The following is a 144,179-nucleotide window of genomic DNA, read 5'->3' as shown; positions in this document are numbered from 1 at the left end:
TGACTCCGCCCTCCTGACTGTGCAGAGCCTAAATGGTATATCAGTTACCAAGGATAACAGCATTGATTGTTCTGGAATGGTGGGGGCTAGAGAAAATATTCCAACTGTGCAGGAATCTATGAATTCATGTAAAGAGCTGGACTTGTTGGAGGGGGTGAAAGGTTCTCTTTACTAACTTTTCAGCATTTTCCTTCCATTAATTTGAAGTCTGACATTATTTACTCCTTTAACTCCTAACAGTATATTGAAACGCTGCTCACAGAAGGCCAATATTTACTGGTGTTTTTGGAGTCCACCTCCTATCCTAGTTGTCACAAAGTGTCGGTCGTTGCTCATGAATGGGTCTGCCAGATGCTGTCAGCCGTTCAGTCTGGAGTTGTTTCGGACATACTTATTGCGCCTGTGGGTATAGCCTATGACACGTGTGTAGAACCTGCCGGCACCGGTAGAAAGGTTAGTATGTAGCAATACCTGATGTTCCCGGTTGTCTCCTCCCTTCCTCATCTAACATCTGCCTTGTTCTGTCAGCTGACATCTTTTTGGGAAGCGTGGCGATGCCTCACGTCTGCCTTCTGTCCCTGGCCCAGTTCTCTCGGTTGTATACGTGTGGATTTTGCTCAGCCCTTCTCGCTACAGGTTGGTCTTTTTTTCATTCGTATATGTATTATTCACGTTTGACTCACAGAGCCGTATCTAGTGACACCATGTGAAGAAACTCGTGAATTATGAACGATTTCTGAGAAAGGAATGAACATATTCTGTACACTTGTACATTGTTTGAGCTCTGTTTATCTGACGGTCACAATGTTGTCACTGTTTTGTAACTTACTGCTTGACTCTGTTGGAATTCAGCAACTGAGACCCGCACATTTTAGAAAGTAGATAGCAGTAGCTGAATGGATTGGTAGTTGTGCATGTGCCATGCTTCTCCATTCAACTCTATAGGACTGCCAAAAAGGAGCCTAGTGTAGCAGTTGACTATTTCCAGCAGAGTTGAATGGAATGGCAGCATGCATGTGTGATCACCATGGCCATTACAGTCTGCTGATCATGTTCTGTCGGCGGGGATGAGATTGGATCCCGATCCTCATTACCAGTGGGAACCCTAGTGATCAGATCCCCACTGTTCTAGAAGTTATCACCTACAGTGGATAGGTCCTAACTTCTTTTTACCAAATACTTAACCTCTTGGGGACGGAGGACATTAATGTTAATCCTAAGCATTAGGTACTTGCTGCATTTTGGACAAGTATTCATGCCCTGAGGATGACACCTGATCAGGAACTGAGCGGGTGCCAGCTGTAAGGTTAAATGAATCCTATCATTGGATACCCTTTTTTTCTGACTAACACGTAGGAATAGCCTTAAGAAAGGCTATTCTTCTCCTACCTTTAGATGTCTTCTCCGCGCCGCTGTTCGGTAGAAATCCCGGTTTTCTTCTGTATGCGAATGAGTTCTTTTGCAGTACTGGGGGCGTCCCCAATGCTTCGAGAGAACTCTCCAGCGACATCTCCATCTTCTTCTGGAATTCCCTCTCCTTGCGTCTTTTTCTGTCCTGGGTTTTCAATTTTCTAGGCCTTGGGCAGAGCCAACTGCGCATGCCCGGGCCACAAGAAAATTTTTTCTTGTGGCCGCTTAAACAGTAAGCTGGTGTAAGTGGCCATTTTTTTGTGGCCCAGGCATGCACAGTTGGCTCTGCTCGAGGCCTAGAAAACCCAGGACGGAAGAAGACACAGAGGGTATTCCAGAAGAAGATGGAGTTGCCGCTGGAGAGTTCTCTCGAAGCATTGGGGACGCCCCCAGTGCTGTGAGAGAACTCATTTGCATACCGAAAAATACCCAGATTTCTACTGAACGGCGGCTCGGAGAATACATCTAAAGGTAGGAGAAGCATAGCCTTTCTTAAGGCTATTCCTATGTGTTATCAAGAAAAAAAGGGTATCCAATGATAGGATCCCTGTATTGGAGGGGTTAATAGATATATGAAATGTCCGATATCTCTCAAGGAATTGTTAGAAGCTCCACTTACATATGTGAACATCAGGCAACCCTGTAGGAGTCTGAAGGTTTATCTCATATACAAGAGTCCTCTGTTGTGACTCAGAGCAGGCTACGCTCCCATCCCTTTAAATGCTACTGAAACAGACATAGAAGAGACCGAAAGGAAATGGAGTTCTATTTATGTTTTGTGCTAGATTTAAGACACTCCTTTTTTATTGTGATCCCTTATATTGGTTTTTAAAGGAGTTGCCTAAAGTTATAGCCTCTCCTTAGGTGGAGTTTGCCCCATACAGCAGACAGCCCCCCACTGATCAGATATTTATGGACTATCCTAATGTAGGAGCTGAGGTCAGTAAGTATGGTCACTTGCTATGTATTGTTAGAGTGAATTGCTTACTCAGCAGGTGTAAAACATATGTCTATGTAAACCTACCACTGCTTATACCCAGAAGGTGTTTCTTCAGCTTCAGAACCAAGACAGAATGAGCCGGATAAAGAACAGCATGGCCATACCCATCAGCTACACTGTTTAGTAGATGCTCAGTAACGGTCATGGGTCTAATATCACATTTTATGGCATTAGTTTTCCATTTTCTCTTACAGGAGTACATAAACAACTATACTTGGAAACATTCAGCACCTGTCCCGTGCTTGCAGGACACTTTCCTTCCTCGAATTTTGGGTACAAGGTAATAAAAATGAAATTACTATACTGTTGTCGACTGGGAGCAGTTACCTGGGCAGTCCAATGTTAGAGCTGGAAATACAGAAAAAATGATGGCTTACGGCTAGGACATGCCAACACCTTTTGATGGAGGGAGTCTGACCACTGGGATCTATATTCATCCTGGAAACAAAGGACCGACCCCCCCCCCCATATTCCTGTGTGCACTATTATGCCCCAAAGTGGCCCCTACACACACTATTATACCCACAGTGGCCCCTGTACACAGTACTATGCCCCATAGTGGCCCCTAGACACAGTATTATGTCCCATAGTGGCCCCTGCACACAGTATTATCCCCATAGTGGCCCCTGCACACAGTATTATCCCCCATAGTGGCCCCTGCACACAGTATTATGCCCCAAAGTGGCCCCTACACACACTATTATACCCACAGTGGCCCCTGTACACAGTACTATGCCCCATAGTGGCCCCTAGACACAGTATTATGTCCCATAGTGGCCCCTGCACACAGTATTATCCCCATAGTGGCCCCTGCACACAGTATTATCCCCCATAGTGGCCCCTGCACACAGTATTATACCCTATAGTGGCCCCTGCACACAGTATTATTCCCCATAGTGGCCCCTGCACACAGTATTATCCCCCATAGTGGCCCCTGCACACAGTATTATACCCTATAGTGGCCCCTGCACACAGTATTATTCCCCATAGTGGCCCCTGCACACAGTATTATGCCCCATAGTGATCCCTGCACACAGTATTATCCCCCATAGTGACCCCTGTACACACTGTTATGCCCCATAGTGGCCACTGCACACACTATTATGCCCCATAGTGGCAACATAAAAAACACTGATACTTGCCTATCCCTGGCTCCACTGCACTCCTCAGTGGTGTTGGCCATCTTCAATGACGTCCGGTACGTAACATGACCCGGGACACAGGCCCTGGTCATGTGACATCAGAGACGTCACTGAAGTAGGCATGAAGTCTGTCTGGAACCCAGAGAGGTAAGAAACAGTGTTTTTTATGTTCCCTTATCTCTCCCAGGCCGCCAATCATTATACTGGGGGGTCTGAAAAGACTCCCGAGTATAATAATAGTGTTTGTGGGGCCCGTGGCATCACTGATCCTGGCTCCTGCCAGGATCGGTAAGTAAATAGGGCTCGTTACCAGCCGGAGTAACTCCAGCCGGGTAATGGCCTGTTTAAAAAAAAACAAAAAAAACAAAAACGCAGCAGTAGCAGCTGTCGCTGTGCCCCCTAATGTCCTGGGCCCTATGGCAGCTGCTACCCTGGTAGTTACGCCACTGAGTGGCCCCCAGTTACCCCGGTTAGTGGGAGATTGGGGCTGACTGCAGTTCCCCGCACAGCCTGGTGGCCACGTCTGTAAACTAATACCTGTGATTTCTTTCTTCCACATACTATATGGATTATATGAACGTGGCACATTGAAAGCATTATTAAGATAAAAAGGAATAGTATTTCATCAGTTAGAAGGAGAAGATGTAATTCTATCCCATCCAGGAGTGTGTCTATCCCCACCTGGGACTACACTTCACACACACTCTCTGAAATAATGAATATTATTTATGTGATAAATAGGAAGAGAAGATGTGTGTGGGCCGTGGTCTCTATTTCTTAAACCATTTACAAATCTTACAACTAAATATTGTATCATTACCTCAGCCTTGTAGTAGCTAAGCCGTAAATGACTGAGAGGAAAGGCATGTAATACCTACCTGACTTCTTTCTGACAATCTGGGGCCCAAGCACCCCTGTCCCCGATCTCTGTACTTCATATGACCACTGCACCAAGTGCTTGGCTGTGTGTTAAAAGTTAGGACCATGAGGTACAGGTGAATGACAGAATAAGGGGATGATTTGCAGATTATTTGTGACCCAACTGCTCGGACCCTCACAGATCACGAGAATGGAGGCGACTTACACATCGCTGAGTTTGTGAGGATCTGACATCTGAGCTCCACACAGATCAGCTGTTCTGGCAGCCTCCAGACATCGGCAGCTATTCAGGTAATAGGAACGGAGCTGCACTTTCCCATGGCCACTATTATACAGTGGAAGGGGCAGCAGCTTCTGTTCCTTAAATAGGAGAGATTGCATAGGGTCCTCATCCAATGCAATAGCTTTCAGCACTCGGGGGATGCTAGAACAGCTGATCTGTGTAGGGTCTGGGTGTTGGTATGAAATATGCATTCAGAGCTGGAAACCCTTTAAAGATTTATGGCTGGTTTAGTAACCACACACATTGATTTTCTTTGTTTCCTATACAGGAATAGCATGTTTGATGACATGGCGTCGGATAGAGGTCAGGGAACGCCTGATGATTCAGAGCAAGCCCTAGTGGATGGATTCCTGCTCCATTCATTGAGAGGTAGTGTGAGCAATTTGTACAATACATGGATAACACTGATCTCTTTATTGTTAGGGTGAATTCACACTGAGTAAACGCTAGCTTATTCTGAACGTAAAACACGTTCAGAATAAGCGGCGTCTAAAGCAGCTCCATTCATTTCTATGGGAGCGGGGATACGAGCGCTCCCCATAGAAATGAATGGGCTGCTTCTTTCACTCCGTGCAGTCCCATTGAAGTGAATGGGGAGTGCCGGCGTATACGGCAAGCTCTGCTCATGCCGGAGCGTACACGCCGGCACTCCCCATTCACTTCAATGGGACTGCACGGAGTGAAAGAAGCAGCCCATTCATTTCTATGGGGAGCGCTCGTATCCCCGCTCCCATAGAAATGAATGGAGCTGCTTTAGACGCCGCTTATTCTGAACGTGTTTTACGTTCAGAATAAGCTAGCGTTTACTCAGTGTGAATGCACCCTTACACTTACCATGAAAATGTATATGGGAAGAATAGGCAAATCTGACTTCCATGATGTAATTAGGATGCCAGTGCCTCAAGTATGCACACCAATAGAGGGCGCTGACTGAGAATGTGCAAGTCTGTCTTCCATGATGTAATGTATGTTACTCAACCATAGGGTGATACAGGTCCGGCAGCATCAGAGACGCTCTGCTGCCTAGACGCTAAGTACGCCATGGCTTACATGTGTGTGATAGGATCATCACTTTAAGGGCTCATTCACACAGGACAAGAAGGGGCGGATTTTGACCTCGAAATTCGCCCCCTCACAATAGAGGTCTATGTAGACCGCTAGCGGTATGTTCCTGCTCACGTAAAAAAGAAGCGAGCTACTCTTTCTTCAGGCGGATTCCACTGCTGATTAAGCCCCGGTGTCCGCCTCACGAGAGCACCCTCCGAACTAGGCCCATTCATTTGGGCCTACTCCGGAGTGGGGAGCCGCGACTGTTGGAAGTTACAGCAGGCGCATTTTAATCCTATTCTGACATGGCTTCCTGCCCAAAATCAGGACCAAAATACGCAGTCACTAGCCCCGTGTGAACTAGCCCTAACTCGCTGTCACTTCTCTTTCTTACATACAGTATACATGAATGCTAATAGAATCTATCTATCTATCTATCTATCTATCTATCTATCTATCTATCTATCTCCTATCTATTTATCTATCTATCTACCCTGTAAGCATGCTCTATGTATCTACCTACAATATCTATCTATATATCTATCTATCTCTATCTAGTCTGTAGGTGGAAACATCCTGGTATTTGTTTAAAGATCAGTCATACAAAGACACTTTATTTTGAGAGATTTCAGAGCTTTATTATTTAGCTACCAGTTCTGGACCAAGGCCTTTGACAGGTCTGACTCATACCTGGTGAAGAGCACTGTATCCAAGTCCTTTTTATAGCGTGAGCGGTATTAATGACACTAGATGGCATTGACGTGTTCATTGCACCAAATGTACCTTGATAAATCCTGCCTCCTTGGCCTCCCATTGTGTAGATGTCGGCAGATGACAGCATACTGTTGTGTCTCCTACATTCTTCTTTATTCATGTATAAATAGTCCTGCGGTCCTCCAAGTCCAGGAACCCTTATGGAGACCTCACAGACTACACGTTAAAGAGTACCTATCATATCAAAAGTATTTTTGGGCAATGAATAGTTCATATAAATATAAGAAACTTTGTAATAGAACTTATTAGAAATAAAATGCTTCTGTCTCCTGTTATCTGCTCCTTTCCTGCCTGCTAAACTGCTCAGCTCACTGCCAGACCCATCTACACTGAGGTCAGACTGCATGTCATAGAGCAGTGGTACTTAACCTGGTTTGAGGTACCGAACCCACCAGTTTCATATGCACATTCACCGAACCCTTCTTTAGTGATAAATCAAATATGATTTTTCTTCCAAATTCAAGACATAGGTATATGTTTTTTTACTGGTACACAAAATAAACCTTGCATAGGGCCTAGGGTTCGGTCGAACCCTGGTTAAGAACCACTGCCATAGAGGTTTATGGAGAGGGGAGGAGGGAAAGGAGCGAGTTATCAACAGATAACAATAATCTATCTCACTACAGCCTAATTCACATTTACGCTGCTCAGTCCTACTGAAAATTGCAAAAATTCTTCAGGTACGTTCACATGGCTGTATTTTTACTGGCTGAAAAATTCAGCATCAGGAATTTGAAGCAGAAGTTTTCAGCTGGATCTAATTCCGCCACGGACTTTGCAGATTCCGCACTGGCCAGGCACTAATTTTTTTTGCCTCCTATTTACTTCACTGAAGAATGAGCACAACTATTATTTTTTCTTCTAGTTGAAAAAAAATCAGCGGGAGGAAAAAGTTGTTGCCTTCCATTGAAATGAAGAAGAGGCAGATTTGGAGCTGATTTTGAGATGGAATCCAGGCAAATTCGAGTCTGAAGTCAGCCATATAGCCTTAGGGCTATTTCACACGGGGCAAAATGGTCAGGATTTTGACGCGGAATCCGCGTCAAAATCCTGCCGCCTCCCATTGAAATCAATGGTAGCCGGTCATTTCCTTTTTCCATGAGCAGTGTGTTCCCGCTCACAGAAAAAAGAAGCGAGCTGCCCTTTCTTCAGGCGGATTCCGTGGCTGATTCAGCCGTGGTGTCCGACACGCGATACCACCCTCTGGATTAGGCCCATTCATTTGGGCCTAATCCGGAGCGGAAAACCGCGTATCCCGCAAATCCCATGTGAACGAGCCCTTACAGTTTCCTGCAGCAGCTTATCTCTGTGGTTTTTGTTACTCATTGGGCTCCCCCTCCCCTCTCCGTAGATCTCTGTGTAACCTAATCTATCTAGTGTTTTTTTTTTCTTTCCGTCTCTCATTTATATCAATGGGCTTTGCAAGGCAGAATCTACCTGAAGATAATTTAGGATGCTTCTTTTTTCCTCTAGCTAAAAATTCAGCTTGAGGAAAAAAAATCCAGCACCTTCCTCTGGTAAATTTGGGAACCTGTAATCTGATAGGGGACCGATCACTATGTGTTAGTTTTAGGCTTGTTTACTTTGCGAGCTGTGACGGTTCTGCAGCATCTCGCCCCCCACGGTTCGCTCCTCCCCACATCATGTCGTAGGCGAGCAGCAGATGGATTTATTCTTACTTCTTTCCCCTTCATTAATGTAAATTGCTCCATCTCCCTCTCTCTCCCTTTGTCTGGGAGCCTTTTGATATGTTGGTGATTTGCGTATATAACTGAAGTGATCCTTTATCAGATGACAGCAGCTCAGAACAATAAAGAGCGCAGAACAATATCACAAAGGATGGCACTTTCACGAGGAGATGACCTCCTGCCAATGAGATCGCTTGCCTGCCTACTATTATACCATAAGGATACTATAGGCATTATATACTATATACTAGTGTTAATAGCCGTGTGTTTATTTGGCAGTTCTGCTTTTGTTCGTGGTTCTCGGTCAGTGAATAGATTATGTTATTATGACTGGAGTGTTTGTGTAGTTGTCTACTATCTTACCATTACGTAATACAAGCTTATGTATGGGACACGTCGCTTTCTTCATTGTAGGAGAATTCATTTAATGTCTTGTCCTGATACTACTAATATATATGTAACTAAGAGTTTACAATGTTTCCCATGTACATGCTGTTAAAAAAAATATAAGTGAGGGTTTGTAGTGAGAATAGCGGTATACAGCTGTCTGTCAACTAGAATGGTTGTGGGGTCAGTGTAGTGACCAAGGGGTCGGAACTGAAACAGATATACTTCACCTTTAAAGGGATCCTATTATTGGATCCCCTTTTTTCTATCACGTAGGAATAGCCTTAAGAAAGGCTATTCTTCTCCTACCTTTAGATGTCTTCTCCGCGCCGCCGTTCGGTTGAAATCCGGGTTTTCTTCAGTATACAAATGAGTTCTCTCGCAGCACTGGGGGCGTCCCCAATGCTGCGAGAGAACTCTCCAGCGATTCCTCCATCGTCTCCTGGAACGCCTCTCCCTGCGTTGTCTTCCATCCTGGGTTTCAATCTTCCGGGCAGAGCTGACTGCGCATGCCCAGGCCACAAGAAAATGGCCGCTTACACAGTAAGCTAGTGTAAGCAGCCATTTTCTTGTAGCCCAGGCATACACAGTCGGCTCTGCCTGAGGCCTAAAAGATTGAAACCCAGGACGATAGAAGACACAAGGAGAGGCGTTCCAGGAGAAGATGGAGGCGGCGCTGGAGAGTTCTCTCGCAGCATTGGAGACGCCCCCAGTGCTGCAAGAGAACTCATTTGCATACCGAGGAAAATCAGGATTTCTACCAAACGGCGGTGCAGAGAAGACATCTAAAGGTAGGAGAAGAATAGCCTTTCTTAAGGCTATTCCTACGTGTTAGTCAGAAAAAAAGGGTATCCTATGATAGGATCCTTTTAACCTTTAAAGGGAGGCTACATACTAAACATACCTAGGAAGGTGCGCATGTACGGGTCTATAATAAAAATGCAGGTGCAGGACATGGATGATATCCATGTGCTGTTCGTGACCTCCAACGACCCATAAATTCGATCAAAGGGAGTGTCACCTGGGAGCAGTGTATTAAAGAGGACCTTTCATGGTTTGGGGCACAGGCAGTTCTATTTACTGCCGGAAAGCCGACAGCGCGCTGAATTCAGTGCACTGTCAGCTTTCCCGATCTGTGCCCCGGGTAAAAAGCTATTTGTCCCAGTACCGTAGCTCTTCACAGTCATAAGGGTGTTTCTGACAGTCAGTCAGGTACGTCCTTCTCCACAGCAGCGCCTATCACACTGTACTGTGGAGCGGGGAGGAACGCCCCCTCCCTCTGCTCACAGTGCTCGTCCATAGACGAGTATTATCAGGAGGGGAGGGGGCGCTCCTCCCCGCCCACACTGTACAGCGCGACTGTCAGGAACGCCATTCTGACTGTAAAGAGCTACGGTATCGGGACCGAAAGCTCTTTACCTGGGGCACAGATCAGGAAAGCCAACAGCGCGCTGAATTCAGCGCACTGTCAGCTTTCCAGCAGTATATAGAACTGCCTGTGCCCCGGACCATGAAAGGTCCTCTTTAAAGCAGCAATGCAGTTAGATAGGCGAGGCTCACCTGAATCTAAAGCCTCCATTGTTCCATATTTTTTTATTTCACAATATACAAATGAACAATCTGTAGCGTCCAAAACACTACACCCCACACTGTTCTGAGTGATGGAAACGCAGGGCGGGCTTTCATGTTGCTCCAAAACGCGCTCTTGTCATTTTGAGATTCCTATCATTTTGGAATACTTCTGCTTGACCTGTTCGATTATTTCCAATACAAGAGGATTAGCGCCATACCAAGATTTTTTTTTTTTTGTTTTTTCATTCTTCCTGGCCACTTCCATGTTATAATATATTCTATACATATGATATGACTTGAGACGTTTATCGTACATGTATAGTTGTGGATATAGTTAGTATACATAGCCCCTCTCATAAGGGCAAATTTCATAAGAATATAAAAATAATACACTATTCTGTAGCCACATTCCTTGTAGTCACTTACTGTTCTGGTTCCATGCATAAATATGTAATGGATATATATTTTGCTATATATTATATATAAGTCACAGGTATATATATTTTGCTACCTGATTCACCTGTGGTAATAGACCTATATAAGGAGATGTAACCAAACTTCTGTAAAGGAAAGCAGCAATGGCTCTCGACAACCAACCAAATGCCAATTCTCTTTTTTTAGCAAATGGAAGATGTTCGTGGATTGGGGACTCCTTCACGTTTTCTCCCTTCTAGTATGATGGTGACAGTTCGTTGGGAATGTCCATTTAACCCTTTACTTGCTTTCTTTCAGCCTCCGTGGCTTGTACAGCAGTCATGTCTTCCCACATCGTTGCCGCACTTCTTCTCCATAAATACAGATCTGTGAGTACTCCAGTCATCCTCCGGGAATTCTGTGCAGCATTTAGGTTAGACTGTAATATGTCAAAAGTTATTTGCAGGAAACAAAGCCATCTATATAAGAATCCTTCAGACCAGCAACAACAGGGTCCGGCTCTTCAGATTGTCAATCAGCAATAGAGAAATGGGGTATTAAGCACATTTTTAAGACTCTGTTCATATTTGTGAACATCATCAGTAGAAATTCTACTGCAGTTTCTGATCAATTGCACAGCAGACACCAGTGGTATCCGTCAGACCTTGTTACATTATAGTGAGGTCAGATGGGTTCTGCTGGGGTGTAGATATGCAGTTATCGAAAGTGATGGACTCTATGTCAGTCTTCGATGTAACCTAAAGATATGAATCCTACAAAAAAGACATTAAATTTAAAATGTTAAATATGTTGTTGTTGTGTCAAAATACCAAGCCCTGGTGCATGGGACCTCCCATGGTGCATCTAAACTATCAAACCTCTTAAAGGGATTCAATCATTAAAATTCAATTTCTTCTCCGTAACACGTAGGAATTACCTTAAGAAAGGCTTCTCCTACCTTTAGATGTCTTCTCCGCACCGCCGTTCGGTAGAAATCCTGTTTTTTCTTCTGTGTGCAAATGAGTTCTCTCGCAGCAATGGGGGTTGTCCTCAGCACTCAAACAGCACTGGGGGCGTCCCCAATGCTGCAAGAGAAATCTCCAGCGCTGCCTCCATCTTCACCTGGAACGGCCTTTCCTGCGTCTTCTTCCAGCACTGGGTTCAAACATTTAGGCATGCACAGTCAGCTCTGCCGTTGTGCTTCGGGCAGAGCCGACTGCGCATGCCCACAGCAATTTTCCTGTACACAGTAAGCGGTCACAAGAAAATGGTCGCGCGCATGTGCAGTCGGCTCTCCCCGAAGCAGAACGGCAGAGCTGACTGCGCATGCCTAGAAGTTTGAACCCAGCGCTGGAAGAAGACGCAGGGAGAGCCTGTTCCAGGCGAAGATGGAAGCGGCGCTGGAGAGTTCTCACGCAGCATTGGGGACGCCCACAGTGCTGTTTGAGTGCTGAGGACATCCGCCATTGCTGCGAGAGAACTCATTTGCATACAGAAGAAAACCAGGATTTCTACCGAACAGTGGCCTGGAGAAGACATCTAAAGGTAGGAGAAGAATAGCCTTTCTTAAGGCCATTCCTACGTGTCAGTCAGAAAAAAAATTGAATTTTAATGATAGGATCTCTTTAATAATTCAGGTGCAATTTCTACAATCAGGGAAATGGATGAAATATTCCCTATTGTGTCATGGAAAAAGCTTTTTTCTGGAAGTCTGCACTGTTACACAGATCACCCATGTTTACAGCCAGGATTGGGGATAAACTCCTTGCATGGTTTGGCCCCATTTCGGGGCATTTTAAACTGGATCACAGACATAAATACACAATCCAGATATATATGCTTGCTCCAGTTCTGGTTTTCTGTTCCGTCATAGAGGAGGAAACCAAAAATGACTGGAGACCTGGATCCATAACTTGAATGTTATGAACCTCTGATGCAGATGTGTGTATGTACGAGATATATGTGGTTTATTTATACGTAGCATCCGAGTGGTATGAATGAACATAGTGTAACAGCAAGCAGATGTAATAGGGTGTAAGTGTCCAACTCATTAATGCAAAGTACATAGAGTGTGTGTTATTGTATGTGGAGGCAGGGCTCTGTGACACATACATTTAGCATGACAATAGAGAGTACTTTACATATAGTATTTGCTTCCTTTCACAATATACAGTAAGGTACAGAAAAGCCAGATTCCTGAAAGGTCTGAACACATCATTTAGTGCAATTACACACATAGTACATAGTATACAAAAGCTAGACTCTGCACATTCCTGAATTCTTATGTACAAGATTGTACAGAGACTGCAGACAGCATAGAGACCTGATGTGTGCAGGCGCCATATCCCAGCTAAGGGCACATTCTGTGCATGTTTATGACACATTGTAAGGTAAAATCTAACCACGACATGGTACCTGCTAAAGGATCTCTTGCTTAGTCAAGTGCATAGATGGATTTAAGGGCTAAGAAAACCTTTGCAATTTTTTTTTACATTGTTCTGATTATAAATTAAGTAATTTCCTATCGCTTTGGGTCTACAGCTTCTATGCAGATCTATAGCTCACTATGGTAAAAGACTACCTGTGTAGTCTGATCCTGCTGTCATACGTTATTTCATCTGTTCCTAACTTCATCCTAACAGAAGAACCGAGGCAAGAAAATCAGACTACACGTGGTTGTTGCCTGTTACTTGATTCATTGGTGGGATATAAATGGTTGTGAGGATGGACATGTCCTCCAACTGGTTCTTATGTATCATACGGTGTACTCCATAGTATACAGTATGTCCAGTAGTAAACCAAAGATAACACTACTGTATATACTGTTTTATATACAGTATATCTAGTTTGAGTTTACAGCCTGGATATATAACCTAAGTATTGTAAGCACTGTTTCTGTAATGAATGCTCCTTCCTCTTTTCCTTATTTCCAGGGTGTCTCCCTGTCAAGACTCCATTCTGAATTCCCTGTGATAACAGAAGATATTCTTCTTCACGGATTTGATGTTGGATTTTCCGGTCAGCGATGGGATATCCTCCGCCACAGCCTATACCTCCTCCGACAATCGATTGTTCTGTATTCTGTTCCCTCAAATGATGTCTATGTGCTTATCAAAGAATCACCGGATACCATAGGAGAACTAGCCCAGAAAAGCTCTTCCCTGCTCCCTGTCTTCCTGTATGAAGCTATAGGAGGTAAATATACAGTATACGTCTGTCACCAGGGATGAATAAATGCAAGTAAACACACTGCTAGATACATTAGGGTCACCTGAATGTCCTGGTTGTTTTTATTTTCCAATTTGATCCTCCATTGGAAAGATAACTTTATAAAAACAATTATGCAATGAGCAGCCCACGGGCGTCTCCAGAACGCTGAATGGCTCCGTCACTGCATTTTGATTGGCTGTCTGACCACAGTTCATGTGAGAATGCTGAAGCCTCTGCTAGCCCTGTATTTTCACATTTGCACCTAGATTTGCAGTGTTTGCACATGTGCACAGCTACTTGCTTGCTGTAGAGGCTCCGTCCGTTTGGTGTGATCACAAGAACACAGAGCCAGGCAAGATTTTATCATCTATGCCGGTCCATGTCATTCTCGAATGAGCAGCAGCCAATCAAAATGCAGAGTTTTGGGAGGAGTCTGGAGTGCCGGACATGCCCTCGGTGCTCCAGGCTGCTCCTTTGCACTATCACTTTTCTAAAGTTATCTCTTTTCTCAAAATACTCTTATATTTTTCCACCTTAAGCAGCTACAGTAGGTGGTAGGAGAGATCAGTAAGGGCCCGTTCACACGGGCACAGAGGGGGCGGATTACGGCGCGTAGTCCACGTCATAATCCGCCCTCTCACAATGGTGGTCTATGGAGACCGCGGAGAAGCGAGCTGCCCTTTCTTCAGGCAGATTCCAGGGCTCGTTGAGCCGCGGTGTCCAGCTGGCAGCAGCAACCTCCGGAGTCGGCCCATTCACTTGAGCCAACTATGGAGGGGGAAACTGCGACAGTCGCGGCAGGCGGGTTTTGACCCGAGAGTGACGCGGCTTCCCGTGTTACTCTTGGTGCCAAAATCCACCCCTCGTGTGAACTAACCCTAACACTTCCATAGAAATATAAGCAGGCTTGTCTTTGCAGTGACTCAGGAGCCTGCTGCCTGTATTTCTGTTCCTTTCTGCCGCCTGCATTGTGTAGTCGCTCTCCACTGCATCATTTTAATACAAAGCCATGCTTATGTTTTGTAAGGAATACTTAGGACACACTACTCTGTAATATTTGTCTTGTGTCTGCCTTGTCTGGAGATGACACCACTCATTTCTACCCCTTTTTCCCCATTTCTTGCAGCTTGTGCCATTCACGCGCTCCTGGCTCAGCTGCCCAGTCTGTGTCTGGTAGAGATTTTATTTACGCAGGATGAGATAACGGAGATGATGATGTGCCTCTGCTCCTTGCTGCACAAAAGCATTCTGCTGCAGCCGGTACACACAATGTAATCGTTTTGTTTTTTTTTCCAATATTCATTCAGTTTGCCAACATCTTCCCTCTGCTTTCCAGCCTTGTCAGAACGTCTATCTTCTGTGCCAGGACATCCTGGACAAGCTGGTTCATTGTGGTCTTCTCTCTATGTACGAGGTGAGCTTGTGAGACGGACACTTGGTTAGGCCGCGCTCGCGTCTGGTCATAGTAGGTCCAAAATCACTTTAAAGAGGTCCGTAAGTTGTCTTTTTGTTCTACAGATGTCTTAAAGAAATGACGGACCTCATTAAAGTCATTGGGTTTCCTCCGGGATGCAATGTGAATGGAGAACCTGTCCACATGCGTGACTGGCTCCCCATTCATTTCTGTGGGGCTGCCAGAGATTACAGTTTCGGCAGCCCCATAGAATTGAATGGAGTGCCGGTCACACAAACGCATTGGTGCTCCATTCACATAGCGGCCCTAGGGGAACTTTCGGTCCCCCATCATCCTGATCACTGGAGGACCCAGTGATCACCCCCCTGCGATCAGACACTGGCCTGTGGATAGGGAAGAAGTGGCCATAATGGGAAGAATAAATGGGAGAATACCGTTTCTTTCTTTTTCACAGGATCCAACCGCACCACCAGCCTGTGACACAGGGAGACGATTTTTTGTGGACCAACTATCCTGGAGAGACTTTGATGATGTGTCAGATAGTGACAGTGACTGTGTAGGAGAGACCATGAAGCGCCACTATAAGGTCGGTTACTACTGTTTATGTATGTATACGGCTCATCTGTGAATGTGTTGCATTTTAATACTAATAGTATTTGAAGTATAACATGGCACAAGACTGAGTCATGGACTAGTAATGTGTCAGTAAGTGCCATGAGATGACCAGGAACATTGAGTGTGTCAGTGGAGGAGTCTGGGCTTTCCACAGATTGTTGTAAGTTATGGTGGTAAGCTAGGTTTGCTTTTTTGGCACACGGACAGCTATATGCACGATATTATGAGGCATGCAGCTTTTAATAAATTTGCCACAATGTAATCCAGTTCTCTCTAGCTTAAAGGGGTTGGCCAGGATTTTTTTTTATCTATGGCTCTATATTTGATCAAACTATACACAGCCTTGAACCAGAAGCAGTTGGTTTTGGTTCCCTATATAGTGGCCAGGCGTCAGTACTGTAATATTGAGTGACGTCAATGGGCTGCCATACTGAAGCCTGAGCACTATACAGAGATATCGGCTTCCAGCCCCATATTGTCTATAGAAGATGTCCTGTACAGCTGATACATGCAGTGGCTGGCTGTTGGCACCCTACTGATCAGACATACCTGGCCTATACTAAGGACAAGCTATAAATTTAAAAAAAAATTCACTTCAAGACCAGCGTGTCAAAACCAGTCTTAGTAGGTTCCAACAATTATGTACGAAACCAAGTGTCAGGTTTTACAGTGATGTTAATAAAGTTATTACATACTTGAAAGAAGAAAAACTGTATACAGTGAGACATCGGTCAGATTTACTTTTGTGGTTTTTTTTGTCTTGCTTCCGTGTAGTTGGGCCGAACCAATCATCACGCAGACTTCTTTGTCTTCCTTTGTCACCTCTTGAATCCAGTGCTGAAAACCTATGAGAGAGCAGCGCTATTCCTGCAGGAACGTGGCATGTGTGGACATGGTAGGTGAAGCAGGGAAAGGAGTTTTTACCCCAAGTTAAAGGGCAGCATTGCACTGCTTGCAGTGATCAGATCCGCGTTTTGTTACCACAGCCGTGTTCATCATTCCGTATATACCTGAGTATAAGCTGAATTTTTCAGCACAATTTCAGCAACTACTGCACCCAAAAACTCCGACCATTTTAATTTTTGAAAATTTCCAGTAGCTGCTGCATTTCCCCCCTCGGCTTATACTCGAGTCAATAAGTTTTCCCAGTTTTTTGTGGTAAAATTAGGAGCCTTGGCTTATATTCGGGTCGGCTTATACTCGAGTATATACGGTACCTTATTTACCACCATAGGCAAGCACATTTTAAGACTTGTCACTTTGGATTACTATATGGTTGTCATTCGTATGGTCTTTCATGGCTGTAGATGTGTCGCTTTCTGATATTTAGCTGAATGTACACTGCTATATAGCCATCTTGTAGCAGAACACTTTTGCAGATGTGACATTACTATGTAACTTATAAGCGTCCTTTACTCCCAGAGCCTGAGGCGGACTATGTTACCCAGCTGCACCACTACCTGTTGCACAAGGCTAAGGAGGACCGCTCTTATGGTGAGTTTATCATTTCTCTCATTTTACAGATCTGAAACCATGGATGCTACTTACTAAACCTTAGAAACCAACAAGCTTCTTCATAAAAGGTAAAATCTTCTTTGTGAAGGTTTTAAATGGGGTTTTACGACATTGACAAGAGCGGCAGAGATGTGCTAAAATGATCCTTCCTCCGCTGTCCTATTGCCAGTACACTAATGACCTCAGTGGTCAAATACCATTGGTGTGGTTGCATGTGGTATACGGCAAAGTATCAAGTACTAGGACCAGCAGGGCGGACGGAAGTAGCAGGAAACCAATTTCATTACTCACACCGCTTTCCCCAACCACCCAGGCAACTTTTTGCCCAACTTGGAAAGGCCTCGTTTTATCAAACTCAGTATACCCTGTAGACAAGATCTCAAGTATACTCATGATGATTAACGGTATACAGCAGCAGAAGAAGTCGAAACTGCGCTCTTTTGAGGAGGGGGCAATATTTTACATGTCAATACCCACAACAGAGAACAAAAAGATGTTGAAAGTCCCTCTACTAGTAAGAATATTAGAGCATATCCTTTTTTTAAGGGTTTGTTGCTGTGATGTTGGGATGCATGAGGCTGCATTATTTCTTAGAGGCATGGAGTGTCTTGCAATTTTGAATGTAAGGTATGGCCCTCAAATGAACTATAGTGGATCCAAGGCTCCTTTAATACAGTGCAGTCGGTTTGCACACACACAGCTATGGTAAGACCCCTTCACTCAACCAAGTGAGCTTCCAACTGTGGGGTCGAGTTTGCTACGAAAAGCACCCACGTCATCCGAGTGCATTCTGTTATCTATTCACGTCTATGGGCGCTTGCAATACAACAGAATGGACTGGAAGCCCCCTAGACATGAATAAGTAACAAAATGCACTCAGATGTCACTTGGCCTGAAATCAGATGCACACTCAATGTGCATGGGTTCTTAAACATGATAGGACAGTGGAACCTGGGGGGCTATATTTAAGTATACCTCAGACCCTGAAGCTACGTCACTGACTATATAGTAGATTTTAATGGAACAGAACGGAAAACAATCAAGTAACTATCACAAAAGAAAGTAAATGTAACCCATATGATATGAGCACTACTCAATAGCTTCAAGAACTTCAAAAGAGAGACAGAATTTGGGTCAACCATTTTCTGTATATTTGGTTAAATGAAGAAAAACGTCAAAGAATTGGACACATGGAGAGACAGTGTCATTTATTGTAAGGGATGTGAGTGGTTTATGATAAAATTACAGTAAAATTACCACGCTGAAAAGATCTGTAAACCACTGTAATATAATGGCAGCGGTGGCGGCCTCCATACACCTACATAGAGCTTCACATGACTGCAATAAGCATCCGCGGCAGACGCAAGCATTGACTCGGGCACCTTGTTATTCCAGTAATGGTTTGTTCCGCAGTAATACCTGCTTTATCTGCCCAGAAGTCACTGAATATTTGTACAAGTAGCAGGTAATATCAGTAATGGTGCGCCCTTCCCGTGTGCTCCCAATTATACTCTGCAGGAACCGAAGACAGAGTGGTGTGTTCACAGCAGATCACATACCAGGTCATTACCGGATTTTTCGCTTTATAAGACATGCTTTTTTTTTACTTTGAAAGTGGCAGGGGAAAGTGAGTGCGTCTTATAAGGCGACTTGCCAAAAATCAAGCTGTCACTATCGGTGGATCACCAACCACAAACCATTATTATACTCAGACCTCTCGAATATAATGAACAAGTGGGGGAGGGGTGATTAAGTGTAAGGAAAAGTGTAATATAATAAAACTCATCTCTCCTGGCTTCGACGCTGATTTACCGGCCTCTTCTGTTCACAGAGGCGTCATGAATGACTTTAGGAATCGCTAAGGCCTGTGATTGGTCATTAGTGGTCACGCCGATGTAATGTCAGGTGGGTTATGCTGCCATCATTTTGTGTCATGACATCGACATGACCGCCGCTGAAGCCCAGTCACAGTCATTCTGCTTAGTCACAAACAAGACACACATGGGTGGCTTAGTATAAAGCTCTAATTTTAACAATCATTTTATAAAGACTATTCTTTTAAGTGTTTAGACAGTATATTAGCAGATTAAGAGAACTAAACACATGCACGTTATCACTTGTTTTCACTTGTTATCACTTGTTTTCATTTTTCGTGGTGGTTACTGATGTCATTCTTGACTTCTCTGTGAACAGAAGAGGCCAGAAGATCGGCGCCGGAGCCCAGGAAAGGTGATCAAATGTAATAAACAGTGTAACTCACCTCTCCTGGGCGCTTCTGTTCACAGAGAAGTCTCCGCTATTATAACTGAAGAGACCCCAGAGCATTATAATGGTTTGTTGGTGGCGAACCCTCAAAATTTGTAAAGAAACCCAGATGGGCCACTATATTGTGTGGAGGGGCCACTATGAGGCATTATACTATGTGGAGGGGCCACTATGGGGCATCATACTGTGTGGAGGGGCCACTATGGGGCATTATACTGTGTGGAGGGGCCACTGTGGGACATTATACTGTGTGGAGGGGCCACTATGAGGCATTATACTGTGTGGAGGGGCCACTATGAGGCATTATACTGTGTGGAGGGGCCACTATGAGGCATTATACTGTGTGGAGGGGCCTCTATGGGGCATTATACTGTGTGGAGGGGTCTCTATGGGGCATTATACTGTGTGGAGGGGTCATTATAGGGCATCATATAGTGAGTAGCCACTATAGGGCATTATAATTTATGGGGACCACTGTGGAACATTATTACTAAAGCGGTTGTCCAGGAGCTGGTTTATAATATTACTTTCCTTCTCTAGAACCTAGGTGCGTCTTATAAAGTGAAAAATATGGTAGGTTTTTTTTTTTCAGTTTGTTCAGTCGGTTTTGTATTCAGTGCCTTATCTGCTGTCAGAGTATACATAAAATAATGGCATGCACTATATCTGTATGCACTAAATAAACAAACCTACTTTACTGATTGAGTAAGGAGATCACATAAAGGTAGACTAGCGCTGACATTGATGTAATATGGGAACAGGCCCTTTAGGTATCTCCAGGCCCGACCTGACACTGAGCAGGGTAAGAGCTGCTGTAAACTGGGAACCATCTGACACCACAATGTATTGCATGTGCACATCTCCTACTCTGATTAATAGGACTCATACGTGATATTGGCTTGACCTGTCCCATCCCTTACTTAATGGTGTGTCTTGTTGCCATTATCCGATAAGACAAGAGAAAAAAAATTAGAAAAAAAAAATTACTGTGTTATCACCTCTATTAACTGCAATGTGGGAAAAAAATTTGTTGAAGCATGACACTAACCCTTGTCTGTGCAGCAGCGCACACATGTCTCTGGGCAGCCTGTTTACTTCTGAGCTTCTTGAGGAGTTCAGTAGCAGTGTCCGCCTCAGAACATTCAGCTCCAGGAGAAGGTCAGTGATCTGAGAGACACCATATCATGTCTCTTCTCAAGCTGCTTCATGTGTGTACTGAGTCTGAGGTATACAGCTGTATATGATGTCACTTCATACATAAACCAAAGTCTCCCATGTATAAAGAGGATCTTTCCTATCCTCAGGCACATGCGGTTTTTTATACCAGTTTTATATAAGACTGAATTTAGCGATGACACTGAGTTGTGAAGAATGCCCCCCAGCTTAACTGGCAGGAACGCACTTCTGACAGTGGGCAGAGATCGGCGCTGAAACTAACGGCACCAATATCTCCAGTCCCGGGGCACGTAACGGGAAAGCCGACAGTGCACTGAATTCAGCGCACTGCAGCTTTCTAGCAGTATATAACACTGCATGTGCCCAAGGACATGAAATGTCCTCCTTAAAGGGGTTGTTCAGGAATTATAGGACACTCAGGGGCATGTTCATGTGAGTTGCTTGCTCCCAAAAGTCCTTTGTTCTGCTGATCTTTTGGGGGGTCTTGGCAGTTGGATTCTCATCTGCAAATGAACATGGGAGCTGAGCTGCAATAGCACACCACGGCCACTGCAGAAGGTATGGCGCTATCTGCTCCAGGCTACGTACACTCCACTGTAAGGATAGGCCATTTTTTGTGGCATGGACACTCTTTTTGTCAATTGTCCTAAGCAAAGGAGAACATTTTTCTGTTAACATTTTCTTTTCAGCCGCTTTAGAGTTTGGAGATAAAAAAAAATTATCCATTCCAAATTCTGCATTATCGGGTAGTTGGTGCATTTGTCACCCGCTTTGAGCTTCCCTGTGTGAACTTGGCCTTAGGCCTCCACAAACACAAACGAAATACATTGATGATATGTAAGCGGATTCCCAGGACACAGATTAGGATGACTGCTGATGAGTAACATTAAGTGCAGGGTACTTATGGCTGTCTGTTTTTTCTCAGAGTGTGCAGAGCATTCCCTGGCTGCCTGCGCTGTCAGAACATTCATAGATCTCGGAGTAAGTATCCCCAATGCCTTGTTGTTCAACACCTCCTCCTTCATTTACGCCATGTCTTCCTTCTGCAGTAATTGATCACAAGACGTGCTGAACCTTATTACCAGTACTCACTTATCCCTCCAGATTAATGTGCTTTTCCATCCGTTTAACTATAGCTCCTAGCGTACACGCAGCCGGCACAGTGGGACCCATGTGTCGTTCTGCTGTTTGCTATCTAGGGCTCCTGCCACTTCCGGAAGAATTCAGGCTTTAGCCTGTGTGGTTATATATAATATCTGAAAGGGAACCAGTCAGGTCGATTTAGGACCAAACAAACCATTCACAGGTCCTTAAAGAGATTCTATCATTAAAACTGCATTTTTTCTCACCAACACGTAGGAATAGCCTTAAGAAAGGCTATTCTTCTCCTACCTTTAGAAGTCACGCCGCCATTCCGTAGATATCCTGGTTTTCATTGGTATGCAAATGAGTCTTCTTGTAGCACTGGGGGCGGTCCCCAGCTCTCAAAGAGTACTGGGGGCGTCTCCAGTGCTGCGAGAAAACTCTCTAGCGACGGCCTCTTCTTCCTCTGGAATGTGTTCTCCGCGATGTGTTCTTTGGATGGCTTCTTCTGGCTTTAAATGGAACCACTGCGCATGCCTGCGGCCATTTTTCTTGTAGCCGCTTACACGAGTGTACTGTACTGGCATGGCAGAGCCAGTACTGCGAGAAGAGTCATTTGCATACCGATGACAACCGGGATATCTGCGGAACGGCGGCACGGAAAAGACTTCTAAAGGTAGGAGAAGAATAGCCTTTCTTAAGGCTATTCCTACATGTTAGGGAGAAAAACTGCAATTTTAATGATTGAATCCCTTTAAGAGCCAGGAGTTTAATGTCCCACATGGCGGAGTTGTAAAGCTGTCTAAGGCTGAAATAGAAGAGGAGTACTTTCCTAAGGGGGCATTCATACAATGTAACGCGGCGTTGATTCTGACATGTAAACACGTGTCAATCAGCGCTGCAAAACAGAATCCCATTGACTTCAATGGGTTCCGTTTAGCATGCGTAACACATTAAAATCAATGGGTTAAAAAGCCTCCCATTGATTTCAATGTGTTACGCGTGCTAAACGGAACCCATTGAAGTCAATAGGATTCTGTTTTGCAGTGCTGAATCTGACATGAGTTTACGTGTCAGAATCAACGCCGCATTACATTGTGTGAATGCCTCCTAACTTCACTAAACAACTTAGCAGGTGGCAGAAGTTTGCACGTTCAAGTCCCCTTATGAGACAGGGAAAAAAAAAAAAGAACAAAACAACTTTTACATTTAAAAACCCAACATAAACCAAATGAATAAAGATGTGTTAGGTATCTCCATGTGTATCCTATTAATATTATAAATGTGAAAGTTTGTGAGTTTGGATGTTTGTGGGTTTGTGTTTTCGGATGTTTGTTAGTCAATCACGCAAAACCCGCTCGACCGATTTGGCTGAAATTTTCCACAAACATAGTTAATACACCCCATTGCGCAATAGGCTACTTTTCGTCACAATAGCGCACATACGTTTTTCCCAGGACCCCCACAAAACCCAAACTCACATCACTATCTCTGCAATCTCACACACTTTGGACCATAGCAAGCCACAAAATTCATATTGCCCTCTACAGCCTCGCCCCTAACCCCACACAATCTCATATACATATACTTTACCACTTTGCCCCTCACCTTAACGATACTCCAGGAGGCTCTCTTTAACGCTCCGGAGCAGCCATGTTTGCCAACCCCCACCGTTATGACAATCCGCGACACCGCCCACCCATGTCAATACCCCTAGGCGGTCTAATAAATGCAAAAAAAAAGTTTAAAAAAAGTAAAAAAAAATATTAAAAACAAAAAAAAAAAGGATTAAAAATTCAAATCACCCCTCTTTCCCTTGAACACATATATAAGTAGTTAAAAACTGTGAAACACATACATGTTAGGTATTCCCGCGTCCAAAATCGCCCGCTCTACAAAGCTATACAAATATTTTTCCTGTTCGGTAAACGCCGTAGCGGGAAAAATGGTCAAAAGTGCCAAACCGCCGTTTTTTCACTGTTTTGATTCTGATAAAAATTTGAATAAAAAGTGATCAAAGCAATAACATTTCCTGAAGATGGTAGAACTACAAAGTACACCCAGTCCCGCAAAAAAAGACGCCCTATACATCCCCGTACACGCACGTATAAAAAAGTTACGGCTGTCGGAATATGGCGACTTTTCAAAAAAAATTTTTTTAACAGTTTTGGATTTGTTTTTAAGGGGTCAAAATGTAACTAAAACCATATAAATTTGGTATCCCCAGAATCGTAACGAAACACAGAATACAGGGGACAGGTCATTTTGGTTGCACAGTGAACGCTGTAAAACCAAAGCCCGTAAGAAAGTCGCACAAATGCATTTTTTCTTGAAATCCACCCCATTTTGAATTTTTTCCCTGCTTCCCAGTACATTATATAGAATAAATAATGGCGGCATCATGAAGAAGAATTTGTCCCGCAAAAATTAAGACCTCATATGACTCTGGGAGCGGAGAAATAAAAAAGTTATGGGGTTTAGAAGGAGGGGAGTCAAAAACCAAAATCAAAAAATGCCATCGGCGGGAAAGGGTTAACTTCAAATACTTCTGTCCCAAAGTCACTATGTAAAGTTTCTCACAACACCGTATATATAGCAGCTCAAATACAAATTAACTTCAACACAAAAGTCTCACGTATTCTCAGAATTACAGCAAAAACAAGATACAAAGTTACATTTCATATCCCATCCCTTATACACAGTACGAAAACCTTACCTGCGCCTGTATATACCCACTTCTACAATCACCGCAGACGAAGTCGCGGGTACCAGCTAGTAAGTGTATATTATCTAAAAAACATGTGGTCACTTCGTTTTCCCCAAAAAATAGCAAGAAAAATTGATCAAAAAGTCATACATATCAAACATTGGTACGAATAAAAAGTACAGCTTGGCCCACAAAGAGCTCTGCCATATCTGTCAGCAAAACAGTAATAAAGTTATAGATGTCAGAAAACGGTCACCCCTTGGAAAATTGTTCATTTTGGAAAAGTGGTAAAACCAATATAAATATGGTATTGCCATAATCCTAACGACCCACCAGACAAAGCCGCCATGAATCCAGAATGAACGCTGTAAAAACAAAACACAAGAAATGATGATAGAATTGTGTGTTCGTTCACATGGACCCCCAAAAATGTTAGTAAAAGCTAATCAAAACATTATATGGACCCCAAAATGGTGCTGTGTGAAAGTACAACTCATCACACAAAGAATAAGTCCTTACTTCACTGTGTCAACAGAAAAATAATAAAAGTTATGAATTTTGGATGGCGGGGCAGGAAAATATAAAAAAAGGTCGGAGGATTAAAGGGGTATTCCCAACTCCCCTGTTCACCACCATGCAGGCTGTCTGCCCTGTTCATTTCTTGTTTTTTTCGGTACATTAGTGGGCGGGGTTTCACTTGCTGTCTCACAGACAAAGCCAGCTCTGCTATCTCTCTTCATAGCAGTACATGTTTGCAATCAGTAATGAGGAATGGTTGTAAATAAATTAGCACAGTATCACTGGAAGATGCAGAATATAAAGCTGATGTAGCAGAGCTGGATTTGGTAGGTCATGAGAATCCCAAATTTACATGCTACAGGACCAAGAGTCAGCTTGCAATATACTCATGAATACACAAGGGTGTAGGGAAACTACTAAATATCAACACTTTGAAGGGTCCCCACTTTGTCAAAATAAAAGTAAAACTTAACTTTTAATAACTATAAATATAAAATTGTCCCTCCTCAGTCTCTACTACATAATGAACAACACCCTCTTCTTAGTAATCAGATGGGTGTATCAGAAAACCAATGCAACCACCCTAGTAAGGAAGTAGCTGTTGCTAGGTGGGTCTATACAGATGACTGATATACAACCACCTCCATTCACATCACCTCCATAACAACTTGTTCATTGGGGGTGCAATGACTTTATCTGAAAAAAGTGTTGCTAATATTTACCCAATAAAACACTGATACATTGTTAGGACGGTCTTATTTTCTTAGTATCAATACATAAAGAGGGGGGTGAGTAGGTGTCTAACCCTGTTCACATGGGTGGGCAATAAGCAGTCAGTCAATCCACCCTAGAAGGAGTGGGTTTAATCGGGACACACTCCCGATGTGCAGAAGATCGCGGCAGAGAGAAAGGCTTGTGCTTTATTCTTAGTTCGCGCATGCGCAAACATTCTTCGGCTCGCACCGGGAATTGACCACGCCCCCTGTAAGGGAAGGGACGCCCAGCCGCACAAGGATTGGTGCATCGGGGCGAAGGAGGGCGTGTATGCTGGGTGGAGCCGGCCCGTCTCCTTCTATTTAGACACGGGCTGACACAGCGTCCAGTGTCAGTCTCTAAAGTAGCGGGGCCAACCACTGTGGTCCCGCGAACTGCGGTTTTAACCGCACATCGGTTGCAGGCAGCATTTAACCCCAGAAATCCCCCTGATGAACTAAACTGATTAGGGAAACGCGTAGGGGAAGTTTTTGAGTTAGGAACGGCTATATACCTAATACTCTAAAGGGGAGCTTATCATTATTGGTGAGGCACAGATATAGGGTGGATTGACTGACTGCTTATTGCCCACCCATGTGAACAGGGTTAGACACCTACTCACCCCCCTCTTTATGTATTGATACTAAGAAAATAAGACCGTCCTAACAATGTATCAGTGTTTTATTGGGTAAATATTAGCAACACTTTTTTCAGATAAAGTCAAAGCACCCCCAATGAACAAGTTGTTATGGAGGTGGTTGTATATCGGTCATCTGTATAGACCCACCTAGCAACAGCTACTTCCTTACTAGGGTGGTTGCATTGGTTTTCTGATACACCCATCTGATTACTAAGAAGAGGGTGTTGTTCATTATGTAGTAGAGACTGAGGAGGGACAATTTTATATTTATAGTTATTAAAAGTTAAGTTTTACTTTTATTTTGACAAAGTGGGGACCCTTCAAAGTGTTGATATTGCAATATACTCACTTTTAGGACTGTGAATAATGGACTCCCTGTCTCAGCCCTTATCAGCAAAATTCAATCAGCTGACTTATAACTGGAAGAGCTGGAGATAAACAGCTCAGAAATACAAGCTTTGAGCACTCAGCTCCCCCTCCCCTCCTGAGAGCAGGGAGCTACGTCACTTATCCTGGGCGGAGAGATAAAGAGCTCAGAAATACAAGCTGCTCTGAGCACTCAGCTCCCCCCCCCCCTCCTGAAAGCGGGGGGCTATGGCACTTGTCCAGGGCAGAGAGATAAGATCATCCCCAGGTCCGTGGTTATGGAAACACAGTGTAAACAATGAAGTGAATAATCTCAGATAGCGCCCAAATAAAGCAGTTTTGTTTAAGCAATGTATTTAGGAAAAGTCTTAAATTCACATTAGCTAGCAGTATAGATAGGATCCTTGAGATGGGACAACCCCTTTAACATACAAACTACCCTTAAAAGATTAAGAATCAAGTCTGGAGTCAGTTTAATCCAGAGAATTTATCTGAATCCACTTGTAATCCCAGAACTACATGTCAGGATTGTCTCATTGAGATATTCCTTGTCTTCTATGTATATTATATGTTGCCTGTGTTATAGCCCAGATATGAAACTACTTGGCACCCATACACTGTAGGCAGTATATATATGTATATACTATAGTAACACCACCATGTACATTCTGGATTTGTAGGTGTTTGAGTGTTCCCCGAGCTGTCACGGGTCAGTTCTCCACCTCTCGGAGGCTTTTCATCTGGAGGAAAACTGCAAGAAACTGACGTCATTTATCCAGCAATTTATATACAGGAGATGAACGGCAGAGATCAGTAACCTTCACCAAGAACTGAGGCGACATCAGAAGACACAACTGTGTCAGAGAGTAAAATTTTGGTAAAATTTGTTAGGCTGTTATTACATGTATGTGAGTTACACTTTGTTTAGTTTGATTAGTTTTCTGTTTGGATTATTTGCACTTGATGTAAACCAGATAATGAGTGAATCAGATTTGCTTCGTACAGACATCAGTCGACTGTCGCAGCAGGAACGCGTCGTCTTCTCTGTACAACATGTGATTTGTTCATTATTAAACCTAAGTGTTGTTCACTGCAGTATCCATCGCTCCGTTGTATTGTGCAGATCTTCACACCACAGGGTTACTGATCACCCCCAACTCATCGATTTCACATTCAACCACATCTCCTGCCTGGAGAGTAAAGACAGTGAATAAGACACATTCAGCGAATATGGAAGAATCTGCAATAGGACCCTATGGAGAGGGGCTGATGGCCATATACATCTAGTGCTGACATACTCCATATTGGTATATCCTTCACTGATGATATGCTACTTGTGACTTGTAAGCTCTATGTAATGGAATAGCAGAATAACCAGGGAAAAAAGTAAGACTTGCCCATCTATAGTAATAATAGGCATGGCAGGGAAGTTCTCAATATGGTAATTCTATTTAATGTGCTTACACAGACATTAAAGGGGTTGTCCGAGGTCAGAAAAGTCGGTTAGTAAATATGATACAGTTCATTTATTAATACTGCCCCATTGTCGGGCTATCAGCACTGGTTCTGTGCTCCCTCCACCCCTGTGTTAGTCCTAACATGGCAGAGGTCTGTACATCACTGGTGATACGCTTACAAGGGTTAATATAATATAGTCCACCAGTTTTAGATCAGTAGGGGGCTGACTGTTGAGACCCTCGCAGATCAGCTGTTTCCCAGCACATTATGTACATGACTAAGCTGCACTGCTGACTCGCTGTACTTTTACACGGTAGTTATCAGAACCACAGGGGTGCCCCACTCAAGTCTAGGGTGCGCCACTGCTATACCATTAACCACGGCTACTAAAAGTAGGATAAGTGAGCAACACAGTTTACATGCCAGGAGCTGTGTGCTATGAGAAACAGCTGATCTGCTGGGGTCCTGGCATTTGGACCCCTGACAATCTAAAGTTAAAGTCATCAGTTTTAAAAGGTGGACAACCCCTTTATCAAGGGGGTGGGTTGGCTAACTAAATGAATTCATTAACTAACATAGCCCCCTACTCCATAACACCTTATGCAGAGACACTTGGCTACTAAACTGAACCAGACAGGCAGTGTCCTTTAAGCACGTCACTGGTTATGTGCCAACACATGGAGGAATGGGGGGTGGTCTCTCTGCTGTGTCAGGACCCCCGAACAGCACTGATCTCTGGAGAGCATATATACACCAGATTAAGTTACATAAGATATTTTAATAAATCATATACATATTTGTTATCCCTGGATTTGTGGGCGACAACTTATAGGGCTGCACTTCCTGCTGTCAGGGAAATAGTCCCCACAACAAGATCAAAAATAGCGGATATAAATATTGTACATTTGTTTGGTTTTTAGTAGATTTCCTTAATGGTTGAAAAAACTTTGTAAATGCACCCTACGACTAAAATGACTGATTGCGTGCCTGACATTTCCATAGACTTCTATAGACCATTATAGATATTTCCATAGACTTCTTTTATGTTTGGTCTGTATACAGTCCTATTCATTTGTTTAAAGCATATGTGAATGTGACTACACTGTTCTTTCAACTACGTGCAAAATCTCCTTTAGTTACTTTAGTATTAGTATGCAAGTCATTGGCAGACAGAGGCAGCTGCTCAGGGGTGAAAACTGTGCGATCTATATAATGCAATATTATATCCATTGTAATCTAATGGCCCAGTATGCCATTCTGCATAGCTGGAAGACAAGATGGTGCTTTATCCCTTCTGTGATATGTATCTCTCACCTTAAGGAATACTGGTGGTTTCCTGAATACGCCGACTCCAGGAGGTGTCCCAGTGAGAAATACATCTCCTGGATTTAACGTGACAAATCTGAGAAGAATATATATACAGGTCAGAGTATATATGCACCCTATGGCTATAAAACAGTGTTAACAAGCTCCTCAAGACCTCCTGGTTTAGAGTTCTAGTTCCTTCAGCTCTATACAATGTAGTGCAGGGGGTCAGTAACCTTCGGCACACCAGCTGCTCTGAAACCACAACTCTCAACATGCTCCATTCACTTTCATGGGAGTACCAAGAACAGCAGAGCAGGTATGCATGCTGGGAGTTGTAGTTTGCAACAACTGGAGTGGCTAAGGTTGCCTACCCCATATGTAGTACAATATCCTTCATCAGATCCGGCTACATGTGGGCTTATTGCCCACACTACTTAAGATATATAGGAGTTACGGAAACAGCGTATCACTGCAAGCTATGCTGTTTCCATACGTCTCTGTCATGGAAACAGCTTACTGTGCTGTTTCCATAACACCTGGTTACTTGTATGGGAGTTATACAAATAGTATATGGCCACATTCAGCTGTTTCCATAAATCATCAATCACAAGTGGCTGATGTAAGGAGCTCAGCCTGAGATGAGAATACCCCTTTAGGGTAAGGTCCCATGTAGTGAGCCGCAGCAAAAGAAAAAAAATCTGCTTTTCTGCAATGTGTGGATGGGATTAGCCAGAATCCCATCTACTTTGCAGGTGGTGTAAAATGCAGCGTTTTTTTGTCGCCGCGGCCAAAATGTTGCGTGTTCGTAATATAGGGCCCTGGCCTTTAACAAGTATAGGTACTAAGTAGGCAGAAAGTTTCAGGCTAGTGCCTGTTTGATGAAAAAAAACGGCCAACTCCAAAGAGATCCAGATGACAAGCTAGTCCTGCTACATCACTACTCACACTCCATCTGTGGGGCGGGGCCTAGCAGCACACTAAGGGCGCCTTGGAAAAAAGCAGCCCATTCATCTCTATGGGGGGAGCACGTATGCCGGCTCCCATAGAAAGCAATGGGATCTATTTTAACGCCGCTGATTCGGAACGTTTACACGTTCAGAATCAGCCAGCGTATACTCCCGTGTGAAGGGGCCCTAAGGCTGACTGCACACAAGGTATTTTGGTCAGGATTTTGAGGCAGTATCCGAAGTCAATGGGAGCTGGTCAGTTCTTTTTTCCAGGAGCCGTTTGTTCCGGCTCCCGGAAAAAAGAACGGACATGCTCATTCTTCAGGCCGATTTGCCTCGCGAATCCAACTGAAGACACTTCCTCCTCTCGACTAGGCCCATTCATTGGGCCTAATCCGGAGCGGAGTGCGCGACTGGATGCCGATGCACTGCACCGGCATCCAGTCACGGCTACCTGTTTTTTGGTCTGGAAACAAGGCGGCCTCCACCTCAGTTTCTGGACCAAAAAACCCTGTGTACACTCAGCCTAAGCTAAGCGATGGGTGGAGTCAGGTAGGCGCTGCACTGTGCATCTCATAAATGGACCACTACAGGTGATTTTTTTTCAATTAAGGCCCTAGAAAACCAGTTCTTCTCAGCGAGTGTACAACCCCTTTAACTTGACTAATAGGAGTTCGCACATTGATGCCTTGGACCATCTGCTTAGTGTACACATTTGGAACATATATCTGGTGCATGGTCTGGACTCCTTGGAGACAAGGTAAAAACAGGCACAGATGATGGCCCAATACATTCAACTCCATATCTGACAGTCTATAAATGTGCCCTTGGATTTGGACTCTTCTCTGCTCCTCAGAGCTTCCCACGTCATCCCTATCCAGCACATCCTTGCAGTAATAAAATGACGAACAGAAGATTATTAAAGCTTTTCCTCTCAAAAAAAAAAAAAACCCTTCATGCCATGATTCATACATCATGAAGAGGAACATGCAAATTGCCACGTATGCCGTAGCGTCTGTCGTTTCCTAATGTACTGGCACAGGGCAAAGGTGAAGAGCATTAGCTTTCACCCCGCAGTGTTCAGAACACAGAGATTTTACTATACTTGGCCTATGGTTTATGAGTAAATCCTCACTTGGAGACCCAGGCGATAAGTGCTTCCGTCTTGAAGACCATCTGGTTTGTGTTACTGTCCTGGACGAGGTTCCCATTCACTCGACAACGGATTCCAAGGTTATGGGGGTCTGGGAAGGAGAGGAACGTGGTTAGTCACACAGTACGGTTTCTAAAAGAAACCCTACATAAACTGCGCCAGATTTATCACAGTGGCTGACAATGGATGATAAATCGGATGTATTTTTGGACTGTTTGCCCCAGGAGTAGGCAACCGTCAGAGCTCCAGATGGTGTGAAACTACAACTTCAAGCAGGCATATTTGCTCTAATGTTGGAACTCCCATAGAGATGTATGATGCATGCTGGGAATTGTAGTTTCACAGTAACTGGAGTGGCAAAAAACCTGCTGAAAACCGCCATAAGTAGTCTTGAAAAAGGAGAAAGGCAGCACAATTTTGGTGAAAGTTTGCCACGCTCCAAATATTGTGATTTTTTCCTAACTGATTTAGTTGCTAAAATGTTCTTTATATAAAAATGATCAAGTACCTGATATAGCGTCTTTAGTTACAAGCGCTGGGCCCATTGGACAGAAAGTGTCAAATGTTTTACCCAGCAGCCATTGCTTGCCATTCTTTGACATCTGCCAGTCGCGAGCGCTTACGTCATGAGCCACAGTAAATCCAGCCACGTGCTCCATTGCGTCCTGCTCCTGTGGACACAATGGAAATGGTCTTCACAGCCTTCACCTCCACACCACATGGTGGCAGCACAATACCCCGAGGTAGGCCCTCTCCTGACTGATACGAGGCACTAGATCCTAGCCAATGATTTATAGATTTTTGGATATTCTGCTTCAGAAACTTAGTTCTCCTACAAACTATAGGGACAAAGTATCAGGACATTACTTCCCTTTCTGTTGCTGAGGTCGGGGCCCCACGGGCCGTGGCGTTTTACAGTAACTGCAAAGTGGATGGGATTCATGGGAATCCCATGCCCATTTTGCGTTTAAAACCGCAGCGCGGACATACTACAATTTCCAAAATCGGCGTGGTTTTGGAAATCGCAGCATGTCAATTATATCTACGGAAACGCCGGCAGCTTTCCCGTAGATATAATTATAACAGAAAGTCCATGGCGGAGGAAAACTCTGCAAACTTTCTGTTCAAAACGCTACGGGAAGAATCACAATGGGTTTTCCCGCAAAGCTTTATAGCTGTGAATCGTCCAGTGGGGCCTTAGCCTAAAACAGCCTTCACCCTCCTGGGAAGTCTTTCTACAAGATTTTTGCACATTCCTCCAGAAGAGCATTTATGAGACCAGACACTGATGTAAAACCTAAGGCCTGGCTCATAATCTCCATCCTAGTGCATCCTGAAGTTGAGGTCAGGGCTTTGTGCAGCCAGTCAACTTCTTCCAAACCAAAATCACCCAACCATGCCTTTATAAATTTTGGTTCGATCATGTGGACGGGGGGTGGATCAAGGCGGCCCAACAGATTTACTGTAACTCATGTCAGAAAACTGGTGCAAGTCATACCTGAAAACTAGGCCAGTCCCTGACTAGCATGGATGTAAAGGGGTTGTGCCATTAATGACACTTATTCTCTATCCACAGGGGAGAAGTGTCCGGTTGCTGGAGGACAAACTGTGGGGTCCCCCAGTGATCAAGAGAATGGTGGACCAAGAGTCCCTCCTTGTGCTTGAGTGACTGATTCTCCATCCACTTCTGTGGGGATGCCAGCACTGTAATATCCGGCCCCTCCATAGAAATAAATGGAGTGCAAGCACATTGGTGCTCCATTCACACGGAGGCTTTAGAGGGACTTTTGGACCCCCATCCACAAGATAGGAGATAAGTGTCTTTAACAGCACAACTCCTTTTAAAGAAGCCCTTAGAAATGGACAGTATTATAGCAGTATATACTAAATACAGCCCATCTCCGAGGACATAAAAGGTTCTCCTTAATTTTTGGAGCAGGGGACCTCCCACTGTGCACCAGTGCTATCAGGGTAAGTACACACGGGAACCTGAGGCGGAATACGGCCTCAAAGTCCTGTCCAAAAAACTCTGTGTGAACTTACCCTTATGAGATTGGAGCCTTTTAGTAGTTCTGCCTTACCTTTCGCCAGTGCCTACATTGGTAAGACTGCAGAGCGTTGCACCACTCTTAATAAGAGTATGAGTCAGGATACGCTGCCTAAAAATCTGAAGTTGGGATCCATTTTTCTGGGCACGTCTTTTTAAGTATCATTTCAGAATTATGTTTATAGTTAAAAATTGATGCGACGACTATTTTTTTTGTAAACTTTACCTTGATGTTTTTCCCCTTTTTTCCTATGACAAAGGCAAGTTCCACTTCCCAATCCACTTGCTGTAAGAGAACAGAATAATAACATTAGCACTGAATGTACATAATATATGGACAATGTAACAGTGCCATCTAGTGGGGAAACTAGGAGGAGGCGTGATTGTGATGTAAGACCCCTCACCCACTAGTAAACAGTTTCAGTATATTATATGAAATAAACTGTGCCTGTACCAGATGAAGTTGGTGCTACTAGACCCCCTCCCCAAGGCTGGGTTCCCAAGAGATGATTTTGCGGATTTTCTGTTGAATAAAATCCATCAGTGGGTTTGGATCACTTAAAATATGGTGTTTTTGGCAGCAGAATTCATTTGGGATCGCCGCAGGAATCCTGCTGATTTCTATCTTTGGTGAAATCTTGCTGCAGAAATGGACATGCTATGGGATTGTGCTATGTACATCATTGTATTAAAAAGTCTACTGGTACTCGCTGTAGCGAAAATGCGCTGCAGGAAAAATCACGGCAGTAACACTTTGCCATTTTTTTTCCACAGAGTCTGCAAAGCTTTCCTTTGCAGATGTCCTGCTTTAATTTATACCTATAGGGAAACCGCTGGCACTTCCATAGGTATAATTGACATGCTGCGATTTCCAAAAATGCAACGGTTTAGGAAATCGCAGTATGTCTGCTGCAGGTATTTTTCTACACTGTGTGGATGGGATTCACTTAAAGAGGACCTTTCATCAGATTGCACACATGCAGTTTTATATACTGCTGGAAAGCTGACAGTGCACTGAATTCAGCGCACTGTCGGCTTTCCCGATCTGTGCCGGGTGTAAAGCGCTATCAGTCCCGGTACCGTAGCTCTTTACAGTCAGAAGGGCGTTTCTGACACTTAGCCAGGGAGGCCCTTCTGCCCAGCAGCGCCAATCGCGCTGTACAGTGTGAGCGGGGAGGAACGCCCCCTCCCTCTGCTCACACAGCTCGTCCATAGACGAGTATTATCAGGAGGGGAGGGGATGTTCCTCCCCGCTCCACAGTACAGTGCGATAGGCGCTGCTGGGCAGAAGGGCCTCCCTGGCTAACTGTCAGAAACGCTCTTCCGACTATAAAGCGCTACGGTACCGGGACCGATAGCGCTTTACACCCGGCACAGATCGGGAAAGCCGACAGTGCGCTGAATACAGCGCACTGTCAGCTTTCCAGCAGTATATAGAACTGCCTGTGCCCAATCTGATGAAAGGTCCTCTTTAAAAAAAACAAAAAAAAAACTGTTTGGTGTCCTGGGCACAGCCATGTCTGCTATAGCAGTGGGGTATGTGCACCCCAGGGGTATATCAAGCAGTCTCACCCCTTGTTCACATCAACGTTTGGCTTCTGTCTGGGTGAGTCTGCATGGGAACCCCCCTGAATGGAATACCAAACGCAAGTGCAAACACTGTTGCAGTAAAAGCACACGGATCCCATAGACTATAATGGGGTCCATGTGCTTGCCACCAGATATCTGCAGGGATCATCCGGGCAGGAAAGTAGTTCACCGTCTACTTTTCTGTCCACATAATTTGTGCCGGCAGTGCGCGGCAAGCACACGGACTTGTGGGCGGGGCCTTGTGGGTGGGGCCTGGGCTGCAGCATTGTCAGATTGACATCGGATCCCGGAGAGGTAAGTAACATTGTTTATTATGTTCTCTCACCTCCCCTGGGGCTCCTATTATTATACTCGGGGGTCCTGTAAACCCGTGACACAGAGTGATGACATCCCTTAAATATTTTTCCATACCATTACATTTTGATGTCCTCTATGCTGGTGTTACATCTCCCATATTCTCAGATATATCTATTAGTTAATGGGCTTGTCCAGGAATTTATTTTTTTTTAATGAGGCTTCCGCATGGATCAGCTGTATGGGGCCCACTTCCAATACCCAAACTATACACAGGTCCGTGTACATACTGCATTACTGGCGCCTGGCCACTATAGAGAGCATGGAGGCCTCTGCTTCTGGCCCCATGTTGTGTTCAGTGTGTACCATCCTATAGCTGACCGTTCAAGTGCCAGTCAGTCCCCCATTGATCAGATATTTATAGCCAATCCTAAAGCTAGGCCATAAAAAATAAATTCCTGGACTCCCAAGTATTTGTGGTATCACATTTTTGCCCTCTTACAATCCCCTCAGGCACCTGGCTTTCTGAAGGAAGGACAATAGAGTCGTATGGACCAACAATGGAGCTGGGGAACTTGCTGAAGATGATGGGTTCTTTTGGAACAGGGACATTTTGCTCCAGACAGTGATCAACGTAGTTCATCCCAATACAAATAACCTTCTCAGGATTAGTAATGGGAGCCAAGACTGAGAGCTGGGAGCGGCTCAGGATGTGCTGACCGGAATCCAGGGCCCTGAAAGACAATGAGCGACGTCAGCAAGAAGATAGGAAAGGAGGACATAGATCGCTATCGTCTACTACAGTATTTCCCAAACATTTCAGACTCAGCACCCCTAAAAAATTTAAAAAAAAACCTTGGGGCACATCTACCAAGTAATTGCTACCAATTATAGCTGTGTCTAGTTGCAATCATCTTCCCATCTAGATTTTTGGACAAGCCCCACCCACATGACTTTCTACATTATGCCACGCTGGCCAGGATATGTAGAGGAATATTATGGTCAACCACCCTGGATAACAGGTGATGGCGGTATAAAGGCCTACATCCTCCTGGTAGGATTTCTTTACTGTATGAACTGTATACAGTGTGGTCTTATGCTCCCTCTAGTGGTGGCTGCAGGCTGATAGAATTTTATCATTTATCCTGATGACTATGTATTTAGACGGTTTGCAACGAAAGGGAGACGTTTCAATTAAGTTAAATTAAGAAATAATGTTGGATCTAAGAATATCATGATGATAAAAGTTGGAAAATCACAGCTACACGGCTATGTTATACACTATAAACCTGGTAGACATCACTGTATACCTCTTAGCGATCTGTAATGTCGCTTCACCACCTTCTAGGAATTCTTTCATCCCACATGGCAGTGATGAGTCAAAGGCGTTTAGGTCAATGACCTTCTCTCCATCCAGCTCTAATCCAATCCTCCGACCTGCAGACGCTGAGCTCTGAAACTGAATTAGCCTCATTTTCAGTGGAGAAAAGCGGGATATGCCTCTCCGGGGCAAGATACGGACAGAGTGATGCTGGACTGCTTGTAGGATACTCTGGACGAACCCCGACATCAACCTATCAAGAAAGAGAGAAGTTATTTAAAAATGGGGACACTATACAGATGACAGCGAAGACATAGGGCTTGTATATACTCTATTAGGATACAGCGGTTTACCAGTCCAGGCTCTATTCATCCAATGAAGGCCAAGAAAAGATCCTCTTAGACTCCCATTCATTTACATAAGGACCCTATGGCTGATGTATGTCAGTATACCCTTATATGTCCCTAAGATGCGGCCATCCTGTTATTATGGGAAACTAAGCGCTGATCTGTGTATATAGGATTGCTCCAATCCTTCTTTCTCTTCATGTAATCCCAGACAGACTGGATGATGTTGCGATCAGGGCTCTGCGGGGGCCGTATCATCACGTCCAGGACTCCTCCTCCAAAGGGCAAAGGTCACAAATATTGATGGGATTTAGATTTTGATTTCTGTAAGTATTCTTACTTTACAGCACTTTCTTCACAGGTTACTTCCCCAACCCCTTGGCAGGACAGATGTCACACACCAAGCTAATATCCAGACGAGGTGAAAGATTTCCTTTGTGTTTCTCTTACCTTTAGAATCTACCGTAACCTGGAAAGTTTCTCTCACCCGGTTTCCCAACCTGGTCCTATATTCGATCTATGCAGCTCCTACCAGTAAAGTCCATGTATTCTTGTCCTGACACTACTGAATAACAGCAGACTCAGCAAATTCCTGCACAGACTCCATAGTAACTTATTAACACTGAGTTAGCAGTGCAGGTCTACTGAAAACTGGGACAAGACACCCGAATTCTACCGTATGGGAGGTTTAGCTGCCGCTCTGTGATCAGTAAAGGTACAATGTTCTGGCACCACATTGATGCCTCCTGTGCATACACCTTCACCCAGAGTTTTTTGGTAAGAAATCTGCCTCAAAATCAGCCTCCAAAAAACGCCTCCCAATAGAGTTCTGTTGGGAAGGGGTTTTTTTGGAGGCTGATGTGGAGGTGGATTCCTGACCCTAAAACTGTGTGAACTCAGCTTTATTAAGGGGATCTGCTGTGACACCTATAAGGCTGGGAACGGATAGTAAATGCAGCAGCTTAGCCACTGTGACATACAGGATCTGGACACTGGCTGAGATTTCTATATGTTCTATATAAATTGATGCCATTGTTTGCTACAGGCATAAGCACCGCTCCTGGCGCTATTCAGGGAAACACTCTATCCTGTGTGGCTCCATCCTAAATGGGTTTTCCAGCAATACGGTGGTTCAGCGGTTAGCACTGCAGCCGTGCAGCGCTGGAGTCCTGGGTTTGAATCCTGCCGAGGATGACATCTGCAAGGAGTTTGTATGTTCTCCCCGTGTTTGTGTGGGTTTCCTCCCACACACCAAAAACATACTGATAGGGACTGTAGATTGTGAGCCTTATATGGGACAGTGACTGACAATATCTGTAAAGCGCTGCAGAATATGATGGCGCTATATAAGTAAGCAAAATAAATAATAATAAATACTATCATATAGGTTACATATTCATAGGTCACCAATCTTAGATCGGTGGTTGTCCAACAGTCCTGGCGAAAAGAACTTTGGCTTCCTCACTGGAAACTAAAGGAAGGCCGTCAGTACTGGAAAACCTCTTTTAGACTACGTTCACATATGACACCAGCACGGAGTCCATTTGACAACTTTTTCACCTAGCGAGGTCAGGAAGAGAACAAAAAATACCCAACGGTCCTTGTTACATACAATGGGGTCCCCTGTTTATGACCGTCACTAAGTGCATCGTTTTGCACAACTTTCTGCGTTTCCATCAGGTTTTTTCCCGTAGTGCTACATGGGGCCTCAGCCTAAATGGGTTTTCTGGGGAGTTAAGACTACCGATCCGGCAGACACTGGCTGACCCACCCTCCCTGGTCACATGATCAGAACCAACTCCCCCTGATGCCAGTTCAGTCTGCCCCCTCCCCTAATATCAAGAGCTTACATATACGGGCAATTGGAAACCCCTTGTAAGTACTTTCCTGTATAATCACTGGTGATCTACCTTTCCAAGGTCACTTAAGACTCTGTACACATTATATACACCAGAGAAAATATCCAGCATATATATGTAACACATATCCAATGTATACTATATTTGTATGTTTGGGTTTTATTTTTACAATAGGACCCTACAGGTGATATACAATATATACCACCGTTCCAAATTTTAGAAAATGTATCCCAATGATAAAATGCTTATTCATAGTCTGACAAAAATCAGGGTTAGGCTCTGTGCACAGTGACTGCCCAGGGTGCCCTAGGGTCCACAATGAGGTATTGTATGGTGGGTGCCCACTAGTTTCACATCTTAATAACCCGTCTCTTGGCTGCCGCCTTCACCGTTCCTTACTCTGCAGGGCCATGTTTTGGCGCAGGTGCTTTGCAGCTCATTGGGCAGGTGGGTGCCCGGCTGTCACAGATCAGGTCACTATCAGGTGCCCCCTGCCATGAGCCCACTTTGCCCTACAGCTTTATCCTTAGGGCTATGTACAATGTTAGTCAGTTGTGGGTCAGTCATACAAGTAACTTTACGCACTTAGTTCTTGTGATTAACTCTTTACATACTATCCATTGAAATGTCTGTTACACTGCAACAAAACTGCGCAAGTTGCAGAAGAACAAAGCTGCACAGTCTGTACAACAACCATACTGGTGTATGACCATAGAGACATGTATAGCACATATGTCAGACAGAGGACATGATATCCAGCCCTGAGATCTGTATACAGTTCTATACAGGACACTATATACAGTCACAGCTAACAATGTCATACACAAGAGCCAGAAACCTGTTTCCAGAGGGACAGCCCAAGACGAACCCCAGTGTCTTCCGGTATGGACGAGGCGAGCTCAGTCTTATGACACCGCGTGTAAACTACATCTCCCGGCATGCACTGCATCCAAAATAACTTTATTCAAAACGGACAAATGATTAAGCCGCCCTTTGATTTGTTTGTATGTCGGGTGAATGGCGCGCTGTCCTGTCACCTCTGTATAGCACAGGCTACTCACTGATAGTTCGGCCATGTCTATGGGTGTAATACTGTATTCTGGTGGCATTGTTGCAGTGTGTTTTTCTGCGGGACACAGTATGGGGTCTCTGACTGGTACTGTATACTGCGATATGGGGGCCCTGTAACCCTACTGTGGGCACACACTGCCACTGGTTCTGCAGTGGATGGCGCCACTGAGTCCTGTAGTGGTTACGGTGTGGCCAGCACTGGTATGGGGGTAACTGTGGCCGGGGACAGTATGGTGGGCTTTGTTACAGGGACACAATGGCATCACAAAATGTTTCTTACCCCTTTTCCATACCATGTTGGATGTTACGACATAGTTGGCAACTCTGTCTCTTGGGGGGGGGGGGGGGGGGTCAACTAAAGATTTCGGAAGGTCAGACACACCATGGCAGTGGCAGTATTGGGCGCTGACTGGCTCCTGCCATGGACGGAATATCTCCAGTCTCTGCTGATGGAGTGGAAGTGGCTCGTGAATGGCGTTTTCTTGTCTCTGCCGCCCACAGTAGTGGCTTTCTCTGACAAAATCAGCCAAGGCAACTATGGCATAACATACTGTATAATGGGGTCGCTCTGTTTATGGGGGAACTTTGGTTGTCATTGGGTGCTGGCGATGGCTTGTATTTCAGGGTGAAAAAAAATGTACAGGACACCACCTGGAAATACTCAAGATCCATACGGCTGTGAATCTCAGTTAAAGGGTTTGTCTGACATATTTAAATTAAAGAAAGGAACGACCAACAGGTCCTTGGGATCCTTGGACAACCAGACAGTGAACCAGGATGGCCTAATGCACAAACACCGTGCTTACCAAAATGTTATCAAACTTGGAACTTTATTGGTACCAAAAAACACCCTATAATTCTACTGTCTGGAGCCCCTACTATCATAGATGACTATACTGCTAGGAGTCCCTACTATCATAGATGACTATACTGCTAGGAGTCCCTACTATCATAGATGACTATACTGCTAGGAGTCCCTACTATCATAGATGACTATACTGCTAGGAGTCCCTACTATCATAGATGACTATAGTGCTAGGAGTCCCTACTATCATAGATAACTATACTTCCAGGAGTCCCTACTATCATAGATGACTATACTGCTAGGAGTCCCTACTATCATAGATGACTATACTGCTAGGAGTCCCTACTATCATAGATGACTATACTGCTAGGAGTCCCTACTATCATAGATGACTATACTGCCAGGAGTCCCTACTATCATAGATAACTATACTGCCAGGAGTCCCTACTATCATAGATAACTATACTGCCAGGAGTCCCTACTATCATAGATGACTATACTGCTAGGAGTCCCTACTATCATAGATGACTATACTGCTAGGAGTCCCTACTATCATAGATGACTATACTGCTAGAAGTCCCTACTATCATAGATGACTATACTGCTAGGAGTCCCTACTATCATAGATGACTATACTGCTAGGAGTCCCTACTATCATAGATGACTATACTGCTAGGAGTCCCTACTATCATAGATGACTATACTGCTAGAAGTCCCTACTATCATAGATGACTATACTGCTAGAAGTCCCTATTATCATAGATGACTATACTGCTAGGAGTCCCTACTATCATAGATGACTATACTGCTAGGAGTCCCTACTATCATAGATAGTATACTGCTAGGAGTCCCTACTATCATAGATGACTATACTGCTAGGAGTCCCTACTATCATAGATGACTATACTGCTAGGAGTCCCTACTATCATAGATGACTATACTGCCAGGAGTCCCTACTATCATAGATACCTATACTGCTAGGAGTCCCTACTATCATAGATAGTATACTGCTAGGAGTCCCTACTATCATAGATGACTATACTGCTAGAAGTCCCTACTATCATAGATGACTATACTGCTAGGAGTCCCTACTATCATAGATGACTATACTGCTAGGAGTCCCTACTATCATAGATGACTATACTGCTAGGAGTCCCTACTATCATAGATACCTATACTGCTAGGAGTCCCTACTATCATAGATGACTATACTGCTAGGAGTCCCTACTATCATAGATGACTATAGTGCTAGGAGTCCCTACTATCATAGATAACTATACTTCCAGGAGTCCCTACTATCATAGATGACTATACTGCTAGGAGTCCCTACTATCATAGATGACTATACTGCTAGGAGTCCCTACTATCATAGATGACTATACTGCTAGGAGTCCCTACTATCATAGATGACTATACTGCTAGGAGTCCCTACTATCATAGATGACTATAGTGCTAGGAGTCCCTACTATCATAGATAACTATACTTCCAGGAGTCCCTACTATCATAGATGACTATACTGCTAGGAGTCCCTACTATCATAGATGACTATACTGCTAGGAGTCCCTACTATCATAGATGACTATACTGCTAGGAGTCCCTACTATCATAGATGACTATACTGCCAGGAGTCCCTACTATCATAGATAGTATACTGCTAGGAGTCCCTACTATCATAGATGACTATACTGCTAGAAGTCCCTACTATCATAGATGACTATACTGCTAGGAGTCCCTACTATCATAGATACCTATACTGCTAGGAGTCCCTACTATCATAGATGACTATACTGCTAGGAGTCCCTACTATCATAGATGACTATAGTGCTAGGAGTCCCTACTATCATAGATAACTATACTTCCAGGAGTCCCTACTATCATAGATGACTATACTGCTAGGAGTCCCTACTATCATAGATGACTATACTGCTAGGAGTCCCTACTATCATAGATGACTATACTGCTAGGAGTCCCTACTATCATAGATGACTATACTGCTAGGAGTCCCTACTATCATAGATGACTATAGTGCTAGGAGTCCCTACTATCATAGATAACTATACTTCCAGGAGTCCCTACTATCATAGATGACTATACTGCTAGGAGTCCCTACTATCATAGATGACTATACTGCTAGGAGTCCCTACTATCATAGATGACTATACTGCTAGGAGTCCCTACTATCATAGATGACTATACTGCTAGGAGTCCCTACTATCATAGATGACTATACTGCTAGGAGTCCCTACTATCATAGATACCTATACTGCTAGGAGTCCCTACTATCATAGATAGTATACTGCTAGGAGTCCCTACTATCATAGATGACTATACTGCTAGAAGTCCCTACTATCATAGATGACTATACTGCTAGGAGTCCCTACTATCATAGATGACTATACTGCTAGGAGTCCCTACTATCATAGATGACTATAGTGCTAGGAGTCCCTACTATCATAGATAACTATACTTCCAGGAGTCCCTACTATCATAGATGACTATACTGCTAGGAGTCCCTACTATCATAGATGACTATACTGCTAGGAGTCCCTACTATCATAGATGACTATACTGCTAGGAGTCCCTACTATCATAGATGACTATACTGCTAGGAGTCCCTACTATCATAGATGACTATAGTGCTAGGAGTCCCTACTATCATAGATAACTATACTTCCAGGAGTCCCTACTATCATAGATGACTATACTGCTAGGAGTCCCTACTATCATAGATGACTATACTGCTAGGAGTCCCTACTATCATAGATGACTATACTGCTAGGAGTCCCTACTATCATAGATGACTATACTGCCAGGAGTCCCTACTATCATAGATAGTATACTGCTAGGAGTCCCTACTATCATAGATAACTATACTGCTAGAAGTCCCTACTATCATAGATGACTATACTGCTAGGAGTCCCTACTATCATAGATGACTATACTGCTAGAAGTCCCTCTCCTGCCGTACTGTTCAGGCCAGTAAATCTGGCGGACATTCATGGCTGAAGCTCATTCATGTGAATGCGGGGTAGACCTGCCCATCTAAGGGTCAGTTCACACGTGAAAACCGCCTAGCTTATTTGTGCGAGGTAAAAAACCTCGGGGAGTTTTTTTGACGCTGTTTTTTGCATTCCACGCGGTTTTTGACGAGGTTTTTGACGCGGTTTTCGCTAGCGGTTTTCGCTAGGTTTTTTTTTTCCTATATGTGCTATAGAAACTGCAGGCGAAAACCGCGCGTTTTTTTGCAAAAAACCGCACGGTTTTCTGTGCAAAAAACCGCGCGTTTCTTTACCGCGCGGTTTTCGCCTCCCATTCACTTCTATGCAATTCTTCAGGCGTTTTCCGCCTGAAGAAAGGTCATGTCGCTTCTTCAGGCGGAAAACGCTAGGAGGAAAAAAAAAGCTAGTGGTTTACATAGACCACCATGTTAAAGGAGAGGTTTTTGAAGCGAATTCCGCTGTCAAAAACCTCCCCTTTGCCCACGTGTGAACTAGCCCTAAGGCATTTACCAAAAAAAAAATTCTAATACTTACAGTGTTGGCCAAAAGTATTGGCACTCTTTGGTATTAAAGGGGCTCTATCAGCGAAATCATGCTGATAGAGCCCCACATATGCGTGAATAGCCTTTAAAAAGGCTATTCAGGCACCGCTAAAGTTATATTAAACTACCCCCTAGTTTTAAAATAATACCCTAAAAAAGAATGTGATCAACTTACCCATCGTGCACACTGGGCGGGCATTCAGGGTCCGCCGTCTTCTTCATCCACGCCTCCTCTTCCTGCGATGTCCTCGGGTCCCGTCTTCCTCCGGCGCTCGTGAACTGACATTGCTAAAAAAAAAAAAAATGGCCTGGGCGCACGCGCAGTAGCCGTAGTAGAAGCAGCATGCTACTGCGCATGCGCCCAGGCCATTTTTTTTTTAGCAATGTCAGTTCGCGAGCACCGGAGGAAGACGGGACCCGAGGACATCGCAGGAAGAGGAGGCGTGGATGAAGAAGACGGCTCCAGGTCCCTGAGATGTGAAGGGGGCCTTCTCCAAACTGCCATCAAGAGATCTCTCCACAGATGTTCTATGGGATTCAGGGCTGGACTCATTGCTGCCACTTTACAAGTCTCCAGTGCTTTCTCTCACCACCATTTTCTAGTGCTGACCTGAAGTGTGTTTTGGGTTATTGTCCTGCTGGAAGACCCATGACCTCTGAGGGAGACCCAGCTTTCGCACACTGGGCCCTACATTATGCTGCACAATGTGTTGGTAGTCTTCAGACTTCATAATGCCATGCACACGGTCAAGCAGTCCAGTGCCAGAGGCAGCAAAGCAACCCCAAAACATCAGGGAACCTCCGCCATGTCTGACTGTAGGGACCGTGTTCTTTTCTTTGAAGGCCTCTTTTTTTTCCTGTAAACTCTATGTTGATGCCTTTTTCTACTTTTGTCTCATCTGACCAGAGAACATTCTTCCAAAACGTTTTTGGCTTTCTCAGGTAAGTTTTGGAAAACTCCAGCCTGGCTTTTTTATGTCTCTGGGTAAGAAGTGGGGTCTTCCTGGGTCTCCTACCATACAGTCCCCTTTCATTCAGATGCCGGCAGATAGTACGGGGTGACACTGTTGTACCCTCAGACTGCAGGGCAGCTTGAACTTGTTTGGATGTTAGTCGAGGTTCTTTATCCACCATCCGCACAATCCTGCGTTGAAATCTCTCATCAATTTTTCTTTTCCGTCCACATCTATGGAGGTTAGCCTCAGTGCCATGGGCTTTAAACTTCTTGATGACACTGTGCACGGTAGACACAGGAACATTCAGGTCTTTGGAGATGGACTTGTAGCCTTGAGATTGCTCATGCTTCCTCACAATTTTGCTTCTCAAGTCCTCAGACAATTCTTTGGTCTTCTTTCTTTTCTCCATGCTCAATGTGGTCACACAAGGACACAGGACAGAGGTGGAGTCAACTTTAATCCATTTCAACTGGCTGCAAGTGTGATTTAGTTATTGCCACCACCTGTTAGGTGCCTCAGGTAAGTAACAGGTGCTGTTAATTACACAAATTAGAGAAGCATTACATGATTTTTCAAACCGTGCCAATACTTTTGTCCACCCCTTTTTTATGTTTGGTGTGGAATTATATCCAATTTGGCTTTTTGACAATTCTTTATGTGGTTTTCCATTGAAGACAAATTAAATGAAGATAATAATACCAAAGAATTTGTGATTGCAATCATTTTCTGGAAGAAACTGAGTATTAGCTGACAGAATTGCAGGGGTGCCAATACTTTTGGCCAACACTGTACCAAAAGATGAGTCCAATGTTCTAGGACAATCCGATAATCCTGAATATTTGATAATCTGTCACATATCACGTTCTATCAATTCAATGAGATGTTCAAGTCTTTTAAGACGTCCGCACCATCGTGAGTGACATTGCCTTACAATAACTCTGCGGCTATTTTTAGTCTATTCACCTTCAGTGTTGGCATGGAGGATTTTTCTGTAATGATGCTGATTAGAGATGAGCGAACAGTGTTCTATCGAACACATGTTCGATCGGATATCAGGGTGTTCGCCATGTTCGAATCGAATCGAACACCACGTGGTAAAGTGCGCCAAAATTCGATTCCCCTCCCACCTTCCCTGGCGCCTTTTTTGCACCAATAACAGCGCAGGGGAGGTGGGACAGGAACTACGACACTGGGGGCATTGGAAAAAGTCATTGGCTGCCGAAATCAGGTGACCTCCATTTTAGACGAATAGTGGATTTCAAATCCGGGTCATATGAGAATGTGAACTTTGTGACTATGAGACAGGGATAGCTGTACAGGCAGGGATAGCTAGGGATAACCTTTATTTAGGGGGGAATGTTATTAAAAATAACTTTTTGGGGCTCTATCGGGTGTGTAATTGTGATTTTTGTGAGATAAACTTTTTCCCATAGGGATGCATTGGCCAGCGCTGATTGGCCGAATTCCGTACTCTGGCCAATCAGTGCTGGCCAATGCATTCTATTAGCTTGATGAAGCAGAGTGTGCACAAGGGTTCAAGCGCACCCTCGGCTCTGATGTAGCAGAGCCGAGGCTGCACAAGGGTTCAAGCGCACCCTCGGCTCTGATGTAGGAGAGCCGAGGGTGCACTTGAACCCTTGTGCACCCTCAGCTCTGCTACATCAGAGCCGAGGGTGCGCTTGAACCCTTGTGCACACTCTGCTTCATCAAGCTAATAGAATGCATTGGCCAGCGCTGATTGGCCAATGTATTCTATTAGCCTGATGAAGTAGAGCTGAATGTGTGTGCTAAGCACACACATTCAGCTCTACTTCATCGGGCTAATAGAATGCATTGGCCAGCGCTGATTGGCCAGAGTACGGAACTCGACCAATCAGCGCTGGCTCTGCTGGAGGAGGCGGAGTCTAAGATCGCTCCACACCAGTCTCCATTCAGGTCCGACCTTAGACTCCGCCTCCTCCGGCAGAGCCAGCGCTGATTGGCCGAATTCCGTACTCTGGCCAATCAGCACTGGCTAATGCATTGTATTGGCTTGATGAAGCAGTGCTGAATGTGTGTGCTTAGCACACACATTCAGCTCTACTTCATCGGGCTAATAGAATGCATTGGCCAGCGCTGATTGGCCGAATTCCGTACTCTGGCCAATCAGCACTGGCTAATGCATTGTATTGGCTTGATGAAGCAGTGCTGAATGTGTGTGCTTAGCACACACATTCAGCTCTACTTCATCGGGCTAATAGAATGCATTGGCCAGCGCTGATTGGCCAGAGTACGGAACTCGACCAATCAGCGCTGGCTCTGCTGGAGGAGGCGGAGTCTAAGATCGCTCCACACCAGTCTCCATTCAGGTCCGACCTTAGACTCCGCCTCCTCCGGCAGAGCCAGCGCTGATTGGCCGAATTCCGTACTCTGGCCAATCAGCACTGGCTAATGCATTGTATTGGCTTGATGAAGCAGTGCTGAATGTGTGTGCTTAGCACACACATTCAGCTCTACTTCATCGGGCTAATAGAATGCATTGGCCAGCGCTGATTGGCCGAATTCCGTACTCTGGCCAATCAGCACTGGCTAATGCATTGTATTGGCTTGATGAAGCAGTGCTGAATGTGTGTGCTTAGCACACACATTCAGCTCTACTTCATCGGGCTAATAGAATGCATTGGCCAATCAGCGCTGGCCAATGCATTCTATTAGCGTGAACTGAGTTTGCACAGGGGTTCTAGTGCACCCTCGGCTCTGCTACATCAGATTGCTACATCTGATGTAGCAGTGCCGAGTGTGCATCAGATGTGTAGTTGAGCAAAACTGACTCAGCACTGCTAAGTCTGCATTCGCATAGGAATGCATTGGCCAGCCTTCGGCCAATCAGCGCTGGCTCTGCCGGAGGAGGCGGAGTCTAAGGTCGGACCTGAATGGAGACTGGTGTGGAGCTATCTTAGACTCCGCCTCCTCCAGCAGAGCCAGCGCTGATTGGTCGAGTTCCGTACTCTGGCCAATCAGCACTGGCTAATGCATTGTATTGGCTTGATGAAGCAGTGCTGAATGTGTGTGCTTAGCACACACATTCAGCTCTACTTCATCGGGCTAATAGAATGCATTGGCCAATCAGCGCTGGCCAATGCATTCTATTAGCGTGAACTGAGTTTGCACAGGGGTTCTAGTGCACCCTCGGCTCTGCTACATCAGATTGCTACATCTGATGTAGCAGTGCCGAGTGTGCATCAGATGTGTAGTTGAGCAAAACTGACTCAGCACTGCTAAGTCTGCATTCGCATAGGAATGCATTGGCCAGCCTTCGGCCAATCAGCGCTGGCTCTGCCGGAGGAGGCGGAGTCTAAGGTCGGACCTGAATGGAGACTGGTGTGGAGCGATCTTAGACTCCGCCTCCTCCAGCAGAGCCAGCGCTGATTGGCCGAATTCCGTACTCTGGCCAATCAGCACTGGCTAATGCATTGTATTGGCTTGATGAAGCAGTGCTGAATGTGTGTGCTTAGCACACACATTCAGCTCTACTTCATCGGGCTAATAGAATGCATTGGCCAGCGCTGATTGGCCGAATTCCGTACTCTGGCCAATCAGCACTGGCTAATGCATTGTATTGGCTTGATGAAGCAGTGCTGAATGTGTGTGCTTAGCACACACATTCAGCTCTACTTCATCGGGCTAATAGAATGCATTGGCCAATCAGCGCTGGCCAATGCATTCTATTAGCGTGAACTGAGTTTGCACAGGGGTTCTAGTGCACCCTCGGCTCTGCTACATCAGATTGCTACATCTGATGTAGCAGTGCCGAGTGTGCATCAGATGTGTAGTTGAGCAAAACTGACTCAGCACTGCTAAGTCTGCATTCGCATAGGAATGCATTGGCCAGCCTTCGGCCAATCAGCGCTGGCTCTGCCGGAGGAGGCGGAGTCTAAGGTCGGACCTGAATGGAGACTGGTGTGGAGCTATCTTAGACTCCGCCTCCTCCAGCAGAGCCAGCGCTGATTGGTCGAGTTCCGTACTCTGGCCAATCAGCACTGGCTAATGCATTGTATTGGCTTGATGAAGCAGTGCTGAATGTGTGTGCTTAGCACACACATTCAGCTCTACTTCATCGGGCTAATAGAATGCATTGGCCAATCAGCGCTGGCCAATGCATTCTATTAGCGTGAACTGAGTTTGCACAGGGGTTCTAGTGCACCCTCGGCTCTGCTACATCAGATTGCTACATCTGATGTAGCAGTGCCGAGTGTGCATCAGATGTGTAGTTGAGCAAAACTGACTCAGCACTGCTAAGTCTGCATTCGCATAGGAATGCATTGGCCAGCCTTCGGCCAATCAGCGCTGGCTCTGCCGGAGGAGGCGGAGTCTAAGGTCGGACCTGAATGGAGACTGGTGTGGAGCGATCTTAGACTCCGCCTCCTCCAGCAGAGCCAGCGCTGATTGGCCGAATTCCGTACTCTGGCCAATCAGCACTGGCTAATGCATTGTATTGGCTTGATGAAGCAGTGCTGAATGTGTGTGCTTAGCACACACATTCAGCTCTACTTCATCGGGCTAATAGAATGCATTGGCCAGCGCTGATTGGCCGAATTCCGTACTCTGGCCAATCAGCACTGGCTAATGCATTGTATTGGCTTGATGAAGCAGTGCTGAATGTGTGTGCTTAGCACACACATTCAGCTCTACTTCATCGGGCTAATAGAATGCATTGGCCAATCAGCGCTGGCCAATGCATTCTATTAGCGTGAACTGAGTTTGCACAGGGGTTCTAGTGCACCCTCGGCTCTGCTACATCAGATTGCTACATCTGATGTAGCAGTGCCGAGTGTGCATCAGATGTGTAGTTGAGCAAAACTGACTCAGCACTGCTAAGTCTGCATTCGCATAGGAATGCATTGGCCAGCCTTCGGCCAATCAGCGCTGGCTCTGCCGGAGGAGGCGGAGTCTAAGGTCGGACCTGAATGGAGACTGGTGTGGAGCTATCTTAGACTCCGCCTCCTCCAGCAGAGCCAGCGCTGATTGGTCGAGTTCCGTACTCTGGCCAATCAGCACTGGCCAATGCATTTCTATGGGGAAAAGTTAGCTTGCGAAAATCGCAAACTGACAGGGATTTCCATGAAATAAAGTGACTTTTATGCCCCCAGACATGCTTCCCCTGCTGTCCCAGTGTCATTCCAGGGTGTTGGTATCATTTCCTGGGGTGTCATAGTGGACTTGGTGACCCTCCAGACACGAATTTGGGTTTCCCCCTTAACGAGTTTATGTTCCCCATAGACTATAATGGGGTTCGAAACCCATTCGAACACTCGAACAGTGAGCGGCTGTTCGAATCGAATTTCGAACCTCGAACATTTTAGTGTTCGCTCATCTCTAATGCTGATGTTAGTATAATACAGGAAGGGATTTCTGGGTTGCAGTCACAGCACAATTCTCCCCTGATATAGTGACAGGGCGAGTCCTCTCCTATTATTTGTTTCTGTGATGATAGATAGACAATCGATGCGATAACCTGGCTCAGACCCAATATAATAATATTCTCGTATAACCCTGAATCAGAAGCTTTCATTCCTCTTTTATGAATGGCAGCTTTGTTTGGTGGGTCATTACAATTACAGAAATACCATATTTATATTGTTTTTATTATGTGTTACGGATTCTATAGCTAAAATGATTTTCTTGGGGTCACCGTATTCTGAGGCCCATAACTTTATTACTGTTTTGTTGACCGCGATATGAGTATATTAGGGCTCTGCATCTGCCGGATATGACTTTTTATTGCTATTTTTCAGAGAAAGCGAAGTGACCAAAATATGTTAATTAGCTCATTGCAGTGTAATATATATATATTGTTTAACGCTGTTTTTGGATAGTGGGGGCTTGTACGCATGGGGATACCTAACATGTCTAGAAGGTCATTTTTTGAGCGGAAACCCAGTGGACACCATTTTAGTCTAGTGGGTCCGCAATAACCTCTTTTTTAGGCAGATTGGGTTTCCATTTTCAGGTCCCCAATCTTAGACCCCCCATATAAATCTGACCAGTGGTTTTCAGCTTGTGGTACAGGTTCCTTAGGGGTGTGCGCAATGAAATCTCAGGAGGTACGTGCAGTGGCTGAGAACCAATGCTCTGAAAGTGTCAGATTTAGAGAGTTCTCCGCTGCTGGCGGTAGGTATCCTCTACAACGGCGTATAGACTATGCTGAATAGGCAGATGGCTTCCGAGCTGTGATCTGATGTGGTTGGAAGCTCTTGGAGAACTTTTAGTGTGCATACCACAGATGCCCCCACAGGGGCGCTATGTGTTCCACTTTCTTCCACACTTGAGACTGGGAGCAGGGTTTGTCACATGACTGACAGCATGGTATCCATTGGACTTTTCAGGACTTTTTTCACTAGCCAGTACTTGACTTGAAGAGGTTGAGAAATACTTGTCTAGACGACCATTTCTTCCTTCTTGTAACAAGCTGCTATCTCTTCCTACTCTACTGTTGTTTGGTCTCAGAAGGATTCAGAGCCTCTTTTTTTGTGGTCTGTTACTCCCTTACATTGTCATTACTATCACTGGCGTTTTTCCTGAATTAGAGGAGTATTGGTGAAGAAGTTGTATTCGGGCTGTGCAATAATAGAGGAGTCGGAATTGGTGAAAGCTTTGCTTATGACTACCCATGACTATCTTTTATGGCTATGCCTATGACTACTTCTACTTTCAACTGAATCTATTTATTGGTAAAAGTAGATCTCTTTGTTATGGGGTTGTTAGGTTACTAGCTTTTCCTACATTCGGCAAAGAGGATGGCACTTAACTGTTCAGATTGCTAGTTTGTATTCTGCAGAATAATCCCCCATGAGACACAGTAGTCGGACAGAAGCTATGATTCAGAACTGGGTAGCCAGCCATAGAAATATCAAAGCCAAAGGAGTACCATAAACAAAAACAGGGGCGAGCAGAAATAAAACTGAGGCTACAAAGGTAGCAAATAAATTTGAGAGTCAGAGACTCGGGAACAGGAAGACCAATACCTAGGCAGCAGTGGAAAACTAAATTCTTGTGGGCCCTCAGCTACCTCATCCCTACAGCGAATTCTTGATAGTGATGGTTACTAGAGTTGAGCGAGTACTGTTCGGATCAGCCGATCCGAACAGCACGCACGCACGCATTGAAATCAATGCACGCGGCGGGTTAAGCGGCCGGCTGCCGTCAATCCGGAAGCACCAGATGCTTCCATTCATTTCAATGCGTGCGTGCTGTTCGGATCGCTGATCCGAACAGTACTCGCTCAACTCTAATGGTTACGGGTGCTAAGGAGTTTAATCCACCTTAGTGTGTTCAGTGTAATCTGTGGGTCTCCTTGGTTTATGGTCCAGATGGAAGCTGCAATCTCAATACTGATGCCAGTGCTTATGGGCCCCCTAACGCGGCTGCAACCTCTGCACCCCGGCAATTTACGCCCCTGCTAAGCAAGCAGATAACAGAAGGCTAGGCAAATTCTAGGAGGGCTTATTAACCTCTAGGCCAGGGGTCAGCAACCTTCGGCACTCCAGCTGCTGTAAAGCTACAACTCCCAACATGCTCTGTTTACTTCCTTAGGAGTTCTAAGAACAGCAGATCAAGTATAAAGCATGCTGGGAGTTGTAGTTTTACAACAGTGGGAGTGCCTAAGGTTGCCTACCTTTGCTTTAGACCATCAGCATAGTATACCAAATGGTTATCTGGCAACCAGATGCTCAGACGTCCCAGTCTTCCATCTTCAGTCCCCAGTTAATACTTTGTTATCGGTTGACCATTGCACGTTGCTGGAGGACCGCAGCACTTGCCAATTGTAACCATAATCCAGTTATGATCACATTTCCATTATAATTACATATACACACATCTATATACATATCTTTTACAACTGAGCACATTTTTTCGATTTATTTTATTAAAATATACAGTGATGAGCCATCAGGTGCTGCCATACACAGACACATCATGTAGTAGTGAGGTGAGTGCATATAAGAGAGAAGACTCCCCTTATAACATGCATTCATTCTTAGACATGCCTCTCTGGTCTAGTGCAAATTTTCAGTAATTCCAGAGAGGAGGGAAGGTTCCTGGAGCCCTTCATGTGAGGAGGAAGTGGAAATGGTATGGTCCATGTCCTATCAGGAATGGCGAGAGGATTCATACACAATATTAGAGAGGGGGAAACCATGGATGTGGTGGAGAACAGTTGAAGAATAACCCATAACGTAATGGATGCTAAGGGGAGAAATAAGCTTCCATAGATCCACTGAATCCAGTACAGGTAGTGATGACGTAGGACCCTGGTGGGATAGTGTTACGTACAACTAGCAAAATAAACTGGAATTTGGTAACCATAGATTAGACACCGTCAAAGGTGGGCTATGTAAGGAGTGAAATGATTTGTATCTCTCAGGGACTGACTAACGGAATATGGTGGTACGCGAAAAAAAAGTTGACTCGGCAAATGGATAGTGAGATTCTGATGGGTTACGTTGATATCTATTGGGTCTATCACACCACTATGTTACAGAGGCATACAGGTTTATATACTAGTGACATATTCCATTGCATGTTGTTTCTACAGGTCTTTCTTCCCCAAGAAACATCAGGCTTAAAGGGTTTGTTCCGGTATCACAACGTATTAAGTATCCACAGGAAGACGTCTGAACCGTAGGCCAAACTACTCATACTGACTTACGACTCCTATAGACATTAATGGAGTGGCGGCCCACCACCATTCGGACAAGGGTTATAGGACCCCCATTCTCCTGATCGGTGGAATCCCGCTTATCAGACACATCATCTATTCCTTGGACTTCTGTGGAAGTTGTGATTCTGGAACAACCCCTTTAACATACATATACGGTGTCTTATTGGTGAGTAAATCATGAATCCTAAATAGCAGAAGAAGATGAATCTTTAGAGATGGTCAGTGGGTAAAGAAAGAACCTAGAAATCATAGAGAGAGGGGCGCCTATCCCATATTAGTGTGGTCACCAAATACGTGGTGTCCAGGGATGTGTCGTAAGAGAATCTATACTGCAGAAAAGTCTTGAAAATGGGATGGAAACCTAATTGTTTAACTTTATGGTCCTGTCCTCTGGGTACACTACTTGGATGATGTACTGTCTATGGATATACAGTATATATTTTATGCCAGTACTGTATGAAACCCAAATGTAAGGCATAAAAGGTTATATTTAGCAGCAAAAATAGAAGTTCAGTGTAAGAGGGTGAAGAACAGTGTGAATGATGCTTGAGATATCTGAAGCCGGCTCCACGGTACCTTCCACTCTCTCGGGATGTCCCCATGCCTTTATGAAGTATTGTGCTTTTGCTTGAGAGGAGGATGACGGTAACCCTCAACCCATGATCAGTGATGCTACATTTCACGTCATGTGTATGCACCAAGAAGTACAAATAAAACTTGTACAATTCAAGAAGAGTAAGGTCATTGGAATCGTGAAAAGAATTTCAGATGGGTGCATGTTCTTTACAAGAGCGACCATGGCCATTATGCGACAGTACTAGCTATGTAAAGCTATGGCTACGTGGTGACTTTGGTCATGACTCCTATTGCGTGACCAAAGAACACTGTGTCATCCCGCGACTACTTCGTTAAAGTAGGTTGGAGTCGAATTGCGACCCTGACTTCTAGTCGTAAAAAGATCAAGCACTGCTGAATTTTCAACTAAGAGTCAGTCAGAACACCCTTGGGGTCACAACACAACTCCATTCCCTTACTTTGAAAAAGGAGTCACCAGGTGACACAAGGAATCTTTGGTCACACAATGGGAGCTGTGGCCTAAGTCGCCATACTATGAAACATTTGTGAAGCCTTTAAAGGGTTGTCCTGTTTTTCCACCTCATTTCAGATCCTCCCAAGATCAGCTGGTTGTTGGACATCCCACTGCTGGGCGATCACCATTGTGGCTTATGATGTTTCCACAAGCTCTGCAATGACTTTTCTGAAGAATTGCTGATCCTAGAGCCCCTCCTTGTTGGGTAACATGCTTACATCAGCTTCACACAGACAGGTTTGGTCCATGAGATACAAACTGGATGTCAGCCATATTTCCTACACCAAACCCTAAGCCAGAACACTCCCAGCATTGTAGTCTATGATGTTAGCAGTCTATGTGTTCCTACGGTTGTACAGAAAACATGGCTACAACGTGGGACAGCAGAGCCGCAGGGATTCACGGACTTCTAGCATCATAAATTTTTAAATGGTCAGATTCAGGGTCCCAGCTCAGGGTTCACTCCAGGAAATATGGACCATACCAGCCCATCTGAAGTCAATCTAAATCTACAGCACTGATGTAACACCATAGGGACAGCAATGCTGAATGTTACTGTAAATGAGCTGCCCCTCGAAGTCGGATTCTGTCCACTGCATCATTGATCTGTTCTGCCTACAGGTTAGCAATATCTGGAATTAAACTATGTGTCATTATCTTATATATTTTTAGATCACTCTCAATATATGCAAGGTTAGGGGGTGTTCTACCATCACACAATGGACTTTTAACGGCGACTATAATTGGTTCTGTCAGGTTGTCTGCATGTTTCATACTGAAAACAGCAGAGAGAAAAGTCCTCCGGGCAGGTCTTATCTATCTGCCAATTTTTTGGCGGATTCTCCAACAGAGACTCCAGCGCAGATGTGAACCTAGCCTTAGAGGAGTTGTCCAGTTTTACGTGAAAATGGATGATCTACAGGGGACGTCTTTAAAAACAAACAAACTGAGAGGTGCGTTCCTTCTAAATCTCCTGCCACGGCTGCAGCTCTGACATCAAATATTGGAAGGGAGCGGCTACGTCTGAGATCGGGAGCTCCAGGGAATTCCGAACGTTAAGTACCTTTCGGTGTGTTTCTCAAGACATCCCCAATTTGGGGCCCATTTTTACCTAAAACCAGACCCTTTAACGGACTTGTTTGACTGGTAAAAATTTGATTGCACAGATGTAGGGTGCTTTAAAAAAATCAAAAAGCACTTCACCGACCCCTCTACCCCAGTTGAAATGATTCCACGCCCCTGGCATTCTATGTGTTTCCAGACCCGGCTCCACCAGTTGCTGCAGATATGGAACTTCTGTGAGCCTATGGCTTGCAACTTCCAGAAATGATACGCTCCTCTTGGATTAAAACAATGAACGCCTCGGAATAGGTTAAACCAGGCTTTATTTCAGATAACGCGTTTCGGGGTCTTATATGCGAACATAAAGTGCGCACCCCTTTATCAGATCTACATCAAATAACAATGAGAACATATAAAATTACATCTATTATTATTTCATGTAGATCTGATGAAGGGGTGCGCACTTTATGTTCACATGTAAGACCCCGAAACGCGTTACCTGTTTGAAATAAAGCCTGGTTTAACCTATTCCAAGGCGTTCATTGTTTTAATCCAAGAGGAGCGCATCATTCTTGGAAGTTGCAAGCCATAGGGTCACAGAAGTTCCAAATTACCTACGTGGTCAGTCAGTCCAGACAACCCGGTATCCCAGACGGATGCAGCCCTGGCTTACAAGTTTATTTCACAAGTTGTAACCCCACACCCCCTTTTGGGACAAGCAAGTCCTCCTAAGATTTGAGGAGAATTGAGGGAGATCTTGCTTCATCTCAACGAGCAGAAGGAGCGCAGTCTATCCTGTTGCAATCCTCTATTGTCATATAGTGGGTTATTTCTCAGTGTCAAGAGAGACCACGAAGTACAGAGACTGGCGGGGACCCCAAAAATCATGAGAACGAGAACAGCAGGGAGTCAGTAAGGTATTACTTAAAAAAAAATAAGGTCTTATAGAGAACATGCACCCAAATACTTTGTTATACCAAAAAAAGACCAAAAAAATGGAAGGCTTAAGCATAACAATCATGATCTCTGTACCCGGCCGGTAGGTTATTGTGCCACCAACCAGCAGAGGAGGAGACCATCTTATTTCCTTCTGACACATAGCGCTGGGGCGACGGGGGGAATTTGGCAGATTTTCAGGAAGCACATAATGCAGATATCTGCATAGAATTCATATAAACCATCAAATATATCTCTTCTTTTCATTTTTATGGGGGATGGGGCGTTTGGGAGGGGGAAGTAATGGTTCCTACGTTCCCACATCTGATGCAGGCAAGAGCGGCTTTCTGTAAAAATCCCTGATTTAAGAATCCTGGCTCTTGCAGAGATAAATGTGCTTTTTTTCTGTAATAATATAAAACAGTCCTTAGAAAGGTGAGTTTGTTATGGTGAGGAATAGGAAGGGATCAGTGCAAACAGGCAGGCAGTAAGTAGGATTGTCTGTTCCCTGGGAGAGAGATTACACCATCCATGGGCTTTTGTGACACGAGGAAGAAGGGCGGTGGATGTGATCCAGTCTTGGGCATACTCCATCAGATGGGTCCTTTCCAGTGCTGGCATGGGTGGAATGCAATATCTTCTTCTAGATAACATTTTCAAAGAGTTGCATGGATCTCATAATGTTTTCATCCTGAAGAAGGAAGGAGAAAGTTCATGACCTCCAGTAGACCTTCGTGGGTTCTCCATTTATTCTATTTCTTAGAATGGAGGGGGTAAACACGTGCTCATTCAATTGTATGGCCAATAACTAGGATTTAGGGTCTCTTGTCAAGAGTGGTCAAACCCTACAATAGCTTGCTACCACTTTACTACCCTTTATAGCAGAAGAAGAGAAGAACCAGGCTATTCTGGTTCCAAGTTACGTGGCGTTCACACTACCGCCGCTGTTCGCCCAGGGGTTTCCGTCCTAATCCTCGGAGAAACAAGATAGGGGACGGCTTCCCGGCGGTCAGTTTTAAAACCCATTCACTTGAATGGGTTTTTAAAGCAAACCGCTGGTGTCCGTATGCAGCCTGTCTGTGGTGAAACCGGTTTTTGGATGGACACAAAGTCCTGCATGTCCGACTTTGTGTCCGTGCAAAACAACTGGTTTCACGTCGGAGAGGCCACATACGGATACCGGCGGTTACCTTTACAAACTCATTCAAATGAATGGGTTTTAAAATTGACAGCAGGCAAGCTGTCCCCTACCCAGTTTCTCTGGGGATTAGGGTGGGAAGACAGGGGCGCAAGTGGGAACGCCCCCTAAGCTAAGCAGCGATACTCAGTGTCAAGCAGATATTAGAATGAATAAAAAGAGATCCCATTGTAATATTGTCCCTATATATAAATCCCTTGCCCAGCCATAGTTCATAGTTTGGATTGTTAAGAGTACACAGGACAATTGGAGAGGGTTAATGGTTAGGTGACTAGTTTATTATAATGGATGGCTAGAAAAATCAATTTGGCTTGGAAAAAAGTTGCATTAGATGTCGGGAAATGTAGAGGAATTTCAGGTGGACATGCGCCATGGATTCCTCTTCATTTTGCGGCACCTGACCTTCCGATGCGGCTTTCCATTGCATATTAGGCCCAGATGAATCTGGGCAAGATCAAGCAGGATGCTGATTTTATTTTATTTTTTTGTATCAGCGTCCTGCATTGATCTCTGCCTGCCACTGAAAAACAATGGGAGGCAGAAATTGCCACCGATTTTGGGGAAGAATCTGACGCAAAATCAGCATCTCTTCTAATGCTAGAGAACAATTGTGTTCAACTAACCTTCTGACAAGTCTCCAAAAATTCATCAATGGTGACTACTCCGTCATGATTTCGGTCCATCTTCTGCAAGACAAGTTACAAAAAAGAGGTCTAGCTTCAAGTATCGGGTAAGGAAGCATTTTCTAATGTAATAGAAATGTAATATTACCTGGAAGAACCTCTCCACGTGCTCAATGGGGGCATCATCCCGCAGCATGGGGTATGTGTAACGTCCCATCATGTCATAGATGGATTTCATTATTGCCAGCATCTCCTAAACATAGAGGAAGCAGTTTTTCTTTATAACATCAGTATACATGGGTTCCCTTTAAAGGGTACCACTTATAATCACGTTATGGCTGAAACACATTTTTCATTTGTCTCAATACCTGACAAAAACCCAAGGGACCATAATATAGGAGCTGCAGGATCACTAGACTGTGAATACAGGGCAAATACATGCAACCAAAAAGATAAAACACAAGAAAAAAAATCTGCAATCTATGGGCACAGTCAGTAAAGCTGCTTGCCGTCTTGAATACTATCCCATCTGTAATCACACAAGCAGCCAGAAGTAGATACAAGTACGTAGAGGACTTTTGTTACATTGAAACATTTAAGATTTGCATAATCCTCTGTCTTTTGTACACAGCAATTTTTTTTTTTTTTTTTATTGAAGGCCCCTAAACTGTGCCAACTTTCACACCAAGTGCACGAAAAAAGTGGGAGTGCCACTAAAAAAACGTGCCCAGGATGCTTGTTTGCAAAGGTACCCTATCCCAAACGGAATGGGGTTCCTGACTAACTCACCTCCACTTGGTCAAAAGGCTCCAAGTGGAGTAGAGTAACTCACGGACAAACTGCCGAAGCAGAAAGTCCAAAACGTTCCTTTCCCCTTGGACTGCCACCACCTAGGGTACTCAGAACAGACCAGTTGTCCAGTTTCTCCCTGGGCTGCTACCACCTGGGGTACTCCTGGACTCAGATCCGAAATCCAGTACCTGCCTCAGTCGACCCAAGGCAGGTCACCAAAAAGACAGGAGGGAAGCCCATTACAGACCTCACCTCCAGACGACCGCCGGGGGCATCTCAAAAGGGTACAGCATCCCTTCGTCGAACACACAAAAAAGGTGACAGAGTGTACAAAAGAAGGTGAAAAACACTAACAAAGTGGTAAAGTGCCTGTCAAGGCCCGGTTTATAAAAAATTTCCCCGTCAGGAAAACCAGGCATAAGGGAGTGGTGCTCAAAAGGTAGAAATAGTGCCACGCAATGTGCCCAAATCAGTGGGTTTCCCACGCCCAGTGATTTAAGGCACCCCAGGGGCCACTCAAACCCTCAGGGTACGGCACTAGAGGCCTTCGAGCGCTTCCTCGACCTCCAGCCAAGATCCCCTGGCACTGAAGCACCTGGTGGTCATGTTGCCAGCATTCGCAGTCTTTACCAGTCCCCTACAGTGGTCATTCACACACCACTGGCGGAATCTGTTACTAGCTGCTTCCTCCAGCAACATGCCCCAAGTGGTTCTCCATTCCCATCTCCACAGTGTTCGGTCTACTCCTGCCAGTGGACCCCAGCACTAGCCCGGAAGCAGTTTTACCTACTTACTGCTTCTGATAAGAACAGATACTACACTTGATCTTAGCCAAAAGGCCAGCAATAGTTTACAGACATGTCTTTGCAGGCTGTGAGGAGAATCAACCCCTCCCCTCTCCCATTTGCTGCGTGAAGACAAAAAAGGACTGCCTGCTATACTCGCTGAGATAAGCAAAACAGCATGGAATGTATCTATGGACGGACTTCCTTGGTAACAAAAGAGTGAACAGCAAATTAGCTAGAATGGAGAGACCTAGCGGCCGAAACTTTAGAGACATTTTTTAGGAAGAAAGCAGCCACATTTTAAATCAAAGTGCATTACACTGGTCTAGAATTACATGATATATGAAATGAGTTGTCTTTGAGTTGCCTCATATCACCAGGACCGATCTGTAAAGGGTGTTATCCATTTTTCATGACCCATAATAACTATGACTTACCTCCTTAGTAATGTATCCATCCTTATTGATATCGTACAGGTTAAAAGCCCATTTTAATTTTTCATGGACACTCCCTCGTAGCAGAATAGACAATCCAACCACAAAATCCTGTAAAACACAATAAATAATATAAGATTATACAATGTAGCTCGGTGCTCATTCTGGACAGTGTAGGGTGTAGTCTTGTCTTCTTGTACATGAAGCACCTCATATATATTTGTTATCCAGTTCTTTAAAATTGATGGCTGATACTTGGGATAGGACATCAATATTAGATTGGTGGAGATTCAACGCAGGTCACCCCTAAAAATTAGCTGTTTCCAGGGGCGGCTGTGGTGCTCCCCTTCATTGTTTACCACACATAATTCTATACTACTGTATTAGTAATGGTTGAGCCTTGTATTACAGGAAAAGCCACTATTAAAATGATACTGGTAAACAGTTAAAGGGGTGGTCCAAGACCTTAAATGTTTTGGATACTAATGACCGATTCACAGGATAGGTGTTGAGTATCTGCTTGGTGGGGTTTGACACCTGGTCCCCATACCGATCCAGCTGCTGGAATCTGAATACAGATGGATCCCTGGGGTCACTGCTATCCACTGTCTGCCCCAACTTTCTGCCTGTCTACTGTATTGACTGAACTCTACCAGCCCTGACCTCTACCTGATGAACTTTGGCTTCTCCCTTCCAGTTTTGTACCGTGCCCAGATGCTATCAGGTAGTGTCAAGTTTTTTTGTTTTTTTTTACTGCCTTACCTCAAACCGGATGGCACCACTTCTGTCCATGTCAAAGGCATTAAATAGAAAGTGTGCATACATTGTGGCATCTGCAAAGACAGGACAGGTGACATCACTATTATCATGTGAAGACATCCGCATTTTTAAAGGGATTGTTTGTTGGTGCTGTACCATGTGTAGCAGTGCCTTTAGGCACTGCAGTGCTGCCCCATAGGCCTGCCAATACTAATATTAAAAAATAAATAACCAGAGAGGACAGGAGATAGGTGTGACCAAACACAGGAGACAGGAGGGCTGGACACTAACATCAATGGTGCACCTCTTTTGAGCTAGACATGAGACAGAGAAAAGGGGCATGGCAGGATGAACCAAAATTTTATTGTTATTCTTGCTCAAAATAAGGTCTTATACACACAACCGTGTGTACAGTCAGCTATGTTTTCATAGCTAGCACACTGACCCATTTATTTCAGTGGCCCACGATCGTTTATTTTCATGGTCGAGTGCTTGGGGCCGTGAACCCAGGGCCAATCAGGACAGGTCCTATTCCTGCCTGTTTTGTCATCCGTGTGCTATCCTTGCCATTCAATTTTGGCCTGGGAACATGGACATGGTCATGTGCATGTCTCCTGAGCCAAATACGAGGTGGTGTAAACTATCTACAGATCTGTCATCCAGCAGCAGTCACTGTGATAAATCTGATCAGACTGCCCCTCTGAAAGTACTTCAGATTTATCACAGTGACTGATGCTGGATGACAGATTAGTTTACACTGTGTAACTCTTTGTAGATCTGGGCCATTGTTTTTTATTATGTCCTGTCCTGCTCGATAGAGGTAGACGAACATATTTAGCAGCTTTAAGGCCTTATTGTACATGAGAGCGCTCTACATCCGCCAGTGCTGCAACAGGAAATTATTCAGATAAAACATAATTACTTTCTTAGAGGTCAAGAGCGAAATCCCACAAGTACATTAAATGAATCTTTTACAAAAAATATGGTTCTTTCTAGCTCCACAATGTCCTGCTCACGCATCTCACCTTATTGATCCGATCTTGAGTTTACAAAGTAAAGAGCTTTTCTCTATTTGTCTTCAAAGGCAAGAACCATGCCTCATTCTTTTAAATGCTTTGAGGGTCAGTAGGTTGAACATTAATGCAAAAGGGTCGCTTTGTTATTTAGGGTAAAGACATACAAGCCCTTTAGCATTTTTGTAAAGGTTAGCTCCATATTTGATGCCATTTTGCTTACTAATGCTTTCATAGAGACCTTTCATGTGCTGGGAGATAGGCGGTATTATATACTGCTCGAAATCTGACAGTATGCTGAATTCAGCCCACCTAGGTGCCGGAGATATCAGTGCCCTTCATATATCCCTCCACTGCCAGAAGGATGGGCCTTAGAGACTAGCGTTACCCTGACAGTACAAGGCTATGGAAGAGTACTGTCATGGGGGTGTTCTTCACAGCCCAACATTGATGCTTGGCTGTAAGGGCCACCCTTCTGATAGTAGAGGGATATAGAACCATATCTTCGGCACTATATAATACCGCTGATGTCAGAGGACATGAAAGGTCTTCTTTAACTGCTTTACCTATTACATCTGAAAGAAAGAAAGTTTCAAGACCAACATAGAAGAGGATTCTTTACTGTAAAAGCAGTGAGGCTATAGACTCTACCAAAGGAAGCTGTCAGGGTTTGTTCACATATGCGCCCGGTCTCCGTTCTGCAGGTTTCCGTTTCCTGCACAAAACAGAGGCAGAAGACGGAAACCTGCAGGACTCTTTCATTTCAATGGGTTTGAAAGGTGTCCGGCCATGAGCGCCGGTGAGCGTTTTATGCTCTCCGCCGCAAAACCGTTTATTTTAAATCGGACACAGAGTCGGACATGCAGTACTCTGTGTCCGGTTTTAAAAAACCGGTTTCGCGGCGGAGAGCATAAAACGCTCACCGGTGCTCACGGCTGGACCTGCTCTTGACAGCTTTCTGTCTTCTGCCTGCAGAAGACAGAAAGCTGAGAACTGAGACCCGAACGCTAGTGTGAACCTAGCGTCAGAGTGATTTCTCAAAATACTTCAAGAAGGGCCTTAGTACAACAATATTACTGGTTATAGTTACTACATCCCTGGATGTTAACCAGTGCAGAGATACAGTATAACGTATAGTTCCAAGGCCCCAATGCCCCCAATCTGTAATGGGGCCCCTATCTACTTTGTGTCATTTAGAATAGTGGTGTATATTACGTGTTAGAAGGATCTTTGCGGCCCCCTCCATGTCCAGGGCCCAGTAGCAACTTCTACCACTGCATCTCCTATAGATACAACCCTGATCCAGGGATTTATTCTGATACTTGGAACTGGAACTTGCTGAAATTTTTTTCAGCCTTACAAGTTATGTTATCATATAACAGCAGCTTGCCATCTCGAAATATGGTGACATTTCCATTTGGCATGCACAGTATAGGTCAATACAACCCAGTATAGTAACCCACAAAATTGGGTAAAAGTGGATTATTGAATATGTTATTGTAACGCTGTGTTTATCTGTGTTTCAGTCTGGTTATTAGCGGTGTTTCCTTCCTCAACCCCAGAACATTCTGGAATAGGGGCGTAGTTTAAGACGATAAGCCCTTCCGTAATGTTAGTGAGTAGGAAGTAGACTAGCAATTAAGTAGTTAGCTCACCCAGATTTCCTTTGCTCTCTATCTAGGGTTACAGGCCTTAGACCCCTGCAGTGACTGTTAAAGAGGTTTTCCAATCCTAAGGTTTCACTTGCCCTCCTCTGCCATCTGCTTCCTTGTTCCACTGACAAGATGGCAGATTGGCTTGGCTGGTGTGAGGTCCAACACAGGCCAGCAGCATGCGCTGACACTGCTTGGTCTAAACTGCACACTGTTATTTTTGGATTTACAGAGATCACATATGTTGTTCAGGCACTGTTCTAGCTCTTATCAGGGCTCAGCAGCTAATTGCACTTTGCAGAGATAACAGAAGCCTCTATGAGTTGTCAATCACAATAAAGAGATCAGAGGTGGATGGACCACTAAATAGCGGAGGTGGTCTCAAACCTAGACAATGAGCTGTAAACACTGAGGAGGCAATTGGGGCAAGACAAGCAATGCATTGGATAAAGTTCGGTTAGCTCAAGCTACCCCACAACTTGTCACTGTAGAGTTACATTGCTTTGCTTATGGAACAATAGGAAGATAAACAGAAAAACAAGAATCTACTGACCTCCTTGAGGGAAGAACTGTGAGTAAATCAGCTTGAAGGTTTCCTCATCCACCAACCCACTGGGACACTCCTGAAAAGAAATGATGGATGATAATGATCACTACCAAAATTGTGGTTGGGTATCGCCACCTATCACTAGAGACACAGCTATTTCTGCTACGATACATGATGCCACCAGTAGACATTCTTTATCAGTAATCCCAAAAACAACAAATCATATGTAGTCAAAGTAGACCGTATAGGCAGCCCATGTTGTAGATCAGAAGGAGCAGAGCAGATTGATATATAATTTTGTGGGAAAAGATTCAGTCAGCTTTTCATGTATCCCTTTGCCCTGACTGGCCACTTTATTAGAGACATCTGCCCTCTCATCTGCTTCTCTAAATGGAATTTAGACACGTGACTCCAGATTGCCACATAACATCAAGTGACAAGTGTATTGTGGATTCGTTTCATTGGTAATTCATATTGGAATGGGAAACATCAAGAGATCTGAGTGACTTCACTTGAGACATGGTCCCCCAAGCTAGGGGACCATGACTGAAAAAAACGCCAACACTATGGGGTTTTCTTGTGTGGATGGTAGACGAGAAATCGGTGAATGAGGAAGAACGTCCAGAGAAATAGGATCCTGTAGACATAAACTGCTCATCGATAAAGAAAATCAGAGGAAGATGTCAGGAACCTTTCATGTGGCCAAAAACACTGAGGTCCAACGAACGTGTCCGAATGTGCAACTTGTCATTTCTTACCATGAATGGGGTATAACAGCAGACAACCAGTTCTTAGTGCTATTTTTGTATATGGGAAACAAAAAGTCTAGACTCCAGTGGGCAAAAGAGCAAAAAATTGGATCACAGAGCAGTGGAAAAACATTTCCTGATTTCTGTATCACCAGAATTTGCCACAAGAAACATGAACTAATGAAGCCTTCATCTCCGGTATCAGCCGATCATGCTGGTAGACGTGGAGTAATGGTGTGGAGAAAGTTTTCTTGGTAGACCCTCTGATACCTGCGGAGGATACCCATGCATGCTACAAGAAATTGCTGCAGTTCTAGAGGCCAAAGGAGGTCCAATGTGCTACTAGATGGATGTCTCTAATAAAATGGCCATTCAGCGCGTGTCTACGTTTATTTGTGTTTAGGGTAATGGTGACATCTTAATGGACAACGTGCTCACATTTTTAAATCCTCTGTATAAAGACTGAAGCTCCTTCTTTGTGAATTTGGTGACAGCTTGAAGCTGCTCCAGTCCTTCCGGCTGGTGGCGTACCGTCGATAGCTCCACCTCGCTGTCACTGCTATCTGCAAAACAGGATCACAATGTCACACCCTAGATAGTTTGCCTTCAATACCAACCGGTCATTGTATATACCTTATAGAAGACCTGTCACCAAGTCTGAAACCAATGTCTATAAGTGTAGGTTCACACTACTGTTGTTATTGTAAGTCAAAGGATTATAGTAATGGACTTAAACGACAATAGAGTGACCAATGCAAACGGAACATCCTCCATTTCTGTCCGTTCCCATTCACTCAATGTAAACAGGGAAGTTTTAATCGGTTGTGTACATTTACTTTCTGAACTGTAGAGAAGTCCTGCAGGTACGGGTTTCTCTTGAAAAATAAGCAAAGTTGACAGAAAGCGCCCATCATGTTTTTAGATTAGAGAGAATGGGAACAGACATGGATCGAGGGGGCTCCCTATGCATCAGTCACTCAGTTCATTGCTCTCATTCTACGACGGATGCAAGCAATGGACTTTACTAACAGTTTTGTGAACCTGCCCTAAGTTAACATTTTCCAAAACTTTTAATTTTGTGCTGAATTCAGCTTTCCTGGTATGATCCTTGGTGTAGGAGATATTGGTGCCATTACTTTCGGCGCTGATATCTCCCCACTGTCAGAAAGGTGGTCCTTACTACTCAGCGTCATCGCTGTGCTGGGAGAAACTCCCCTTTGACAGTTCTCTTCCATAGACTTGTACTATCAGGGGAAGTTCCTCACAGCCCATTGATGATGCCAGGCTGTAAGATCCGTCTTTCTGACAGTGGAGGGATATCGATGCTGAAACTAATGGCACTGATACCTCCTGCATTAGGGCGCATACTGGCAAAGCTGACAATGCGCTGAATTCTTGCAATATATAATACCTCGCATCTATGAGGATATGAAAGGCCCTCGTTAAAGGGGGTCAGTCTTAATTTTTCCCATTTAATTCAATATTACTGTAATTTAATCCATTTTAATCTAGTCTTAATTTTTTTTATGATCTATCCTCAGGTCCTTAGTGGGTTTCTGGTGAAACCTCCACCACAGCTCCACTCCCACTGACTTCAGAGTGAGGTGAGCTGCAGTGACTGTGGGCAGCCACCCATGACACCATGAAAGGCACTTTTTGCTTATGACCCTTTATGGTGTACTTGATGGGCGCCGGAAGTAGCTCCATTCAAACGATAGCCATCCCAATCACGTATTTGTGGCCTATCCTGAGAATAGGCCATAAAAAAATACTAAGCCTGGTGGGCAACCCCTTTAACATAGCCATTAAAAGTACATATGCTTTAAGGAACAGCATTGTCGAAACTCTATCTATTGTTGGACTCCCCGTCAAGAAGATAGTAGCCGGAACCTGTCTACTGTGAGCCTTCCATTTTAGCTTCGTCAATTGGGGTGAACTCCAATGTATAGTCTCACATTTGTATAGTATGCAGGAGGGGGGCCCTCTGATACCATTGACATCAATATAATATGTCTCTTAAAATCTGTGAGCACTTACTGTAACCCAGGGGTAGGGAACGTGCGGCTCTCCAGCTGTTGCAAAACTACAACTCCCAGCATGCATACTGGCTCTGCTGTTCTTGGAACTCCCATGGAAGTGAATGGAGCATGCTGGGAGTTGTAGTTTCACAGCAGCTGGAGAGCCGAAGGTTCCCTACCCCTGCTGTAACCCAAGAACAAGGGCTTTAAAGGGGTATTCTGGTAAATAGAAAGTATCTATTATCTACAGGATTCTTATTAATGGGGATCCAAGCGCTGGGACCCCCCACCTATCATGAGAATGGGGTTCTAGTGTCACCCATGTAAATGGATTTGCAGCTGCCACATCATTCAGTTTTTGCAGGAGATAGCTGAATGTTGTATCTTACAACAGTCCCATATATTGGTTGCTTTTTAATTCATACACAACCCACAGAACCCCCATTCCTTTTACCACTTGACAGGGGTATAGTTTGGGGGGCAGATGCCCCAGGTCCTGGTTGTCTGGTCGGGTGCCACTTATGGAAGCAGGGTAAGGTAACTGAATCTTTGCCCCCAGTTTAAGGAAGGATCCCCACTGATCAGTTATCATATGGATAGGGGATATCTTACAGTTGCCATATAGAAGGGGTGTAAGTGTTATAACCTCCTTATCTATTATCTAAACCACTGTAGCGATGGAAGCCTTCAGGATTACACAATTTGTGAGGGTGCTTAGAAGACTCAGCTTTGGTCCTCCTCCGGTAGTGCCGCATGCTATTGCCTCACCTCTCCATGTTCTATTTTTGCTAGGTATTGACTTATAAGATCCCTCTCTATAGTGCGCCCTGCGATGCATCAGATTACCCACACGCCAGCATTGGCTCATCCGGCCTGCCCTATAATCTTTCCATTTCAGGGTATTCAATTTATTATCAGCATAACACTATGTTTATCCGTGATATGCGCAGCTTCATTAAGTGGATTTGTTTCCATCACATCTGTGTGTAGTCCGCTCCCGGGGGACTTGTATTATAAGCTCACGTTATGTTATACCACTGCGCACTACTTAAAGGGAACCCTGGCTTTTAGCTAAAATATGGAATTACAATAATAAAAGCATTTTGTGATATATAGTTATCATGGACATACCGGGACTGTACAATAACACTGGAGATAGGAGCCATTTAAAGTAACAGGCTCCTTCTGTGGACAGTGTATACTGTCTATTCCTCCCTGCTATCTTATAGAGCACTTTTCAGATGTCTGTTTTGGTAAATTAAGAATTCTGGAGCGTCTTTTCTTAAAAATCTGTATTTCACCGTTCCTCTGTTATTCCCCCTGGAAATATTATTAAACTGACAACTCAGTGGTACCATCCCATTGATAGTGTGATGTGTCCCTAAGCACTCTGATTTTGTCTATTTATTTATGTTCTCTTACTTATATATCGCCATTATATTTCGGGACATTGTCAATGCCCCATATAGGGCTCACATTCTACATTCCCTATCAGTATGTCTTTGGAGTGTGGGAGGAAACTGGAGTCCCTGGAGGAAACCCACGCAAACACGAGGAGAAAATACAAACTCCTTGCAGATGTTGTCCTTGGTCAGATTCGATTTGTAAAGCACCTTGGAAGTAAAGGAAAGTAGCACTGTAATCTTGCAGTGCTGGAGTCCTGGGTTTGAATCCTGCCAAGGACAACATCTGCAGGGAGTTTGTATGTTCTCCCTGTATTTCTGTGGGTTTCCTCTGGGTGCTCCAAAGACACATTCATAGGGAATATAGATTTATATATGTGACAGTAAAAACACACACAAATGCAAACAAAGGCAAAAGGCAGTTGCTCCAAAAATTTCATTATATAACAATGTCTAAAGACAGAATCACCACAAGTAAAATAAAGAATCCTTATTAAATAAATGCATATAATTAATTACATTATACAGACATATAAGATAGGGGGACCAATGCTTCAGAGAGTCCAACCGACGAAGCTACATAGCGAAACGCGCGTCTGCTGTTGGTAGGTGTTCATGTCATTATAGTATTGTTATAGGGCTTGGATAGTAATTTATTTTTTCATTGCACCATTGCTGCTGGTTGTAATTATAGGGTATCTACTAGGGTTGAGTCGATATTGAGATTTCAAGATCGATTTTAAAATCTGATTTCTGATCATTTTCCAGCCGATCTTGATCGTGAAATTTGCTCAATCGCCGATCGGAATCCAAACTTTTCCAATCCCAATCGCTCAACCCTAGTATCTACCTGTCTTTTGTAAAACACAGCAATATGGGCTTTTCATCCATCCATACTTCTTCCATTAGATCCCTTTTTACATCATCACTGTCACCACCAGCTTTATCTCTGAAGCATTGTTCCCAATGTCTTATATGTCTGTATAATTTCATTAATTTTATGCAGTTATTTAATAAAGATTCTTTATTTTACTTGTGGTGCTTCTGTCTTTTGACATTGTTATATACTATATGGGACAGTGTTGACTACAGTATATCTGTAAAGCGCTGCAGAATATGATGGTGTTATACTTGAGTATAAGCCGATTTTTTTCAGCACAGTTTTTGTGCTGAAAAAGCCCCCCTCAGCTTATACTCGAGTCAAGCAAAAAAAAAAAAATTTTTTTTTTTTTTTTATTATTATTTTTTTTTGGGGGGGGGGAGGGGGGTGGTCTATGACCAGCCGCAATAGTAATGTACAGAATCTCCCATAAAATAGCGGGGAAAAAAAAGCTTTAAAAAAATAATAAAAGTTGTAAATCCCTCCTTTCCCTAGAATACATATAAAAGTAGAAAATGACTGTGACACACAAACACATTAGGTGTCCCTGTGTCTGAAAGTGCCCGGTCTACTGAATATAGGGGATCTGCAGTGCTCCTGTTCTTTGGGAAGGGGTTAATAGGAGCACCGCAGATCCCCTATATTCAGCCAGGCTGAATTCCAAGTGGGGGAAGAAAAAACAGTCCTCAAGCTCAGGGAAGGGGCAGACAGACAACCAAAACACCCCCTCCCCTTCCCAGCAACTACTGCACCCAAAAACTCCGACCAATTTAATTTTTGAAATTTTCCAGTAGCTCCTGCATTTCCCCCCTCCCCCGGCTTATACTCGAGTCAATAAGTTTTCCCAGTTCTTTGTGGTAAAATTAGTGGCCTCGGCTTATATTTGGGTCGGCTTATACTCGAGTATATACGGTAAGTGACGAGAATATAGAAAAAGAAAAAAAAAGGGGGGGAGTGGATAGGAATGGGGTTTTAAGAGTGAGTAAGAGCCCCGGGACATCACGCCAGACACCCTCAGCAAACTTACTATAGCTGTTTCATACACCTTGCAGGCAAGTCAGTAGAAAACTTCTAGGGATACACACTTCTCAATTAGAAATACACTTTCAGGAGGAATAACAGAGGAACAAGACAATACAGAGTTCTAAGAAAATAAGGCTCCAGCATTGTTCACACGTGTGGAATACAAGTATTTCATGAAACTGACACGACAACAGAGCTTTACATGGCTTGTACAGAATATGTTCACACAGAGTTTTTTGCAGGCGGATTTTGATGCGGAATCTGCCTCAAAATCTGCCTGCAAAATCATCTCCCATTCATTTCAATGGGAGTCACTAGCTTTTTTTTTCCCGCCATCGATTTTTTTCAGCTAGCAGGAAAAAAAAGCGGCATGCCCTATCTACATGCGGATTCAGCGGCTGAGTCAGCTGCAGCGTCTGCGGCTTGAGACACCCTCCTGCTTAGGCCCATTTATCCAGACCTAAACAGAAGCGCGCATCGGCATCCCATCAGGGGTAGCCGTGCCAAAAAGCCACACGGTGGAAAAGGTCTCTGCTGTGTGAGCTTACCCTTAGAAATACATGGCTGTTTTCCTCCAGAGGTAGTGCCATATCTGTGCTTGGGTATTGCCAGTTTTATAACCAAAGGGTAGGTAACTGGTGGGGTCCCCACTGTTCACAAGAGTCTCTGTCTGAATGGCGCACACTCCTCCATTTACATCTATCGGGCTGGCACTCAGTTATCCTCAGCAGTTATACAGTCATGGGGCAACACCATTCAGACAAGAAGTACAAGGGTCCCCTGTTTTTGATATTGGGTTGGGGGTTCCATTGGTTGGACCCCACTAATTGTATGGCTGCATATGTGATAAGTTGTAAACGTGACCCATCCCCTTTAAATGAATGTGGTTGGGATTCAGTACTAGACCCATCTTATATACATTCATATACTATACAACCCTTTTAACTGTGCACAGTTCATAGGCGCTATAGGAGGCTCTCCTTAAGGCTAGCATTACTTATTTTTCTGCAGCGAGATTTTGCTGTATTTTCCACCTTTTTCAATATATAGAGAAAATATTTTCTATTCTGCAGCTAAAATTGACATTCGGCGATCTTCAAAGAAGCAAGCGATGTTGGAAACGAATATTTTCTGCAGATCTTTCTTTTGCGATGCGTGAGCGAGATGAATAAAATCTCATTCCCTTTGCTGCTACTGTAAAATGCGGCATTTTTTCCACTGCTTTTCCATTATGTGGGGCCTTCGCCTAAAATGGCGCTATAACAGCAAGAGAATGCTGCGGCCTCTTCTCCTCACCCCTGTCTTACAGTGCCAGCAATGGGAATGTGATTTTGGTTATATTCATCTACACATTGAAGGGAAAAAAAAAGACCTGCGGAATCGCGAGTGTTTTCTCATTAGATTTAATAGGGGAAGGAAACTGCAGAGAAAAACTCCATAAAAAATGTGGTGGGGAAAACCCACAATGCTCTTTTTTCCTTAGGCCACTTTCACACGCTCAGTATTTGGTCACTATGTTGCATCACTATTTGCATTAAGGAGGTGTTCTGTCAATATTTGTTTTTGTCTACTATCTTATTGATAAGGCCATTTTCGCACATCAGTATTTGGTCAGTATTTTATCAGTATTTTGTAAGTATTTGAAAGCTAAGACCAAGAGTGGATCCAAAACAGTGAAGAAATGTTTTTCTAAGAGAAAACATTGAGAATAGACCTGGTTTTTGTATAATATTCCAAAGCCTTATCTTTTGAATGGGTAAATGGAATTTAAAAAATAAAAACACCAAATTGATCAGGGAAACGGCAAGGATCAAATGATGTTTGTTATGTAGTATTATATGCTTGTTGGCAAGTCCTCTTTAAGGCTAAGGCCGCACATTGCGAAAACACAGCTTTTTGTTGCAGATTCTGCTACGTTTTTTGAGCCACAGCCAAGAATGACTACTAAGGTAATGGGAAATATCTAGGAAGTTCTTATACTTCTCCCTTCTGCTCAATCCACTCCTGGCTTTGGCTCTAAAAACACAGCAAAATCTTCAGCCTTAGGCCGGGGCCCCACGGGACGTAAACACCGCGATTTGCCCACAGCGGAGATGCTGCGGGAAAAAATCGCGGCATTGTACAATGCAGGCAAAGTGGATGGGATTCATGCGAATCCCATCCCCCTTTGTGGAAAAGATCGCAGCACGGACACTCTGCGATTTGCAAAGCCGTTGCGGCTTTGCAAATCGCAGCATGTCAATTATATCTACGGAAACACCGGCGGCTTTCCCGTAGATATAATGTTAAGAGAAAGTCCGCAGAGGAAACCTCTGTGAACTTTCTCTTAAAAGCGCTGCGGAAAGAACCGCAATGCGTCCCGTGGGACCTTAGTCTTAAAGGCTAAGGCTGGTGAGAGAGGCCTTTCCCATTTGCCTCTCTCACCAGTTTGCGTTCTGTCTCTTAATCTCATTTCCTGTATTCTTCCGTAAACTGGTGGGGAGGGCTTTGTCTGTTTGACACGAGACCCTATGAAGTACCTCAGTAGATATAGACATTGCCTTTATCATTGGAGATTATTTATTATCCATGGTGTCCTTAGGATTGGTCAACAATATTAATTTATTGGGGTTCTGACTCGTGGGGACCCCACCAATTAGCAGCCACCAGCACAGGAGTGTATGTAAAGAATAGCGCTGAAGGCCTTTTACCTAGAAAACCTTTTGAAGTTAAGGCACCATGTTGCGGAAAGGCAATTTTTTTTGTTGCAGATTTTACTCCCTTTTTTTGAGCTAAAGTCAGAAGTGAATTTAATAGAAGGGAAACATCTAAGAGCTTCCTTTATATCTTTCATTCCTTTTAAGTCCACTCCAGACTTTGGCTTAAGAAACTGCAGCAAAACCTGCAACATAAAAAGCTGCATTATCACAACATGGGGCCTTAGCCTTAGACTGGGGCCCCACAGGCCGGAAATGCCATGATTTGGCCTGAAACGCTGCGGGAAAAATTGTGTTGTTGTACACTAACTGCAAAGTGGATGGGATTCTTGCGAATCTCATGCCTACTTTGTGGTAAAAACCGCAGCGCGGACACGCTGCGATTTCCAAAAGTTGCACAGTTTTGGAAATTGCAGCGTGTCAATTATATCTATGGAAACTCCGGTGGCTTCCCTGTAGATGTAATTGAAATTGAAAAACTCCACAAACTTTCTGTTTAAAGTGCTGCAGGAAGCACTGCGATGCGTTCCCGCCTTGGTTTTTCCCGCAGCGCTTTATAGTTGTGGGTAGTCCCGTGGGGCCTCAGCCTTAAAGAAAGTCTGTCAGGAGTAAGTTGCTTATTATCCTAATTCCAGTTTCCAAATATGCCTCTTTTATTCAACTTTGGGGCCCTGTTTTCATGTAAATTGCTGTTTTATTCATATGGCAATGTGCTCTGGGGCCTGTCTTAGGTTTCCTGAGCTTCATCTCTAGATCCCTGGGCAAATCTCTTCCCCTTATTTGGATATACATAAAATGCCAATTTAAAATGGGGGTCCAGAGTTGAATAACAGACATATTTGGAAACTCTAGAATCTACTCTACAAGGTACTGCATTTCGGTTTGTAACCAATTTAATGCTGACAGACTCCCTTTAACTAAATATTCTTCTTAAAGGGGCTGTCTTAAAAAGATGACAGACAAGGGGTACTATAGTCTATATCCCTATGGGTTGTTGGAGGGTGAGTCCCCAGAGTCTTTTTATCTGGTGGGCCCAAGAAACTTCAGCCTGATGTTGAGCAGATTTATCACCCAGCATCAGTCTCCATGTATTCAGTATTCAGACTACCTAAGCTTACACTGTCCAACTATTAATTAATTTTGGGCAAGGGTGTCATGATTTGGTGGACTTGAGTCATCCACATCTATAATTCTCACGGAAACGCGTTGCTGCAGGAAGGAAACCTCTGCGGACATTTCTATATGGAAACCACCGGCATTTCTGTAGGTATAATTGACATGCTGCGATTTGCAAAACCGTAAAGGTTTTGGAACTTTCAGTATTTCCGCTGTGTGTAATTATCTGCAATGGGTGGATGGGATTCCAGCTCAACCCCATTCACTTTAAATTTGCTGAGCAGCAATACTAGACACAGCCCAAGGACAGGTGTGGCGCTGTTTCCATGTTATTTAAATCTTGGTACAGCAATTTAAAGAGGATCTTTCATGTCCTCTAACATTGGCGGTGTTCACTGTTCCCAATAGCGTCCGCGCGTGGGCCGCTGCTCACCTATTGCAGCCGCTCCGCTCAGCCAGAATTAATGCCCGCACACTCAACTCAGATCTGCGTCTGGAGGATGCAGATCTGAGTTGAATACAGACGCGACTAAAGCAAGGAGCTGTCACAGCTCAGCTCCTTGCTTTGCTGCTGCATTTAGGCTAGTGGCTGTGTAGACGCGATGTGATGACGTCATATCGCACCTACAACTGTGTGCGAGAGAGAGAGAGGCGCGGAGAGAGTGGCGGGGAGCGAGGAGAAGGTAAGTTTAATTTGTACACTGAGGTGGAACGTGAAACTGGGGGCAGATGAAGGAGGAGACGGCATGACACTGGGGCAGAGATGGAGAGGACATGAATCTGGGGGCAGAGATGGAGGGACATGAATCTGGGGGCAGAGATGGAGGGGACATGAATCTGGGGGAAGAGATGGGGGACATGAATCTGGGGGCAGAGATGAGGGGACATGAATCTGTGGGCAGAGATGGGGGGACATGAATCTGGGGGCAGAGATGGAGGGGACACAAATCTGGGGGCAGAGATGGAGAGGACACGAATCTGGGGGCAGAGATGGAGGGGACATGAATCTGGGGGTAGAGATGGGAAAACATGAATCTGGGGGCAGAGATGGGGGGCATGAATCTGGGGGCAGAGATGGGGGACATGAATCTGGGGGCAGAGAAGGAGGGGACATGAATCTAGGGGGCAGAGATGGAGGGGACATGAATCTAGGGGGCGGAGATGGGGGGATATGAAGCTGGGGGCAGAGATGGAGGGGACATGAAACTGGGGGCAGATGAAGGGTGTATATGAAACTGGGGGAGAGATAGAGGGGGGACATATAATTTACGGGTGACTGTAGGAGGATTATACTGTATGGGAGCATGTGAAAAATGAATGAGAATGGGCGGAGTCAACATAAAAGTAGGCGGAGCTAAATTTGCTGCACATTTTATCCCTCTTTTGACTTTTCAAAAGTTGGGAGGTATGCACTCAGGAGGACAGGTAGCAACCAACGGTTGTTTAATATGGCACCCGCCATATTGCTGTCTGTCCTACTAAGCCCTGAGTGCCGGGTCGGCCCGTCACTTTCCTCAGCACCAATCTGTGTGGGGGGGAGGGGGTGACTAAGGAAGGATCATTATACTATCTATACACTAGATTAGCGTTTTCTTGTTTACTACTGGTGGTACTGTTTGGCCATCAGGTCGCCCATCATTGACAGAGCCTTGCCCAGCTCCCTAGCTGTTCCGCTCAGCAGCTTCCAGGGCTTAGAGGGAACATTGGCGGTGTTATATACCGCTGGAAAGCTGACAATGCACTGAGTTCAGCTTTGCTGCTATGTGCCCCTGTTGCAGAGCTGCACCACTGCTACTAAATAGACAGCATGTAGGAAGCCATAATGATAATACAATGACTTGCATAGCACCAGATGATCTTAATGTACAATAAGTAAAGAAGTACAGGAACATGTAAAATGATCGAACCAAATGTGTCCTACAACGCCCCTGCCGCACAGGTTAACTATATAGGTCCCCCTTGTGACTAGGCTTGAGCGATCGGGATCGGGAAAGATTGGATCCCGATCGGTGATCGAGCAAATTTCACAATCGGGATCGGCTGGAAAATGATCGAAAATCGGTTTTTAAAAACGATCCTAAAATCTCAAGATCGACTCAACCCTATTCATGAATACTGTATATCATTTTCTCTTCTTCCAACACAACTTCAAAAACCTACTGGTCATCGCTGCCTAATACATCCCACCCATTGACAAGCCCCATTATCACAAACGCTATTCACTTTACCTGTCAGTGGTTTTAATCTTATGACTGATCGGTGTACATCACTCCTGCCATGCTAAAGACAGAACAGGCTCCATCACACTATAAAGGATGAGTATATAAAATATACAGTGCAGGCCAGGGCTCTTTTGGGCCCAAATCACCTATCCAGCAGTACAGCAACTTGTTGTCACCCATAAACCTTCTATTTCATTCCATACAGATTTTTTTTTTTTTTTGTTAATCCTTTAGTCCATCTCAGACACCTGGGACATCCCCGCTCTCTAATTGTCAACTGGCCATTTTTCTATACAAGTCATTCATGACCATAGGAGGAGGAGGACATTTTCTCCATGTGTTGGGATGGCCTGGGCGCAGCATAGTAATCTGACATAACCATAGCCTGACTGCAGTGTCATCTTTCAATGCTCTGTCCTTCTGTAATCTCTACCATCTCACCCCCTCCTCTCCTAAATATAGACCCAGCGGCAGACTGGGAATTGAAATATGCAGCACACACGAGCCATGGATAGAGTTTCCTGAGTGGAATGACGCATTGTTAGGGGAGGTGTTCATGGAGGGGGATACCCTATAGTGGTTAACTACATCCTTGCCATATACCAGTCAGTTGGGTAGCCTGATACCTAATGTGGAGACTATATGGCACTGTTATGGGGGTCCTAAGGCAAAAATTGGATGAGTGGCAGCACTGCGATTCCCCATGTCATGCTCATTTTTGCTCGACCAGATTTGGGAATATGTAATATTCACCATGGCTGTGGGCAATTTCATTGACTCTCTTCTACGGGCACTGTGCCATCTGGAAAGATTTCCAGCTCCTCTTTCCCATCTTGGGGGTCGCTCCTATAGAAATTATTCATGTTTTCTGTAGTCCAAAAGTATAAAGGGAACCTCAACGTCAATATTAGTCTCTGTTCACATGAGCTTTCGGTGCAGATACAGTGTTGGACAAAAGTATTGGCACCCCTGCAATTCTGTCAGATAATACTCATGTTCTTCCAGAAAATGATTGCAAGCACAAACTCTTTGGCATTATTATCTTCATTTAATTTGTCTTCAATGGAAAACCACAAAAAGAATTGTCAAAAAGCCAAATTGGATATAATTCCACACCAAACATAAAAAAAGGGGGTGGACAAAAGTATTGGCACTGTTTGAAAAATCATGTGATGCTTCTCTAATTTGTGTAATTAACAGCACCTGTTACTTACCTGAGGCACCTAACAGGTGGTGGCAATAACTAAATCACACTTGCAGCCAGTTGAAATGGATTAAAGTTGACTCAACCTCTGTCCTGTGTCCTTGTGTGTACCACATTGAGCATGGAGAAAAGAAAGAAGACCAAAGAATTGTCTGAGGACTTGAGAAGCAAAATTGTGAGGAAGCATGAGCAATCTCAAGGCTACAAGTCCATCTCCAAAGACCGGAATGTTCCTGTGTCTACCGTGCGCAGTGTCACCAAGAAGTTTAAAGCCCATGGCACTGTGGCTAACCTCCCTAGATGTGGACGGAAAAGAAAAATTGACGAGAGATTTCAATGCAAGATTGTGTGGATGGTGGATAAAGAACCTCGACTAACATCCAAACAAGTTCAAGCTGCCCTGCAGTCCGAGGGTACAACAGTGTCACCCCGTACTATCCGTCGGCATCTGAATGAAAAGGGACTGTATGGTAGGAGACCCAGGAAGACCCCACTTCTTACCCAGAGACATAAAAAAGCCAGGCTGGAGTTCAGTGCCAAAACTTACCTGAGAAAGCTAAAAACGTTTTGGAAGAATGTTCTCTGGTCAGATGAGACAAAAGTAGGAAAAGGCATCAACATAGAGTTTACAGGAAAAAAAAGAGGCCTTCAAAGAAAAGAACACGGTCCCTACAGTCAAACATGGCGGAGGTTCCCTAATGTTTTGGGGTTGCTTTGCTGCCTCTGGCACTGGACTGCTTGACCGTGTGCATGGCATTATGAAGTCTGAAGACTACCAACAAATTTTGCAGCATAATGTAATGCTCTACCCCGGACAATCAGATTAACTCCCAATTTCTACAGTTTCAAACGCAAACTACAGACGCATCTTTTCAGACAAGCCTATCACAATTTCTAACGTAAATCCTTCCATACTATAAATAAGCAATGCCGCCCCTGCTACCTCTTGTGTCATCCCCTCTACCTCATAGATTGTAAGTTCTTGCGAGCAGGGCCCTCAGTCCCATTGTGTGAAATGACTTTCTTTGTAATGTATCTTTCTTATTATTATATGTAGGGCCCAGTGTGAGAAAGCTGGGTCTCCCTCAGAGGTCATGGGTCTTCAAGCAGGACAATGACCCAAAACACACTTCAGGCCAGCACTAGAAAATGGTTTGAGAGAAAGCACTGGAGACTTGTAAAGTGGCAGCAATGAGTCCAGCCCTGAATCCCATAGAACACCTGTGGGGGAGGAGAGATCTCTTGATGGCAGTTTGGAGAAGGCCCCCTTCACATCTCAGGGGGGACCTGGAGCAGTTTTCCAAAGAAGAATGGTCTAAAATTCCAGCAGAGCCTTGTAAGAAACTCATTGCTGGTTACCGGAAGCGGTTGTGCGCAGTTATTGTGTCTAAAGGTTGTGCTACCAGGTATTAGGCTGAGGGGGCCAATACTTTTGTCTGGCCCATTTGTTGGAGTTTTGTGTAAAATGATCAATGATTTGACTTTTTTTTCATTCTCTTTTGTGTTTTTTCATTGCAAGCAAAATAAATGAAGATATTAATACCAAAGAGTTTGTGATTGCAATCATTTTCTGGAAGAAACGGAGTATTATCTGACAGAACTGCAGGGGTGCCAATACTTTTGGCCAACACTGTATATGTAGGGAGGATCTCTAAACATATACCTCTGAAGAAAGACTGTAACATACTTTATTTCATTGTATGGATGTATAAATAGGCTTCTCATGTTATTTATTTATTTATTTTTCAAAGAAAAATTATTGCAGCAACACCAGCAAATCTGATGATTATCCCACAAATTGCACGGCAGAAACGCCTCTCCAGGCAAAAGGGTTTGCAATAGAAAAAACAATCCGATCTGTCAGTAACTATTAGGTATGGAAAATGTCCTTTTATTGGAAAAAGCAGTGCACCACGTATCGGTTCACACTGGGACCTTTCTTGAGGTCCCAATGTGGACTGATACGTGGTGTACTGCTTTTTCCAATACAAGGATATTTTCCATCCATACAAGTTGCTGACAGACTGGATTGTTTTATATATATATATATATATATATATATATATATATATATATATATATATATATATTTTATGGGGAAGGAATTGCGATAGAACCAGAGGTGTGGAAAGAAAAAAAAATAGGAAAAAAAATAAACCTTGACTTCAAGCACAAAATGAGCAAAACAAAATACAGCCTTAACTTCAGGCAAAGAAACAAAATGAAAACCTGCTCGTCTGAGCAACTGACTCAACAGTAATGTTAACCTAACTATACATGTGGCTTACTTCCAGCCACACAAACAAAATAAGCACAACTTTGTCTCACCGGAGTGTTAAAGGACAGAAACATACACCTCCTTTCACTCCATGGATCTGCATTGGAGTACAAGTGGGAGGCCCTGCTCAATGATTGGCAGTTACCTCTCTATGGACACTCAGTAGCACCGCCTACTGGACTCCTAAATCCAGAATGAGTAAATATGTAAATGTATAAATGACAAGTTACACTGGAACTGTCATAGTGACAAGTTCCCTTTAACATGATGTGACTCTGATCATAACAGAAGTGTCTAAGAAGCTAAAAAACTTTATAAACTTGTATAATCCTTTAATGATTTAGGCCAAGTTTACACAGCACTTTATTTGCTGAAGAATGTTTTTTAAACAGTAACCCATTTCTACTATTTAGTACAATAGTGGTTTTCATACATGTGAAATAAGTAAAAAAGTCTCTTACATGGCTTACATCAATCGACATGGTGAGATAATTCTCATAATAAAGGGAGTCTGTCACCAGAACCCAACATATCAACCCCCCTTGTGAATCTATATCTCTGTTCCCCAGAGGTCACTGTTTTTGTCAATGTGCGATTGAGTTGTTTGGAGCAATTGTCACTTACCTCTATGGAGCAACGGCAACGCCCCTGTTGCTCCAAAAAGCTCATTTGCATATAGACAAAGATGATGATATCTCAGCAATGGAGCTACCACTTCTTAAAGCGAAAACATTATTTGATTCAGGAGAAAAAAGTTTAAAACACAAAAAAAAATAATAAAATTGTCCCCCTTTCCCTAGATCACATATAAAAATAAATAAAAAATAATAGACATAAACACTTTGGGGTATGTTCACACGGAGAGGGGCCTAATACTGTGGGGTAGTTGGAAGGGAACATTATATTGTGGGGACATATAATGTACTGGTGACTATAGGAGGATTATACTGTGGGGGCACATGAAAAATGGATGAGAATGGGCGGAGTCAATGTAGCGGGGCTAAATATGCCGCGTCGCGCAATGCGCACCGCACATTTTGTCCCTCTTTCTGTTCTTCAAAAGTTGGGAGGTACGCACAGTGTAATGGACCAGTATAATGTCCCATAGTGACTCTCCATGCAGTATAATATCCCAGAGTGCCCCCCTATGTTAATAAAAATTTAAAAAAAATCTGCACACCTAGAGATTTTCTAACAATTTCAGTTTTGGCTTCACCTGCATTTTTAGAGGTTGGGTCGAACCTTACATTTTGGGAATTTTCCATCCAAGAACTACTATTCTTCAGACCCTGGGAGGGTGGGCTCTCGCTGTGGTGCATATCCCTGGGGATTGCATGACGTACCCCTGGGGTCCACATACCGCAGGTTGAGAACCATTGCTTAATAGCACTGCTGTAGATGGGAGTGTTTGTGATGTATATATTGCTCACATGTCCTTTTCACTCAAAAAAATTTTGCCACTTTTTATGAAACTGGGTGGAGACCAAGACTAGCCAGCAGAGGCGTAACTTAGGGGGGTGCAGTTGCACTGGGGCCCAGGAACCTTAGGACAATGGCATCAGTATTGAGATTGCACCTTCCATCTGGCCCATAAGCCAAGGAGACCCACAGATTCCCCTAACCACACTAAGATTGATTAAACTCCTTAGCACCCATAACCATCACTATGAAGAATTCGCTGTAGGGATGAGGTAGGGGACCCCGGACAACAGATTGCACCGGGGCCCACAAGACTTTAGTTACACCACTCCAAGTCAGGGACACCTTGGGTCAACAAATTTACCATTAATCACTCCAGTAAATTGGCATGAGTTCAACATGCAATAATGTTCCAATACATGCACACGCATGTGCATGCAGCCTGAGCATAGCAGTCCCTAGTCATGGTATTCACAACTCTGGACATTTTCTTACAATATCAGACTTCTTATGTACCGGTGATGAAACAAGTGACTGCCATCTAACATGACCAACATAAAACACTGGCCATATACATAATGTAAAAATTGTAAAATGCCTAAATCTGAAGACCCCCAAACTGTAGGAGTTCCCATGTTATGAAAGTCTGGAGTGATGGAGTTAACCGAAAGCAGAAACTACGATCGAAACGTAATGATGCAGAAATAATAGGCCGGGGATTAAAGCCTATAGGGTATGCTGCATTTATTGCCATATATTATGGAGTCATGGCCAGGTGACAACCCAACAGCTTGATAGATGAGTGTTAGGTTTAGTAAGAAATCTGGTCTATAATGACCAAGGATCTTGGTATTTACTGCTGACTATCCTGACGTAATTCTCTTGGGGCTGATCCTGGCACGGTATCAGGGGCTGCCCTGCTCTGCGCTGCTCCAGGCTCCTAAGTGTTGTGGGTAAACATTTTCCCATAGGCGCTGCTGAACATCTCCGATACATTGACTATCCTCTGATGGAGGAGCATAAACAAGTGCAATACTTTATACGAGATCCCAGTCACTAGGATTGTAATGAGAAACTGTGTAAAATGAGTAAAAGTAATCCATATCAAAGATGGAGATTGCTGGAAGCCTATAGAATATTACTATACATTGGTAAACCTTAGGCTATATGCACATGAACATATGTGTCTGTAGGTCCGTGGCACATCCATGTGCCGTCCGTACCCAACACAGACCCATTCATTCTTGCAGCGAGCCCAGGCTATAAAATGGACAGGAATAGAACCCGTACTGAGTTTTGGCCCCATACACAGACCCATGATAATACACAGGAGTGTGTACGGGGGGGGGGGGGGGGGTGTCATGGAACCCAATGAATGAGTTTAGAAGGTTCCAGTCATGTCTACATCACGGCTTCTATTTATAAGAGATGTTGCAACGCTCAGCCATATGTGTCACATAACACCATTGACATCTGATGGATCCCATGGGGTCTTTAAGGTTTTATCAAAGTGGCCATGGATTTGACAAGGGAAATAGTGCTGCATTTAATAGAATCAGTAATACAGCCACTGATGCAGATGTGAACAGGGCCTAAATTGTTTGTAGACTCATGTTAGGGGGTGGAAATGCAGTAATGCCCAGGCCGAGGGACGTAATGGGGCGCAAAGGCCACTCTTCCAATACCAGTACTACAAATGGCACATTGTAGTTGGGCGGCCCTGTTACAACGGGGTGCAGAAGCTTCATGTTATACCACTGATGTTGGAGGCCGTATAGCAATGTTCACAAGCCGTGATACCGGCATCATTGTAATCGCGGCCTCCACATCTCACTACAGTTACCATCTATCTCTACCTGTACAGTTTAGCAGCACCACTGCCATGGGGAGAGCCTTAGAATAGGCCTCATTTATCACATGCCCTGAGCTACCAATCACAGAGCAGCTTTCATCTTTCCAAACCAGTTTAAGAGATAACAGCTGAGCTTTGATTGGCTGCAGACTGGCATGCTGAGCTCCATACTTATACTCTATGACTGATATTTCTGGCGAGTCTGATAACAAAATACAACTCGTGTACAAATGGCATCTGAGCTCCAACACTTTTATATAAGGGATTGGCATAAATAACATTTACCTACATAGACTGATAATATAACAATATATGATACATTATTTTTAATGGAAAACCTCAGTAATATGAAATAGAACTTTTTGCCAAGAGGATATCCTAGTCAGTTGTTGTTTAGGCCATGTTCACATCATGTCGGTTATGTACGCTTATGTGTATGCTCTCTGGCTGGTATACACCAGTATATAAATAAAGAAAAGGTATACATTTGTATAGGTAATGGTTTGGGGCTATGCCTGTTGTATACATCAAATGCCGACTGATGTAAATACAGCGGTAAAGTGACCATAAACTTATATGGTCAACAGCTATTCCTCCATATGTGGTCGGCAAGTAGAGCGGAGTCAGCCATTCTCGGACTCTATTGGTGGCGGGGTATCTCTACTGAGGACAAATCACTCAGGCCCTAAAAGATAATGTCAGGAGACCTCCATTCACATGTCTGTGTGTTTTATCAATGTGCTACCACGGGTCCATGTTGAGGCCGTTACTAGAGATGAGCGAGTACTGTTCGGATCAGCCGATCCAAACAGCACGCTCCATAGAAATGAATGGATGCACCTGGTACTTCCGCTTTGACTGCGGCCGGCCGCTTAACCCCCCACGTGCCGGCTACGTCCATTCATTTCTATGCGAGCGTGCTGTTCGGATCGGCTGATCCGAACAGTACTCGCTCATCTCTAGCCATTACCCCTTGGGCAAAACTCAGGACAGGTCCTATTCCTATCCATTTTGCGGCCTTAAAGAAGTGTAGGGCTACATGGAGGCCATGCATGGCATAATACAGATGCCGCTCTCTCACCAACCCGTACATGCATAGCAATAAAAATAACACCCATAGTAGCAAAGCTCACTAGCCTTGCAGTTCTATATCACCCCACACCCATATTTCTGCATAACCAAGCATACTTGCCATTGCAGACTTAGAAAAGCTGGGTGGAAACTTCACAGACCATAGAGGATGTCGTCACTCAGCTTTTTTGGGAGCCGATTAAAAGGCACCCGTGTATCATTTTATAAAAATCCTAACATTGTGCTCAGTTTAGTACGAGATGCTAATGTGATCATGTTATATGGGGAAGGGGTTGTTAATTAGGGTTCCCAAAAAGTGCTTGGCTTATGCCAGTGTAGTGCAGACCTCCTGGCACTTGCCAGTGGACCACACTCTCAGGATAACAGCCTTGTGGTATATAGCCTTGTATCCTTCCTCCCCTCCAGCTGCTGATTCACATCGCTCTTCCTTGCAGATTGATTTAGATAAAAGCTGTATCATAGATGCCAGTTCTCAGTGTTTCCTGCCCGTGCCACACAGGAGTTGTTATTATCTAAGTGCATTGGAGAATTCAAGTTCACATTCTAGATTTCCTGCGGGCAGCGGGCAGGACCCTACAGATTTTTTACCACTGCAGTCCTCATATGTGCTCCCTCTGTACTTTATCTGCAGAAAACTTCTTGCCCTGTTTGGGCTTTCAGCCATTTGTTAGGTTAGTAATACAGATGTAGCAGAGTGGAGTTTGTCAGATGTCATTTTGCATATCACTGCATTGTACAACTGGTTAATATACTATATAAACAGTTTTTACAGTGCATACACCAGAAAGTGCATACACCATATAAGTGAATTAAATAACAAATTTGGCTACAATGACCCAATCTTAGCCTAAATAAGACATATATTGATATGTAGTTACCTTCCATAGACATAGGTTCCAGTATCCCAAATTGCTTGAGGACAGCGATGAACAGTACAATAACCACAGCAATTGCACACAGTTCCATTCCATGGATCCCCATGATAGGCCAGTTTTACCCAACTCGGGGTCTGTGGCACCAAGCATAAAATTCAACCTGGCCTCCAGGTCTTTTCGTTTTTAGCTTAGAATTCCTTAGGAGACATCTGATATCATACTTCCAGATATAACCGATGAAAAATATCCTGGTTGGGAAGGGAGGCCCCAGGATGGGTAACAAAATACAAGCCTACAACTTGATAAAGTGCGGAGATGTCTTCAAGTCAGCATTGTATTAGGTGGAACAACTTGCAGCATCTGCAGAAGCTTCTCAAGTGACCAAAAGTGGTCTCTTGTGTTGGGTCCCAAAGAAGCAGTGGGTCATCTCTACCTATAGTGTTGTTGTGCAGTGGGTGTTAGCCCAATAACGTCCCATTAGAAGCTGAGGAACTAGCCGGCTCTTATCAACTCCCCCCCTCCCATCCCTATCCATCCTCTCTCCAGTATGGGATGGGGAGGAGCGAGAGAGGAGTACCACTCTCCCGTTACATACATTGATTGAGATCAAGGTTTCCATAGAGACAACAGAGTGATGGTCTTCACGAAGAAAAAGACTTACCTCAGCAAGCCCGCGGTTTTGAAAAGTGAGCTGGAGGATTTTTCAGCCCATGCACGTGAAGTAATGTGTATGAGCAGGGGTGACACAAGAGAAAGAGGCTGAGAAGGAAGGAGGGAGGGAAGAAGGAAGGGAAGACGGAGAAGAGCTGCTTCACAGTCTTCTTCTGTAAGGTCAAAGGCAGGCATACATGTATCACCGCTTGTCATCGTAATGTCCCCGACTTACATCCCGAAGCCGAACTAAACTTTCGAACAACCTTTGATTTTATGGCAGCAATTTAATATTTATTAACATATTAATAAAGTTTAGTAGACCCCAATGCAAAATCTGCAACAGGTCTCACCAGCTCCCCACTTTAACTATCTCAGTGGTTAGCACTGTAATCTTGCAGCGCTGGAGTCCTGGGTTCGAATCCTGCCAAGGATAACATATGCAAGGGTTTTGTATGTTCTCCCCGTGTTTGCTCAGGTACTCTGGTTTCCTCCGACACGCCAAAGACTTACTGATAGGGAATGTAGATTGTCACCCCTATATGGGGACAGTGACCACAATGTCTATAAAGTGTTGTAGAATATGTTCTATATGTACTGTACAAGTAAGGGCTCGTTCACACCTGCGCCTGGTCTCCGTTCTGCAGGTTTCCGTTTCCTGCACAAAACTGAGCAGGAGACGGAAACCTGCAGGAGTCTCTCATACCCATTCATTTGAATGGGTGAGAAAGCTGTCCGGCCGTGAGCGGCGGTGAGCGTTTTATGCTCTCCACTGCAAAACCGTTTTTTTTAATCCGGACACAGAGTCGGACATGCAGTACTTTGTGTCCAGTTTAAAAAAAACGGTTTCGTGGCGGAGAGTATAAAACGCTCACCGCCGCTCACGGCCGGACCCAGTCTGTGTTTCCGTCTTCTTGCATGCAGAAGACGGAAACCACAGAACGGAGACCCGAACGCAGGTGTGAACCTAGCGTAAGCAAATTAATAGTTATCATGCTGCAAGTTGTAAGATTCAGGTTAAAGATGGCGACATCTGTGTCATGTACCATTTAGAATACTGGAGAGTTATATGGTAGATAGGCATAGATTCGTAGACTCCCTCAGGCAACAAGGTCCATGTGCAGCCGCTACCTCTGTATCACCAACAGTGATGTGCAAAAGTTGCACATCACTGTTGTAAAGTTGTAAAGTAAGAAGGCTTTCAAAAATAGAAGTCTTAATAGATTGTTTTTGTCAGTTATTAAGTGAATGAAGAAATGAGAAATGTAAATCCTATCAATATTTGGTGTGAGCGGCCTTTGGAGAAGGTGTCCTGGAAGTGATGGTACGGCTCCCACATATGATAATGATCATATAGCCCCCACATCATCCAGTCTGTCTGGGATGACATGAAGAGACAGAAGGATTGGACAAGCCTACATCCACAGAAGATCTGTGCTTAGTTCTCCAAGATGGCGGGAACAACTTCCCTGCTGAGGTCCTTCAAAAACTGTCTACAAGTATCGAGAAGAATTGATGGAAGGCAAAGCGCAAAGGTCACACCGAATATTGATGGGATTTACATTTCTCTTATGTTCATTCACTTCATTTTGTGAATTAGCTAAAACAAACTATTGCCATTTCTATTTGTGAAGCATGCTTACATTACATTCCTTACATTCCCTGAAATTTTTGCACAATAAAGTATAACTGTACCAAAACTCTATGATTATGTTATCTCTGAATTTTCGATAAGTCAAACTGATTTTAGGAACGGCTTAAACAGCTCAGTTAGTAATGTCATACAAGGCGTGAGGGTTACCAGTCAGTGTTATACTGTATGTAGGGTCATATGTAGGTGGACATGGAACCAACAACTGGGTTAGAAGTTTCAAGTAACTTACAGAAGATTCAGAATGTACAACTTAGAAATGAAAAAGATCAAAAGTGATAACTCTTAACGTCTTTCCCTTGTGGTCTGTGCGAGGGTAGATTTTCTTCCCCCAGCAATCCTTGGAGCTTAGCCACTAGGGCAAGTAAAAGTTGCTGGTAGTCATATACTCCTCTGTAGAGTCCACTGCACAAGATGTATACTAATGCAGGCTGGTATAGCAAATGAATGAGTCTACGAAACCTCACCAATGTATGTATTATATGGGTGATGTAAAGCTTGGAGGGTCTAGGTCCGCAAGAACAATTTTTTGTGAGTGGTTTTCCACTATGGCTTTCCGTAAAGTTGTGTGGGTACCAGTAGCTTCTCTTCGCAATAACAGGTGATTATTTGGATTTGGGGTCTTGAATTTGAAAGGGGTTGGACATCTCTCTTACAGTCCAGTGACTAGAGGTTCATCAGAATTAAAGAAGACATATCATGTCCTTGCAGATCAGCAGAATTATCAGTGTGTTGAATTCAGTTTTGCCAGTACATGCCTGCGTGCCAGAGATATTGATGCCATTAGTTTCGGCACCTATATCCCTCCACTGTCAGAAGCGTGGTCCTTACGATTCAACGTTGTCTCTGGGTGGTAAGGAATGCCCCCTGACAGTACAAGGCTATGAAAGAGTATTGTCGGGGGGGGGGGGGGGGGGCGTTCTACTTTGCCGAGTGATGACACTAGGCTGTAAAGCCCGCCCCTCTGACATTGCAACGATATCGGTGCCGAAACTAACAGCACTAATATCTCCTGCACCTAGGGCACATACCGGCAAAACTGACAGTGCATTAAATTCAGAGCACTGTCAGCTTTCTAGTGGAATATAATACCTCTGGTCTGCAAGGACCTAAGAAGATGGTTGGGAAACTGAAAAGGTAAAATTTACAATATGCCCTGGGTGCAACAAGCCACTTTGACGAGACCAAGATATATAGATAGAGGTAGGGTGATTGCTCCAGAGGAAAAATAGACCTAACTATTGGTACGATCATGCAATTTGACGTTGTTATTTCCAAAAACTGATAAAATGGAGCTGAATGTCCATCTATATTTAATCTCTGTGCTAGACAGACATTATTAAGGAGTTACCTGGCATTATTCCAGACTTGGCAGACAGCAGAAAACAACAGCAAAAGATTACTCGCCTTCTAAAGGTCCATCCACTCCAGCAGTGCAGGATCATGTCAGACTGAACCTGAGTTACCCCATTATATGCCATTGGGATCCTTCTTGTACCTCTATGTACAATACTGCATTCTCTTTACCCTTTTCATTTCCAGACATCTCATAATAGAAGACTTAAGTAGAGGGTCAGATCTCCTATAGCGCTATAAGTCAGAATGTTCACTTCTGTATAGAAAACAATGCTCCCTGCAACTTGGCCCAAACTCAATGCTGGGACTCAGACTTGGGTCGCTTACCATGTCCTGCTATCCGTTTATGATTGATCCACTGTTGGTCCAATGGCTTAAATGACTAAGAATTCTATTTGGATATTGTAGAATTTCATTCATTTCCATTTTTGCTCCTTTGCTGTTTCTTGGGATCTGATATCTCAGATCTCCCTTTAGGATTTGGAGATAGTGTCAGGCTCACCCCTGTGTCCCCCCCCCCCCCCCCCACCAGGCCTATCATATACAGTATTTGCCTCCTCTGATTCTCTCTCTCAGCATTTCTGCCAGTGCTGTTATTTGAGCCCCAGAATGAGAGCTAAGATACAGCGGAGATTGATTCCTCTTTCTTTCAATGTAAAATATTAAAGATGTTTAAATGGATAAAAGCTCTAGACAGTGGAATCTATTCTGCATTATACAAATAGGATCCCTGCTCCATTAAAAGCAAGACCTTTAAGTCTAAATGCTGAGAAAGGGAAATAGTTTGTAGGGGACACTCCTGTGTACACATTACACAGCATGATAGTGATTTATCTGAGAAAGCAGAAAGGAAATGGACCAGCAGTAGCAACTTAGGGCAGCAAAAATAGAGAGGGTGGAAGTACAGTATGGGCAAGGCACCATGCCGAATAACGGGAAAGAGTGGACGTCTTAAAGGGATTTTCCCATCTTTTGTGTATATGCCAATAATTTCTGATTCCACCTCTGCTCCCATCTCAAAAGTGATGGATGAACCTCACAAGATTCGTGCTGCAAATATTTGCAAGGATCACCCTTAAGTTTCCATTCTGGAAGTTCCATGGGTTCTCTTCAGATCTCAGAGTATGATTGGAGCCCCTTCCTTCACCAATCATTGTATCCAATCTTCCTTACGATCATCTGGCCTTTTGTTGATGCCAGTGGTACCAAGGACCCCACAGAGACTTGTGCTTGGGCCATAGAAGTCACGCGGGGTGCGTCAAAGTGTCAAGATGTCAACTAAGGCCCAATCACTGGCCTTGGCAGTCTCCTCAGGGTCACTGACCTCACCCAGGAGGTTGGAAAAGGCCAGAAGATGGTGAGATAAGAAGACCAGACACTGTAGTGGAGTCCTGGTGAGGCGAGGAAGGTGAATATGAGCTGTTTATTATTCTTCCGCACCTCCCTAGGATCTTGGATTATTATAGTCTGTGGTCTTAAGATACCAGAGTATAATATCAATTCCTGGGTGGTGAGGCCTAAAAATTTCAGGTTCATTTATAAAAAGTTGTTTATAACTTAAATAGCCCAAAGACGCAGGAGATTGGTCGGAAGCAGACAGCTAAGTTTAGAGTCTTAAAAGACCAGACAACTATTGTATTACAGTGCCCAAGATCAGGAAGATTAGTGCGCCTGGCAGAGGGGGGATGCTGGCAACCATGAACAGGTGGCACTGTGAAGGTTATAATCATGTAATGTATGAAAAACATTGTTATCCTTAAAAGCTGAATGCTAGATATAGTTGCTTATGCTTGAAACTGGTATAATGTTATATGATAAGATGGCGCCTGCATCCAGGATGGGTGCAAGAAAAACAAATGCTTGGCTTGCTGCCAGAAGACGGCGCCCCAAGGTTACCACGCAGGACCGGGAGTAGCCGGCTATATATGGCACTGATTAAACTTTTTCTGTGTGATTGAGATGTACCATACCAATCAGGAACGAATATGAAAACTTACGTTGTTGTTATATCACTTCCATTCTCTGCTACTATTTAACCCACGTTGTTTTAATAAAAGTGTGTCAGTATTTCCTCCTTGGTTGAGAGAGGAACGAATACCAACATAGTGTGTCTGGTGTCATTTGCTTACTGCTGGCACTCAGCCTAATTAATTAGGACGACAACAGTTACCCAGGGTTATTGGTCAATTAGTCATAAACACGGCTTTGATCTTATCAGCACAACCATAGGCATTGCTTACAGAGTAGCAATGTCTGCAGTTACATCTATAAAAGTTATACAGATGTCAAGATGCAATGAAGTCCTTGCCTAAATCTCATTTAGATGATTGACAATAATTCCTGAAAGACTCATGTCATCATTTTATCATTTGGACACCTGAAGTTATAGGTCTATGTTATGAAGCTATTCCTAAACTGGGACCCACTCCACAGTCAAAAGGGAAGAAAATGGGTAAGATGAATCCCAAATTTCTTTAATGCTTTTGTTTCGGTTTCTAGAAAGTTGTGTAGATTAATAAAAGTGGGGTTTTATGAGTAATGTCTAGGTTTGACATACGTACCCGCCCAAGCAATGTAGCTAATGGAATGGACGGTGCTCACCCTATAGGTTACTCCGTACAATAGAGGTTTGAACATAGAACAGATAAGTTAAACATTACTCTGCACTGTTTATATGGTCACTGTATGGAACTATTCATATAGATACAGAATGGCAGTATTTCTCTACACACTGAATGGCACTATCTGGCATTTCTAAGTACGACATGGCGCTATTTATGTGAATACTGGGTAAGAATATTTATACAAGTGATGTATCATGATATTTATACAAGTACTACACAGTCCAGTCACATTAATGTGACCACCTGTCAAAATCCAGAATAACCAAGTTTGGCAGAGCGGACCGCTGCGAGACGTGCAGGAAGAGAGGGGGTGTTGTGATGATGGTCACTGGGATGTTGAGCCATGCCGACTCCAGTGCTGTGGCCAGCTGGTTACGCGGTTGGCGCAAACAACCCAATCGAGGTGGTCCCACAGATTCTCGATTGGGTTCAAATCCAGGGAATTTGCTGGCCAAGGGAGTACGGTAAACTAATCCTGGTGCTCCTCGAACCACGCATGTACACTGCGAGCCTTATGACACGTCGCATTGTTCTGCTGGTAGATGCCATCATCATGAGGAAAAACAGTTTGCATTTAGGGGTGAACATGGTCCGCAAGGATAGATGCATACTTGTGTTGATCCATCATGGATCCACATTCATATCTGTTCTTTCCTACTAGACAAAGCATCTCTCTGCTACTCCACTCTTCTCCAGCTGCAGGTGCTTAGAGTAGAGTGGAGCTGATCATGTGACCAAGTATCAACCGAGAGGACCTTGATATAGGGAATGCAAACTCAGTGGTACTTAGTGGTCCCATATGAGCTGTAGAATCTGTGAGAATCCACATGAAATACATATTGAAGAAGCTGAACTACCTGCAGTATTAGACGCGACTCGTAGACAGGCATGACACTCAAAAAAAAAGAGAATGAACAACCCTAAGTGTTAAACGCCATTTCCTTCAGAAGATTATTGTGTCCTAGCCACATAATTGCCATGAATGTGATTAACATTAATGACCCTTCTTGATGTCTGGATTGCCTGTGGTTGGCTGTAGACACTGGCTCTGTTCTTGTTTTTTTTCTTTTACCCAATCCTTTTACGTTTTCGCTTATGTTTGTTGTATTTACCTCCGCTAACTGACCTGAAAATCCATTACGTCCCTCCAACACCCTTTTCGCAAAGTCGTTAAAATGCATGCCCTCGTTTCTAATTATATAAAGCTTTCTCCGGCATGTCTCTTCTCCAATATAATCCCTGCTCCTTCCCTTGTCCTCAGAAAGCAATATGATCCAGTTCTTTACCTTGCGCTGGTACAACTGAGAGTTTAGAAACCGCAGTTTGAGGTCATTTAGCCAATGATTTATATGGTTATTTTGGGACTGCTAAGTGATGAGTGTCCCTTTAAATATTCTGGATCATTCCGTGTTACACGTGGCCCCGGGTATGCAGAGCAGATTGGACCACAGATCAATGACAATGGATGGATAATTAGGGCTGGTGGAGAAGGAGGAGGCTGATGTCCATTAATAAAGTTACAGGCACTTGTGCCATGGTCTAGCGCAGACAGGTTTCCGGAACGCAGAGCAGAAATACTACAGAGGGAATCCCACAGATTGGATTCTTATAATGTCCTAAATGAAGTTGATAAGTCAATGTCTTATTGTCTCAGATATACTGGCATATTCATATTACAGATGGCATCATCTGAATGTGATGATGTAATATAACATGGGTGTTCTCCGTTGGAGGACGGTCAAGCCTTCCCGTTGACCACAACACTCATATTACTTTATCAATCGGACACATAGGGACATATGTAATAGGGAAAGGGACAGACCTCCGACAATGAGTCTGATCAGACATTATGGATCTCTAGGTAACTATGAAGGTTTGTTTTTCCATAGTGGGACTGACTTTGTTAGGTGTAGGGTAAACCACCAGTCGATGGCGACCTCCTGGACCCAGTAGCCAGACACCAACTATCTACAATGTCCACCTATCCAGGAGGTAGGTAATAAATGTTAGTGGTTGGACTACCTTTTTAATGGTGCTAAATTATGTGTATTAAGAAGAAGCCATTTTGGTTTTAATCCACAGGTGGTGAGAAGATAACAATGTAAGGTATATAATGGAAAGGTCCATCACATGCACAATAGGAATGTCATGTCATTTCATAGCACAGAGGTATATCCGAGCCCCTAATGTCCACATAGTAGGTCTCCTCACTGAGGCAAAGGCCCAGACCTAAGAAGAATGAGATAAATCTCGTTCTTCTTGAGTCTGGGCCTTCACCTCAGTGAGGAGATCTACTATATGGACGTTAGGGGAGGTAGCGAGGCTCGGATATACCGCCATAGGGTGGGAAAGACATTCTGCCTGCTTTGCCATTTCAAACTCTGTATTTTAAGACAATTAGTGCTGTGAATTATTAAAGACAAAAGTGGGCTGCTTGTAATAAACTATGAGTAAGCAAATGCCTTATCGCTGCGGTAAGCACTAGCCAAATCAATAAATCCACCTGATTTAGGCCTCATTTTAATGGCTGTAAATATTTTCATTTTATTGTTGTGTATTTGCCTCTATCACTGGGCCGGGGCCAGCCGTGTACTTAGCACGGAGATCGATAATCATGGAAGCACAGAAGGGGGGAGTCACGTAGGAAAGCAACATGTAAACACGGGATCTTCATCTGTCTGTCTCATGTGTATGTATCTATCATATCTATCTATCTATCTATCTATCTCTCTATCTATCTCCTATCTATCTATCTATCTATCTATCTATCTATTTATCTATCTATCCATCCATCCATCGCCTATCTATCTATCTATCTATCTATCTCCTATCTATCTCATATCTATCTATCCACCCATCTCCTATCTATCTATCTATCTATCTATCTATCTATCTCATAATAGAGAATTTAAAGCAGCACAGCACTAGTTCCAAAGGATGGGTGCAAAGGCCACCTTCCCAAATTGAATTGTTAAAGACAAAACAAGCAGCACTCCAATTTGGTGTGCTGCTGGTTTTCTATCTATCTATCTATCTATCTATCTATCTATCTATCTATCTATCTATCCACCCATCTCCTATCTATCTATCTATCTATCTATCTATCTATCTCATATCTATCTATCCACTCATCATCTATCTATCTATCTATCTATCTATCTATCTATCTATCTATCCACCCATCTCCTATCTATCTATCTATCTATCTATCTATCTATCTCATATCTATCTATCCACCCATCTCCTATCTATCTATCTATCTATCTATCTATCCATTCCTTCATTCATTCATTCATTCATTCATTCATTCATCTAATATAAATCTATCTAAATAATATCAGCCCATCTATCTGACTCATATCAGGCTACAGTATCTATCTATCTATCTATCTATCTATCTATCTATCTATCTATCTATCTATCTATCTATCTATCTATCTATCTATCTATCCATCCATCCATCCATCCATCCATCCATCTATCTCTCCATATTTTGTTAATATTGTCTATCTATAGCTGGCCATATACATTAGAAAAGATAATAAAATAAAACCATTACAAAATGAATAGAAGCTCTAGCACAGCCCTGGTGGGGAGAATGCACTGAGATGTTGTGTCCCTGTAGGTATTACAGCTATTTGCAGAGATAAATGGGAATGCCTGAAAGTGAATAAATGAATTAGGTGTTGTCAGACCTCTTGTTATTAGAGTGTAACCCAACGTAGTCTGACCTGACAGAACAATGTCACAGGATGTACAGACGTACTCTATTGATAATGGATATGGGAATATCTACATATTAATTTATTCATACATTTGCTTTGCGAATAACAAAATTTAAAATCAATATTCCAAAAATGTCACTTTATTCACTAAAAGAGACATTTCAGGAAAGGTGACAGATATGTCTGCTGCTCTTCATCTATACCTTCGGCATGAGATAGCTCACATAGCCTTGAATTCCAGATCCCCCATATCCTTAGACTTCTCCCCTTTCTAAAACTTGATTGATAAAACAGAAATGACAATCGTTCCTTCACCTTCCCTCTGTCCCCCTCAGACCTATGTAATGACTTTACATTTTCCCTGATTTCATATGTTCACCACCTTGAAGTAACCTCTGATTCTACCCTAAACTTTCTCCCACTAGGTGTCTCACTTCTAGCCAATTTGCAGTTCACTACTTGTTGTTCAAGGATCAAGATTCATCCATAGATACATTACTTTTCTTCACACAGTGAATGGAGAAGGGAGGGGCTGATTCTCTTCAAGGTATATCTACACACTGCTCTGTACAAAGGACTGAACATTCTGCGAACCTCACAGTTTACAATGTAAGAAAAGTCTTCTATGTACCTGTATCTACTTCAGGCTGCTTGTGTGGTTACAGATGGGATATTATTCACAGGCAGCAAGCAGCTTTCCTTTCTGTGCTCATAGATTGTTTTATTTTCTGTGTTTTAGCTTCTTGTCTGCATGTATTTGCCCTGTATATGCAGCACTATGTTCCTGGATCTCTTTATGGTCACTTGGGCGTTTCTCAGCTACTTGTTTACTATTGTATAGTTAACGCTTGCAGAATTCCATATAAAGAAACCAGTAGTATCAGTAATGGATAGGGGAGGAGGAAGATTTCTTACTGTACATGCCCACAGCCTCAGGGAGAAATGTAAAATGTACTGCAGCCATAATGTGATTATCAGCAGCTGAAAAACTGATAGGACACCATGTGATAGGACAGACTGCCCAGACCCTGTACATATTTTAACTTTTCATGAAATACCCTTTAACGCAAAATATTATCTATGATATACAAGACCATTCAGTCTGTAACTTTCATAGATCCCTGACCTAGAAACTCAACAACCTATAGGAATCCTGTTGCCCCTCCACTACCATCTGAACAACTTCTATCCATTACAACTTCCATCCATTACTGTCTCCTTCTCCTACCTTTGTAGACTATAAGCCCTCACGGGCAGGGCCACCTCTATCTTTGTAGCAGTTCAATTATTGTAGTTTTTTTCTGTATTACATATGTGAACCTTTTTCATAACTACAATGACACAGAAATAATGATATGCAAAAATAATTAAGAACAATAATAAAAAGAAGCAATGTGTAACTCAACTGTATGCTTAAAGGTGTTGTCCCATCTCAAGGATCCTATCTATACTTGTAGCTTATGTAAATTGAAGCCTTTTCCTAAATACATTGCTTTAGAAATGCTGCTTTGTTTGCCTGCTATGTGACCTTATTCCTCCCATTGTTTACACAGCGTTGCTATAACCACGGACCTGGGAGATAGGACAAGTGACGTTACTCACTGTTCTGCTAGCAGGAGAATCATTCAGCTAATTGCAGTTTTCTGATAAAGCTGAGTCTGTTATATCTCTATGGAAACACACAGATAACACTGAGTCCATTCTGTACAAGCCTCTGCATATTATCTGACCTGTATAATTGTTGTGTGTCCCATTCAGCCAGAGGGAGGAGGGGGGGGGGGCAGAAATACAGGAAGTAAGAAGCAGACACTGCAGGCAGAGTCCTGAGACACTGAGATGGGAAAACCCCTTTAAATATGGTGTGAATAGAGCCATATTTATGAAGCACTACTTTTTCCAAATGTTCCTGAAAATTTAGACATGGCTTCATATCTGATATTGTTTTAATCCTTTGGCAGATTCAATAACAGGGTATTTACCTTGTTGGTGAATCTAGCGCATACTACACAGTACAAAAATGTCTCCCCAATAATGTTTTATCTTTTATCATAGGTAAACTAGCTCTCCTCCAGGAGGAAGAAAACTGTCTTTGTAGCGCCACCTATAGGTAGCCATAATGTAAGGTACTGACAAGTGTCAGGAACATGGAAGCAGCTGTCTATAGATGCAGGTCTGGTTTGTATAATGTCCCTAATCAGGCGTATTTATGTGTTGGATATTGACCTATAGATGGCACTAGAGAGACAGTTTTCTTACTTCTAGAGGAGAGCAAATTTACATATTTTTCCCATAAATCTTCTCAGTGAGAACCAGTTCCACGGATCTTATATCTTAAAACCAATGTGTTTTTTGCTCTGCAAGTGAGAGTGAAAAATGGATTAAAAATTTGACATTAAAATGCATCACCCATTGACCTCAATCATGAAAAACATATCATAATAAACTTGATTCTCATAGCAATGAATACAAACAGCCATACTCGATGATGAAAGGTTATACATAGATGCAAAAACATAAAAACATGACCATGGTTGTCACCTGCCGCATGCTGTCTCCTGATGGACGTCTCATGTGATAAACTTCTCTGTATCTTTTCATTTAGCCTCCTCTGGACCTTCATGAAGCTCATAGCTGCTCCCATTGATAACATCTAACCCGTGTCTAGCAGTCTCTATCACTGGGACGTTCTACAAGAGGCTCTCACATTTATAGATCTCTCCCTTTGAAAATACTAACACCCTTCTTTTTCACGCAGAGATCTAAAAACACCTTTGTTTTTCTGTTCTACCTTAGAACATCAAAGCCAGAAGGACTTCAAACAGCGGCTGGATCACATGGACTGACCGCTGCTCGCTGCCCGCATTATTATCATTTTTCTGAATGTTATCATGGTCTGTGGGAAATAGAAGTTACTGCCGTTGAATTGGGTACATGAGATGGTGGGAAATGGGATTGATCGGTTTCCATGAAGTATACGCTGAGGTTCACCTAGGGCTAGTGGAAGCTGCACCCTACTGCGGAGGTTTGTTGCCACCCAATCCATTGATGGACATTTGTACTCACTCACTACTTTCTCTAACTTTTTGTAGACTTTTTGGAGAGGTCTAGAAGATGTGAGCATTGGTATCGTTGGCCCAGAGCCAAACCGATGTGGTAGCTACTGGATTTCATGAAGAAAACTTGATTTTTTTGTTGACCCCATTCTCTTTAAGGTGTTTTTCCATCTAAGAAAGTAGGGGTAGGGCTTAACTTATAGGTCAGTGGGAGTCAGACCCTTCAGACCCCCATTCATCAAAGGAATGGGGAACTTTGGTCCCCCTTACTGAATGGAGCACCCAGTGCTCCATTCATTTCAATGGGAGTGCCAGAGATAGCCCCATTCTTCTGATTAGTGGGGGTCTTGCAAAGATGGGAAATCCCCTTTAAATGAGTCACCAAATTGGAGGGTGATACAACATTCATGGCCAGAGTTTGTAAATAGCTTGGGTCATTTATAAATGCTCCTTCATTTTTTGCTCAGGAATTGTGCCTGCCTCTACTTATTTACTTTTATTTGGAGACGTGCCCTCTGCAAATGGTCAAGGAGTCTGGAAAATGTCTTGCAGACTTCGCCGTTTGCTGCATCACTCCTCGGGATCTCCCTAATGTCACTTCTGTAATGTTGGCAAGTACGTGATAAACAATACTGCAGCAGAGTGACTTCTGATAAACTGTCTCAGCAGAGCGCTCCCGAGAAATAATACCGCCAGTACTGTCAGCATAGTGGTGCTTCGCTATTGACCAAATGATAACATCCTGGGGGGTGCTCAGTACAGCGGACCCCCAAGTTACAATATTCATTGGTTACAGGTCGATCATTGTCACTGGAGACCATAATTGTATGGAAAACTAATAAATGGAAGACCTCAAAATGAGCCCAAACTATGAAAAAATAGGGATTAAAGCAAAATCATCCAATAATTAATATAGATATAGTAAATCCTTAGTCAGAAAGAGCTGCTGGAGCTGGAAATCGCTTTCTATGATGGCGATCGGAGTCACAGGAAGCAGGGACGGGTACAGGTTTTGGTGAGTCCTTGGGTGACAGTCTCAGACATGGGAAGAGGCACTGTCTATTAAATCCAATGAGTGCTCTGATACGTATAGAACATCATGGCTATCTATATCTTTGCTCTTTCTGCTGGATGGAAAAGGAGGGTGCACCAAAAGCTAAATTTTTGGCTCTGTTCAGACCTGCATTGTGGCTTCTGTTATACATGGAAACCACAACATATACAGTCCAGTCTTATTAATGTGACCACCTGTCAAAATCCAGAATAACCCCCTTTGGCAGAGCGGACCGCTGCGAGACGTGCAGGAAGAGAGGGGATGTTGTGATGATGGTCACAGGGATGTTGAACCATGTCAACTCCAGTGCCGTGGCCAGCTGCGCTAGGTTACGTGGTTGAACATCCATGGCGCGAACAACCCAATCGAGGTGGTCCCACAGATTCTCGATTGGGTTCAAATCCAGGGAATATGCTGGCCAAGGGAGTACGGTAAACTCATCCTGGTGCTCCTTGAACCACGCACGTACCTGCGAGCTTTATGACACGTCGCATTGTCCTGCTGGTAGATGCCATCATCCTGAGGAAAAACAATTCGCATGTAGGGGTGAACATGGTCCGCAAGGATAGATGCATACTTGTGTTGATCCATCGTGCCTTCCACAATGATGAGTGCACCCAGATGGCTGATGACACGCGCCTTCTGTGATTGGTTATTTAACGTTGATGTCAAAAGTAGGCGCTGGTCACATTAATATGACTGGACTGTGTAGTATCGGCTTTGTCTCACAGCAGACACCACCTTTACCCAGTAGATCCCATTGACTTACATACAGTGGGCTCTGATGAGTTTTATTATTGATGCTTTCATACTAGACTTTTGTTGTAATGACTTCTAATGACAACTACAGAGATACACACTCACTAACAGACAGCTGTGTAACAAGGCTGAAGTACTACAAGTCCCAGGGCAGGAAAAGTGCACAACGGACTGAATTATTAACATGATTAAAACTTTCACTGCTTATCTATCACTTATCTGGATCCGGATCAAGTACAAGGTATACTGTCAATCATTTACAGAAGCACTATACATCACTTGGAGAAGACAGAGGGGTCAGAGGTCAGAAAGGGGAAGCTTTAGGACATTGGGGTTTAAGGCTGTTTTGTTCGTAAAACTGAGGTTTTTAGTTCTCAGATAAACATGTACATGTATGTGAAAATGTGTAAAGGGGTTAATTTGCTAATGTTTATTAATCCATTCACTGTATACTTGTTCTGCCCTGTGACTTGTAGTACATCAACTGTATTATATAGCTCTCATCGATTGTATGTATGTGTAATTGTAATTGTAATTTTTGGAAAATTAGGGGCCATTATGGGATACCATACTGTGTGGAGGGGCCAATATGGGATATTGTATTGTGTGGATGGGCCACTATTGGACGTTATACTGTGTGGATGGGCCACTATGGGACATTATACTGTGTACAGGGGCCACTATGGGCTGGTAATCCTCTGTAGTCACATGGAAGGCCAGGCTTCTGGGAACCGAGGTGTGGTGCACAACTGAACAAGCTTTAGCGGCAGGCACTGCATGTGAGATTTTTTTGTGTTAAATCTGCCCAGCCCCCCTTCCTTCCGATTCAGGACAACCCCTTTAAGTTGGGCCCTGAGGCTGGGTGCATAACCCTGTCTTTTTTCAATCATTGTCCATGCTCCGGGGCTGGTGATGTATCTCATTCAGGCACCTTCAATGTCATAGTCAGGCCTAATTTTTGAAGTTCGGTGTCAGAGGCGAGGTGGCATTTCAATTTCCGCCTCAGACAGCAGAAAAGCCAGAATCGGGGAATGCTGCACTTCTTAATGTTGTCACTCATCTTATACCATGTGAAGCTGCCATAGCTTACAATATGTAATGAAACAAAGAGGATATTCAGTGCATTTTAGTAGTTCTTAGTGTGCGGGCAAAGTCGTGTCACTTGGCAGAGGCCTGTGCCCCACTCCCTGCAGCTATAAGTATCAGTGGGCCATGCCACAAGGCCAACCTCTTTAACATTACACCAAACACTATCATTTATTTAGCATGCTGCTAACGCTTAACTTCATTGCCCATCCGAGCACACACAGGAGAGCTAATAAAACGTACCGTCTCCAGGCTGCTTACACCCGCTAGACATGCTACATAATTAACCTAACAGCATCCGGTCTCACTATAGAGAGCAATATGAGACATTAGAGTGCAGAGGGTATACATATATGGATTGTGGTAAGAGGATTTCCCTATAAGATAAAGCGGGATACTAATAAAATCCCCATTAAAGGGCTATTCCAAGCTCAACAAGTCATGGGCGAGATGGAAATAACTGTCCACAAGTCCCGACCACTGGGTGGGATTTATGGAAACAGTCCCGCGGCACTGCTCTACGATGTTTCCTTTACTCCAATGGAATACAATAGGAGCCATAGAACTAGCATAGAGCAATATGGCCACGTGGCCTTCTTTGTAAGTCCTGCCCTGGTGGTTTGTACTTGTGGCCAAAAGTTATTTCCATCTTGGCCATGATTTTTCCCAGATGGGAACCACCCCATGTAAGTGCCCCTCTGTTGGTGGTTAGCAATGTCATACCCCTCACCACCTGGGACAGGAGAACCTAGTCTTGTAGACTTGTAGCTAGGATTTCTTTCACCTGGGGCAACAATTCAGTTGTCTGCCCCATCTCTGTATCCTAGTCTGGACAAAGTGGCTTGTAGGTGCTCCGGTTCTTAGTACATGAAATTCAGGCACTTGTCCTGCTAGTTTCCCTTTTAAATGCCCCCTGAACCCTGCACAAGTTTTCTCCAACAATTAAATATTGGGTACGACAACCTGGTCTGGGCCTTCACTCTCCAAGGACCACATTGCAGCTGCTTTGTCCACCTCCATTATAGGTTTTTCCTTCATAGCAAGCAATTGGCTCCAAAGTCAGCTTCACATTGGTTGTCTGCTGATGGACATGTGGCGCCCACTAGAGGATCGTAAGACAGACTGGTCAATGCCATGCTTCCCAACCATCCCAGATTCAGTGGGACAGTCCCGGGTGCTGAGTGCTGTCCAAGGCAGCAAGATGTATGTACAATAGTGAAGTCCAAAGCTGTCCGCTCCCTGCTCCCCTGGTTATTTGGAAGCAGACCAGGGCTAATGTAGGGACATCACTTACAGTGTACCTGCTGCAAGGTACTGATGGCAGAGACAAGAACAGGCGAGGTGAGTATTAGTTCTATTTCATTTTTTTTTACTTAAGTGCATTAAAGTTTGGGGGCACCAGTAGGGGACAATATACATGTATATACTGTGGGAGCCATATTAAAGGCGAGGCTATTCTGTGGGAGTTATACTAAGGGAGGCATTATACTGTATAGGTCATAGTAAGGGAGGTACTATACTGTGAGGGCCACACTAAGAGACAAATTATACAGCGAGGGTCATATTAAGGGGGGCTATTATAATTTGGGGGCCATATTAAGGGAATTACTATACTGTGCCAGCCATATTAAAGGGGATATTATAATTTGAGGGTGATATTAAGGGAGTACTATACTGTGGGGACCATGTTAAGGGGGGATATTATAATGTAGGGGCCATATTTAGGAAGCTAAAATACTGTAGGGTTCACATTGCAGGGGGCATTTCACGCTGTTGGAACTACAAGGAGGATCATACTTTGTCAGGGCCACTAAAGGACCATTTTACTGTGTGGGGGTACATAGGGGCATGGCTAGAATGGATGGGGCCAAAGGAGTGCATGGACAGAGCTCAAAGCATGGCTTACAACGTATATTTATGACCATATCCAAATTTTGTCCCTCTTTCAATCCTTTGAAGATGACAGGTATGCAATACCCCAGTTCAAGTTTTGGTATGTGGACACTTTCTGGCCCTTTGGCATCTAACATATGTACTACTATTATTATTCATAGTAAATCGATAGCCATAGTTTAGTATTCTTTGCTCTTATTATTATCATCATATTACTGTATTACAGGTACAGTGTTGCATATACAATATGATACATGATAACACTGGTATAACTGTCCAATCTGCTGTAATACAATGGTGTTGTCACTTTATCAGGGCTCGGCAAGTACTAATTCATGTTAGTTTGGTACCATCTAGTGGTCATGGTTTGAATTACGGTTTGTTATATACAGTAGATGTTTACATTTACGCTGGAGTTACTGTATATTGCAACGAACACTTACATGTAAACATTGGAAATTTTGCAGTAGTCACAAGGAGATGTGTAAAAGTTGCAATGGATACTTTCCCATTTCTCAGTTTTAATCAGTTGTCTTCTCTGACTTTTAGTCGCCAATAGCCCCTGCCTTATACACAAGCCCCCCAGGATTATGGCCTATTGCTATAACTTAGTTGCCCCTCCTGCATATTTACCAGCACAAGTATTACATTATTAGTTTAATGACATAAGTGAAGGTTTATTAGGCTTAGTTAGCGTTGTAATTTCTCAATTAATTTCTTGTCATTGACATATGTTTAACCCTTTCAGGACCAGGCCAGTTTTGGCCTAAGGGATTCATAATTTAAGATACTAGAGATCACATATTCTTTATGTTAAAAAAAAATGTAGTCCTGATGGTTAATGCCCACCACAGGGGCTCAGGGTGTTTCCCATACCTCCCAAACGTCCTGGGTTCTGCAGGACATTCCTGGATTCAGGCTCCTGTCCCAATTGGCAGGAGGTATGTCCGGTGGATACAGATGAGGTGAATACACATTCAAGTGAAGTAGGAGCTGTCATAGCTCATCTCCTACTTCACCGCTGAGCTCCGGCTTCTGGAGATGTAGGCGCGATGTGATGACGTCGTTCACTACAACTCTGTGAGTGGGACTGCAGACAGGAAAGCGAGGGAAGGGTGAGTATCACCGTTTTTTATGTTAAAACTTGAGGACATAATGAAGGGGGCCCATGAAAATAGGGGCAGAGATGGAGGGGGGAGATTAAACTGGGGGCATAGATGGAAAGGGGACATGAAACTGAGAGAGAGATGGAGAGGGGCATGAAACTGGAAGAGATGGAGAGGGGCATGAAACTGGAAGAGATGGAGAGGGGCATGAAACTGGAAGAGATGGAGAGGGGCATGAAACTGGAAGAGATGGAGAGGGGCATGAAACTGGAAGAGATGGAGAGGGGCATGAAACTGGGAGAGAGATGGAGGGGGGCATGAAACTGGGAGAGAGATGGAGGGGGCATGAAACTGGGAGAGAGATGGAGGGGGGCATGAAACTGGAAGAGATGGAGAGGGGCATGAAACTGGAAGAGATGGAGAGGGGCATGAAACTGGAAGAGATGGAGAGGGGCATGAAACTGGAAGAGATGGAGAGGGGCATGAAACTGGGAGAGAGATGGAGAGAGGCATGAAACTGGGAGAGAGATGGAGGGGGCATGAAACTGGGAGAGAGATGGAGGGGGGCATGAAACTGGGAGAGAGATGGAGGGGGCATGAAACTGGGAGAGAGATGGAGGGGGGCATGAAACTGGGAGAGAGATGGAGGGGGGCATGAAACTGGGGGCAGATTCATTGATGGATTGGAAACACAGCTGTTTTCTTGGACCTGATTCTCCCATGGGGTGAGCACATTGGTGCTGACTTAGCCATGTAAAAACACAGCAGAAAATCAGCACAGTTGTATGAATATAGCCTAATGCTACATCTGCTACATAATGCTACCAAATAGAACAATTGGCCAGATTTGTGCATTTCTTTATGAAATTGGAGAGATATAGTAAGGCCCCATGCAACTCTATGAATGATCTGCTATAGGATAGCATTAGGGTAATCCAGCTGTGTGCATGGATCCTATAATGTAATACTTTGTCCAAAGAATATAAAGGAACAAAAATGTCTCTAGTCCGTCAATTTGTAGCTAGAATTATGGTGTCTGAACTATAGGCAGTGGATGCTGTGCTGCCATATCCAGGGAAGCTGGAGGGCATGGCCTCTTTGTTCGCTATCTATTAGTCTCTGACCATTGAAGTACCTATATTTCTATCCTCTCACGGGAGGCCGTATGACTCTGATACCTGACACAATGGTGATAATGGTGTTAGGAAAAAGCAAGAAATTAGTCCCATGAGCGACAATGGGTCTTCTAGGTTAGTGCGTCTACTCAAGATACTCTATTTACTGCTGCTCAGCCTCGGAGAAGAACTGAAGATTTCTCTTGAGTAATGAAGATGATGGAAGACAATGGAAGACATCACTCATAAGTGTACTAAGATGGAAGACATCACTCATAAGTCTACTGTGATGGAAGACAAAGGAAGTATCTCAGTAAAGAAGTTATATTTGTGCTGAGGCCAGGGCCGCCATCAGGAATTTTGGGGCCCCATACAGCCTAAGTGTCTGGGCCCCCCCCCCCTCCCCAGCCATTTTTGCTTTGCGCGCCACGGGAAATTTAGCCCCACCCACTGTTATGTTGACTCCGCCTACTAATTAATTTTCCATTTGCCCGCACACTGTATAATCCTCCTACAGTCACCCGTAAATTATATGTCCCCCTCCGTCTCTCCCCTAGCTTCACATACACCCTTCATCTGCCCCCAGATTCATGTCCCCTCCATCTCTGCCCCCAGATTCATGTCCCCACATTTCTGCCCACAGATTCATGTCCCCTCCATCTCTGCCCCCAGATTCATGTCCCCACATTTCTGCCCACAGATTCATGTCCCCTCCATCTCTGCCCCCAGATTCATGTCCCCACATTTCTGCCCACAGATTCATGTCCCTCCATCTCTGCCCCCAGATTCATGTCCCCCATCTCCATACCTCCCAACTTTTGAAGAACTAAAAGAGGGACAAAATGTGTGGCGCGCTTAGCGCGCCGCAGCAAATTTAGCACCGCCCACTTTTGTGTTGACTCCGCCCACTCGTTAATTTTCCCTGTGCCCGCACACAGTATAATCCTCCTACAGTCACCCGTAAATTATATGTCCCCCCTCTATCTCTCCCCCAGTTTCATATACACCCTTCATCTGCCCCCAGTTTCATGTCCCCCTTCCATCTCTGCCCCTAGATTCATGTCCCCACATCTCTGCCCCCAGTTTCATGTCCCCTCCATCTCTGCCCCCAGATTCATGTCCCCCCAGATTCATGTCCCCTCTCCATCTCTGCCCCCAGATTCATGTCCCCCATCTCTGCCCCCAGATTCATGTCCCCACAGTGTCATGCCGTCCTCTCTTTCATCTGCCCCCAGATTCATGTCCCCACAGTGTCATGCCGTCCCCTCCTTCATCTGCCCCAGTGTCATTCCGTCCTCTCTTTCATCTGCCGCCAGATTCATGTCCCCACAGTGTCATGCCGTCCTCTCCTTCATCTGCCCCCAGATTCACGTTCCACCTCCACATTAAACTTACCTTCTCCTCCGCTCCCTCGCCGCTCTCTGCGCGTCTCTCTCGCTGACACATGCGGCTGAAGGAAGGAGCTGACACGGGTCAGCTCCACGCTTCGCCGCTGGGTGTCTCTCTCGATGACGCTGACATGTATGCGGCTGAAGCGAGGAGCTGACCAGTGTCAGCTCCTCACTTCGCCGCTGCCGCCTCTCTCGCTGACACATATGCGGCTGAGCCGGGTTCTGGCTCAGCCACATATGTGTCACCGAGAGAGGCGGCAGCGGCGAAGTGAGGAGCTGACACAGGTCAGCTCCTCGCTTCAGCCGCATATGTGTCAGCGAGACAGGCGGCAGCGGCGAAGCGAGGAGCTGACCTGTGTCAGCTCCTCGCTTCAGCCGCGTATGTGCTCAACTCAGATCTGCGTCCTCTGGATGCAGATCTGAGTTGAAACAGGACATACAATGACTGCTGCCGGCGCCAGGGGGCCCGGGCCCCCCCCATTTTAAAAATTGGCCGGGCCCCTGACGCCAGTAGCAGTAGTACTGGCCTATTGGCGGCCCTGGCTGAGGCCTTCATTTTCCTTTTTCATGATGGCCATAGGGGTACCAATAACATGGACAATGTTGTTATGGTCAGCTGAACACATCCATGACTATGGTTGCTGTTGTGGCCATAACACTTGTGCCAAAATAAGTATTAACCACTGTTAGCATATACTTCATGCTTTTGAGTTGTTCCCGATTCATTGGGTACAACTCAAGACAATATGAGCAGATTACCTAGACAACCCAACATACGTGTAGTACTTATCATGCATGAGATAGCCACATTATACCAATGACCATATCATTATAGGTAACCATATGAGTCTGGGTACCTGGTCCTTGTGGTGAAGTACTAGACAGTATCCATTTAACCAGACAGCATTTCATCAGAGTCCTGCGGGTCAAGCGAGGCTTCTGCCACTTCACACCATCCTTCTTCTCGGGAGAAGTTTGGCCGGGATCTCCGAATAAACTTCCATCGTTTTCCTTAACATCATCCTGAACAACAATGAAAATGCTGCAGTTAGCTGATGTCAGAGGTGGTTTTACAGTAAGTACCCTCACTTCTATATACATATACATAGGTGTAACTATACATATGGCCGCTATAACTGCTACTGGATTTAGGACGAAAAATTATCGAGAATATGTCTTATAATCTATGTTGTGCTGTTTCTCTGTTATTCCTGGTTAGATTCACAGCCAATTGATACCAGCTTTTTCAAGGACTATTGTTAAGATATCTGATCAGATGGAGGAGTCACAGCCAGCTCCTGCACTCATCAGCTCTTCAGGACTGCTGCAGAGTGTATAGAGCTGGCTCCATACAATGTATAGTAGCTGTATAGTTCTTGGTTCTATATGGTGTAAAATACCAGTCGTGAAGGGTCAGGTGTTGGGTGTCATTGGCATTTACAGTCTAATGCTAGGGTGTAACAATAACATGGGACCGCCCATGAGGTGCTTTACAATTATGAAGTCAAAATTTACTGTATCATCTACTCATCTTTATTGACTACCTGCACCAAGGTTGTGCTACTTTGTTCTGTCTGTGCCCTGCTCATCACTTTTTAAGAAAGTGGGCAGAGAAGGGGACAAGGCACGCTGGGCAGGGATGCTTAGGCATGTTAGATATACTATAAACTGGCATGGATTCTACCTGAAATCTACACCATACCCTGACTGGCATTTATTTCTGTTGTGGCACTCAAGACCTCTCGTGGTCTAGAGCTTCTTAATAATTCTAAAGCAACTCTTGCCAGTAAGTGAAATGACAAAGTGTAGGAAATGCCAGTCTTAAAGGGATTTTCAAGGGCTGAAAATATTTCAGATGGAATATAAGGATAGCTTATCAATCTTATCAAGCTTATCAATATCAGATGAGTGAGGGTCCAACACCTGGTACCCCCACCAATCAGCTGTTCTGAGCAGCTGATACACATAGAATGTAGCAGGAAGCAGACAGCACTGCTCTCTGTCTAATGGCAGAACTGAGGTACTGCAGCTTAGGTCCCATTGAAGTGAATTGGAGCTGAACTGCAGTACCTGTTGTGGCCACTACACGAACAACAGTGCTGTCTGAATTCTGCTCCATTCTCTGTGTTTCAACTGCTGAGAATAGCCTATTGGTGGGGGTTCTGGGTGGTGGACCCTCATTGATCTGATATCAATAAGATATTGTTTGGATGGCTCATCCATATTTTTAACCATATGAGGAGAAAACCTGTGTGGCAGTGGCAAGCATTTAAACATGGTCTTTCCTCTCATAGGGAAACATTCAGCTCAGACACCATTTGTTGGTGACCCTATGATACCGAGAAGCCGTAGCCTAAAACCGCCTTCCTGATAAAATCGTTTTCCATAATTAAGTTCATTGAATGGTACTGTTTTTGTGAGATTGTTATAAATTCTGCCGCCCCTTCATTATTATGCTGGTCCTAGAAAAACCTGGAGAAGAACCAACATAGCGGGATTATTCTTCTACATGGATTGTCTTCGAGGTTCCCTCGAGACAAATCGGTCTAAACAGGACGGCGAGGTGGATGCGTGGTTTTATATACATAGATAGATAGATAGATAGATAGATAGATAGATAGATTTGAGTGATAGCCCCTGAGGAACTTCAGACCATATTAATTGTCACCAAAATTTACAGAACTAGGTATAGCTAAGAAACCGCCGTACAAAATTTTACCAACGTCACCGCAGAGGGCAGCTATAGGACATATGATGATATCTCGCTGGACGAGGGATGTAAAGAGTCTCCTTTCTTTCTGTTCAGCGAGGTGTAAATGTTTCCGTCTGAAATAGGGCCAGACCCCTCCCTACTGTCACCGCACATTACCCATCTACTTATCAGGGAGAGAGAAACCGCATTTCTAAGGAACAAGCCTTTCATCCCTCGAGAGGAAAGAGTTAATTTTTCATCAGGCTCTTGGTATGAATATTTCAGGTAGTTTAGCTTAAGACATGTCTGTCTTGGTCCCTCAGCTACAGCTGCGTGCAGAGGGGAAGTGGGGGGCATTATTCGGAGATAAGGCTGAGGCTGAATTAAGGAGGTTTTAAGGGGGATCCACTTTAACCCTTTAAGGATTACCCTTAAGGCTTCACAAGGTTTTTAGTTTTTTTTCCCATCTTTGGATTCCAAAACTCACGTGAGGGTTTATTCTTTGCATGACAAGTTGTATTTTTAAATGACATCATTTTGGGGGAGATATAATGTTCTGTTTAACCCCACAACACATATAGGTGGTTTACAAGTGATTTTAATGGGGGTAGATCCCCTTTAAACGTTACTGATCTAAATTTGCTCTTGGGTTGGCAATACCACTCAATGTCCCCCAGCCATTGGGGTGCTGATATGTGCAAAACAAATGAGACCTTTTATGCCTTGGATCTGCTCCAATATGCCTAAGATCAAATACGGTATTTGTAAATCAGGAAACTAGAAAGCTGGATTTAATCTCCCAAACCACCATCAGTACCATCAGTACCTTCATCATCTGCGCCACCCAGCTTAATGCTGCCCTCCATCTGGCCCCAAAGTTTAACATAAAAAAATGAATATTCACCTTTCCTCTCTCGGCTGCTGCTCTGCATGTCTCTGCTCCTGGAGGCTTCATTGAGCTGCAGGCGTGATGTAAGTGACATCATCACATGGCGCCTACAGCTCCCAGGGCCAGAGCACACAGGGGCAGAGTGATGAAGCAAGGCGTGGACGGCTCCTGCTTCACTGCTTTATTCAACTCATCTGCACTCGGAGTTGAAGCCAGGACATATATCTCATCGACTGGGACAGGACCCGGAATCCGAGACTGTCCCACTGAATCCGGGACGGTTGTGAGGAATGGGTTAAGTGTCTTTGGCCTTCTGGTGACATCACAGATACTACTACCCCATCCTCCGGTTCAATGTCTGGTTAAAATAATGTGCTGATACTGATATAATCTGTATATTGTACCATATATAACAGAACCTTACTAGATGAATCAATAGACGCCTATCATCTATCAGATCACAATATTTTCTAAGTACGATATATTCTTATATGAAGATTGTTGACAGTCTGTATTCTGTGTGCTGTTCCAGTGTCTATGTAGTCAACAAATGAAGCTGGTGCTATTTCAGGCTGTACATTAGCATAGCTATAGATGACACCACATGCTTAACATGGGCCATATGTGCTGCCATTCCCATGAATCACATCCATTGTTGTATTTGGTGTGGCTATAAATAATAGACAGACTTCATTGTATTCCTTTGTATACCCATCTTAATTATTTACAGGAAATAGATAATTAGAAGAGATAAATTAACTCGGTTTAACTCATCCATTCACTGTAATTGTATGGTGGAGACGTCAGGCTCAAAGTCTGATGATTGAAGAGTTAAAGGGACGGTGTCACGTGGAAAATGTAGTCCGATCTGCAGCGGGTAGGTCATAGCTGAGCAGACTGATATATTGTAGAAAAGAATTCTGTATAACATGGCATTTGGGGATCTAAATCTTGGCTTTCTCTAGGTGTAGGAGTCCAGTGGGCGGTCCTACTCAGTGATTGATTGCTTATGACTGTGTATAGAGGAAGCTGATTGGCACTACCCAGCTTGATGAATAAGAGTCAGTGACCTACATATACAGTATATCAATCTGCTCAGTGTTTTCTGCCCTAAACCATGATACCAGCAGTTCCTATTGAATTGTCATTGTGCCAGGGATTGTCAGCTAATACAGAATACTGTCTGATACTATGAATGCTCATACTTGACAATATTAACCCTATTACGCTAGATTCACACTAGCTTTTGAGTCTCCATAGCTCCCAGATTTTGCTTAAAATCTAGGACTTTTCTCTCCGCCAGTTTCAGTATAAAGACCCCATTATAGTCTATGAGGTCCGGGGGTAACTGCTTTTTAAGTGGACAGGGTCTCCATCTTTCCAGTCCCCATGCAAACCTGAACAACAGAGACCCGAACACTAGTGTGACTCCAACATTAAGAGAAGGACACAGAAAGGAAGGTTAAAGAGCGTCTATTTGACATCCATCCATAGCCCACCACTCCCAGCCCCCTTCTCTACTCCAGACCTCCAAACTCAGCTACAACATCAATGCTTAATCATGTTTCCATAAGCCCTGTTAGGGCCTATGGATGTCATAAGTCCGCTCTCTAATACAGTATTGTAAGCCATAAAGAGGTTTTTCGGGATTGTTATATTGGTCATGTCTTTAGAAGCTATGGCATTTGGACAAGTGCTGTAACCTTACTAAGCAAAGTGCCATACATAGTATAATGGCTGTGCTTGGTTTTGCAGCTCAATCTATTCATATGAATAGGACTGAACTGAAGCATTGTCATGTGACCAATAGACATAATGTCTCTGGCCTAAGAAGAAGAAGTAGAGTTCATCCAAGGAATGAAAAGTCTTCAAGCAGCTGATTATCTTGGGTCCTGGGTGTCGGAATCTACCAATCTAATATTGATGGTCTTTTGAATGAATATCATTGTACTGGAAAATCCCTTTAAAATTAACTGATCTACTTCAATGTCACGTGTCACTCCATCTCCAAGTGGTTCCTGTAAGGAATATGTTAATAAATGTAAGCTTCAATAAGTTGCAAGAGATGAGTTAGAATGGTTTGCTTGCATGTGTGACCTACAATATGAGACACGGCCAAGTGCATCTTTGGAAAAAAAGGTGACCCCTTTAAAAAAAAAAAAAAGAGGGGGCACCATCTCATTTAAATGGGACAGGGACGCAGGAGACAGAAGCCATACACATCCCACTCTGATCAACACTAGACACAATGAGAAGAATGCAGCGAGGGTGCTCCAGAGATTGAGAGAATTGGGTCTATTCATCAGAGGTTCCCATTTATCTCTTGGAGGATAAATACGACTTATTATTATCTTATTCTATGCAGCTTGTTCTTCAAAGTGGTTAAAATAGCTTCCCTCTTCCTGCAAGATAGCAAAATAACCTTTGAAGAACAATGAGAAAGGGAAGAAAGTGAGAGAGTCCGCCATGGAGGGAGATAAACACTGGCAAATGAGGCTGGCTGGGGGGTTCAAAGAGGAGTAAATGAGAGCGAGGGGGCGGCCCGCACAAATAATTTCCATGCACGTTTAGTCACAGTCTTATGATGAGAAGTACGGCTTCTCAGTTATGGGGTCATTTCTGGGCCACATTGGAAATTAACTACCTGCAGGCGGAGACGCTTCAGTATCTGCTATTCTACTTTCTGTGCACTTTTGATGTCAACTTTTTCTCCGTAGTACCGCGATTCTCGCAGCGGATTATTATGTGTTACCTCTGCAAATGATTAATAAAATTGTTCTTAAACGTTTATGCCAAGTTTGCAAGTTATCAGGATCCACAGGTCCAAGCAATCCGACCCCACTGATCATGAGAATGGGGTCCCATCTCCCCTTATGAGCACAGAGGCAGGTAATACAGTGATGCTCCTGCGCCATTCATCCCTATAAATCTAGGAAAGACAGCGCTCATCTGTCTCCAGCAGTTCCTTAAAGGAATACTCAAGAGTTATCCCTTCTATCCAGTGGCAGGACTCAGACAGAAAAGACTATGGTACCCTTCAAATTTCAGTGTCTTCTGCTGGACTATTATTGATGCCTGGTCCACTAGAGCAGTGGTCCCCAACCATTTTTCCACCAGGGACCAGTTTCAGGAAGACAATTTTTCTATGGCCCGGTGGGGGCAGGAAGGGGTGTGGATGGGGGAGGGGAAGGGGTGTGGTTGGGGCAGGGTTAAGCATGGGGGTGTAGATTACTGATGACGGACACTACAGGTTATGAAGATGGCTACTGATGACGGACATCACTCCTAATGCTGCTATTAACTTCACTACAGCCTCACTACAGCTACATTACACGTCACAGGGACAAGTGACGTGTAATGTAGTTGCCCAAAGTTTGGTAGGCGAGTGCGGGGTGGAGCCAAGACCCGCTGCATGTCCTGCATAGTACTAGAATCCCGGACATACAGCGGGTCCCGACTCAACCCCGCACTTTGCTCACCTTATCCCGATGAGCAACAACCATGCGTCAGTGTTGTGGAGCCGGCTGGCGGGTCCTGGCTCAACCCCGGGCACTCCATAGCAGCTGCTGACTCCTCGCCGCCGGTATGCGGACCGCTGCAATATGCCCCGCGGCCCAGTACTGGTCCGCGGACCGGCGGTTGGGGACCCCTGTGCTAGAGGATCCTCTGGTTCTCTGGTGGGCTAATGCAATACTGTATGACCCCAAAGATTAAACTAAAGTTCATTTTTAAGCATACAGACCCTTACTTATAACCCTTGACATAAATATTTGTCTATTTGTCTAGTCGAGATCATATTTCTTAATTTTAACCAATTGCTATAGATTTATATGAACTAAAGGGGGGGGGCTTCTCCTGTACCATGGGTAGGTAACCTATTTTTGCATGGTATACTGATTTAAATTTAAAAAAAAATCACAGATGAGGAACTCAGAGTGTCGGGGGCAATAATTGTAAGGATGACGACCTCTATACTAAAGTCATATACTACATAACCATACACAGAAGTGCTGCAACAAGATGCTTCTGGACATATGCGCTTACTGCTGTTTCCCAAGATACACCCGTATTTTCCCACTAAAAGCAATGAAAGTACATGTACAGCCAACAATTATTGGTAAATGTATGTGTCCAGGAGCACCGGATGGCTGTTCTATCGGAAAACTGTGGGGTTTTTTGTGAAAAAACACACCATCATACAGAATAATGTCCCATAGTAGCCCTCCACATAGTATGATGAATCAGTGGCCCCTCCACATGTTAAAATATTTCATAGTGGTCCCCCCATACAGCATAAAGTCCCATAGTGGCCTCCATACAGTTTGACGATTTGCAGTAGCCTGTTCACACAATATAATGTCTCATGGTGGCCCCTCTACACAGTGTAACGTCACATAGTGGCCCCTGCACACAGTATAATGTCCCATAGTGGCCCCCCACACACAGTATAATGTCCCATAATGACTCCACCACACAGTATAGTGTCACATAGTGGCCCCTGCACACAGTATAATGTCCCATAGTGGCCCCCCACACACAGTATAATGTCCCATAATGACTCCACCACACAGTATAGTGTCACATAGTGGCCCCCCACACACAGTATAATGTCCCATAATGACTCCACCACACAGTATAGTGTCACATAGTGTCTGAAATTTCCCCACTGTGGGACTATTAAAGGATTATCTTATCTTATCTTATCTTATAGTGGCCCCTGCACACAGTATAATGTCCCATAATGACCCCTCCACATAGTATAATGTCACATAGCGGCCCCTCCACACAGTATAATGTCCCATAGTGGCCCCTCCACACAGTATAATGTCCCATAGTGTCCCCCACACACAGTATAATGTCCCATAGTGCCCCCCCTACAGTATAAAGTTCCATAGTGGCCCCTGCAAACAGTATAATGTCCCATAGTGGCCCTCCACACAGTATAATGTCACATAGTGGCCCCTACACACAGTATAATATCCCATAGTGGTCCATCCACACAGTATAACGTCCGATAGTGACCCCTCCGCATGGTATGTCCCATAATGGCCCCTTCACATAGTATAATACCCATATTGGCCCCTCCACAGAGTATAGTATCCAGTGGTGTAACTAGGAATGACGGGGCCACGTGGCGAACCCCATTTTAACATGCCCCATACTGACCCATGCACCCAATATTATGCCCCATAGTGACCCCTGCACACAGCATTATACCCCATAGTCGCCCCTTCACCCAGTATTATGCCCCACTGTGGACACCCGTGAACAATTATTGTAGTTTGGGGTCTTTTCAGACCCCAGAGTATAATAATCGTAGACCCATGGGGGATATAAACATAAAAAAACACTATTACCTATCCCTGCGCTGCCCGCTGACAGCGGCCATCTTCAATGACATCCGGGACGTCACGTGACCCGGGGGGGGCCTGCGTTGCAACGCATAAGGACGCAGGCCCCAGTTATGTGACGTCTGAGACGTCACACAAGTAGGCTCGAAACCTGGAGTGCGGAGAGGTAAGCAACAGTGTTTTTTATGTTACCTTACCTCTCCTGGGCCTCCGATCATTATACTTGGGGGTCTGAAAAGACCCCCGAGTATAATAATATAATTTGTGGGGCCCGTGGCATCACTTATCGATCCCGGTCACTGCCAGGATCGGTAAGTAAATAGGGCCCGTTACTGGCTGGAGTAACTCCAGGCAGTAACAGCCTATTAAAAAAAAAACCTCAGCGATAGAGGCTGTCGCCGGGCCCCCTAATGTCCCGGGCCCTGTGGCAGCCACTACTGCTGCTACCCCGGTAGTTACGCTCCTGATAGTATCCCATAGTGGCCTAGCGAATTTTTTGAAAATTTCAGGTTCAGCTGAACCTGAAATTTTTGAGGTTTGGCTTTTTTTGCGAGCTATTGTACTCTGGGGTCTCTCCAGGAGAGGTGATCAAACAAAAAATAATATTACTCATCTTCCCTGGACTCAGACACGGCTCCCTGTTCTCTTCTGCGCTTTTGCCTGACGTCTACCGCTTACCGTCTTAGGGGTCATGTCAGCGTCATTTCGCTGGACTGCCATGCCAGGGAAATCTATCCCGTATGCCATTCTTGGCACATGGTATGGGGTTGCCAACCCCTGTCCTATACAGTGCCTTAATGTATTTGTTGTCACCAAGAGTATCAAGGGAGCAATGTCTGGAATTTAGTTCCACGTTTTCCATCTCCCATGGTTCTAGCACCAACATTTTCTGTGGCACTTTACAGAGATTGCCACCATTCCCTGCCACGATCTGTTTATCCTATACTTAGAAGACATATATACATGTATATATGTACTAGGGTCAGTTACATAGGAAGCTACTGAATGTACTAATATGTTTTTGGAGTGTGGGAAGAAAGAACCCAGGACCCCATGTTAGGAGGCAATAGTGCTAAATACTGATCTGCTGTGCTGCTTGACTCTCAGGGTACCCAGCACCATCTTCCTGTATCATTCATCTATTTCCCATGAGGAATAGGTGCCATTTTAATTATTATATAGGGTTCCCAATCTACATTCCCTATAGTATGTGTTTGGTGTGTGGGAGGAATCCGGAGTACCCAAAGAAAACCCACACAAACACGGGAATAGCATGCAAACTCCTTGCAGATGTTGTCCTTGGATGAATTTGGAACCTAGGACTCCTAGGACTGTAGTGCTGACCACTGAGTCACTGGGCAAACAAAGCTTCACATCCATTGGTAAACTGGTTCTGAATTTGTATCTGAAGTTGTCACCTTTCCACCATGGATAAGCCCTATCACTAAAGACCAAAGCAACAGTTATGGCTTACCAAGAGTAAGAGTAAGGATACACATCTGGGCTTTTTATGAAACTCTTTAAGTCAAAACCTATAGTAAATGATGTTCTTTATAGGTTCTCAATCTGACACTTATCACCCATTTCTAATGACAAAACCACGCATTTCAAGAATTTGTGAATTGATTTCTTAAAGTTCTTTAGAGAAGCCTTTGAGAGAAAACACCAAAAAAAACCTTACCCAGAGCACACTATGTTCTGAAAAAAATGCCACCAATGCCAAATGTGCTACAAAAATGGCAAAAACAGTGGCCCAGATTTACTATTGTGTTTCCAACTAGACTTTAACGTAAACCTTAGCCTCTGCATCTGGACGCAGGGAGTTTAAACTGAAATGTTGTTGACTTGCTAGACATTTGGGCATGGCTTTTCAGGAAAGCAGAGAGGTTTAAATCCAGAAAAAAAAGCCCAAATTGCACCAAAATTTGCGATAAAATTGTGGCTCAAAGTAAACCAACTAAATGGTGGTATCATCATAGAATAGAAAGTCTACAGATATGCCAGATTTGTTACCTAGCACCAGTCACTGTGATAAATCTGGTGTATTTTCAGACTGCCTGTCTAAGGCTAAGTTCACAGTTGCGACAGACCTCCAGGGGACCTGAATGACGGAAAGCCTATCCACTAAAGCAGCAGTTACTGGTGGATACCCACAGTGTGATCGGCGGACCAAACAAGTCCTCTATCCTCGATTTTAGGCAGAATCTGCGACAGATTCCGACACAGATGTGAACATAGTCTAAGTTTACACTATCCAATTATTAGTAAATCTGGGACAGTTTTAGAGATTTTTTAGTAATTTGCTATTGACTTGTAGAAAATGTAGTTACAGTATAAAAAAAAGCCAAAAAATGCCTAAAAATGTAGGGGGCAACACGGTGGCTCAGTGGTTAGCCTTGCAGCGCTGGAGTCCTGGGTTCGAATCCTGCCAGGAACAACATCTGCAAGGAGTTTGTATGTTCTCCCCGTGTTTGTGTGGATTTCCTCCCATTATACAAAGACATACTGATAGGAAAAAAAATGTACATTGTGATCCCTATATGGGTCTCACAATCTACATAAAAATAAAAAATAACACACAAAAAATGTAGTGAATTCTGTGCTGTGTGAATTTAACCTAATAATGCAGAAGCCAGCAAAGCTCAAATTCACTAAATTGTAGAATTTCAGGTGATTTTATAGAGTGGAATAATACAATAAGCCACATATGTAGCAGTGCTGAAGTTGTTGTGCATGGTTTGTATAAAAATTTAGATAATTGTGCTGTCCTTTGCATTAACACATGTACAATATTCCCATCATTATGTAGCAGAGCTGAAGTTGTTGTGCATAGTAAAGTATAGAAATTTAGATAATATGATGTGTTTATGCGCTGTCCTATGCGATATCCCCATCATCACATCTGTAGCTATCGGAAGGACAAGTGACCAGCAAGTGACAAGTACAAAGACGTTCTGCATCCTTCTGATCTTCACCGCATGCACTCAATAGGAACGCATTCATGAACTCATCCTACAGGACCGGGAACCTAGAGGAAGCCTTGTGCACTATATATCCTTTCCATGAACCGTGAGATACTGATGGAGAGAAGTGTGGGAACATATATGGGAATGGAAGGAAAGAAAGGAGCAGAGAGGAAACTGAAGACATAGCCGGCAATGATAATATGGAGTTAGAAGTAGATGGCCATATACAGGACCCTACAGCGAGCGGACCCTTCTCTTACCTGCATGGTAACTGGAGATGGAGTAGCGGAAGGATGCTGGGAGCCTGGAATAGTGTGACAATGGTCTCCTCTCCTCGCAGGCTCTTATCCAAGTCTCCAGGAAAAAAAAAAAAAAAAGCTTCTTTTGTATTAACCGTTTGTTCACCGCACTCCTTGAGCCACCCCGCCACGTCTTATTCCATCTATAGCCGGTATTTCCACAAGAGCACAATTTCCCACAAAGATTAAAGTGATATTTCTTCTCCTCGTCTTCCTACTAATGGATGATAATAACCAGAACCACAATTATACCTAGTGCTGAATATTCTCAGCTTTATCTAGGCAAGTAGAGGAATTTTTGTAGGTCTCGAATTCTCTCATTTTTGTATTTCCCAGAAGAATTTCCAGAATAATATCAATTTAACATGAATTATTTATGTATTTAGTGAATGAAAAGGGCTCATTGATACTATTGATACTACTATAGAAGAATACACAGTATTATAGGTAGCACATGGTAATAGGGGCCCCGATACATATCTTGCATGGTGGCTAGGTACGCCTCCGTTACGCCTATGAAGTTGGGGTTCTGGTAGAAATCACAAGTGATGGGTTACTAAATGAATGTATGCAGATTATTAATAGGGTAGTGATATATGACATATAGCAGAGCTGAGTTTGTACTCACGTTGCGGAGCGCAACTTATAAAACGCCGTGGGAAAAACCGCAGCGGAAACGCATTACAATTTTTTTTCATTGGGTTTCTGATGCATTTTTCTCTGTGGTTTTAATTCCCTTATTAAATCTATAAAGTAAACACAAACGTTTCGCAACGTGGGGCCTTAACCTAACGGATCCTATCACAGTGTCACAAGGTGTTACATAGGACTGCAGATAAAACTGATCACATATGTCCTATATTTTATGTTCAGTCGTATGATCGAGTCTGTTTCCATAGCATTTATGGTCTCTGTTTAACATATATGATGGAACTTGACCGCCATACAGTCACATACATCGCTTGTAGGGTGCCATTGTAAAAAAATATGTATATACCTTTACATTTTTTTTAAAATTTTTTTAATTAGATGTCATTGTATGGAATAGCATCAACTTTCGGCATGACAACTGTTGTGGAACTACAAGTCCCAGCATACCCTGCTCAGCTCTTCTATTAGCTTCCCATAGAAGTGAATGGAGCATGCTGGGAATTGTAGTTTCGGAGCAATCCTGATATAGATTATATCTAGAGATGAGCAAACACTGTTCGGACGTATTGGGGGGCTGAGATGACATCGAAACGTAAGAGGGTCCTAACTCAGAGCAGTAGGTTACTTGCCGAAACGGAGACAAGGGTGAGGCAGCACGAGACGGCGGGAAAATACATTGGTGACATTATAGGAATTCTTCGGGCCGCCATGATAAATTTGACTGGTTAGGCCCAACACTGGACACCCGGGTCCGACATTTACTAGGTCTTTATAAATAACGTCATGATGAAGCGACAAATTCATCTCTGCACGTCTGAATACCAAGCTAACTACATACGGTAGCTATATACTACTGAGGATATAACCCACTAGTGAAGATATCTCAGGCGCTACGCAGACTATCACGCTGGAAAGTAACGCAGATAATCTGCAGCATCCTACACCCACCCTCACATCTCCATGGTAACCCAAGTACTAAGACCCACACATCAAGAGTGGGGGCCCTAATGTGAAATATGCCTTATTAACCCAAACCCATCCATGTATGTGCGCCTCAGATCGGGTGCAGGCTCCGCTCACTCCGAGCTATTTTTAATGCAGGGACTAAAATAGATGAGGTTCTGTTAGCGGAGTAACACTATTCACACAGACAGCCAGAAGACCATTATTATTATTATGGGTTTTTTTCCTTCAGAACTTGTGCAGCCAGGAGGGCAGATAGACACGAGCGCGGCTTGATGGGAACGAGAGGATTCGGCTAAGTACATTAGGGAATTGTATTTCAGAAGGAAGAGTCTCAGTATAACAGCCGTGCGTGAACATCCGAGGATATAGAAGGGTATTACTGGCAAGGGCAAGCGCCGTTCCTAGAGGAAAGAGGGGGTGAGATGTAGCTATCCGTATAATATTACACTTTATTATAGACATAGCATAGTACTCTACCGATACAAGACATAGATAGGCCAATAAACACTGACGCAAAAGTGTCTAAAAGAAAAACCGTCTTATCAACCAATCAGAACTCGGCTTTTATTTCCTAAACTCCGGTCTTAAAATGAATGCTACGCTGTGATTGGTTATACAACTGGGGTTCAAAAAGGTTTCTCTCAATAGGCCTTATAGCTCTGTAGTGATCTAAAACTTCAGGAGTCGTACAATTGAGAATGAAACTAGGCCACAGGATGGGAAGCTAGCTTATGTTCCTGTCAAGGGAACGGGCAACGTATTGATCCAACATAGAGACATTTAGTCTCTAAGTTGGATCATAGTGTAGAATACTCTTAGGGCTCCTAGGAACCTAAAAGCGTTCTACACTGTTTTATAGATAGGTTCCTAGGAGTCCTGACAGTGTTCTACACTATGTTTTATAGATAGGTTCCTAGGAGCCATGACAGTGTTCTACACTATGTTTTATAGATAGGTTCCTAGGAGCACTGACAGAGTTCTACACTGTTTTATAGATAGGTTCCTAGGGGCCCTGACAGTGTTCTACACTATGTTTTATAGATAGATTCCTAGGAGTCCTGACAGTGTTCTACACTGTTTTATAGATAGGTTCCTAGGGGCCCTGACAGTGTTCTACACTATGTTTTATAGATAGGTTCCTAAGAGTCCTGACAGTGTTCTACACTATGTTTTATAGAAAGGTTCCTAGGAGCCCTGACAGTGTTCTACACTATGTTTTATAGATAGGTTCCTAGGAGTCCTGATAGTGTTCTATACTATGTTTTATAGAAAGGTTCCTAGGAGCCCTGACAGTGTTCTACACAATGCTTTATAGATAGGTTCCTAGGGGCCCTGACAGTGTTCTACACTATGTTTTATAGATAGGTTCCTAGGAGTCCTGACAGTGTTCTACACTGTTTTATAGATAGGTTCCTAGGGGCCCTGACAGTATTCTACACTATGTTTTATAGATAGGTTCCTAGGAGCCCTGACAGTGTTCTACACTATGTTTTATAGATAGATTCCTAGGAGCCCTGACAGTGTTCTACACTATGTTTTATAGATAGGTTCCTAGGAGCCATGACAGTGTTCTACACTATGTTTTATAGATAGGTTCCTAGGAGTCCTGACAGTGTTCTACACTATGTTTTATAGATAGGTTCCTAGGAGCCCTGACAGTGTTCTACACTATGTTTTATAGATAGGTTCCTAGGAGCCCTGAAAGTGTTCTACACTATGTTTTATAGATAGGTTCCTAGGAGTCCTGATAGTGTTCTATACTATGTTTTATAGAAAGGTTCCTAGGAGCCCTGACAGTGTTCTACACAATGCTTTATAGATAGGTTCCTAGGAGCCCTGACAGTGTTCTACACTATGTTTTATAGATAGGTTCCTAGGAGCCCTGACAGTGTTCTACACTATGTTTTATAGATAGGTTCCTAGGAGCCCTGACAATGTTCTACACTATGTTTTATAGATAGGTTCCTAGGAGCCCTGACAATGTTCTACACTATGTTTTATAGATAGGTTCCTAGGAGTCCTGATAGTGTTCTATACTATGTTTTATAGATAGGTTCCTAGGAGCCCTGACAGTGTTCTACACAATGCTTTATAGATAGGTTCCTAGGAGCCCTGACAGTGTTCTACACTATGTTTTATAGATAGGTTCCTAGGAGTCCTGACAGTGTTCTACACTATGTTTTATAGATAGGTTCCTAGGAGTCCTGATAGTGTTCTATACTATGTTTTATAGATAGGTTCCTAGGAGCCCTGACAGTGTTCTACACAATGCTTTATAGATAGGTTCCTAGGAGCCCTGACAGTGTTCTACACTATGTTTTATAGATAGGTTCCTAGGAGCCATGACAGTGTTCTACACTATGTTTTATAGATAGGTTCCTAGGAGTCCTGACAGTGTTCTACACTATGTTTTATAGATAGGTTCCTAGGAGCCCTGACAGTGTTCTACACTATGTTTTATAGATAGGTTCCTAGGAGCCCTGACAATGTTCTACACTATGTTTTATAGATAGGTTCCTAGGAGTCCTGATAGTGTTCTATACTATGTTTTATAGAAAGGTTCCTAGGAGCCCTGACAGTGTTCTACACAATGCTTTATAGATAGGTTCCTAGGAGCCCTGACAGTGTTCTACACTGTGTTTTATAGATAGGTTCCTAGGAGCCCTGACAATGTTCTACACTATGTTTTATAGATAGGTTCCTAGGAGCCCTGACAATGTTCTACACTATGTTTTATAGATAGGTTCCTAGGAGTCCTGACAGTGTTCTACACTATGTTTTATAGATAGGTTCCTAGGAGCCCTGACAGTGTTCTACACAATGCTTTATAGATAGGTTTCTAGGAGCCCTGACAGTGTTCTACACTATGTTTTATAGATAGGTTCCTAGGAGTCCTGACAGTGTTCTACACTATGTTTTATAGATAGGTTCCTAGGAGTCCTGATAGTGTTCTATACTATGTTTTATAGATAGGTTCCTAGGAGCCCTGACAGTGTTCTACACAATGCTATATAGATAGGTTCCTAGGAGCCCTGACAGTGTTATACACTATGTATTATAGATAGGTTCCTAGGAGCCCTGACAGTGTCATACACTATGTTTTATAGATAGGTTCCTAGGAGTCCTGACACTGTTCTACACTATGTTTTATAGATAGATTCCTAGGAGCCCTGACAGTGTTATACACTATGTATTATAGATAGGTTCCTAGGAGCCCTGACAGTGTTATACACTATGTTTTATAGATAGGCTCCTAGGAGCCCTGACAGTGTTCTACGCTGTTTTATAGATAAGGTCCTAGGAGCCCTGACAGTGTTCTACACTATGTTTTATAGATAGGTTCCTAGGAGCCCTGACAATGTTCTACACTATGTTTTATAGATAGGTTCCTAGGAGCCCTGACAATGTTCTAAACTATGTTTTATAGATAGGTTCCTAGGAGCCCTGACAGTGTTCTATACTATGTTTTATAGATAGGTTCCTAGGAGCCCTGACAGTGTTCTACACAATGCTTTATAAATAGGTTCCTAGGAGCCCTGACAGTGTTCTACACTATGTTTTATAGATAGGTTCCTAGGAGTCCTGACAGTGTTCTACACTGTGTTTTATAGATAGGTTCCTAGGAGTCCTGATAGTGTTCTATACTATGTTTTATAGATAGGTTCCTAGGAGCCCTGACAGTGTTCTACACAATGCTTTATAGATAGGTTCCTAGGAGCCCTGACAGTGTTATACACTATGTATTATAGATAGGTTCCTAGGAGCCCTGACAGTGTCATACACTATGTTTTATAGATAGGTTCCTAGGAGTCCTGACACTGTTCTACACTATGTTTTATAGATAGATTCCTAGGAGCCCTGACAGTGTTATACACTATGTATTATAGATAGGTTCCTAGGAGCCCTGACAGTGTTATACACTATGTTTTATAGAAAGGCTCCTAGGAGCCCTGACAGTGTTCTACGCTGTTTTATAGATAAGTTCCTAGGAGCCCTGACAGTGTTCTACACTATGTTTTATAGATAGGTTCCTAGGAGCCCTGACAGTGTTCTACACTCTGTTTTATAGATAGGTTCCTAGGAGCCCTGACAGTGTTCTACGCTGTTTTATAGATAAGTTCCTAGGAGCCCTGACAGTGTTCTACACTATGTTTTATAGATGGCTTTCTAGGAGCCCTGACCGTATTCTACACTATGTATTATAGATAGGTTCCTAGGAGCCCTGACAGTCTTCTACACTATGTTTTATAGATGGCTTCCTAGGAGCCCTGACAGTGTTCTACACTATATTTTATAGATAGGGTCCTAGGAGCCCTGACAGTGTTGTACACTATGTTTCATAGATAGGTTCCTAGGAGCCCTGACAGTGTTCTACACTATGTTTTATAGATAGGTTCCTAGGAGCCCTGACAGTGTTCTACACTATGTATTATAGGTAGGTTCCTAGGAGCCCTGACAGTGTTCTACACTATGTTTCATAGATAGGTTCTTAGAAGTCCTGACAGTGTTCTACACTATGTTTTATAGATAGGTTCCTGGGAGCCCTGACAGTGTTCTACACTATGTTTTATAGATAGGTTCCTAGGAGCCCTGACAGTGTCATACACTATGTTTTATAGATAGGTTCCTAGGAGCCATGACAGTGTTCTACACTATGTTTTATAGACAGGTTCCTAGGAGCCCTGACAGTGTCATACACTATGTTTTATAGATAGGTTCCTAGGAGCCATGACAGTGTTCTACACTATGTTTTATAGATAGGTTCCGAGGAGCCCTGACAGTATTCTTAATGCGTGGAAGGTTTGAGTTGGTCAGGTGGAGGGAAGGGGCATGTCAAATGTTCGCCTTGGGGCCCAGCCATTTCTAGTTATGCCACATGACTCTGACCCAGACCAACCACCATTTGCTGTCTTTGTCTCTTTCAGTTCTGCTGCTATCTCCTGTAAAAAAAACTGTATGTTACTACACTGAAAGTCTTTCTGAAGGTCTACAACCATGAAACCCAACACCTTCCTCCATGCCCTGATTTTCAGCAGCACCAGTCCTAGATGGTCAAAGGAGTCCTCTAGTAAATGACGGTCTTTTAGTACCTTAAGGCACTACTATGACACTTTTATTCAACCACTGTTGATATAAACCATGGGAAGTCTTGAATTATACATTATAGCTTGACATCCTCCTACATAAAAAGCCATGATGAATTATTTGTACTTTGTCTAATTTCAGCGATGAAGGGAACGGAAAGTTTTCTTTGCTCAGATGTGTAAGTTGAAGCTCCAGGACCCAAATGTGAAAATAGTAACTGGGTCTCCCAAATTATGATATGATGATGTTTAGTGACGGTTACGGTGAAGGCACACAATGTTACATCGACCGTATGCTGATCATTACTGGGTATCGGCAACCCAACCTGGTGTGTGGCCCAAAGCACAACATGCTGAGACAGAAGGGCATTTGGCATTGTTTCGGCACCAGAGCCAAATTCTTTTCCTCTATAGTTAACCCCCTGCCTCTGCCGTATAGACAACTGCTGCCGTACAAGTATAAGATATCATGTCCTATTCTATAGTATGTAATTACCTAACCAGAGATGTCTGGGTCTCCGGGGGATGGGGGGACGTCTTAATGAAATGATTGTTTCTTCGCTCCAACACCCGTCTTAATTACAGCAATTCACATGTCTGTGCATCAACAACCCCACTCACCCCTAAATGGTGTCTGCAGAGGGCAACGCTGTCCTGCCGAGCCGGTGCCATCCACAGAATTACGTCTCCTCGGCACCATGCTGTGCAGATACTTGCTCTTGATGAGAGATATGTAAATGTGGGAGATCTCAGGGGACGCGAGAGATATGCACATCATAGAATAGCAGTAAAATATATTACTTTGCTAAAGTTTGTAATTGACTTCAATTAAAATGACAACTGTGTATTTTAGTGTAGATAGAAGAGTCGTATGATGTGCGCTGAACCCCCATGAGAGTATGGACTGGGTATATGATAGGAACTTGTGACTATGGGTTCACCTATTACTGAAATAATGCTCCCATTGGTGTTTATGGCCAGGGTCTTACCTGTCGGTTTGGCAAGATTGAGTGGGAAGCTCATAGGGGGGCAGAATAGAGGTGGAATTTGCTGAAGATTTTGAGGCAGAATCCTTCTCAGGCTGGATTTATATCTGCTGCAGAGTCCGCCTAAAATTAGCAGAGAGAAAAGTCCTGAGACGAGGACTTTTCTCTCCGCTGGTCCAGCGAAAATCATGTGGCCCCTTTAAGGATCTATATTTGAAAATATATGAACAAAGCAATATTCAGTTCAGAATAGATAAGGTTAAGTCAAATCTATTAAAAGGGTAGTCCAGGATTAGGAAATATAACTGCTTTTGTCGCAACCCACTAGAAGGAACCGGAGGATGGGAGCAGCAGTAGTGGTTGTCAACAGTGGTCAGGAGCGCTCAACCAACTTCTCCAGATTATCTACTATATTGGGGCAATGCTGAGGGTGCTGTTGGTGGTGGTATTTTACCCAGCTCTTTGAATTGTAGTAGACCTCAAGTCTGAGCCAAGTGATAGTGGTCAGAAGGACTCTTGATACCCCCCAAATGTTCCAGATACAGCGGGACAGTCCCAGATTCCAGGTCCAGTCCCGGTCGGTGGGAGACATGACCTGGTTCAATTGATCTGCACCCGGGGGGATGTAAAGCAAGGAGCCATGTGTTGTGTAACCTTCACCTTGTGTTATGTCTATTCTATGTTCTATAGTGTAACTTTCACCTTCTGATATGTCTTCTATGTTCTGTTGTGAAACTTTCACCTTTAGATATGTCTTCTATGTTCATATGTTTATATGATACGTCCAGATCATTGCATTCTTGTTTTTTTTTATATTTTATATAGCATGATGACTTTTTGGGAATTGGAGTTGCTGATGGACAAGTTAGAAGGTAGTTTTACGCTTGTGTGTGGTGAAGAGCTCTAGACCTTCTGGGCTAACCATGGAATTGTAGCTGCTCCATTTCTTAATAAAGCAATCTAGTTGACAAGAATTATTTGGGACATAGCTACGCAGCCTGTGAGCGCCTTGTCTTACGTCAGATGTTTTTCCGCTGGAACCAGAAACATTAATTTTTCAGATGCATCCTGCAATTTATTAACAGAAAAGAGGATCATGACACATTTAGATTGCCAGGGGCTGGAGATCTTACATCCTCAAAAGATTGATGCTGCCTACTTTGTCTGGTATTAAGTTCTCTGTATGTGACTCAAGGAAACTTGGAACGCAGCTTGGATAGAGATGCACTAGATACATCAGAGATCTGTGAATTGTAGCTGACCTGGGGCTCATATACATTGACACGGGGTCTGTTCTAATGTATATGGAGCCTGTGAGGATCCTTTAGTAAAGAGCCAGAGCATAGTCAACTGAAATTGGGGACCTACTGACTAGAGCTGATATGTGTGTGTGTGTGTGGGGGGGGGGGGGGGGGGGGAGTTGGCATGTTGAGTTTAACCCCTGATATATTCTCAGTCGAGATAAGTAGAGATGAGTGAGTAGTACTCGATCGAGTAGGTGTTCGATCGAATACTACAGTATTCAAAATACTCGTACTTGATTGAGTACTACTAGCTGTTCGAAGTTAAGATTCGATGTGGAACCAGCGTTGATTGGCAGAATGCTATACATTGCCAATCAACTCTGGTTCTTCTCTTACCTTTAGAAGTCTTCTCCCTGCGCAGCGTTCCTGCGTCCTCTTCCGGCTCTGAATTCACTCTGCCAGACGTCGAGCTTGGGCAGAGCCGACTGCGCATGTCCACTTGTAGTGCGGGCATGCGCAGTTGGCTCTGCCCAGGCCCGATGCCTAGCAGAGTGGATTCAAGGCCGGAAGAGGACGCGGGGACGCTGTGCAGTGAGAAGAATCCAGCCCGACCCTCACTCATGGACTTGGTAATTAGAATTTAATCGAATGTTGCGTACCCCTGAAACGAGCATTTCCCCCCATAGACTATAATGGGGTTCAAAACCTGTTCGAACAGTCGAACAGTGTGCGGCTGTTCGAATCGGATTTCGAACCCCGAACATTTTAGTGTTCACTCATCTCTAGAGATAAGCCAATGTCATCTATCAGTAGCTTACTACTCCCTCCCCATGTAGAACACATCCATCCACATGTATGGGGGATTGGGTGGAATAGCTGTAAGCCAAATGTGCTGTTGAAGGTGTATGGACAACTTTATGGTTGCTATAGTGTTTGATTTAAGATATATACCTCTAGGATTCCTGAAATCTTCTCCCTTTCATTTCAATGGGAGGCAAATGCTGTTTATTTCCACTACCTGGGAATCTTCTCAGAAAATTGGAAATGGTAAGCTCAGTATAAATCTACATAAACTGACCTTACACATTGGGTAAAAGTTGGCCGAACCCTCCAATTGGATGGGATTAATAGTATATCGAATGTGAATCGGGGCTCTTCCCTGACAGCCTATGGTAAAGGAAGAAGGATTGAACATATTGGATTTCAGCATGCCTAATTCTACCCCTAGTAGATATAAACCTCCCCCAGAGGTGCCCAATCACATAACTAAGTGAGATGGAGGGGGTATATTTTCATCAGAATGTGCTTGGATGACACTTGGAGCGACATCCGAGTGTATTCTGCGATGTACTCACCTCTATGGGGCCTCCAATCCATTTTGTTCCGAAGACACGGAGTAGGGTAGAACCTACTCTATAACCATCGGAACGGACGATTGGACGCCCTCTTGCCCTGTCAGTTGTGACTTTAGGTCCATTATAAAGGCTGCACGTCCACAGTTCTCCTGTTCCTTTAACCAAAATCAGCTCTTTGGAGACTGCACAGATCTGGGACTTATCATCTACAGCCTAATATGTCACAGATAAAAGTACTTGTGGCGACAGCTACGTCCAAAACGAATAAATGTGCCCCTCGTGAGCCCTGGTAATGAGTCAGGCTGCAGATGAATCCAATCTCCTATCTCTGGACATGCATGGACGTATTAATTATGACACTATTAATTTAGATTTTGGGGCTATTAATGTAAAATCTGGTAATTACAGTAACGGGCCGTTCTCTATAGCTATATTTCATGCCACTTTAAAGTCATTTGCATAAACCGCTTTGCGCCTGACTTTCCAGCGAGGGTGCTGAGATGAGCAGGAACCGTACGGAGAGCGAACCAAGTGTGCTGCTTATGGGGTTAATTCTCATTAGGAGTTGTCAACGGCGACTTGAAATAGAATCAATATGTCACCCAAGTCTGTCCTGTCGAGAACACGGCTTTATTTCCATACTGTGTAAGGGGGGAGGAGGAAGGGAAAGACACGGCAGCCGACTGGCTACCGGGGCTCTTGCAGGAACTTTTAGGATACAGCGGTTCCACGGACAGGCACAACCACACCAGACACGAAGTAAGAAATATAAATTTTACTCTATACCCTTTTGGGGTGAACTCCAGGCTAACAGGCCTGATGAAATCAATAATTACAAGACACTCAGCCGAGGGCTGAGACCCCTGAGTGACACTGCACCGTGACCTAATATGTCAGAACTAGTGAACTATGCCTTTAACTAGCGGCTACTTATATATAGCAGCTGCAATTTACCTATTAATACCAAGCTAACAAAACAATGTAAGTATGCAGAGGAAGATCACCTGCGGTGTCACACTGGGGTTAACAATATCACAGTTTACTATTTAACTTACCCACTCCCCAATATCCACATTTCAACACACTACCCCAACCCTGCAGGGAAGACTTCAGCAACCGGTTTTGTTTTATCAGAAGTTGGTGCTTAGCTGCACAAGTCTTAGTGAAACAAATAACTCCTCTTATGACATACTTCTGGTACTATAATCCAGGATATAGTGTCTCTTTTGAATAGCAGGACAACACGTGCTGTATCTCCGTTTGGATAGAACTCGCTTTAAAGCAAAATGGCCGGAACCAGTCTATGCTAGGTTTTTGGCGCCAAAAAAAACAAAACTATTTACTGCGTGTATACACTATTCACCCTTATGAAAGGTGAATCGGAGCTCCGCTTACCCGGGTTAGCAAGGGGGCGAACAGTCAGATGGACTTTCCGAAGGAAACAGGAATTTCTTTGCCTCCAGGCAACTGGAACACGGTGTCACAAGGGCTGGTCCTTCTTGTCATCCGCTCCGCGGCGTCTGCACAGCAATCGTCTCCAACTCTCCTGACATGGGAACCAGCAACAGGTTCGGGCTTCTCCAGAGCTGGCCCTGGCCTGAAACAAGCGTTGCAGGGCAGCGGATGGCAATGGATTGTCCCTCAGCTCTCTCACTGCTCACAGCCAGCTTCTTCTCCCCCACTACAGCAGTCCACTTCCTGAACTCGTCACTTCCTGGTTTTTCCTTTACCTAACACAGCGGCATCTTGTGGTCAAAAAGAATTACTACAATAGAATTTTTCATTACAGAAACATCTCCTTTTACCACTGCTATTATCACATCACACACTTGTCAGTGAGAAGTGTTCTGAGACTGTATAGCATTAGTCACCCCGTGACACACCACCCCACTAGAGGTCGGCGTCCTCGACAGACCTCCCCAGACAAACTCATCCTGGGCGTATCGCTGTGGGGGAACCCCAGCATTAGACCTTGGCGTTCTGCGTAAAGTCGGGGCATCAGTCACTTCATTCCCACAGGTCGGCTCAGGTTCCTGTACAGGAGCAGCCATTAGTGTCGTCCCCTCCCGTGGAGGTAAGATCACCACGGCTGGAACCGTTTCAGACATGGGAACTGGTACATCCCACCACTCATCGGGATCAATCTGTGCAGCAGGTGTGAAGGTTGGGGCTGTCGGATTCAACCGATGCACCTCAGTCTCCGTTGTGGGAGTCTCTGAATTACAAGGTCTGAGCATATTACGGTGAAGAGTCCGGGTAACTCCTTCACCCCTTTCAGGCTCTATCTCATACACTGGTCCGTCAGGGATGACCCTTCGTTTTACTCGATATGGCATTGCCTCCCACCGATCATCCAACTTTCCCGAGGGTCTCTTGGCCCTTACTAACACCCTGTCCCCAGGTTGGAAGGGTTCATGTTGAACCGGGGTCTTGTCTGGGTGACTGGACAGTCGGGTTTTGTCAATCACCAATCGGTGTATGGTCTGCAGTTTTCGACGGTGTAGTTCTACCCAGTCATCGGGCGAGCGAGCGCCCTCTCTCTCAGGATTTGTCAAGTTCAATTCTTCAATCTCCCGTCCGGGATGCCCAAACAGCATCAGGTATGGCGTGTAGCCGGTGGTACTATGGACCCGATTATTATAGGCCCAGAGCAACTCAGCTAAGCTCTCTGGCCACCGAGCTTTTTGATCTTTCTCCAACGTTCGCAACATCTGAAGGAGGGTGCGATTGAATCGCTCACAGGCCCCATTCCCCTCTGGGTGATAAGGAGTCGTCCGGGATCTGTGGATACCATACACCCGATACAACTCCGACATGAGCCGCCCCTGAAAACATGCCCCCTGATCTGAGTGAATACGAGTGGGGCACCCATACACTTGGATGAAGTGCTTACACACAGCCCTGGCGGCAGATTCGGCAGTCTGATCTTTCGTAGCTACTGCTACTGCAAACTTGGTAAAGTGATCGGTCATTACCAAACAGTACTGATGTCCGCTGTTGGAGTGTCCTATCAGGACATAATCAATCATCAGCACCTCCAACGGCGCAGTGGTCCTAATCGTCTGAGTGGGGGCCCTTTGTTCCGGGGGTTTAGCGAGCTCACAGGCCCTGCAGGCTTGGCACACGTCCTGCACTGTCTGCTCAAGACCAGGACAATAGACAAACCGCTGGAGCCACTTGAACGTTTTATCAGGACCAAAGTGGGCCCCTCTCACATGAGCCTCACGGGCAACTTCCCTGGCACTGGTACTTGGTATTACTAGTTGCCATCTCACCTCCAACTCAGTCTCTAAATATACTTTACGGTACAGTAACCCATTCTCACACTTCAGTCTATCCCACTGTTGCATTACTCTTGCCCCCATAGGTGGCAAGTGTTTGCGCTCCATCGGGGTAGGCCACTCCTTTGCCATCACCCACTGCTTGATCTTTCTTAGGGTCACGTCATCATTCTGAGCATATACCCAATCTCCATGGGTTTTCCCAAGCAACACTGGTCGGTCTGTCACCACCCCACTTGTCCGTGCCAGTATCACAAACAAGGGTATTCTACCCAAGTGGGGAACCTCTGAGTCTTCCAACTCTCCATCCTTATCTCGTCCGGAGTCATCCGGCGTCACTCGAGACAGGGCATCCGCATTTGCATTTTCTCTACCGGATCGGTACTTGATCTTGTACTTGTACCTGGACAACCTGGCCATCCATCGCTGCTCCAAAGCACCCAACTTTGCATTGTCTAGGTGCGCCAAGGGATTGTTGTCGGTCATAACAGTCACTTCCGCTCCTGTCAAGTATTCTGAGAATTTCTCCGTCATGGCCCACACTAGGGCCAGTAGTTCCAGCTTGAATGAACTATAGTTGTCAAAGTTCCTCTCTGTCTCCCTCAGGGACCGGCTTCCATAGGCTATGACCCTCTCACGGCCATCTTGTTCTTGGGCGAGCACCGCACCTAGGCCATGGAGACTCCCATCTGTGTATAACATGAAGGGCTTGTCAAACTGCGCATAGGCGAGTATTGGTGCACTCGTCAGGGCTTCCTTCAACTCCTCGAACGCCTGTTGTTGTTTCTCTCCCCATGGAATGGGCTGGTTCTTTGGCCCCCGGGAGGTCCCCCTCAGCAGAGACAATATGCCCCAGGTACTCAATCTGTGTCTGGAACAGCTGGCACTTCTTGGGCTTGACCTTGAGCCCATGCTCCATCAGGCGCTTCAGGACTTGTCTCAGCCTCTGAAGATGTTGTTCGAAGGACGATCCGAAGACCACAATATCGTCCAGATAGATGAGCACTGACTCAAAGTTTAGGTCACCAAGACAATACTCCATGAGTCTTTGGAACGTGCCGGGGGCATTGGACAATCCAAAGGGCATCCTTCTGAACTCATACAAGCCCATCGGCAAGATGAACGCTGTTTTCTGTCTGTCTTCTGCTGCCATTGGCACTTGCCAGTATCCGCTCGCCAGGTCTAGGGATGAGAAGTATTTCGCTTTTCCCAATGCGGATAAGGATTCCTCGATCCGCGGCAAGGGATAAGAGTCTCTCACTGTCTTTGCGTTCAGCTTCCGGTAGTCGACACAGAAGCGTAAGGTGCCGTCTTTTTTTCGGACCAGCACCACCGGGGCAGCCCACGGACTCTGACTTGGTTGTACCACGCCATTATCCAACATTTGATGTAACATCTCCTTCACTTCTTGGTACATGTTTGGTGGGATCTGTCGATACCTTTCACGGATTGGGGCCGTGTTCCCGGTCGGTATTCGGTGCTCGATAGCAGACGTACAGCCAAAGTCTTCGTCATGCCTAGAAAATGCAGCTTGGAACTCCCATAGGGTCTCTTCCACTAGCCGTACTTGGTCTGGACTCAAAGAGGGACGGTTTATTCCCATCATTTCCAGGATCTTCCTCCCATTCCACTCGGGCGTGGGTTTTTCAGGTTGATCCATATGTACCGCCAAGGTCCAAACGTCCCCTCTCTCTTCCCTAAGAGTAAAGGGTCTTCTCCGGGCTGTCTCACCCTGGTGTAGGAAGACTCTGGCGACCTTGACTCTCCTTGGTAGGGTCACTTCATGATCCTGTAGATTCACGCACCGCACCGGCACTCGCCCGTTTCGGACTGTGGCCACCACTCGCCCAAACATCACACCAGTTATCTCTTCACACCGCTCTACCGGTTCCAGCTCGACATCCAATCCGTCCACATTCAGATTGGTCCCCACAGGCAACATCAATGTCCGTTCCTGCCGGGGAGGTATTTTTACGGGCGCACCATTCGGGGTATACACCGCCCCCAGCCGGTGGTTTTCAGGGAGTCCCTTCTGGATTCGGCAAGTCTGGACAATTTGCCGGAAAACTTGCTGTGTTGGCCTATGTGCCGTAGTCCGCTTCCAGTACTCCGGTCCTTTCTTGGTGAAAAGCACGTGGTTCAGGTCTCGCAACACATTCATGCCTAGAATCACCGGGACCTCCGGCAAGTAGGTAGACTTGACAAGGATAACTCCCTTGACTCCTAATTCTTGGCCACAGGCCCGAAGCCGCATCCAGACTACCCCATGTACAGGGATAGTTCCATTATCTGCCGCTCTCAGTCGGATAACCATTCCGGTGTTTGGTCGCATAAGGTGGCCATGATGCCGTTCAAAATAGTCTAAGGGCATTGTTGTCACTTCAGAACCCGTATCCACTAGGCAGGGGACCTTCTTTCCCTCAAAACTCACTTCCAGCACGGGGCTTTTTGCGATCAAATCATGTGGGCTTTTTGGAGCACTTGGGCCCCCTGATACCCCCGCGGTGCGCCCTCTTATCGCGGAGGTCTCCCGTTTAACGGCGGTGAGTTGCTGGGCCTGGCCCTTCTCGGTCCTGGGCAGTTCCTTGAGATATGCCCGAACTCTTGACATTGCCAACATTGAACATTGCTATAGTCCCACTCCCGAGGTGGTGGCCTTTGTCGCAGTTGGGGGTCAGGAGGAGAGCGATACCACGGCCGTGATGGAGATGGCCTTCCCTGTGGTTCCTCTGTTTGCCACATGGGGGGTCTTGCTGAGCATTGACATGGGGGCCCGTCTGAGGGAGTTGGTAACGGGTTCCCAGCAGCAGGAGTCTGTACCCTACTCTGCACCTGGCTCAATTGTTGGGTTAGCGCATCTATAGTACGCTGCATTTCTCTCATCTGGGCCTCTGTCTCACCCCCTACAGCATTGGTCATCACCCTTCCAGCTCTCTGCATGGCGACCTGACCCACCTCTGGCTCCTCCATTTGAGTCCTGGCGATGGTCTCCTCCAGAATCTGGACAAAGGTCAGGGTCTTGTCCGCCAGCACGCGGTTCTGTAGTTCCCGCCTCACCGTACTCAAACATAATCCCCGAATAAAATAGTCCCTCAACAGCTCGTCATCTTCCTCAGGGGCACGCTGGGCGTGGGATTCGGCCCTCCGGACATCAGCTAACAACCCCTGTAGTTCATTAGCATACTCAGGGACGGTCTCCCCCTCCCTCTGTCTCCGATTAACAAACCGGGCAAGTAAATCAACTGACGGGGCACGGTTCCCGTAAACCTTCTCCAACCTGTTTACTATGTCTGTCACCGTACTCCTCTGGGACTCTGGCAGTAATGTGATTGTCCGTCGGGCATTCCCTTCCAGAGCATTTATCGCTACCTCCGGTTGGAGTTCGGGGGCTAGATTACACAGTTTAATCGCACTCCTCAGTCGTTCAGTCCAATCGGTCAGCAACATGTTATGTCCGTCAAATTTAGTCAGTTGGTTTAAGATGGCACCTGCTGGTAAACACCTGACTGGGGCTGTCGGTGCAAGGGTAGGTGCAACAGGCGGGAGGACAGCACCTACAGCCACCCCGCCATTAGGCACACGGTCCGCGTCCACCAAGGGCGCGTCCCCAGATGCGTTGTCCATGTCCATGGTGGCACCGTATCCTGCCGACTACGCCAAAAATGTAAGGGGGGAGGAGGAAGGGAAAGACACGGCAGCCGACTGGCTACCGGGGCTCTTGCAGGAACTTTTAGGATACAGCGGTTCCACGGACAGGCACAACCACACCAGACACGAAGTAAGAAATATAAATTTTACTCTATACCCTTTTGGGGTGAACTCCAGGCTAACAGGCCTGATGAAATCAATAATTACAAGACACTCAGCCGAGGGCTGAGACCCCTGAGTGACACTGCACCGTGACCTAATATGTCAGAACTAGTGAACTATGCCTTTAACTAGCGGCTACTTATATATAGCAGCTGCAATTTACCTATTAATACCAAGCTAACAAAACAATGTAAGTATGCAGAGGAAGATCACCTGCGGTGTCACACTGGGGTTAACAATATCACAGTTTACTATTTAACTTACCCACTCCCCAATATCCACATTTCAACACACTACCCCAACCCTGCAGGGAAGACTTCAGCAACCGGTTTTGTTTTATCAGAAGTTGGTGCTTAGCTGCACAAGTCTTAGTGAAACAAATAACTCCTCTTATGACATACTTCTGGTACTATAATCCAGGATATAGTGTCTCTTTTGAATAGCAGGACAACACGTGCTGTATCTCCGTTTGGATAGAACTCGCTTTAAAGCAAAATGGCCGGAACCAGTCTATGCTAGGTTTTTGGCGCCAAAAAAAACAAAACTATTTACTGCGTGTATACACTATTCACCCTTATGAAAGGTGAATCGGAGCTCCGCTTACCCGGGTTAGCAAGGGGGCGAACAGTCAGATGGACTTTCCGAAGGAAACAGGAATTTCTTTGCCTCCAGGCAACTGGAACACGGTGTCACAAGGGCTGGTCCTTCTTGTCATCCGCTCCGCGGCGTCTGCACAGCAATCGTCTCCAACTCTCCTGACATGGGAACCAGCAACAGGTTCGGGCTTCTCCAGAGCTGGCCCTGGCCTGAAACAAGCGTTGCAGGGCAGCGGATGGCAATGGATTGTCCCTCAGCTCTCTCACTGCTCACAGCCAGCTTCTTCTCCCCCACTACAGCAGTCCACTTCCTGAACTCGTCACTTCCTGGTTTTTCCTTTACCTAACACAGCGGCATCTTGTGGTCAAAAAGAATTACTACAATAGAATTTTTCATTACAGAAACATCTCCTTTTACCACTGCTATTATCACATCACACACTTGTCAGTGAGAAGTGTTCTGAGACTGTATAGCATTAGTCACCCCGTGACAACTGCATATGCATATTGCACTTAGAACAATGAATACATTATCTGTGAGAGGCAGCTTAGGTACATGGCGGCAGCTTCAAAGCTCTTCTCTTATCCACAGCTGAGGATTTGTTCCAAATCATAGGCGCAGCGTCTTGGCTTGATATTTGCCAGTTCAGAGTAATTTGGCGCCAGTAAATATATAGAAAAACTGGATTCATGATTTCTACGGGGCTACAGAATGTTGAAGAAGAGGCAAAACATTAAAAGGGTCATCCACCTTTTTAAGCACACCGCCCTACTTTTGGACTGTCAAAGAGGGACATTATAGACTATGGACCACCCATAGACTATATACACTGCTCAAAAAAATAGAGGGAACACACAAATAACACATCCTATGTCTGAATTAATGAAATATTCTCATTGAATACTTTGTTCTGTACAAAGTTGAATGTGATGACAACAAAATCACACAAGAATCATCAATGGAAATCATATTTATTAACCAATGGAGGCCTGGATTTGGAGTCACCCCCAAAATGAAAGTGGAAAAACACACTACAGGCTGATCCAACTGTGATGTAATGTCCTTAAAACATGTCAGTATGAGGCTGAGTAGTGTGTGTGGCCTCCACGTGCCTGTATAATGAGTATAATGATCGGAGGCCCGGGAGAGGTTAGCGAACATAACAAACAGTGTTGCTTACCTCTCCACGCTCCGCGAAGGCTTCAGGGCCTACTTGTGTGACGTCTCAGGTGTCACATGACCGGAACCTGCGTCCTTATGCGTCGCGACGCAGGCCCCCCTTCACATGACCTCCCTGACGTCATTGAAGATAGCTGACAGTGGGGAGCGCAAGGATAGGTAAGTAACAGTGTTTATGTTTGTATCCCCCTCTCGGTCCCCGATTATTATACTCTTGGGTCTGAAAAGACCCCAGAGTATAATAATTGTTAATGGGTGTCCACAATGGAGCATAATACTGGGTGATGGGGCCACTATGGGGCATAATACTGGGTGATGGGGCATAATACTGGGTGATGGGCCACTATGGGGCATAATACTGGGTGATGGGCCACTATGGGGCATAATACTGGGTGATGGGGCCACTATGGGGCATAATACTGGGTGATGGGGCCACTATGGGGCATAATACTGGGTGATGGGGCATAATACTGGGTGATGGGGCCACTATGGGGCATAATACTGGGTGATGGGGCATAATACTGGGTGATGGGCCACTATGGGGCATAATACTGGGTGATGGGGCCACTATGGGGCATAATACTTAGTGAAGGGACCACTATGGAGTATAATGCTGTGTGCAGGGACAACTATGGGGCATAATAGTGCGCGCAGGAATGCGGGTTGGGGTTGGTTAGGATCCTTGGCCCCAATATCTCCATGGCCAGTTTATGCACAGTATTATAGGGGATGACTATACCAGGAAAATACTCAGTAATGAGCAGCGCTGGTTGCCGGATTGTCAGCACATATACCGTATAAGATTTCAGTGAGGAAACCGTGGTGTAGGCTATTAGCGAGAAGCTGTTGGGTGGGCTCCCAGACAAAGTCTCTGGTGGGCCCTAGGCCCTTCAGTCTGACACTGAACAATGCATAACATATTGCTCAGACAGACTGCTGTGACCTATGTGATAGAAACAAAACCATTAACGCCTAAAAGAAAAGAACGTGAGGACAAGGGGGGGTGGGCATTCCTCTCGTCCGTCATGACAGAAGGAAAAAACCCGCTATGTTTTTCTAATCTCATGCAACCTGTTTTTAGGCTCAGGCCTGTGGCCGTATTACGGTTCTGCTTTTTATGAAGACATATTAGGGATCCTTTAGCAGTTCTCTAGGTGTCCATTGGGCTTCCATTAAAAAAAAAAAATTATAAAAATTCAAAGCAGGCCTTTCACTTTTATTTTTAGTTCCATTAAGGACAATTGTTTGACACTGCTCAGATGCTGCAATCGCTATTGACAATGGCATCTAAGGAGTTAAGCTTATAGGATTGGTGTTCCCATAAGTTGCCGCTGAACAATTGTATAATACAGCCGGCGCTTACAATTATGGCATAGGCATGAAATCCAGTGAACCTTAAAACGTGGATCAGAATACTGCATGTAGTAAAGAGCAGTGCTATAAATATACCGCCGGTGACATGAAGGGTCACAATTAACAGTACAATTGGTAAGAAGACAGCGGGTAATTATTAATAATAATGGGAAATAATGGGGTTTCCATCCCTACCAGCTCATTCCCTTGTCTGCTGTATCCTTTGTGTAGTACAGTACCCACACAATGTATATGGCCAAACAGCTCACCTATAGCCATATATTAAAGCGTCTAATTGTACAGTGCCTTGTAAATGTATTCATACCCCTTGCACTTTTTCATATTTATCACTTTACAGCCAAATGTGTTTTACTGAGATTTTCAGTGATAACCAACACAAAGTAGCCGATAATTGTGAAGTGGAAGGAAAATGATACCTGTTATTCACAATCTTAATCAAATAAAATCTGAGACTGAGATTTTTGCCAATTCTTCTTTGCAAAATAGCTCAAGCTCAGCCAGATTGGATGGAGATGTCTGTGATCAGGAATTTTCATGTCTTGTCGCAGATGCTCATTGGGATTTAGGTCTGGACTGTGACTGGGAAATTCTAACACATAAATATTCTGTGATCTAAACCATTCCCCTATAGCTCTGGCTGTAGGTTTAGGTTCATTGCTGAAAGGGGAATCTCCTTCCCATTCTCAAGTCTTTTGGAGGTACCAACAGGATTGCTTGCAGGATTGCCCTGTTTTTAGCTCCATCCATCTTCCTTTCAACTCTGACCATCTTCCTTGTCCATCATCAGTGGTGTAACTAGTGGCCACATGGCGAATTTTTGACATCGGGCACCCCTCTCCTGAAGATCCCGACCGGAATACTTTTGCAACAAATTCATGTGAATGCGCCCTTAGTCTCCAGTGTGTGTAAATGAATGATGTGCTAGCGTCCAAGTAGTGAATACCTGCTGAGTGAGCCCATTCAGGGAAATGAACCAACAACTTGCCCAGTAATCCAGTATAGTCTTGAGGGAGAAAGTGTGCCATACTGGAAGGAGTTGAGGTAGTAGAACCTACGAACCAGGACCCATTCATCTCCAGGTATTTGGGTTCCTGGGACTCCATTTTATTCAGCCCCTATAGCCATAGTGGGAGAGGCAGAGACTGTGTATTAGTGAAGTGGAGAAGGGTGCCATTTGTATACTAGGCATCCCTCATCCCAAATCTTTGACCAGCTACCACAGTGTAATTCCTATAACTACTACTCCCATCAGGAAGCTTCTTGTATTTCCAATTACCTAAATAAAGTTCATCTTGCTTCAACTGCACTACTGTTTCCTGTTCTTACCATCGGGGTCTTCCCAACACCACCACATGGCCCGGGGTAAAAGAGGACCCCTCTCCAATGGGAAGTACCCTGGGGGAAAACTAGCACCAACATCAGAGATGTCGCTGGCCTCCTCAATGGTATCCTGGAACAGTATAGCCTGGAACTGGTCCTGTGTCTTTGGCCTACCTGTGACATCGCTACTACATATTCCAACCTCCGGGTCCCTCCATTGGGTTGCTGCAGTTCAAGGCCGTTTCTGTTTCTCCCAGAGAAGTGCATATGAGCTCCAGAAACAACATCGCTCGGTGAAGAACAATGTTGTTTCCATAACCTAGGAGCATTGGACAACCTGTTCTAGGTGGTTTCCATAACTCCAGACCGCCTTACAGCCATACATTCCCATCTCAGGCCTGGTTCATATCTGCGTTCGGTAATCCGTTTGGGGAGTCTGCATGGAGACCCCCCCCAAACGGACTTCCGAACACATTGGCAAGCGGTGTGCAGTGAAATTACACGGACCCAATAGATTATAATGGGGTCCTTGTGCTTTCCGCAGCGTGTCCACATGAGTCATGTGGAGAGGAAAGTAGATTGTGAAGTACTTTTCTGTCCGCATGTTCGGTGCGGAGACTTTGCGGAAAGCACGAGGATCCCATTATAGTCTATGGGGTCCGTGTGCCTTTACTGTACACCTCTTGCCAATGCGTTCGGTAGTCCACATGGGGACCCTCCCGAATGGATTACCGAACACAGATGTGAACCAGGCCTCAGCTTTGGCTGGCTGTGATGAGTGTGACCCTCTAAAGAACATCCCCATACACAATGTGATGTAATAACAGTGCTATACAATGTCTAAATAATACTACTATATAATAATATGGAGATTCATGGTGATCACAACCCTCAAGTGTCTCTCAGTTCACTCTATTGGCCCGCCTTGACCTTATAGTACACGACAAGCCCCTGTTCTGTAAGGACTAACTTTATGGATTTTACACGTTCTCTAGAAAACAAACCCTACATGTTCATCCTATTAATATTATAAAGGTGAAAGTTTGTGAGTTTGGATGTTTGTGGGTTTGTGTGTTTGGATGTTTGTTCCTCAATCACGCAAAACCCGCTGCACCGATTTGGCTGAAATTTTCCACAAACATAGTTACTACACAGGATTGCGCAGTAGGCTACTTTTCGTCACAATAGCGCACATACTTTTTTCCCAGGACCCCCACAAAACCCAAACTCACATCACTATCTCTGCAATCTCACACACTTTGGACCATAGCAAGCCACAAAATTCATATTACCCTCTACAGTAGAGGTCAGCAACCCCTGGCACACGTGCCAAGAGGGGCACTCCTGCCATATTTCACTGGCACACCAGCAACACAGGACATGCAAGAGTTAAATGAAGTCGGAGCGTCCCTTCAGTGCTCTGCTAGAGCAGAGGCATAAGGACACTCCCCTTTTCTCACTGCCCTCCAATGAGAGGGGTGCAGGAAACCCAGGGAGTGGAGCTTAATCGCTCAGGTCTCTGCCTGCTATAGTGATAGCTCCTGCCGTCCGCATCCTGCAAAGGTTCCCTGAGGAGGAGAGGAAGCTGCTAGCAAAGTGAAAGTAAGAAACACACAGGTAACTTCCTTTAGTTCCTATTCTCATTAATGTCAGGCATTTGGGGTTATTAGTTTAGTGTTAGTAACTCCATGTGCCTCACATTAATAGGAATAAACCCCATCATGTCCCTCATATTAACCCCTGTGTGCCCCATATAAAGGTTACTAATATGTGAGACATATGGAGGTACTAATAAAAGACCTCAATAATGAAGATACTTAATTATTACCTCCAAGTTTCTCACATATCTGTAACTCTTACACAGGGGTTAATGTGAGGGACATGATGGGGTTAATTGCTATTAATAAGAGGCGCATGGAGTTACTAAACTGTCATGCACAGGGCCAGACTTTTATCTACAATTGTGGATAACACTATGGTCCTGTACATTTCAATGGGCCCATACACATAGATCCTGTTTTTGTGGCTGTGTATCCGGGACAAATTGAGCTGTAAAATATAGAGCAGGTCCTATATATGTCCTATACCTTTCCTACACCTGTCCGTGTTTGCAGCCCTGTCAATTTATTTTTAATCTATAGGTCAGTGAAAACCATATCCATAGGGGCCACACGGTGGCTCAGTGGTTAGCACTGTAGCCTTGCAGCGCTGGAGTCCTGCTGTTCAAATCCCGCCAAGGGCAAAAAACCATCTGCAAGGAGTTTGTATGTTCTCCCCGTGTTTGTGTGGATTTCCATCCCATATTCCAAAAAAGAAAGACATACTGATAGGGAAAAATGTACATTGTGAGCTCTATGTGGGGCTCACAATCTACATTAAAAAAAAAAAAAAAAAAAAAAAAAAAACCATATCCGTGCCATTTGTGTGCAGGAGGCCTAAGGCTGAAGCACCACGTTGCGTTAACACAACGCTTTGGTTGCAAATTTTGCTGCAGTTTTATGAGCCAAAGTCACTGATGTACCGTTTCAACACACCAGTAACACGTAACGGTCGATAATAATGTCACCGATTTGCCTTACTGCCCACCTTAGAATTACCCAGTGTCCCTTCAAATAAACCAGAACTGAAGATTGGCGTCCCTGTTCTACTCATGCGTAATCTGGATGCACCCCGATTGTGTAATGGCACGAGGCTA

The 144,179-nt window shown here is 44.3% G+C and overlaps 3 protein-coding genes across 4 annotated transcripts in view; 1 reads left to right on the top strand and 2 right to left on the bottom strand.

Annotated features, from left to right (window-relative positions):
* GPAT2 (glycerol-3-phosphate acyltransferase 2, mitochondrial) overlaps positions 1 to 27,659 on the top strand; it is a 45,588-nt gene extending 17,929 nt beyond the window's left edge. The window contains exons 9-21 of the mRNA XM_075272809.1: positions 241 to 453; positions 529 to 636; positions 2,605 to 2,690; positions 4,983 to 5,083; positions 10,915 to 10,985; positions 13,530 to 13,791; positions 14,933 to 15,066; positions 15,143 to 15,220; positions 15,675 to 15,806; positions 16,610 to 16,730; positions 17,258 to 17,329; positions 21,717 to 21,772; positions 27,540 to 27,659. Coding sequence (XP_075128910.1) covers positions 241 to 453; positions 529 to 636; positions 2,605 to 2,690; positions 4,983 to 5,083; positions 10,915 to 10,985; positions 13,530 to 13,791; positions 14,933 to 15,066; positions 15,143 to 15,220; positions 15,675 to 15,806; positions 16,610 to 16,730; positions 17,258 to 17,329; positions 21,717 to 21,772; positions 27,540 to 27,659 — 1,554 coding nt within the window. The remainder of the gene's footprint in view (positions 1 to 240; positions 454 to 528; positions 637 to 2,604; positions 2,691 to 4,982; positions 5,084 to 10,914; positions 10,986 to 13,529; positions 13,792 to 14,932; positions 15,067 to 15,142; positions 15,221 to 15,674; positions 15,807 to 16,609; positions 16,731 to 17,257; positions 17,330 to 21,716; positions 21,773 to 27,539) is intronic.
* Positions 27,627 to 40,106, bottom strand: LOC142202609 (oxaloacetate tautomerase fahd2, mitochondrial-like). Its single transcript, XM_075272810.1, has 8 exons — positions 40,022 to 40,106; positions 36,967 to 37,230; positions 36,174 to 36,390; positions 33,999 to 34,058; positions 32,234 to 32,396; positions 31,708 to 31,816; positions 29,632 to 29,719; positions 27,627 to 28,049 (listed from the first exon to the last, which is right to left on the bottom strand). Exons 2-8 carry the CDS (start codon positions 37,224 to 37,226, stop codon positions 27,987 to 27,989), a joined length of 960 nt encoding a protein of 319 aa, XP_075128911.1. The 5' UTR covers positions 37,227 to 37,230; positions 40,022 to 40,106; the 3' UTR covers positions 27,627 to 27,986.
* A 17,539-nt stretch (positions 40,107 to 57,645) lies between these two features.
* On the bottom strand, positions 57,646 to 119,657 carry KCNIP3 (potassium voltage-gated channel interacting protein 3). 2 transcript variants are annotated; one of them, XM_075272880.1, is made up of 9 exons: positions 119,599 to 119,657; positions 108,298 to 108,463; positions 66,337 to 66,461; positions 65,156 to 65,225; positions 61,941 to 62,011; positions 61,182 to 61,289; positions 59,316 to 59,420; positions 59,168 to 59,230; positions 57,646 to 58,037 (listed from the first exon to the last, which is right to left on the bottom strand). In XM_075272880.1, exons 1-9 carry the CDS (start codon positions 119,602 to 119,604, stop codon positions 57,990 to 57,992), a joined length of 762 nt encoding a protein of 253 aa, XP_075128981.1. In that variant the 5' UTR covers positions 119,605 to 119,657; the 3' UTR covers positions 57,646 to 57,989. The 2 variants fall into 2 exon arrangements, with proteins under 2 accessions (XP_075128981.1, XP_075128982.1); XM_075272881.1 differs by lacking the exons at positions 108,298 to 108,463; positions 119,599 to 119,657 and adding an exon at positions 85,980 to 86,082.
* Positions 119,658 to 144,179: the final 24,522 nt, after the last annotated feature.

This window comes from Leptodactylus fuscus, chromosome 5 (assembly GCF_031893055.1).
Source record: "Leptodactylus fuscus isolate aLepFus1 chromosome 5, aLepFus1.hap2, whole genome shotgun sequence".
Lineage (NCBI taxonomy): Eukaryota > Metazoa > Chordata > Amphibia > Anura > Leptodactylidae > Leptodactylus > Leptodactylus fuscus.
This window is presented reverse-complemented; position numbering and strand designations above follow the sequence as displayed.

Bases quoted from the DNA above. Each gene is read 5' to 3' on its own strand.
- LOC142202609 (XM_075272810.1), bottom strand. From the start codon at position 37,226: ATGTCGGGGTTCGTCCAGAGTATCCTACAAGCAGTCCAGCATCACTCT. The intron at 36,391-36,966 runs GTATACAGTGAT...ATTGTCTTTCAG, and splicing joins ACATTACAGATCGCTAAGAG to GGCCCTGGATTCCGGTCAGC. The intron at 32,397-33,998 runs GTAAAGTTTACA...TTGTGTCCACAG, and splicing joins AAAAGGGGAAAAACATCAAG to GAGCAGGACGCAATGGAGCA.
- KCNIP3 (XM_075272880.1), bottom strand. The intron at 61,290-61,940 runs GTAAGGCAGTAA...TGTGTTTTACAG, and splicing joins GTGGTGCCATCCGGTTTGAG to GATTTTGTGGTTGGATTGTC. The intron at 59,231-59,315 runs GTAATATTACAT...CTTGTCTTGCAG, and splicing joins ACGTGGAGAGGTTCTTCCAG to AAGATGGACCGAAATCATGA.